At 41.7% G+C, this 101606-nt stretch overlaps 5 protein-coding genes across 10 annotated transcripts; 2 read left to right on the top strand and 3 right to left on the bottom strand.

Annotated features, from left to right (window-relative positions):
* The first annotated feature begins 402 nt into the window (after positions 1-402).
* trib1 (tribbles pseudokinase 1) lies at positions 403-8179 on the top strand. Its single transcript, XM_010736107.3, has 3 exons — positions 403-1311; positions 2087-2379; positions 5640-8179. Exons 1-3 carry the CDS (start codon positions 1012-1014, stop codon positions 6112-6114), a joined length of 1068 nt encoding a protein of 355 aa, XP_010734409.2. The 5' UTR covers positions 403-1011; the 3' UTR covers positions 6115-8179.
* A 24347-nt stretch (positions 8180-32526) lies between these two features.
* Positions 32527-37421, bottom strand: lratd2a (LRAT domain containing 2a). The gene has a single exon (XM_010736105.3). It carries the CDS (start codon positions 36855-36857, stop codon positions 36033-36035), a length of 825 nt encoding a protein of 274 aa, XP_010734407.1. The 5' UTR covers positions 36858-37421; the 3' UTR covers positions 32527-36032.
* A 3444-nt stretch (positions 37422-40865) lies between these two features.
* fam91a1 (family with sequence similarity 91 member A1) lies at positions 40866-62128 on the bottom strand. Of its 2 annotated transcripts, none has more exons than XM_019264311.2 (24): positions 61845-62125; positions 60756-60840; positions 59895-60046; positions 58025-58082; positions 56066-56133; positions 55721-55834; positions 55115-55205; positions 53782-53844; positions 53407-53513; positions 53171-53209; positions 51128-51240; positions 50638-50747; positions 50062-50174; positions 49876-49962; positions 49630-49759; positions 47674-47822; positions 46848-46982; positions 45717-45830; positions 45541-45613; positions 45292-45438; positions 44768-44869; positions 44505-44628; positions 44301-44370; positions 40866-43135 (listed from the first exon to the last, which is right to left on the bottom strand). In XM_019264311.2, exons 1-24 carry the CDS (start codon positions 61914-61916, stop codon positions 42950-42952), a joined length of 2502 nt encoding a protein of 833 aa, XP_019119856.1. In that variant the 5' UTR covers positions 61917-62125; the 3' UTR covers positions 40866-42949. The 2 variants fall into 2 exon arrangements, with proteins under 2 accessions (XP_019119856.1, XP_019119857.1); XM_019264312.2 differs by having other exon boundaries at positions 42950-43135; positions 50062-50171; positions 61845-62128.
* Positions 62105-73178, top strand: klhl38a (kelch-like family member 38a). 3 transcript variants are annotated; one of them, XM_019264314.2, is made up of 4 exons: positions 62105-62214; positions 68216-69572; positions 69735-69840; positions 70600-73178. In XM_019264314.2, exons 2-4 carry the CDS (start codon positions 68217-68219, stop codon positions 70887-70889), a joined length of 1752 nt encoding a protein of 583 aa, XP_019119859.1. In that variant the 5' UTR covers positions 62105-62214; position 68216; the 3' UTR covers positions 70890-73178. The 3 variants fall into 3 exon arrangements, with proteins under 3 accessions (XP_019119859.1, XP_027142017.1, XP_010734425.1); XM_027286216.1 differs by lacking the exon at positions 62105-62214 and adding an exon at positions 62362-62388; XM_010736123.3 differs by lacking the exon at positions 62105-62214 and adding an exon at positions 66075-66456.
* Positions 73179-74521: 1343 nt separating this feature from the next.
* Positions 74522-101297, bottom strand: spire1a (spire-type actin nucleation factor 1a). 3 transcript variants are annotated; one of them, XM_019264365.2, is made up of 19 exons: positions 100741-101297; positions 97017-97048; positions 87998-88264; positions 86004-86129; positions 83894-83965; positions 83611-83775; positions 83423-83509; positions 82896-83025; positions 81244-81291; positions 80854-81008; positions 80294-80375; positions 80051-80193; positions 79043-79066; positions 78389-78418; positions 77480-77617; positions 77303-77373; positions 76822-76849; positions 76547-76710; positions 74522-76441 (listed from the first exon to the last, which is right to left on the bottom strand). In XM_019264365.2, the coding sequence occupies exons 1-19, from the start codon at positions 101084-101086 to the stop codon at positions 76174-76176; spliced, it is 2376 nt and encodes a 791-aa protein (XP_019119910.1). In that variant the 5' UTR covers positions 101087-101297; the 3' UTR covers positions 74522-76173. The 3 variants fall into 3 exon arrangements, with proteins under 3 accessions (XP_019119910.1, XP_027142015.1, XP_027142016.1); XM_027286214.1 differs by lacking the exon at positions 79043-79066 and having other exon boundaries at positions 100741-101296; XM_027286215.1 differs by lacking the exons at positions 78389-78418; positions 79043-79066.
* Positions 101298-101606: the final 309 nt, after the last annotated feature.

Raw genomic sequence — 101606 nt, forward strand, 5'->3', positions numbered from 1 at the left:
CACCACCAAGGCTTTATGGGGGTGAGTCATATCCACATAACAAACAGGCTTCAGCATGGGAAAATATCATGGTGATGTTAAAGCTAGAGTTAAGGCTCATACACTTGGAGCTTTGTGCTGGCTAGTTCACACTTGAGGCTTAACATTTGGAGAGCAAACACTTGAGGTGCCATACGGGAGGTCTGTGGAGAGATTGGTGCAAACCTGTAATAAATGGCTGAGGAAGAACTGAGTCAGAGTGAGAGTTTTAAAAGATTGTTAATTATTGTCTAAAGCATGTGCATGCTTGATGAGGCAGCCATGATAAGTAACAGATGATTTCTTCACTCCTCTCACATGTTCAAGGCTCTTTTTCTTTCTTTCTTTCTTTCTTTCTTTCTTTCTTTCTTTCTTTTTTTTTTTTTGAGGAATTAATAACAACGTGACAAACACAGGGAAACTGACGTTAATGTTTCCACCATATGTTCACGTACGTTTCTGAGAAAGGTAATACAGCAGGCAGTTTCATCAGAGCCGAGCTCTGAGCTGGAGTCGGTGCCGCTACAGGATTGCTCAATGGTTGTGTCACCAGGAGGCTGGACTGGTCGGGCGGAGTGTTTGAGCTCTGATCTCAACATCACCGGAGCTCACTCGCTCACTCACTGCCTCTCTGTGAGTGTGAGGCGGTCTCTCCGTCTCACCCCCCTCTCTCTCCCTCTCTCTCTCTCTCTGTCTCTCTCTGTCTCTCTCCCTCTCTCTCCAGTCTTTCTTTCTCTATCTCTCTCCCAGTCTGGACTCGGATTTTTTCTCATCCAAAAAGTACACAGACCTCAGAGCCGCGGGCATTCGCTCTCCAAAAGGACGTGGGGTTGGATTATTACCAAAAAAGACGCTGAAGTTTCATTTATGATGAGGCTCACACGGAGTAATGGAGCGCGCACTTTGTAGTTTATTTTAACTACTGAAGGACTCATAATAAACAAGTCGAGGGTTTTGTTTTGTTTTTATTGTTATTTTTTTAATCGTGTCAGGATGAACTTGCAGTGGAGCAACCCGGCACCCTGCATCCGCACCGGGAGAGGTGCGCACAAGCGGCTGGACTCAGACGACCAGCCACCGGCCAAATGCGCAAGGCTGAGCGCCGAAGCCGGGGACACACAGGGACTCCTCGGTACTTCTCCCGGGTCCCCTGTGAGCCCAGTCTCAACACCTATCCCTGCGACCCACCAGGGGCCATCCAGGATAGGACCGTTTCTCCTTCTACCTCTGTCGGACCGGGAGAGCGTGCATAGCGCGATGAACACCGACACTGGCGATGAGCTACTGTGCAAGGTATGCGCAATCCCGTCATTGTGCAATTTTCTTTGAATGAATGGTGTTTCAAGACACCGCGTTGCTCAACAGCCTTGTCTGACATGTCATCAGGTTTGAGCCAGTGTCATTCTCACGCGAAATGTGGCTCAACACATCAGTGCTGCCAGTGCAGATTTTCAATCTAGAACTACATGATTGCTTTGAATCTGTTTACAAAAAGACCAGAAAGACTCATAACCATGAGACTCGACCTCATAATCTCGTGCCGTATTGTGTAAATAACAGTCAAGTCCACCGCCTCTCTTTGGCACGATATGGCTTCACTCTGTGTCTGTCAACTCGGCTCATTTGCATACACGTCACTGCAATACGCCACGCCGTGACACAAAAATGCAAACATGTGAGACAAAGAGAGACCATCATGATAAGGATGTGTTCTGATAATCCTCCACTGTTCCACATCCATGTGTTTATTCTGCACGACAGAGCTGCAGGCGTTTTTTTTGTTGTTTTTTTTGCCTTTGTTGATTAATGAAGTTAATCTCTTTATGCTTTGGGGGTTCATTTGTCATGCTCATGCAGAAGCAGAGTATTGGGCTGGAATCAAAGCACACCTCATGCCTTTTTTTTTAAAACTCCCTGCCAAATTTGCATGGTTGTTTCCTCAGATGATGATTAAGAACACACTGACCCAAAGCCTCCTCCCCCTCTCCCTCTCTCCCTCCCTCCCTAATTTCCATCCTGCATCCTTGTCCCTCCTCCTTCCTCTTCTCTTCTCTCTGTCTCCCCCCAGGTTTTTGATATGGGAGTTTACCAGGAAAAGATCAGACCCTATGGGATCCTACCAGCTCACAAGAATGTGGCCGGCATCAGGGACATCATTCTCGGCGAACGCAAGGCCTACGTGTTCCTGGATAAGGACTTTGGGGACATGCACACCTTGGTGAAGAGCTGTCGCAGGCTGGATGAGGAGCACGCCTGCAGGCTCTTCCGTCAGGTGGCTCAGGCTGTGGCACACTGCCACCAGGCCGGCATCGTGCTGGGTGACCTCAAGCTCCGCAAGTTTGTCTTCGCTGATGAGAAAAGGTGAGAAGTGCATCCTTTAGTAGCACCACACAAGGAAACAATGTTTGGTGTTACATGACACCTGAAAAGTTCCTCACATAGTTTGCACCTGTTCACCGTCACATTCCTTTAAGCCAGTTCTCAATTTCATCCTCGTCTTGTAGCATCAGTTAACTTTATTTGGAAGCTGTCAGACTTAAATGGATGCAGTGTAGTAGGACGTGCCAGTGAAGGCACAGAGCAGCTGATACACACAGGCCATGTGTGCAGATATCAATGTGGGCACAGATAGAGTAGGAGGTTCTGTACTTGTGGAGGCAGACTGCATTGCTTCCCAGATTTTCGCCCTCTCTGTCTGTCTCCCTTTCTCACTCTCTCGTTGTGTCTCTTTGTATGCGTGGTGTGTGTTTGTTTTGCATGTGTGCGTGTGTGTGTGTCTGTGTGCATGTGTGAATGTAGTGGGTGGGAGCTTGGCAGAGTTGCTAGACGAGCCTGGTGAATGAGACAATCCCCCCCCCCCCCCCTTCTGCGGTCTATATCTGAGAATATATTTATTACTCATTATTTATTAATAAATTACATCATAGCCATGCTGCAGAATAAGTGATGCTTCCAACAAGGATTCATTCAAACAAGCTTTCGTACACGAAGGAGTAGTTCAAAGCGCCTTGTTTCAAACTGGCACCCACATACACCCACATAGATAGATAGATAGATAGATAGATAGATAGATAGATAGATAGATAGATAGATAGATAGATAGATAGATAGATAGATGACTTTATTCATCTCCGAAGGGAAGTTAGGTAACGTCTTAATGCCTTAATGTCTGCATTCTGTTGAGGAAGACACATAAAACCCCTGCTTACAAAACTATTTGTCGCCTCTTTGCCCTTGCGTCACTCTCTTTCCTGTAAGCGTCCGTTAAATGCCACTCACACAACCCCCCCCCACCCTCCATCTCCAACCCTTTTCCGGCTTTTCCAAAGCCCCCCCGCCCCCCCAACAGTAACATTCTCCATCCATGACCTCTGGGTTTGCAGGGTCACGCTGGATGAATGAGAGCAGACAAGCCAGTGAGAGAAGTTGAAGTTGGTTGTGTCCCTCTGATAGCTATACGGCTGCAGAGATGAGTCACAGTGTATATGTGCAGAGGGGAAGAGTAGGAGGAGGAGGAGGGGGGGCTGCATAGCTCATATTCATTCTTTGTGTGTGAGTGTGTCCATACATGCATGTTTGTATGTGTTGCTGATTACACATTCATTTTGTGCCTCACAAGCTCAAACGGCTTTTTGTCTGCAAATACATATTTCATAGCTGGGTGACAACATTGCAACATTTATGGTGGTGGACTAACCCACCTGACCTGGACTTGTGGGATGACATGTTCTTTTTTGACAATGACTTCTCTTTACGCTTTGCCTAGCGATACAGTGGCACTACAGATGATCTTACTGTGATGTGACTGTAAAAACAGAGCTGCAGATTTGGATGATAGACGGCATGTGTGACATCATGGAATTTGGCTGTTTGTTGTTTCCAGAAAATCAGGCGTTTCAGATTGCCGCTTCAGTCCAATCACAGGCAGACTTTTCAACATAAGCCTCCGTGAAATGTTGCGATCCTGCGTGACCTCTTTTTTTATTTTTTATTTTTTCTGTCAGACATTCCTCTAAAATTCATAATCAGGCATCTTTCAAACCCCAACAATCACACTGTGATGCAACGTCCCCGGCCAACAATGTAGCAGCCGAGCCAGAGACAGAGAAAGTCACAACAATTTGACAAATGCAATATCCATTCACACGCACACACACTCACACACACATATACAGTGCACTTGGAAGAGCCAGTTTAGGAAAGGTGACTAGCGCTATGAAGCATGCAGACCTTCACTGCTGGGCCAGCCTTCCCGTGCGTCACTGATGTGGCAACAGCCATTTGAGGGTAATTATGGGATGGCTGGCGCCGCAAGTGTGGGACCCAGGTGCAGATAGCCTCGGCTCGAGAAAGAGAGAGGGAGAGAGGGAGAGGAGGAGAGAAGATATGTACTCTCAACAGAAGGATGAGTCACTCTCTCCACCCCTCTAACTCTCTCTGTTCAGTTTCCTTTTCTGTCTCCAGCTCTCGTTCTCCTCTCCTGACTTATCTCCTCCACTATCTTGGTGTGTTAAATATCTGTTGCTTTCTATCTTGGTCCTTCTGGCTGTCACTGTGGCTGTTTTCATCCTCTCTCCGGCTGTCTATTTCTCTCTCTCCAGCCACTTCTGTCTGACAACTGAAGAGTCTCACTGAGTCGACCCGCTGGATTTGAGCTAAAACGGCACATGTGCATTTGACTTGATAGAACCTCAGTCACTGTGTTAGCCCTGAGGGCAAATCTCAAGAGGCACACATGGATTTTTTTTTAATTAAAGACATAGCACATCTGTTTGCTGCAGACAATCACTCTTGAAATTTGTTGATTTTTTTATGTCCTTAGACAATGCAAAAAAAAGTTTCCCATCATATGTTTTTTATCTTTGTCCCATCCATCATTTTGAAAGAGCGTCTCAGTCTCATTCTGCAAACACACTCCCACAATCTTAGTTGCTCTGGTGCTGGACTAAATGTATGTCCTGTCATTAAGATGGCTAAATATAGCATTGTGTGTGTGAGTAGGGGAGGAGGAGGGTGCTGGAGCTGTATATTTTTATGTGTGTTTATGTGACCATGTGTGTGCCAGGAAGTCATTGGGAAATTTGCTTAGGCAGCTCTGCTTCTCTAACAGGACTCACTGTTGTGCACTTAGGTCAGAGTGAGTTCACTGGTCTGTGTGTGTGTGTGTGTGTGTCTGTCTGTCCAGGAAGGATGCTTGTTTTTCCATGATACGATCAGTGACTTACATTTAACAGATCTCTGAAGTGTTTGACAATGTTAAACAAAGCCGCTGTTAGAAATAGACTCACTGTGACATGTGCTTTAAATATTGTTGTACATGGGAACTCTGAGAACATGATGTCAAACAACAACACGACATAAAAAAAACAATATTCTATTGGTTGTGAAATGTGGATTTGGGTGTGGGGGGGAGCATTTAGTTCTAAGGTTTCACCAACAATGAGTAGAGATGTTTTCTGTGTGAGATAACAGATGATATCACATCTCTATTTGCAATCTGTTTTTGAAAGTAGGCATGCAGCTAACAGAAAGGAATTTCCGATGTACTCAACATTTTTTTTTTACTATTGTCTAAGCTAAAGGTCTTTCGTCCTGACCTCATTTTGCCTTTTCCCTCACAGGACACAGGTGAGACTAGAAAGCCTCGAGGACTGTCGCGTCCTGGAAGACCCCAACGATGACTCCATGTCAGACACCCACGGCTGCCCCGCCTACGTCAGCCCAGAGATCCTCAGCAGCTCCGCGCCTTACTCCGGCAAGATGGCCGACATGTGGAGCCTGGGGGTCATGCTGTACACCATGCTGGTTGGCCGCTACCCCTTCCACGACCCAGACCCGGCCACGCTGTTTTCCAAAATCCGCAGAGGCCAGTGCTGTTTGCCAGAGGGCTTGTCGCCAAAGGCCAAGTGTCTGCTCCAGAGCCTGTTGAGGAAAGAACCCTGGGAGAGACTCACCGCGAATGAGCTGTTCGCTCACCCGTGGTTCCACCAGCCGCCGTCGTCGCAGGAAGTGGCGCTGGGTGAACAGGAAGTGAGCTCGGCGGAACAGATGGTGCCATCGTTTGACGTGGAAGAGGATGACGATCTGTTCTGCTGACAGACTCGATTCAGATGAGTCTGTCTGAGGGACCAAAACAAAAAATCGCTATGAGGGACTCATTGTTTCTTTTTTCTTTTTTTTTTCTTTTTTTTTTAAAACATTGGCACTTTTTAGAAACCCATTTGTGTACTGTTGAGTGTACATACACCCTCAAGCTTTCTACAAAAACTTACTGTACTGTATTTTGTTGTCGTATGTGTTACTTGCTAAGGGCATTGTTCACAATGATCATTCATTGTGTTTCTATACGTGTGTTTTTTGAAATTATTTGGTGCTAAAAGAAATAACAAGGACTCAGAATTTGCCAGATTATGTTAACAAAATAATCTCTGCAGGCTATTATGAGTACATCACACGACAAACAGCAAACACCAGTGCTTGCACAGCTCTCAGCCTGTGCTCATGAGGCTTCAGAAGGCATTGGATGAATCCTGAACGGGAGGCGAGGAAAGCGAGATGTTGTTCCTCTCACTCTCTGACCAGGTTGGAGGCTTCACCGGCTGATTCACCAAGCGGCTCGAGGAAAGGCCTAGTACAAGCTTGACGTCTCACAGCAGGCAGTGTCACAGAGTGAGAAAGATGGTTAGCAGAAGACTGATGTGTCACCCTCAGCGGGGATGCTACAAAGGTGTTTCGCTGCCAATCTGGCAACGTCTCAGCATTTACAAATCTCCCACCATGCGCAGGAGGTTGAGAAAAGCAGGGTGTGACTGATGTGAAGACTCAGAAAAGCAGAGTTTGTCACACACACCCCCAACATTAAGCAGTGGGCTAACACGAGTCTTTGTATATGGCTAAAAGAGAAAAGTACATCTCAGTAGTTTTCTCATTTTTACCCGCTGAAACTAAACCATTTACCTTATTTTTTACAGTTGAATACATGGGATAAAGGGTGCATCTGTACAGGAAGTGTCTATTACCTTGCAAATTTGACTGTGATCAATCTGTTCTCAAATGTGTGCGATCAGCCACAGCTAAACCTAACACTAGATGCTGGAAGAAACTCTGGATTGTTGGAGAGATGGTTGGGTAATTCAATAAAAAAAAAAAAAATCCATATAATTCAAATGGTACTTCCGACTAACGCAATATAAATTATCTCTCAATCCATCGATGTTCGTATTTCTTAAGAAAAACATCCAGTTGAAGAACCATCAAATCAGAAAATGGAAGACGGTTGAGCAGTTGAACCTGTTTTGTTGATTTCTGTCAGAACATTATGTCAAACTGTGTTGCTTTAACAAAGCTGAGCTGTGCAGAGTGTTGTGCCCGTATCACTGTGTTTCATAAACTTAATGGCTCTGAATCTGTCGCAGTCAGGCAATATTTGATGTTGTGGTTGTCTGATGATGACTCAACACTCGAGTGTGTCTGTAGAGAATGGTCCTGACCTTGGCTGTAAGAATCTGTTCTGACTGTTTCACCTCTTTAATGGTACTCCCACCCCCCCCTTTTCTTTATAATCTTTTTGCCGTTGAAAGCTGTGGATCCACGGAGACTAGATATCATAGTTAGTGACATGATGTACCACATACTAAAAGATGTTTTTATCTCGGGTAGTGACAGGCGGATGCAGCGCTTCTGTGACGTTCAAGCCTTTTACAGGCTAGTGTGGCTCTGTAAGCCAGCTCATTCTGGCACAGTTATTTCAACAATGGTACTAAATCTGGCAAATCTGAGAAGCGCTGTGCATTAAAGTTTTGGGTCACGCAGTAGGCTAATAAAACGTCTGTTGCAATTCTTTAATTATTTTCTCTCATCTGTTGGAGAAACCAGATGGGAGCAGACTTGTGACAATCTGAATTGTTCCACACAGAAAAGTAATTTAAAATGATTTATGGTTTTGTTTCTGGTTCACACATCATTCATGTGACATGTAGAGTAAACTGACACGGGTGCACAAACTTCATATTGCACTGTGAATTATGTATTTGTGACACAACCTAGCGGCTATTATTAGTCCAGACAGGTTACACACAAGAGATATATTCATTGTACAAAAGGTGTAAATATGTATATTTGAAATATGTGTGGAGATGTTGAATAAAGATCACATTTTTTTCATATTCACATGGCTTGTTTTGTTCATTTCGGCTCTGACTTTCGCACACACCCTTGCAAACACCTGCACATTACAGAGATTGACTGCATGCCTTGAAGGTTTTCCTGCAAGAGTTCTCTCCACACAGCTCTTCATCAATGTGAGGGAAAACAGTACATTTTCTCTTTCTGCTCTGCTGCGGAGGTGCTTTGCACCTTCAATTTCATCCTTTCAAAAAGGGAAAAAGCTCTCCCTGTCTCTCCATCTCTGCCTCTAACCGTTTACTCTTCTCTGACCTTTGCGTAATGTAACATTTAACTCCTCAAACACACAAATGTCAATAGCGGGTCAGTGTCTTTTCCTGGAATACGCAAGGGGGAGCATATACACCGCTTTCTTTTTTCCTCAGCTTCAGGAGAAGCTCAAGGTCAGCTCATCAAACATTGAACACCAGCACTATTTAAACTTAAATACACATATACTTCTTCATCTAATCCACTTTTGCTTATGAATCATTGTTTGACCTTAAGAGCTTGGCATGTCTCCACCATCTGTGTGTTATGACTACCGCAGGCATGACTGGCCGGGGCTTGCGTAAGCGTTGTGTGCGTGTTCATGCGCATACCTGCCTGCATGTCTTCGTGTGTGTGTGTGTGTGTGTGTGTGTGTGTGTGTGTGTGTGCATGTAAGCACAAGAGACAGATTAGGTATCAACAGGGTAGCTGGAGTGTCTCTGCTGGGAAGCTGCCAAACCAGAGATTGCCCAACACGTCAGAGCTGGGCTCCTCTGGGGATGTCAAATCGGCCCTTGAAAAGTACGCCAGTAGTAGGTCAAGTAATGAGGATCTGTGTGTGGGGAAAGGATGTTTTCGAGAAGGGAGGTGGTTTTGAGGAAATCGGTTTTATGTACATGAAGAAGTCGGTCATCCCTTGTTCACAAGACGTATTGATAAAGAAATAGACATTCTGGGAAATCCGCTTTCTCTTTTGTTGTACAACAGTTAGCTTAGCTTAGCATGCATAACAAATGGTAACAGAGAGCCAGCTAGCCCAAATGTAACAAAATCCACATACCAGCACCTCTAAAGCAAAGTGTCTGGCACATAAATCCCCCGCAAACCACGACGTGTTGTTTTTACAACCACAGACACTTGACTCACCATGAACAATTGCCTCTTTTGTCGAGCTGTGATGTTAAACCCATGGTGGTCCCAGGCTTTTGGGCAACGTTGTTCATTTAAGGCGCTAAAGAGTGAAATATTAAATCAACGGTGATATTTGATCTTTTTTAAATATACCGACTTTGTCTTAAACTGGAGTGAACAACGGGACATTCTGTTGAGTAAAAATGATGACCTAAGAGTGGATTTAAATGGATTCGAGTCATTACAAATGTCAGTAGGATTTTAAAAGGGGTTTTCCTACCACTCCTGGTTTCACTTCAGCCCTGCCTAATGCGTTAATAAGCACTTTAAAGGTGCTAGTAGGCAAATTCTGTCACTTTCGGACAGAGCCATGCTAGCAGTTTCCCCATTTTAAGTATTCATGACAAGTCAAGCTAAAGTAGCCAGCTAACAATAGATTCGTGTGTAGTATCAATCTTGTCACCGAACTCTCAGCAAGGTAGTGAACGAGCACATTTTGAAAACTTTTCATATAGGGTTATGTTATCTGAAGCTTATAGTCAGCGTTGAAACAAAAGTGTGTTGTTGTGGTAAGTGGTGAAATGAGGTTAGGTGTTAGGAAATGTGCTCAGGTATATAGTGTGTCTGTGTGATCTCATCCTGCCGCTTGGCCACAAGTGTAAACTTTATCCTTCCTTGTGATCCGGGATCATTAAAGTTTCCCAACCACATAAATCTTTAAATAACAGGCGTCGACAAACTTCCTCATGGATGTAACACACACACACACACACACACACACACACACACACACACACACACACACACACACACATACCTAAGCGTCACCAGATATTTCCTTGTTACTCCATGACCTCATTTGATAAAGTGTTTGTTGGTATTTCAGGGGATGTTTGAAGCTATTTTAAGGTAGGTTATAAACAGCAATGCTACAGTCACGTACTGCATAATGATTTTATAAGACTGAGGAATTTAAATCTTACAGATTATAAACTATGTGGGTTGTTTTTGTCTATAGGTGTGGATCATACAGGAAAAGGGTGTAACATAGGTGTCACCCTGCCTTGTTTGTGCCTCGTAGGCCACACAAGGAAGTGAAAAGGCAGATCTGAGATTTGACAGTAAAGCACCTGTTTCAGTCTCTGCTATGAGATGATGTGAAGTATTGTGCTTCTTCCTGGAACTCTTTGGCACAAGCAAACGCTCCCCTGATGCGATGGAAACCACCTCCACTGTGTAAATGACTCTCTGACCTGATTTATTTCATAATACAAATCCCTAAAGGAATGTGAGGTATTGTGTTGATCATATTTCTGTGAGTGAGTCTGAATGCTTGTAATGAGCCTGGAATTTTCATGTGTCATTTTAAATCACAAAGGCATACCTGTAATTCATTTGAATCATGTCAACTTAGGTTCTCTGCTGCACCCTTGTGGAGGTACTGTGGACTGCAGCTTTGGGGCAGATAACGTACTGAAATCCAGAACATGTCCTTGTAGGGTACAGTACTGTGACAATCCTTTTTATTTTTTTTAAAGCTAACACACAACTAATTTTAAAAAACATACGAACATAACAGCTTCTTAATATTACAGTTCTAGACATAATGGATAGCTGTAATGGACTAACCCTTTAATAATGAATTACAGTTGTAACTGACCTTATAAAAAGGTGAGAAACAAGTGGAGATGAGCTAGCTGCGAAGACAAAGCAGCTATTATGGAGACAACCTGGAATCTTATGTTGTTCTTACTCATCTACAAATTAATTAAAATGAAAATTTCACATTTATGACAATTCTTAAATGCTCAACATTCTTAAAATGTAGAGCTAGAATAAAATAGATACTTTATTGATCCCTCGAGGGGAAATTATTTTATCACTCAAGTTTTTATGTGCATTTTAACTGAAATACGGCTCAGTGCTGTCCATGACATAGTGGAGTGAGTCCAAGATTGACTCTGGAGTACTGGAAGTGGTCACCATCGGTTTCCAAGCCAAATCCCTACACTGAGCTACTGTACTGCCACCCCACATTAATAAGTCAACAGAAAAAGAATCAGCCACTCAATCAAGAGACATTTTATGGTCAGAGCTTCCAATATTTAATGAATAGCTGCCTTTATATGTTATAAATAATATTTAATATAATGTTTAAATGTAATATAATAATTGCCATACAAAACATCTGAACTTGTCACCTTGGACAAATTTATTTTCTCAGCATTTAATGGACTAATTAAAAGGGGTCCTTTGGAATTTTATTGTATACAAGTAAAATCTGTTTTTCACATTCTGTGTTCCTCACCATCATGTGGATCTTTTAAGTGTAGCAAGTGTTTTCAATTTCAAGTTTCTAAATCTGCATCATATATTTGCTTCTTGTTTTGGTGCCGCCCCCTGTCAATTGATGCAAAAGTGTGAAACCACTGGCAGGAATGGACAAAGTGTATTGTGTCACCAGCATGCTGGTGTGCGCATGAGAGCAACCCAAAAGAGTCATGAAAACATTTCTTTGCAGCACTACAAAGGCTCAAAAACTCCACAGGGTACCTAGCTAAGAGAGAAAATAATCATCAGATTAATCATGAATGAAAACTATTGTTAGTTGCAGCCCAAGTAAGATACACTTTCCAACAAAACATGGAATGACAATAATCTTTCTCTGACAGCACTAGTCTCCACTGGAAGTAAATGGGAGTCTCGACTGTTGTCCGGGTCAACAGGCTCTTAAGCACAGAGGAGCGGGGAATGAAAAACGTTTCTCTGATAAGGTTATTTCAAGCAAAGTGGAGCCTTGGGGCTCTGTGTTATCATCATGATTGTTTTCTATTCAGACAAAATGAAACAGGAAAAAAAAAGATATTAAAATATGTTGATGACATGGCCCTAGGTGGTCTGATTTACAGGGTTTGTTTGTCAAGACTTCTCTGATATGAATCCATTTGTTTCCAAAGATTTGAAAATATGTAATTCAGTTTTTATTCACTGACTGTCATCTGCCCCACTATAACCCATTTGAAGCCACACTGGCCAACTACTTAGTCAACTACAGCTACAGTTCGCAGCATTTTATTTTACTGTGCGTCAGGAGACACTGTAAATCTGTAAATGGTGGACCCAGATGCACGTGACAGTAAGGCACAGTTCTTGATGTACCTTAAGACAAAAGGTACACAAGAATTAGCAGCAGAGAGTAACACAGGAGTCCTGAGGTGCCCCACGAGACCAAAGCAGTGTGTACCAAAGCAGTACACAGAATTGTGTTCGGAAAGCTGAAGCAAATAAAAGCCAAAAACCCCAGGGCAGAGTCTCAAAGTCGAATTTAAAAGGCAGGTAGATTTAGCAGAATCAAAAACTGGTGAGAAAACACAACAGACAGGAAGTAGAAACACACAGAAAAAGACACAGAGGGGAGAACAACAAACTCAAAGCTAGTGACAAAATCACAGAGAGTTGAGGCGGAGCAGTCAGAGGACATGACCAGTGAATGAGTCAGTGGTGTGTGACTTGGAGCCATAAAGCGCTACATACATCGCACTAAAGGTCGTCTAAAGGGTCACCTGTTTCTGAGCCCTGAGTCCTGCATGTAAATATAAATGACACAGTAGTTTGTGTATCCTCTTTAGATGTATCTATCAAGGCAGTCATAAGACTGTCACCCTATCTTGTGTTTTATGGATTAACACAGACGACCGAACACAGACGACCGTTAGAATCCGTTGTGACAGCATGATTCCAGGAGAGGGCAGTGTTTTCATGCACCTGTCTAGGTTATTCTTCATCTGTATAATTAAAATATCCTCTTTCACACAAGGGGCAAGTGGATTAGTGGCTATCTTGTGTATGCTGGTGTGGGAGTATCAGTAAAAAATAGTGCTGAAGATAGGAAATTAGTTTAATACGCACATTATTTGTCTTTTTCACAGATCAACATGCGAGTGGTATGTGAATGGGAACAATGCTTCTGATGAAATCTACATAACTGAAAAAGATCTGATCATTGAGATTTTCACTGCAATAAACAGACATTCCCATTCTCATCTGAGTCGAACAACATAAAACAACCTCAGATTTGGGTTTTTTTTTTTTTACAAGGTCTTAAACAGCAGCGGACCAAAAACTGTTTCAATTGTTATGTTGTAAAATCATCCATCTGTTTGTGGAATCAATCACCCTTTTCTGGCCTGAGCTCAGACTGTTAAAGATGTCGCCAAATCAGAGAACAAACACCACCCGTTAGCTCTTAAAGTATGAAATGTTTGTATCCAGTAAACGTGTTCTACTGCTGCACTTTGAGGAAGACGTCAATACCAGATGAGTTGAAATTCAGGTGATTTGTATGTAATAGCGCACATGCACAGACAGCATTATGAGTCATCTTTGTTGAGATTTCATCTTAGCTGACTTGATATTTACTCGATTATACTGAGGGTTAGACTTCTGACATCTCTGCAACAAGTATCTGCTCTGTAACTACAAACACTCCTAACATACCAGGAATAGTTTCCTCTATTCCCCATAAACATATACCTGCTTGGATTGAATGATATAAATGTTAAACATCCATTACTAAGCTTGTTTAAGATAAATGTCTCTTCTGCAGTGAGTTAAACAGACAGCGTATGCTCCACACCCCACATAAGATAACCATAAAATCCATTTATTTCTTCATATCAGTAGAACAAGAGGCAGGTTGCATCTTATTTCATCTACGAGTTCTACTGCAGCTTCTGAGAAATGTTAATCTACCATCAGCTTTGTGCACCGAGGCTGCAGTGTTAACACTGACATGACTGCTGTCAATGGGGCCAATGGAGTGAACCAGAGGACTCTCTAAAAGCTTTGTGTCATTCATAAGGTCGTACGGACATAACAGTTCTGAATGATCTGTTTTTTTAATTCAGACATGCTGCGTTTATGAGGCCAGTCCGGAATATCTCTGGTCAAAGTCATGCACTCTGCAGAAGGCGAGAGAGACGTAAACAAGCTGCAAAGGCTGCCCTGAAGATTAGCACGGATAGAGAATCTCACAAACTCTGATCTTGACTAAATCTTTTGGCTGTGAGAAAAAGCCAGATGAAAAAAAAAAAGAGCAGAAATATCCAAACCCCCCACAGAAAAAGATCACAGTCTTTCATAGAGTGAAGTTTACGGCTGTGACACAAGGCCTCCCATATTTACCTATTAAGGACATAACTCTCTTATGCTCCATCTAAGAAGCAAATATGTTGAATATTACACTTTTATTTAAGTTAAATAAAGACTGAAATTTTGAAAAGAAAAAGATGTTCATCTCCTCTCCTTGAGTACTTTTTTGTATTTATGTCTTCTGGGAAATATTGAAATGAAGCAGTACTCTTTTCACTCAAAAAAAACAAAAAAAACAACCCTCTCTTGCAAATCACTCATGCATCAAGGGGGCACATGGTATTGTGCTTTCAGGGTTGCCTTGTTCAAAAGTCACAGTGTCTACCTACCTAATTCCTGACTTTATAGTTTCCCCCCGCAGACCCGAGTGCTTGAATACAATCACCGCCAATCTCTCTGCAATAGACCCATGTCTGTGAGGAGAATAGAAATTAGCCGACTTTGTGTTTTTCATCATCCATGGTATGAATTTAAAATTAGCCCAGCCAGGAGTTGATTATTTCTTGTAGGAAGGCAAAAAGATCATCGAAAACATGAAGGTCACGAGGAAGAAAAACAAATACTAAGCCAGTTAGGCAGAGCTGACATGTTAAGTGTGGGCGTATTATATACATGTTTAAGCTGCTTAATTCATAACCCTTCTAAAATGATAAATCAGCACTTTTTCTTACTGATGGCAGAGAAAAAATAGTACACCGGCCAGAGAGATTAGCTGAACATTAAACAAAGAGCACAGTGTAAGGGGATTTGCTCTGCCACACAGGGCCATGTTGACTAAACGTGTATACAGTGGCTATGGCCGCAGCCTTTGTGGTCTTTCATGCCACTGAGCTTTGTGATGACTTTTATTCTCTAGAAATGCTCATTAGCCAACTTGCGGCTCACTTCATGCCCCTGGATAAGATGTTGAGTACACAGGTCCCATTGTACGTCGGGGGGAAATATACAGATATACAAAGAGATGGAGTACCATAGTGCCCAAGTACCTCACATAAATATATAGAAATTTAAATATCACTTTATACTTCTACTGCGGTTCAGAGGGATATTGTTTCTCCTCCAGAGTTTACTAGTTACACTTGATTAGTTACACTCATGATACACACTTAAACAATAACTTATTAAACTTCCTTAAAAAGTTACAATTTAGCTTCACATGAATAATGGTTACACATTGATTAATTGGTTAATAATAGGGACGGCACAGTGGAGCAGTGAACCTCAGCTGGGGCTTTTCTGTTTGCATGTTCTCCCCTCATGTCTGCATGGGTTCTCGTCGAGTACTCCGGCTTCCTCCCACAGTCCAAAGACATGCAGTAATGAGTTAATTGGTGACTCTAAATTGGCAATAAGTGTGACTGTGAGTGTGAATGGTTGTTTGTCTCTGTGTGCCCTGTGATGAATTGGCAACTTGTCCTGGGCGTACCCTATCTTTTGTCCAATGCTAGCAGGCATTGGCCCCTGCAACCCTGGTAAGGATAAGCAGTTACAGAAAATAATTGGATGGATAGACTAATAATATTTTGAATAATATAACACCATTAGGATAGGAACCATTCTGCATGATGAGTAGTTTATTTGATTTGTATTGATATGTATTTTTTGCAGATACTTTGTGGTATTACTAGTTTTACTTGATCGTTTAAAGGCAAACCAACAAGTTGTAAACATAACACACACATACAGTATTATCTCCTTTTTTAAGACATAGTGAACATGGTAGCAACCAGTTGTGTATTCACACAACCAAAAAATACAGAGCAACATTATCATTGATTCAGAGCTTTGTTTTTGGTCACCTTGGGAATCCTTTTATATCTGTTTTGGTCTCCACCATGGGAAATATTAGTCTCTTGTGTTGCTTATTGCTCCACTAATGCAGCGGTGAGAGTGAACCAAAACAATAAAGTTGCAGTGGTAAAGGCAAAACACTGAGCTGCATCTCGTCAAGTGACTCTTTTTGACATAAAACACAGACATTTGACCCATTGTTAATATTAAAATGTTGATTAGTGCATCTAAATGCATTAAGATGAGAATATTTATACTTTAAATTTTGAATACAGGTCTTTGTGGTATTACGACTTTTAAGTAAAGAATATGAAGCATATAATTCAAGTCTGCTTCATGCTTATACTCATGACAATATGCTGTGTCTATTTGAACTGAACCTCATGAGAGGGATTAAACACACATGTTCCCTTGACATCTTGTCTACACAGGCTTTTACTGCTCATGCTCTATTGGCTCATCACCATGTCACGTCCCTGCTCATTGGCTGATTAGCTTGTCCCCGAGTGGCAGAAACTGTGAGCACTCACTTCCAAGACATCATTTCATTAGTTACAGTACAAGCACACATATGAATCCACATACAGTGCCTGAATTATACTAAACATGAAAAGCTGAAGAAAGGATTAAGTCACCAATCCAGAGTTGCACAATGGCCTCGTCCCTTTTTCTCCATTTCCTCAGCGCTCCCCATGGGTGATCCAGAGGGTTATAAACAGGGGATCGGTGAAAGGGGTAATCTTTCACTCTTTTGCATAGCATAATGGCTTAGCTGGAGATAAGCTCACACTCCGCAGCACGCACGGGAAGTAATATTAGATAGACACGGCTCGCTTTAAAAGGAAAGTTGGTCACACATCTGAGAAGTCTGAGAGGATCTAGATGAGTTAATAAATTATTCATGCAGAGAAACGCAAGTGTTTACGTTGTACTTGAGCTACATGGCATTTAAGACAAGCACCATACACAGGAGCACTGTAAAATAAAAGCTTCAGATAAAGTTGATTTAACTCACTCTCTTTTAAGAGTGTGTGTGTGTGTGCATTTGGCACACGATTGAGGGGTGCTGTGATCCATTTATTCACTGCTTTTGCACATAACAGGTAGTGGCTGCATTCAAGGAGGCAGCGGGTGATGGATGGAGAGGCGGAAAAAAAAGTCATAGTCTGGGGGAATGATGGACAGACGGAGAAAAAAGCAAGACAGGAGTTTAGAGGGAGATAGCCGAGGGGGGGGGGGGGGGGGGGGGGGTAACCGAAAGAAATGCAGCAGCAGGATGTGAGAGAAAATGAAACGAGAATGGGGAGAGAAAAGAAGAGAGAGGATAATAGAACAGCGAGAAGTCAAGAGGGGGTGTTGTAGCAAGCTGGGAGTGCAGTTTGCATGGCTCCACTCTGCGGGTGACTTTAATTACTTTTCAGCGTCACTGCCTCTCCTGGTCATGAGCTGCATGCTCCGATCACCAGCCTCTGATTATCGGGTCTTTGTGAAGGCCTCTGCCCGCTGTCAGGCCATAATTACGTTTGAGCTGGAGAGCATCTCAGCACGTCAGAAAGCTTACAAAGCCATTATCCAAGTGCTCTCCTTCCCTGAGGGGCTTGAACTGTATGGTGTGATGGAACTCAAAGGTTAGGGCCAGAACATACATAAATTGTGATAAATTATGTTATTAGTGGATTTAGTGTGTAATTATGTGTTTTTCTACCTATTCTCTGGAGGTTAAGGTTAATAGCAAGTCAGTTTTGAAGAATGTCTTGCAGACAGAAAAGTAAAAGAACTGACTGTGAAATTAAGTTTGTTGATTCATGATGACGCAACACGTTTAACCACCCAATCATCCACTCATCGGGAAACACTTAACTACACTTCATGCTTCTTCTAACAAAGGGAAAGAAATGCACCACACACCCAACTTCCACTGTGTAAGCAGTGTAGTGGATAATAATGAACAACAACAACCCTGAAGATAAGAATGAAGCACTGGGCAGCTGTCCCCATGGTCACCATGACTTGGCCACATGGACACAAAGTGTTAATCTGTTTCCCAGGCACTACACTGTGACTCCCCATCCTTCCTCTCATCCCACCCTAAAGAGGAAATCTGGACTGACGAATAAAAGCTAAGAGGCTTTCTCTTTTATTCGTCAGATCAGATTTCCTCCAGGATTTCCTCTTTCCCATCCTCATTTACAGTAAGCTTTCTGTCATTCAACCTTGGACTGTACTTATTACAATAACTTAGAGTCAGTCTCAAAATTGTCATTCTTATCTGAGATCCTGGAAAAAGTTGTCCTCTCACATCTTTTTAGGTCGCATCAAAATTTTGGACAGGTACTGAGACAGTTCTTTGAAGGGTAACAAATGTTGCCACTATCTGCTGACCATCCCATACTCATGGATTGTCTCAAATGTGTGGTTGGCATTCAAAGTAAGTGTTATGAAAATTAGGGTTACACAGCTAGTTGGATGTTTTAACTTATACAATGTTTGTTCCTATTTATTACATGTCCTTAGGGCACTTCCCTTTATTGCTGTTTTCCTGAGACTGGCAGGGTAAGGTAAGGTTCAGGTTAATGTATAAATAGAGGGATTTGAGAACAGAATGGGGCCTAGGGACAGGTCAGAGAGGTGACATCAAGATTGGGGATATGTTGAAGAAAGCTGTTTAAATGCATTATATGCAAATTGACTGTTAACAATTTACAGAGGTTGAGACAGCCCATCTTCAGGAAAATGTATAAGAACCAACCGTTAACGCTCCTCTGGGAGCCTTTTCTCTGTAACCCCTTTAGTGTGTTGCACTGTGAAACGCTCCTCTTGTACAAGAACAATAAATTCAACTTAAACTTTGATGCTTGAATCCGATGCTCCTTATTTAAGGGTTTTACTTTAAAATTCCCGTAACAGTAAGTGTTATTACTTTCTGCAACATAGATTAGTTTCAGTAATGACTGATCATTTTGATCCTCTTGATCCTCTTCTGCTACTTGTGAAACTTGTGGTGTACCCCAAGGTTCAATATTAGGCCCTATTGTATTTGCATTACTATGCTTCCACTGGTCTGTTTTCAGAAAATACAACATCCCTGTCTGCTGAAGAGGCACATTTCCCCTTAAAACTGAATGAAGCGCATCATATTCAGTCTCTTTTAAGTTGTGTTGAAGAAGTCAAAATGTTCTCCAATTTAATGAGAATAAGACCATGGTCCTCAAAATCAGTCATCCGTCCCTCTTATCCAGTTCAAAATGCAACAGTGAGGCACATTTGTACCAGGAAGAGTCTTTACCAGTAAAATACAGAGCTGTTTTCAGGATTCTTTTATTTCTAAAGCATTAAATTACAGATTTCCTTATGTCCAGACTCTTTAGACCTCTTAGATGCCTAAGATGCCAAAGTCCAAAGGTAACTCTCCACCTACTTTGGTCCAAACTGAAATATTGCAGAAACTATTGATTGGATTGACATGAAATAAAAACCTTACTGCTTAATTAGCATGGCTGTTGTTGTTTAGTTTACTTGACTGTTTGCAGCCTAAAATCTCAGCTCCTGTCTGTTCGTCAGTCTGTTTTTAGTCTAACCTTTTTTGTATCTTTTTGTCCATCTGTATCCCTACTATCCCGTGCCTGGGATCTTTGTTGCTCCCATTTTTCCTCATCTCTCTTTCCCTGCCATTTTCTCTCCCCTACAATCACTCTCCACTGAACCAAACAAGAGGGAATGAGATGGCATGAAGACAGAACTGCAGGTGTCTATTGAAGTGTTATCCAGCCGGGCTGCCCACCTCCGAGCATCCACATCCCACAATTCCACCATTGTCTACGTTTGTCTGAAGGTCACACCTCTCCGAGTCATCACACGCAGCTGCTTAGGGCCTCTGAGCCCCATTCTCAATCTTCACCTTCCTGCTGAGAAAAATCAAAAGAGGTGGGACAGTCCTTCAATCGCTCCAAAGTCAAAAGCTTCTCAGCTTGTTGTTCATCTGTCAAGAGCAGAGCTAAGGAACATCTCTGCAGGGTCTGACCAACCTAATATCTGTCTGTGATGCCTTTTTGTCTTCTTTTTTAGCTGAGATATGTCAAGTAAAGTCGAGGAGTGTGATAAATAGCAAGGAAAAGAGAGGACCACAGGAGTATACATTATCAGCAGGGTTGCATGCCACACAGAGTTTACTCTATCTGAAAGGAATGCAGTGAGGAAACTCTCGTAATGTAACAGCTACTGTATCAGATGCTTACAACAAAATATATCATTTGTTTCAAATATCACTGACAACCAACCTTAACTTTCTTTCTGTTTACATGTATACACCCTAGATATTGTGATTTTGTTTCAAATTTATCTGATTCAGTATCTATTCAGTCTGGCAGCAGACGACTCACTCTGTCTGGGAGACAGCAGGGATGTGATGATAGATATTGACAAGACTTAATTTCATTCCGCCGGCCAAAAACCTCCTGCTATGAGAAAAAGATGAGGCCTGCCTTTAATTAATAGAGTTATAACTTCAAAGTTTTGTACCATAGGATAAAAAGTCTTTGTAAGTCAGTCACTACTACTTTATAAACACAACATGCAGTCTTTTAGCAGACCTTTAAAGGCGACAAAGGCATGTGAGTCTCCCTAAGCACCTTGAGGCCATTTTACCACTGAGCAAATACCACTGGGAGGATTAAAAGGTTTAGGACTAAGCAGAGGTCTAGCTGGAAAAGTAAGCCATACAGGTTTGATTATTATTAAAGCAAACAATGTTTTCAAGCAGTTGGAGACAAAACCTTTTCAAGACATATGTCTTGTTCTAGGCTCAAAATGTGAGAAAAATATTGCATTACTGCCATTATATACACTCACCGGCCACTTTTTTAGGTACACCTTGCTAGTACCGGGTTGGACCCCCTTTGGTCTTCAGAACTGCCTTAATCCTTCGTGGCATAGATTCAACAAGGTACTGGAAACATTCCTCAGAGAGTTTGGTGGACATGATAGCATCATGCAGTTGCTGCAGATTTATCGGCTGCACATCCATGATGCAAATCTCCCGTTCCACCACATCCCAAAGGTGCTCTATTGGATTGAGATCTGGTAACTGTGGAGGCCATTTGAGTACAGTGAACTCATTGTCATGTTCAAGAAACCAGTCTGAGATGATTCAAACTTTATGACGTGGCGTGTTATACTGCTGGAAGTAGCCATCAGAAGATGGGTACACTGTGGTCATAAAGGGATGGACATGGTCAGCAACAATACTCAGGTAGGCTGTGGTGTCGCAACGATGCTCAATTAGTACTAAGGGGCCCAAAGTGTGCCAAGAAAATATCCCCCACACCATTACACCACCACCACCAGCCTGAACCGTTGTACTAGTAGGATGGATCCATGCTTTCATGTTGTCGACGCCAAATTCTGACCCTACCATCTGAATGTCGCAGCAGAAATTGAGACTCATCAGACCAGGCAGTATTTTTCCAATCTTCTATTGTCCAATTTTGGTGAGCCTGTGCGAATTGTAGCCTCAGTTTCCTGTTCTTAGCTGACAGGAGTGGCACCCGGTGTGGTCTTCTGCTGCTGTAGCCCATCTGCCTCAAGGTTCGACGTGTTGTGTGTTCAGAGATGCTCTTCTGCATACCTTGGTTGTAATGAGTGGTTATTTGAGTTACTGTTGCCTTTTTATCAGCTCGAACCAGTCTGGCCATTCTCCTCTGACCTCTGTTATCAACAAGGTATTTTCGGCCACAGAACTGCCGCTCACTGGATATTGTCTCATTTTTGGACCATTCTCTGTAAACCCTAGAGATGGTTGTGTGTGAAAATCCCAGTAGATCAGCAGTTTCTGAAATACTCAGACCAGCCCGTCTGGCACCAACAACCATGCCACGTTCAAAGTCACTTAAATCACCTTTCTTCCCCATTCTGATGCTCGGTTTGAACTGCAGCAGATCGTCTTGACCATGTCTACATGCCTTAATGCATAAAGTGGCAGGTGAGTGTATATTATTATAGTTAATATATATAATGGCTTATGTAGTTAGTATACAGTATGTATGCAGCTTTATGCAGCGTTTGTTACCACGGTGGGGAAGCAGAACAAGTTGAAAGCACAACAACGACATTATGACAAACAAATGCATATTTACATATGCAGCAGACTGTATCACATTATCATTTATTTCACATTGTGTTTCTGGCCACACGATAAATTCGCCTTCTTTTAGCTCTGTTTTTGTCTCCACCACCTCCTGAAGGAAATACTTTTGTTTGTCAGGGCTAAATGCTCCACTCTGTTCACCAGCTAGTTGATATCTATCTGTAGTTTGAGCAGATAGCATAGAGTGGGTTTATAAAGAAAGAGCTGCCTGAGGAATGTAACAGGGTAGATAAGAGCAGTGAAGTCTGGTATGCAAGTGTAAAACCAAAACAATCAGAATCAGAAAGACCCTAAAAAGCTCTGCAAAGCTGATACAGAGTTGGATGATAAATCTTGAACCTAAAAGAATACTCCACTGATTTATGTGATTTATGTCAGACTCAAGATGTATGAAAAAGGGAAACAATAATATAATGCCTATATGCCTATATTACCCACAATGCATCTCGACCATTGACAGTTATGTAACCTTGAGCTGCTCACCTCAAGAAGTAGGTCACAGCACTTCTTTGTAACTCCAATTTTTCTTTTTCAAACTTGTAGTCTTCAAACCGCCAATGACAGACTTGGATGTGTGAAATTGGTGCATTTCCCCTTCGAAGAAAGGAATTTGACTGAAAAGGTAACAGGCTTTATTAATGGTGGCATTATCCACACCAAACACTAATCAATACCTTGGCCAAGACCCCAACTTTCCACCATGTTTTATAAAACACAGCACATCATGCTAAATGACGAGGAAGCAAACAGACAAAAAAGGGACAGGAAAGCGTTCCAGAGTTAAATCAGGGGAATTAGAAGGAAGGTTGTTAACTAGCTCCCTGATTTTCATTACTTGGCTCAGCTGTCTATTCATAAAGCCTGAGTGGAACCACTCCTTATGTGAAGGTCTGTATCCTGGCAACCATAGAATTGGCCTTGAAATGTGATTGGAAGTTATCCCTGGCCTGGAGCTAAAACATCTCCAGGGGAGATTTCTAAGACACAAATATGTCACATTTCAAACCACCTCTTCAGTCATACATATCCATTGTTAACAGCAATAAAACTCCAGGCCTGGCCTTCCTTTAAACTCTTGTCATTATACCCACAATTTACATTGCAACTGTTGACTTCTCTGGGCACATGGGGGGCAGATAAAAGCTCCTTGTACGTAGCGGTTATATCATCTAGAGCAAATATTGTCAGTAGCCTTTGATTGCTGTTGTCCCTGATCACGGCTGTGTGTCTCTTTCATGTGCTGTCACGTTCACCGTGTGTGTTTGCTTTTTTCCAGCATAGCCATCAGAGGAGCAGGAGTCTGCGCTCCCCGAACGAACTTCCCTGACACATGGCAAGATTTTTGTCAAGCTTCTCCTAGAAGGCAGCAATTACCTCCACGGAGCCAGCCAGCCGTCTCGCCAGTTTGACAGATGACTTTGACCTCAGCAAACATGAGGACCTTCTCTTGGCTGACACATACGGCTCCTGTTGAAGGGAGAGGTTGAAGGGTTGAGGTGTGGGGTATGGAGGATGCGTGGCTTATTCTCAGATTGCATCCTGTACTGTACAGGCCTCAGGCGAGCAAGGACAGGTAAATTACCTTGATGGCATCGTTCTGTGTGACCCTTGCTAACGCACCTCTATGCACACATACACACGTAAAAACATTTTCCCCCTAATGATGGAGTTCATAACCTGCTTCCTGCTGGGCCTGAGAGCTCGGCCATACCGAGCTGCATGCAGCTTCCTGTGATAAGAGGCACTGAATGTGAGATATGTTGGTTGTGGGGACAATTTATTTATATAGTAGTACTTCAAAACAAACACTGCAAACTGCTTCTCATAAAAATGAACCAAATTACAGGGAAAACGGCAAATCAACAAAGCAAACAATAACAGGACATTTCCTTTTTCTTCCAAACAATGCAGATGACTGAGATGACTCTGTGACCTTGCAGGCCCCCTTCTGTTTTGTGATGAAGGAGATAGGGCTCCGCTAATGTGCTGCTATGAGATGGAAAGTGAACATAAAAAAGCTGTACAACTGTTACACTTTTGCCCTCCTCTAACAGCAAAAAACCCTCAATATATCAGTTTAATATAAACATTTGCGTGCAATTAGTGCTAAACACCGTGGTGTATGTCACATCTAAGTAAACGCATACGAACTATATGCACATGGCAGTGGAACTGGAGCACACTTTTGTTTTTCAAATTACAGCGCTGCGTGACACTTCACGCTGTTATTAACATTCCCTCTGATATTACATGCTGCTAAAACGCCCCTGTGTTAATCAGAAGAACACTCCCGAGCCTTACGCTCCCTGTGCAACTGACTTGATCCTTTGTTTTCCGCTGTTATTATCGTAATCAAGCCTCTTGAAGCACTGGAATTTCCTCTGCTTTGGCTGACCCACCAGGCAGAGAGTGATGAAAATGCACCTCATGAGTGTGAGCTCATTATTCTCGGCTTTAAACACACTGTGAATACAGAGTGAACGTGCCTCACCTCTGGTAAATACCAAAGTGAATTATAGTTAATTTGCTGGGTTATAGAGGTTTTTTTTGTTGTTGTTTGTTTTGTTTCACTGCAAACTTACAGTGTGGTTTTATAATCATCATTTTAAAATCACCGCTGGTACAGGTTTTGTTGCAAACATAGAATCTTTCCAACCTTTACATATTAAATATGTCAACATGTCAATTTACATTAATCACCAAATATAGTAACCATGATGTACTTTTCTTCAGTTTTCGTCCCGATGTTGGCAGCAGCACAGAACTGAGAGAAAAGAGAAAAATCTCTGTTAAATGCTTCTGATTGTCAGGCTCTTATGGTGTGCAGAGGAATTGACTGATAAAATTGACACTACACCACATTATCAAACTGTGTTACGAACAATGCCTCACTAATACTTTAACTTAACTCTGGCTGTACTTACCTTTCTTTGATTTCTAGCTCCTGATGTTCTTTGATCAAATACATTATTTTTTCAGCAATGACCTGTGGATATTGATATTTTCTCCAGGTTAAGCGTGATTGTCAGACTTATTTTCTCCATCATACCAGCCTTGGGTGAGCATTGTGTTTCAAGGTTATGATTTGAAAAGGGCTTTGCACCTGCCTGGTAGCAACCGCAGTACAGGAGCTCAAACGCATGGTAAGCACCAGAGGCATGGATCAATTTATCCACAACCCTCTCTCTTAACAAAGTTTGGATGAGAAACTAATAAGGTTCACCCCTCTCATTTCATCAAGCGAAAGAGATTTAAAGCTGCAATAAATGATTTTTGTTCTTTAGCCACTTGGGAGTAGCAGAAACCCGTTGTGAACACCATACTGTTGTATTATCACCTTTTGGGTTGAACGGTTAGCATATGGTTGGTTATTTACACATTCAGGAGTCATGTGTGTGACACCTGACGTAAGAAAGGTCCATCAGTCACTCTCTTGTAGCTCTGTTTTTAGTGTCTACCATCTCCTGAGGGATATATCTGTTTCTTTAGCTGCTCAATGCTCCGCCATGTTCACCAGATAGTCAGTCGGAAATAAGCTTTAAGATTTTAATAAATGAAAGTTCAGACACAAAATTGAGGCCACAATGGAGGTGAGAGTTCACTCTCACAGGCTGGAGACCTGACCCAGCCAGCTGTTTTACCTATTTGCTACATTCCTGGCATCTGGAATCACACATTTATGCAAATGAGCAGCAATTAGCACATGGATGCTCATTTGGCAAGATGTGCTCCCCAGACAGGGCCAGATCAAGGAAGGCAGATCCAGGGGGTTTAGACAGGAGAGGGTAAAATTTCATGAATACTGATATGTCATATAACACACTGGCTGGCCTCCCTACAGTCACAACTCTGCAGAATTATGTACAATACCAGAGGAGTCAATTCTCTCTTTTGGCAAAGCTGTTAGTGACAGCACCTCGACCGCCCGTGGAATCATTAGCAGAAGAGGTTCAACATACTGACACTCTATCTGAACAAATGGCCTCTCTGAAGAGACAGGTAATGCAAAGCCCTTAACTCTGCAGAAAGAGAGAGAGAGAGAGACGAGAAGCTCCTGAAGCTGATTAAGTCACCAGGGGCACCCGATTCCCAGCTGATTATCAAGCTCAAAATTCAAATTCTCCTCTTCCCATACACTATCACTCTTCTGTTTTGGGTCATTTCAGCTTTCCTTGAATCCTGACCTCAACTACTGAAGTGAGAAATGAAAAACAAGCCGAGATCAGCTTCCGAGAGTGATCGATTGCCGTCCTGCTCGGATTTCACAATGAAGATGACAGTGACATGTATTTGGAGCAACACCTTGGTCCCCAGATCTCCAGACAGATGGCATGTGCCAGTTAGAGCATGCCCTCAGCTGTCTGCAGCAGCCTGGTAGACAGCGGCTGCTGCTCAACAATCTACCCATCTACTACACTCCATCCGCCATCAAAATTATATGACCAATATGCTCCGTTTCAGTGGAGGCTCAGGAGAATATACCATTATGGCCTATTTGCATCATGTGCTTTTCCAATCTAATAAAACAGAATGTCTAAAAAGTGGGGTAATATCTGGGTAACAACCTTGAAAAACACAAGAAGACCTCACTTGTAGAGGAACAATTTCTCTGTCATGCTATTACGAGTGTTTGTTTTTCCTCAAATCAATATTTTAATCAGCGTAGACGGATATCCATCATCGTTTTTATAAACAGACAAAAGCCGGCAGATGTAACCAGAAAAGTCAACTCTGAAAACTAGCTTTTGTCTGAAAACAACTGTGAGCGAGCAGACGACAGTCATTACAAAGTCTCGCATGCATTCATAACTAATATGAAAATTGGCAATGTGGTGCAGTACAATTTTCCGTGCTTTCAAGAGCATCACATTTTGAACAAGTAATTACTCAGGCAGCCTCATGAAACTTGCTGTTAATTTATTTGTTAAGGGGAAATTGTAGCTTCACGAGGAGGAGAGCCAGAATGCAAATCGATTTTGGAGTACTTCCTTCCTGCTCATTACCCTTTCTTGTAAGCTTTTCTTTCTTTTAAACGGCCTCTGAAGGCTCTAACAAAAAAAATAACAGAAAAAAAAAAGGACTGATTATTTTATACAGTGGAACAACTGTGGCCAGGAGGGATTCAAACAATCTGTGTAGAGGCTGTCACATAATGAGGATATAAATGCAACGATGGAGCCAGAGCAGCATAGTTCAGCTGTAATGTCCCCAAGATCTGGTACACATACTCGGATATTGCATATATATATAATTTACAGATTGACAACTGTTCTGATCTTAGAGATTCTTATGTGTATGCAGGACAGAGACAGCATGCTCGATGCACCTTCACGTCACACAGTCTGGAATTTATGCAAAACATGGTTAATGAGTCAGAGCTTCCATTCATTTTAGGTGTTATTCGGCACCGGCAGCATGTAAATATTTCACTTTAGACCTGCAGCTTATACAGGATGATACTCATACTTACATATTAGACAAATTACCAACTAATCTTTGCCTGGCACAATTTTACACATGACTTGACAGAACTAAAGAGACACTTTGAGTCAGTGAAGGACTCTGCAAACAAGGATAGTTAGAAATAAGGTGAATAAAAGACATCAGCACTCAAAGTACTTGAAACAACCGCAAAGTCATTAAACTATAAATAGAAAATGATTGTCAAATTAAATGATAGAACCATCCAGATGTTCAGATAGAAGCTGCTAATTGAATTGATGAAGGGAAAAAGTCTGGCGTCCTTGTACAAAACACGAATGCAATGAAAAAAACATTCACTCACACTAAAGAGTTTGTCTACTTCGTTGTGGCAATGCCCCCCTCTTTCATAGCTGATCTCTGCCTGCATACATACAGCTGTGTACACAGATAAGGGAGCGATAAGAAGGAATCGTCGGGCGACTGCGTCCTTTAAACTCACACACTCTGCTCTTGTGTCCTCCAATTTAGCAGCTTAATGGTGCGTTAACGCAGGAGAGAAAAGCCTTTACTCTTGGGTTACTGTATGTAAATTTGCTTTTGATTCACATCACACAGTAAAGTGACTTTCAAGTCAAGTGTTCCATAACATGACTGAATATATATAAGCTCTTGGGGACATGTGATACTGATGCAAGATGTGCAGCTTTAACAAACATGTTGGCTAAAAGATTCATATACATATAGCTTCTGTTTACTTAGCTGATACAAATGACTGGAAACTCAATTAATGTGTGCCCCTTTAGCAAACACAAAATCCCTATCTTCTCAAAATGACCCCGTTCAAAGAACTGCAGTCAGCCAGCGCTGCCATGGAAAAGACCTGGACAACAGCGGAGATAAACAAAGCCCCAGCAGACAATGAAGCCACCTGCCTCTTCGGCATTTCAAGCCACTCGGCAGTGCCACTCGACTGTGGACCTGAAATGAAAGACCACAGCTTCAGGCAACATTTTGGGCAAAATACTCAGGCTCCCTGCTCAATAATGGGAAATGGAAAAGTTTAGAGGAAGACAAATTCAATGCTACAGTCTGGGTGAAAATGTACTGTGAGCACTTTAAAGGGGCAATATGTAAGACCGGGCCAGAACTATAGCTGTGAAATTAACTAACATCATCAACATAATGCGACTAGGTGACAGTTAGGACGTAATGTCAAAGAATTTATGCGTTGTGCTACTGAAATTAACATGCCAAGTAATTTGGTTAGGCCTGTAATGTGTTGTAATACCTCAAGAGGCAATAGTGAGTTCAGTCTGTCCTCAGTCCGACATGAGAAGAAAGAAACAAAGAAACCAGGCAGAGCTGCTGCTGAGCTCTCAGCATCCCTGAGCATCTCTGGGAAGAGACGGCAGAGGCAGAGGAGGAGCTCAGAGTTTATTTTGGGATTGAAAAAAATTTGATTTTAGTTCAAGTTGTTTTAGAAGTATATAATCAGACCTCACAAGTCTGCATGATAATTTAGTTATTTCCGCATACCTTTGATCAGTTTATTGCAATCAAACCACAGCTAAATCTGTTTATTTATTTTTTTGGCTTCATAATGCTGTTATGAGAGTTTGGCTATACATTTTCAAGGACTTTGCAAGTTTTATTATGTGTGTCTAACTGCAAACAAACTTGATTAGTGTGGAGTGATTGCCCCTTTAATGAATCCTAAACCTGATGGCTAGAGACACCCAAAGCTCAAAAACAGTGCAAGTGAAAACGATTCAATTGATTTATGAACAGTATTAGGGGGGAAAAAATTGTAACCTCTAATATTTGATTTGATGGAGTCTAAAATTCATCTTTTAAGCAAGGTCATGTAACTTTTAAAAGAAGTATAGACACAATGTTCCCCTTACAAATGAAAAGTTTAAATCATAATCAATAAAATGCAGCATTTCTAAACACTTACTTGGTCTGGTCTGACCGTTAACTCACAATGACTAAAATTAGCTCATGTTATCACACTTAAAACATATTTTTGTTTTTGCTTTCATCCTGTAACCCTCGTGGCCACATTGGCTGATTTTCATCAAAGGTTACATAGTCTTGCTCTCCAAAATGCACTTTGGATCCATTTCAGAATGACCGCCTCACAAATTTCTCATTATTCACCATGTCAGTGATTAATCCTTTTGTTTTGCTTCAATGCATTTAAGTGATTTCTTTTTTTTTTTGAGCTAATGCAAATAAAACTGCTTAGTCATTCCTCCTTTCTAAAGTGTTTTGCACCAACCTTACAGGACAGTATGACGTCACGCTATAGTAATTGTCTTCGTGGCATTGAAGAACTTTCCTGGCATGGCTCAAACACACAAAGAGAGGCTGTGCTGCTATTGTGGGTAACTATTACTCACTCTCATCATGGCAGGTGTAATCAGATAACTTTTCCCAGCATCCCCTCTGTTTGTCCAGACATTTCATGCCACGGAGAGAGCGGGAATTGAAACCCCAAGTGTCTGAGTTTGTGAATGCAGCTTAAACTTTCTGATTAACTTATTCACACTTGATTATTCATTGATAGGAAAGAAACTCACGATGGCGCCTCCATGTTGTGCCCTAGATTAGGCCTTTTGTTGTGCTTTCTTGTTTATTTTCTTAGAAGTATGAGCTAGTGTGTGTGTGTGTGTGTGTGTGTGTGTGTGTGTGTGTGTGTGTGTGTGTGTGTGTGTGTGTGTGTGTGTGTGATTCAAGACACTAATTCCTGCGTTTAACTTAATAATTTTAAAGCTGCATTATGAAATGTATTGGGTATTGGGTTCATGGTAACAAAATAAAAACAAAATATAGTTCAACTACAAGAGAGCTAATTTCTTGATCACTGGAGGAATAATTTGGCAGTTGTGGGAATATATGCTTTTCCACTTTCTTGATCAATACAAATCTCTTATTTTTACTGCAAATATAAAGCCACAGCTTAGCTTAGCACAAAGACTAGGAACAGGGGGAAACAGCTAGCCTGGATATGTCCAAAGGGCATAAAATCCATTTACCTTTGAAGCTCATGAATTGCTCAATACGTTATATCTTGTTTGTCTTCAGTGCAAAAACCACAACGTGCCCCACTGAATCTTGGAAGCAGATGCAAGGCAACCAGTGGTCACGAGTGTGGATTCGATCTTCTCACCTAATCCCGGCAAGAAAACAAATAAATGTGTTTCCCACATTTTCCTATATGTTGCCTGTAAACAATAACATTAATATCTATAAGGTCAGGCCATGTATACAGCTTTGTCTTACACTTGGATAAGGAGTATATTGTCTTGCCTCGCTATAAAGCATTGTGAACCATATCAACATAAAATAAACAAATAAATCTCTGGTCCCTTGCATTAAAAGCTTTTAGTGGCTTTGTGTGAAGAAAGAAAACATCTTATGTAATATGCTTCAGTCTCTAATGGTGTGCAAATTATTTTGTTGGCGTTTGGAGAACATCATTTTGAGCCATCTCTATTTTTAACAAAGCCAAATCAACCATGTGTGGTGAAAATGAGAAAGGGGTCGACTGAAGATGAGCCTCTCAAACAACTTTAACTTCTCTTTTTTGGCGGCAATGTGTTACTGTGCATCCACTTAAGTACATACAATACACATGTGAAGACAGTAGACAGATGTGAAGAATTTTTTTTCTGCCTGTGAGCATAAAATTATGAAAACAAGGCTTGTTAAAATGCTGTTTCTTCGTCCACTATATGTGAGCACATTTCAGCCACATTGGGCCATGAATTCCAGCTTCTTGCTCCCTTGTAATGCAACTAATCTCATCATTTCATCAGCATCCTATGGAAACAAACCCTACACAGCAGCAGCAGCGGCAGGCTGAGGTACATGTAGGCGAGTGCTGACAGTTGATTATAATTGGGTTGCCTCTGCTATGTCCGAGTTTTCACATCCCATCAAGAGAAATGGCCTGGGAGACAGTTAATACTGGATCACTGCTGCTTCACTGTAAGAGCATAATACACCCTCCCAATATAGTACAAGAGGGTTGGTCTGTATAAAAATAAAATACACTTAGTGATATTAATGTGGAGGTTTTGCAGCCCACAGCAGCCTCAGCATGCAGGAAGAAGTCAAACAGGGGACAAAGATGTCACTCACATATCAACCTGACATACATTTCAGGAAGTTTAAAGAAAGTTATGTTTAGTTCTAAAGCTCCTTTCTATACCAAGTGTCATAAAGTGTTTCCAACCACAATGAAAGCACTTAAGACAAAGAAACAAAATCAATAAAAGGCCTGTCTTTACAGTGAGGCGCTCAGCTGGCATTTCAAACTTTTACACTGCTGGATGACCTTATATCTTGAAAGGTTGATCTAGAGCCAGAGGCCACAACAGCAACACAAAGTTCTGAGCTTGGCTGACATATGCACAGGCTACCGGAAAGCTACAGTCACACTTACAGGGCAACGTTATCATTCATGTGGAGACAAACGTAACTCCAATGTTCACTCCCTTTAGCTCTATTTTTGGTTCCCTCCCTAACTCCTTAGGGAAATTTCCAGCTCTCTAAATGCTCCACTGTGTTCACCAGCTCGCTGATATCTGTGTCTGTCTGTTGTTTGGTGCTGGGCAGGTAGTGTACAGTGGTTTTTTTAGAGCTTTTTATTTTTACATAAAAACAGCTGCCTGGTGAGTTTAGAAACAATACTATGAGAGCAGTGAGAGGGAAACAGAACAGTAAAGTTGTGGGCCTGACAGCTTAACAATGAGCTGAAACTTCACACATCATTTGATACATTATTATAAAAGAATCAATTATAGCTACATTTGTTTCTGGCATAAATCAAATTATTTCCAGTTTTTTATTAAATTAAGTTTTGTGATTTTTTATTCTGATGCTCGTTGGAAACAGAAGGAACTTTCATTATAATTTTTTGGATTTAATTATAGACGAAGATGAAGATTTGGTGTGAAACAGAAATGAAAACAGAATTGTTTTTGTCAAATACTGGATACTTTCACCTCCCCGAGCCTATAAACAGCCCAAGAAAGAAAAGCTCACAGCTCATGGCAACCTGTGACAAAGGGGTCACAAGTACACATCACTTCAATTTAAAGCGGTCACAAGGCAAAAGGTTGGGCAACACAACATTATTATATCCGGAAGCTTGGAAGTGAGCTGAGGAAACAAATAAACTCCACACACCAGGCACTAACCCCGTCCTCCCTGCACTCAAGTTCATCACTCATGAAGTTCAAATTAAACCAAACATCTGAAGAAAAAGCGGACCTGCAACACGTAGCTCTAATATCTGCACCTCGCCTCACAGACAGGATGTTCTGCTTATACACACCGGAGGATATAACCTCTTTGCAGCTACAGCAGTAACATCTGCACAGCTGCACTCCTGTCTTGTTAAATTACTCCTGCTTCAATATAAAATCGTCTAACAGACTTAGGAAAGGCTGAACATGACAAGACCCTAAGGAGGATTTACCAGGTCTTAATTTGATTACAGTGCTGCAAGGAGCATTAAAGCAACTGCTGGGAAAATGTAGCACATTGGGGCTAAAGAAGCCAGTATATCACACTATATGGAGCATATATTCAAGTCTGATTGTTCCCTGTGGTCATTATGAAAGAACATTTAGGGATTTTTAGGACAGAGAGCTACGGGTTTAAAGCTGTAGCTTCATGCATGCTATGCATGGAACAATTCAGTATTAAAAACTAATCATCGTTTGAAAAATGACTCATGTATTCACGTATGTAGTTTACTACACTACAGCTACACTTGACACTCTCCCACTGTGACCCCATCAGACAGTTTGGACACGATAAACTTTTCATTTTTATGTCAGTGAAGTGAAAATATTTGCATGATTCTTTTTTTTTAATGCATTAAGTTCTCCATTTCACTTCAACTGACATGACAAGCTCAGAGTTTGAAGTCAAAGTAAGTCTTGAGAGTAACATTTGCGTTCTCTCAAAAAGAATTAACCATTAAAATAAATGAATAAGTGAAAAACAAAGTGTAAAAATGTGACGAGATTTCAGGAGAATTACTGGTGGGAAATTCAGTCAGCGGGGGCTTCTCTAAATAGAGCTACATACGCTTATGACTCCCATCATCAGGGCACAATGATAATTCTTTCCATTGATGCAACGTTGTTTCATCACTCTGAGGCTGTAAAAACAGTCCCCTCGTGTTCTTCAGGGCTGTCGTGAAATTATAACACTGTCTGGAAACCCACAAAAAAATGATGTAGTGAAATTTATATGCAACAACAAAATTAGTTTACCGTTATCGTGGTCAACTTGCCACCTGGAATTTGTTTTCAAATCCTACTTTACTACTATAGGTTGCAGATGGTCGAAAAATGTTGCAAACATTCATTTGTAGTTCTGATATAAACAATCATGGGGTCTGTCATTTTGTCATCTGAACACTCCTTCTGTTAATTCAGCGGGCTGTTGTTCCCTTTATTAGTAATCCCACCCACATCTGTTGACAGGGCCACATCTTGGAGCGCATCTGGGTCTATTTTAGGCCCCTTTAATGATTTTAATGCAATTTGTATGTCCCCTCTCCAGCTGTTGTCCCTTGCAATCATAACAATCCATCACTACACAATAGTGACAGTGCTGTGGAATAAGGTAGAGCAGCAGCTATCGAATATTTACGATTATTTTTGTTTTTATTTTTTTGATTAATTGAATTCTGTCAATGAAATGTGAAATAGTTGAAGAAATGCTCCTCAGGGTTTCCCAGAATACAAATAACATGTTTGGCTGCCTGATATAAAAGCGAGAGCAAAAGCAGCAAACAGTAAATGTTTTTCACTTTCAGTTTTTGAAAAATGTCAATCATGTCTCTGTCTGTTGACTATATATTATAGATCAATCGACCATTTGTTTCATGTCGGGTGTTCTGTTTGAGAGAGCTGACATATGTGGAAGCAGGTGTTCGCCCTCTAGCACAAGTTATAGTGGTGATACTTTAGTTAAAACACCAGAGCTCGCTCACTAGAACCCATAAACCTCTCTTTGTGCAACAGAGCAATGGATGGATCTCCAGCCTCGAGGTTAGTCTAAAAAGTAGGTTGGAGGAAGCAGTTTGTGTCTTTGCAAATAGTTGGACAATTTTAAGAGATGACTCTACCCACCTCTTACTTGAAATGTCATGGGGACTTTCCTGACATGTCACCTACTTGTTCCACTGTTAGCTGAATGTGGTCATGAAAAACAGTTTCAGATAAAGCTAAGCAAACAAACAAACAAAAAAACAACAAACTCTGAACTACCATGTTCAAAAAGTTGTAGATAGAGGATAGAGGAAAATAATTTCAATCTCATTTTCAGTTTTACTGACTACAATTAAGAAAATGTGTCTTCTGCAGCAGGTCAAACAATTAACCTTTTAAAACACAGAAAAAAATCACACTAATTTGTGAGAAACACTGTGAAGTCACACAAACATGACAGGATGAGAATTTTAAATACACAGCATTAATCCACAGAACAGAAAAACGTGCGCCGGGAGCTAAATCTCATTCCTGTGCATGTAAAGTAAAAACAACATGACAGAAAACTAAAAAAAAAAAAAAAAAAGAAGAAGAAGTGGTGACACAAGGATTGTTTACTAGACCTTCGGGTACAGTTGAGACAGACTTTGATCAGTGTAACACAGGCCAGCTCCACAACATTTTCTTTAGATGTGCTGGTGTGAGAATTACCCTTAAAGGCAGAAGGAATCCTTCTTGTATTCAGCGTGCAGCCCTGACACACTGAGGGATGAAGTTAAACCACACAAGGATCAGGTAACAGGACACACTATGAATAGAGAAACAGTCACTCTACTTACAGAATCGTAAGACAGAAGGGTAAAGCTCTTTTTTTTATATATATATATATAAAAACTATACATTCTGTGTGGAGGGGCTGCTGGAGTTACAAACAAGCCTATCAGCTAATTCAATTTCTCTCAGATAATTGAATTCATAATTGCTAAGGCCATTAAGCATCAGAGGGCGTTGAGGATTGTGGCTTTAAGGCAATAACGTTGTTATAGATAATTAATATAGAAAAAAAGAAAAGGATGACATGTGTGCTCCAATTCAAAGTAACATGAAGGCTTGCTATAGATTAAAGCAGGGTGCAACAGTTCGTGTTTGGTAAAGGCTACACTACTTGCAAAGCAATTATTGTGAACATCCAAAAAGGGCAGACATCAGTCAGCTGCTGGCTCACTTTTTATCTCCTCCACGCTGCTGAAGTGAGTGGCCAGCTCCTGCAACACGGCTGTCCTGCCCAGATGATCGTTCCTCCTCTTCTCCATGATCATGTCCTCCAAACTCTGAAACTCCAACACGTGCGAGTGTTTGTCAGACATGAAGATTTTCAACCTGTAGGGCTGTTTGCCTATCCGTATCTCCCCACCCATTTTGAATTCCCTCTTGCCGAACATGCACCAAGCTGCGAAACACTCGGAGTTTCTCCAGCTCAGCTCTCGGTCTTTTAAACCCACTTGCTCCATCGCGTTTTGCACCACCATGTCCGGACTCAGTGGTTTGAATTTGTAAAAGTCGTTCACGATCCGACACCTCTTCCCTTGACTTGCATCCGTCAGAAAGCTGTTTTTCACCTCTGCTCTGTGCAGGTGCACCACCTGGAAGTCACCTACGTACACAGCCCAGTGCGGGTACTGCCCTGTGGCCACAAACTCCACCAAGTCTCCCGCTTTGCATTTGTTCAGTAGATTCTCCGGGGAGTAAACCTCCAGGCTGGCGGACTTCACGCTCTTCTCGTAAATGCATTCATCCCTGTTGTACACGGCGCACTCCACCTCGTCGCGCTGGTCGTACTGTTTCTCTTCCTGATTCGGGTCTCTCTCCGTGCCATCGACCGCACAGCCGTCCTCCAGCTCGTCGTCGTCGTTGGAAAATATATAAGAGACGCCGATCCGTGGACCTTCCTCCGTGTCCACGCCGTTCGGGTCCACTGTAGGAACTTCTGCGTAACTTAAATGTGACAGCTTGTCCATCTGGTTCCCCATGCCGCTGCTCACCTGGTAGCAGCCTGTGTAATACGATCTTATAGCGAGAGCTGTTACTGGCCGCCAAACATCACCACCATCTGCCTCAAACACCTCTCAGGTTAGAACTTCTTCCTCCCTGCCGGCGGACAGGGGCTCTTCATCCAAATTACGCATAAGAATATCTCCGTGATGTGACTGCCGGGTAAGCTCGTCAGTGCCCCATCAACAAGTGGAGTTGAGAGGGGGTTAAAAAAAAACCCGGTTTCAAATTCAGGCAGGAGAATTATCCTTCAGGTGTAGCCTCGTAGACTCACCTGCTGTTTCCCCTGCGTAAAGTTCCGTCCGCCGGCTGCCAAACAGGAAACGACGAGAGTTAAAATCCAAATCCTCCCTCAGACAGGACTGCTCGTTTGTTTGTCGACACCGCAGATAAACTAGTCCACCGTGCTGACGGCGCACACACTGCGCACTGTGCAGTAGAGATCCGGCCGGTGGTAAAGAAGGCAGATCTGTGGCTCGGCATCGCCACAGCGACTCTCTCCAGCTCCACGCGCACACACACGCACACACACGCGCACGCACGCACACACACACACACACACACACACACACACACGCACAGCTTTGCTTTTAAAGCGGAAGTGCGCGTAATTTTCATCACCGCACCTTTAAGATCCTCTCCTCTTAAAATGTTTTGTTCTTTAATGTTTGACTCTGTCTGACTTTATCCCTAAGCAGTATTCTGTGGGACTACAAGGTCATATCTATAAAGAATTAAAGATTCATTTTAGTCAATTTAATTACTCATTTTATTTTATTGTAATTAGTTAATTATTTTTGTAGGATTTTATTCATTAATTTATTTTGATATTGTTTCAGTGAGTTATTATTTTGTTTATTTGTTTATATTGGTTGGTTGTGTTTATTTTATTATATTTTTCTTAGTTATTTTTATTGTATTTTAGTTTAGTTTATATTTATTGTATTTAATTTTATGTGGCTTGTTATTATTTATGTATTTATTTATTTATGTATTTATTTATTTATTTATTTATTTATTATATAGATATTGGTTGTGTTTATTTTATTTAGTTATACTTTTAGTGAGTTTAGTTTTTATAATTTATTTTATTGAATGTAGTTTATTTTTATTGTATTTTATTTTATATTTTATTTTATTAATAGTTATTTTATTTTATTTTTTGTTTTATTTAACAAAATGTATGTATATATTCATTTTGTTTGTTGTTTTTGGATGATATTATATTATTTGAATATATTTGATGTAAATCACTGTGTGATCAAAAACTCTACAGCAGAAATGCAGAGTAAGCTGTGACATCCGTCCTGGTTTACTGGCTGTGGCTCTGTTACAAATGAGTCTTTCTACACTGTGAGGACGACAGTGTCCAACATCTGCGGATATTTTACTGTTTTGGCCACCTGTCTGTCCTTGAATGAACTGAAGCTGCGCAGTCATTTGCTCCCTCTCATCTCCTGGTGGGACTATAATGTCTCCATTACGTTTGTAGTGGCTTGTGGCCTGCCTAGACGCACTCTCGGTTATGGGCTATTTTCTCACTACTGTATCCCACAGGCAAGGGGAATGTGCTCAGTATGCCCCAAAAATGGCACACACTGCAGCAGCGTCAGTGTGGAAACACCTGTCCTGGAAATGGTATAGCTGCGAGTGAGAGACTGAGAGAGATGGTAAGGGGTGTGAGCATGTTTGACAGGCTGTAAAGGGAAACAAATGTTCAGCTCTGTAAAGAGGAGAGACTGACAGAGACGCAAACTTTAGCTCAGTGGATGAACTGGAGTTTGACCTCAGCTTTGAGCTGAGTACCCACAGGAGAGGCAGATTACAAACTGACTGCAAAGTCATCCAGTACAGTAGATATGATAGAGGACAAGTCTCCACAGAAAGAAATACACTCTTTTGAATCCATTCATCTAGTTTAAACAGACAGAAGGGCTTTATTGGCCACAGTGGGCTCAGCAGATTAGCATTGAGGCCTATGGACAATACTCCTTAAGACTATCAGGTTAATTAAGAGCTGAGCTTTCCTAAAGCTGCACAGGATCACACTGATTGCCAAACCTGTATAATCCAGATTGAATGTTTTCCCTGCTTAGTAAGATTTAACCTGGGTCACAGGGTTCAAATCAAATTCCTTCATGCAAGTTTTGGGGTCAAAATGAAACCAACATTAAAGACTTTAGCCACACTAGCATGTGGCTACTATATACTGATGAAATTTTATACAGCCATTCATGGTCTCCAGAGGATGGATCCTTGGATGTTTATTTTCTGATGTCTCCAGTAGCGCTACAAACATCTCTATTAAAAGTAAATGCAAATGTCAACTAAAAGTTCACATTTTGTATTGTCATTCATGGTCCCCAGAGGATGAATCCTAATGTAAACATACATTAGAAAGTCTCCTGATGTCTTCCATAGAGCAGCCAACACATAAAAACTTTAACTTATTTTCTAAAATGTTGCAACTCATCTCATCTACAAGTTGACATAACATCTTGAACAGACTTTCATGGTTCCCAGAAGCTGTATCTTAATGACTTATCCTCTAGCACCAACATAAGGTTGACATTTGCATTGGATGCATTGCTATGCAGACATTCACGAGTCATAATAACATGATCCACTGACTTTGGTTAAATAAATATCTACAAAATGACTCACCCCCAGCTGTACTTTATAATTACTGCTAATGATTCAACATTAGCACGCTAGCATACTAAATTAAGATGTGAACATAGCAAACATACACGCCTGTAGACTTTGAGTCTTGTTCAAATATACTTCTGCTTCTGTGCTGTCCCCTTTGGCAATACAGATAAACTATTTATAAGTTTGCTTGGATTCTAGGTAATTTCAATAGAAAAGTATGTCTGACAGCCAAGAGTAATAAATTGTTGCATGAACTGACCTGATAATATGCCACACAATTCAGAGGAACATTATCTAAGATGTTGTACTTCCACTTTCTCTTGAAAATAGAAATGATAAAGCACAAGAACGCGGTGTGCAAGAGGGTGGTAAAATTTCACCATTGCACTCGTTGACCTTTCATCAGCTTTGCAAAACTTTAAGCATGCACTGTGTATGCGCACAGCCTCCTTTCTTTCTTCTATTCCCCTGCTTTTCTCCCACTTCAGCCTGAAGCCTCGCAGCATCCCCAGTTTGACAACACATATGATGGAAGTCAAAAAATAACAAATCTGCAGAATGAATTCAGCAGATGTATTACACCTTTCTCAAGCATCGGTGCAGGGCTGAGGCTGTTAGGGGAGAAATGAACTGTAAGAGCGGTGACATGCAGCCCATTTGACCGCTTCTTGGAGCTTCTTATCCTCGGGTGGCATGACCCAGTTTACGCCCCTGGTGCCCCCCCCTTGTGACACACTGTAATTTGTGGTGCTGGGAAATTACTGGAGCAGGGAGGCCTGGGAGATATAGTCAATTAGGTGGGGCTCCACCTGTCCGGTGGGGCCACAGCCAGCCACAGATTGACACCTTAATCTCCCACCCAAAAATGTGGGTTTTTCAGAGCTTTTCAAAAGGCTTCACATGCATGTATCAGACATTGTTTTTCAGCTCAGCATCCATTTAAATCTACAAGGATAGGTGAACAAGTGTGTACTTGAGGCAGATGGACACAGCATCCGGACCGCTATGTCTTGCGTACCATCTGTTCCACCTGGCTGGGAAAACATCCACCGAGGACGGCTTAATATCATGTAATGTGATTGGCTACAATTCAGAGCCAGTAGGGGCTGAATTCGGTGATACAAAACCACCAAGTATAGACCAGGAAAAACAACACTGGGAGACATTTTCAGGAAGGAAAAAGTTATTACATATTTATTTATATTTTCATATACTTTTTACATATTTATTTGTAATAATAATAATAAGAAGAATCATAATAATATGTATCAGGAGCAGAGAGGAGATGGAGACAGGATGGATAAAGGGCATGTTGAAGGAATGTCACTTTCTTCTTTTTTTTTTTTAAAACCCATTTAATTACAAGAGCGTCATCATTATTAACTCAGTCAATGATATTCACAGTCCCATTAAATAAGCTACAACAAAGAGTTCCTAAAATATAGGCTGACATACAAAACTAGCATTTTTTTTAAAAACACTGTGGTGGATGTATACCTCAGGGAGGATGGGGGGGTATCTAGGATAACCGAGTACTGCAACTAGATAACAGACAGGCAGGATTAAGATGGGACTCTTATTGTGAAAGGTAGGCATGTATGAAAACACACCGAGAGTGAGGTGTACAATACACACGCATACACAACACACACACACGCACACACAACAGTTTCTACACAGTCGTCATGCTTCAATGGGACCTCGTGTTAGTCTTTTTTTTTCTCTATTTCAGCATCACGTTATTAGAAATAACCACAAGTGGGTCAAAAACTGCAGATTCCTTCAAAAAAAAAAAAAAGAGAGAGAAGAAACTGAACAAAATGGGTTATCACTAAATGCAATAAAAAAGTATTCTTGGAGCCACACACACCATCACATCTCTGAGACGCTGGGCAAAGCATTAGCATTTCCATCCCATGGGTCTGTGTTAGCCACAGCGAAAGTTGCCGTCTTCTCTCTAGACTACAAACCCCGTTTCTCGAAAACATGGTGTAAACAGAATACCATGGAGAGTGCAGTGGGCCGGCCAAGTGTGGACCGCACTGCACACAAGCTGGAGTCGATCCAGGGAGAGATACTGGCAGACGACAGGCCTGGGTCAAACACACAGACCTGACTGTTCCCATTCTATGATATTAGGTACACTTGGTTAAACTTGTCGAATTCTTAACACGAGTTGGTAGTTTGTGATCCAATGTTGTTGCTTTAATTGGACGCATACACTTGATGAAATGCACAAAAATCATTTGTAAAATAAAAAAATAAAATAAAAAAAGGCAGAAAAAACTAAACATAAGCAAATCAAATCCAGAGATTTGATCAAAGACCTGGGAGTTTTGATTGGCTGACAGTGATAAGGCAGAGAAAAAAAAAAGAAAAGACAGTAAAAGATTTAAAAAAAAAAAATCATTATACAAGAAAAGAAAATGGTCTTTGGTGTTTCTCTTGTACTGAAAAAGAAAGAATGATAGATTTTCTTTTTAAAAAAAAGAACAAAACAGCAGCTTCTCTGATGCCTGTCTGAGTTTCTAAGAGGAAACACTTTCTTGTGAAGAACGTGAGCTCTAATATCATGTGCGCACTACAACAGATCCAACATAAAAAAAATACATGACATTACTTCATCCACAGGTTTGTTTGAAATCCTGCACAGTGCAAACAATAAATGCCCCCGATATTGATTACGAGTAAAGAGGAAAGTTGTTTGTTTTTTTTTGTTTTTTTTGTTTTAATGGTACGAGTTGTGCAACGGTATCATGCATCAGATCACTTAACATGAGACGACACGGGGAGGCAGCGGGGCTCTGTATCTGGACTCCAGTTCAAAGACTTGGTCCTGGAATATGCATATCGTCAAATGATTCCTGAAGAAGTCTGTTCAACACTTTGTTTATTTTGTGGGTCATTTTTAGAACATCTATACGATATCAACCACTTTTACACTTCGCTCTCGAGGATCACAAAACATCCACTGATTGAAAGGGTCAGGTCGGGTCAGGTCAGGTTGGGGGGGGGGGGACTAGTCAGTGAAGAACAGCCTTTGTGTTTCCAGTTAAATGGCGTTCCAGGTTATATGCTGTTTACCTGCATCATTGTTATATATTGTGATATTAGCACCACTCCAACAGATAACACTGCCTTGCTACAAATACGAGGAATCACAGAGGAGAACAGCGGGACGGGGTGGGGGTGGGGGGTGGGACTAGTGTTGGCAACGCTGTCAGAAGAATGATTCCTCATACAGTAGGTTAATGACAAAGTGCAGGCGAGGCTAAATTTCCCATGAGTGGATACTGACTGACAAGAGGGCGATGCTTCTGAATGAGTTTGTTTCCTTGTGATCAGATATGAAGATGCAGGGATGGACCTCCAATAAGAATTTTTCCTCAAATCTGGAAGTTTTGGGGGGGGGGGGGCTTTATGTGGGTTGGTCCTTCTGCAGAGCTGAGATGTCCAGGGGAGGAGGGGCCCGCCCGCTCCACTCCTTCAGCTGCCCGTCCTTGAAGAGGAGGTTGAGGGCGGGCAGGGGGACACCGGACTCCGCCGGGGGCTGACTGAGAGGGTTCGACACGCCGCTGTCCAGGTCAGCGGGCAGGATGCCGTCCTGCCAACACAGGGGCGAAAGTCACATATCAGAACACCGGGAAGAGCAGATGATATATGTAGGACAAGGATACATTTCTCTGGGTTAAAAGAAAAAAACAAACAAAAAAAAAAAAAAAACAGGAACGGCGAGGTAGTCTGATTTAAAGTCTGTGAGCGATTCCTAAAACATCCATATACTAAATCATGTGGCTGAGAATTTGTGTATAAATTATACAGACGGGGGTCAAGAGGCTTAGTTACATCAGCAAGGTCTGTGTCATGGGCAGACAGCACACAGAGGAGACAGGATGTTTTAAACTGAAACTACATATTTATCATGCCCTTCCATTATTAATATTTTTTCTCTCAAATCATGTTTTTTTCCACCAAAATTTCCATTTGCAAATCAACACAGTACCTCATTTTTATCTCAACCCATTTCTCACCGTGTTACTGGGTCACCATAAAAATGGTCATTTTGTCTCCTCTTTCTTTGGTTTCTCTTGTGACTACAAGTGAAACACACTACTGCATGTTTAGTATGTAATGAATGAATAAAATAAAACACCTTTAATTAGAAGTCTATTCTTATATTAGCTGTGGGTCATCTCGTAACAATATCTTCATTGGTTTGACAAACTGATTAAGATGCCTACTAAATGAGGAGGAACTGAATAATAAAAGAATAATTTATCATCTAATCAATATGCATTAAAAATAAAAAGGTTTAATGAAATAGCTGCTGGGAGCAGTCATGGTCACTGATAATTGTTTTAAGCACGTTATATCAAAATTATGACTCATTCATAAGAAAAAAACACACCTTAGTGCCGCTCGTGTTTATTCGTTTAGATTTAATTATACTGTTTACTCGTGTGGAGAAATCTTTCCTCACAGCTTAAATATCTCATTAACTTGAGATAACAAATTCATGTTTTTTTTTCTCCACATTGGACGTCACATTGTGACTACAAACTCAAAAATCTACAAAACACAGCACTAAAGACATCTGTTGTATCTCAACTAGATAAAACCACAATTCTACCCATCGGTGTTCATGTGAATTCATTCAAACAGACTCAATCTGTGAAATTAAACTCAAATTTAACTGGATATTGTTTTCTCTTTTCTTTCCTGCGAGTATTTTCAAGTGTTGACGTGTAGAGACAGCAGAGTGTTTTTACCTGGAATGATTGAACGAAGCTCAGCACCTTCAGCGATAGCTTTCGGCTCGAATGAAGTAGCTCTTGAAGGCTGAAAAGACACCAAAGCTAAAGTCTAGACCGGCTACAGTGCACGTCTTTACACTTGCCTCAATGTTTTAAACACAAGTGAGATTTTTGAGGATGCCTGGTGTTTTTTTTTTTATGTTTGTTTGTTTTTTTTACCTTTCACTGCTGCACAGTTTGTGCGAGGCGATTTTTCGACACACTTTGCGGTTGAGCTCCGAGCTGAAGAGGGGCATGCCGAAGCACAGTTCAAGAGGGACCCACTCGTCTTCAGATGAAAGGGCTGAAAGAAAGGGATTGTAACACACCTTATTACAGCATGAGGCGCATTAAGACGGACATGTTGGTTTGGAATCCAACATGGGATCACAATTTAACCATTTAACTGACTCTCAAAGTTAAAGATTAAAAAGTAGACCTACTGTCTGTCTTTGCTTTGCCGTCCCCGTTGTTTTCTTCTGTCACGAGCTCAAAGGACTCAGTGCTGCCGTTGGTGTCCAGACCTCCGCCTAGATGCGTGTCCCCTTGAAGAAAAGAAGCAAATCTCCATCAGCTCTAAGGCTGTTACTAGATAACAACTTGAATGTCCTTCACTTAAACAGTTTTTTGCTTGTGCTGAATAATGATCTGTCAATTTAAATAAACTGTGCATGAATATTTACGTTAAACAGAACCTGTGCTCACTTGCATCAGCAAGATTCGATCGGTAAATCTCAAAGTAAAGGCTAACACTGTTCGATCCACATCCATTAGCAAAGGCTAGCACGATAAGGGGCACAATTATGCAGACAAACAGCATAATTAAACTGGACTGTGAGCACTCTTTATTTAATTTGCACTGCCGGTGCCAACAGCCATCAGAGCCAAGGACATTGTTACTAATTCAACTACAGGTCTTGTCTCTCGATGCTCACATAGACACGTTTTTGCATTAGCTTCTAACTACCTCTGCACTCAGTGCTGTCGCTGGCCCTGCGACGGTGCCTGTTGTTGGAGTTGAGCATGGTGATGTAGCCACACTGGTGCTCCAGGTCCACCTGCTCCTTCAGCTTCTGCAGCGCCTTGTGCGTGCACATGTTGGAGTAGGAGAACTCTGCGCAGAGGCGACACAGACGTCCATATAAAAACATGTCATATTCTGTAAAATGTCAGCTTCGTTGTGATTTCACAGCTTTATCCACATGTAATAACTCACCTGTTTTCAGATCTTCCTCATCAAAAGGGAACGGGATGTGAACGGTTTCTCCATGGCCGTGCATGCCATGACCCTGAAGGTTACACACATACATAAATACATACAGTACAGTTTATTTGCAACGCAGTGAGTCTTGGAAGCCATTATAGCTTGTGTGTGTGTGTGTGTGTGCTCACCTGAATAAGTACAGCAGAGTGTGTGAGGGCGTCGTTGAGCATGGTCAGCACGTTGGATGTAGGGACGACTCCAGGGTCGTGACCCCAGGAGGTGATCAACAACCTGTCGTAGACCTGGACAGTGAAAAACAAAACAAAACAATGCCTCAGCAAAAAGATTCTTCCACTGCTCCTAACCACTGAAACAATCAGGACTGTGGTGTGATGGTGTACAGCATCAAGGGATGCCGCATCATGCACCATACTGAGTCATGATACATAATAGGAAGAATGCTTTTCATGTCATATAGCTATCTTAAAGACTCTTGACACAAGGTAGCGTGGAGTAATAAAATAAATAAGAAGAATGAGCAACGCACAATACAAAGAAAATGCATTCATAGGTCTCTACATGTACTCACTAGGTTTATTGTCAGAGATGAAAAACAAAGAGTGGAAGCATGACAACATCTCCGTTCACACCGACTTGTCAACCTTCCACCTCCCAGCTGCTATCTTACAGTGCTATGACTTTTGCATGGCTTTTCCCCACAGAATCACAGCTTTCTAAAATAAATTAGGTGTTGTTGTTTTCTGTTTTGTTAACTGTTGTCAGCTCTGAAAGTGGAGAATAGGTTGTTACTACAGTGAAGAAAAAAACGGTTCATACGAATGAAATGAGAAGCAGACAAGTCGAAAAATATATGCTGCTGTCTAAGTGACCTATTTGCATGGTATTACCTGTCCCACCTTTAGAATTTACTGCATCAAACTCTCTTTTGTGCCCCGTCTTACATTCCCAGGATAGTTTTGAAAAAATTCCAAGACAGTATGAAGCTTTGGCGGAGGAAAATGCAGGTGCGCGGTGTGGTATGTCTGTGATTGTGACGCGCCAGGTGCTTTGTTGTTGAGAAGTAAAGGTTGACGAAAGGGGCAAAGGAGGCCTTGATTTTTACCTCCTGCGCTCTGATTATCTGCTCCTCCGGCTGAAACAGCAAGGTCAAACTTTTAAAAATGGCAGGTGTCAAAGAAGAAAGAGTGTCCGATCCCGTCTTTGACGTATTGTCTTTCTTGTCACGTGGGGCTGATACAGAGATGTGTACCTACACTTATTTCACCTTCCTACCTGACTGATCATTAGTTCGGGCTAACCTGGAATATGTCCGGCAGTTTGCGGAGCCTGGAGCCTTTGGAGAGCAGCAGAGATGGCGGGCCTTGGCCGGTCACATGGTACAGGTACAGCTTGAACCAGATGGAGCTCACCTCGGGGATGGCCGGGCCAATGTGCTGCAGGAAGAAACAAACAGGCACACATACGTAAGTGTACAGGAGCAGAACTAACGCGGACACATGTAAACATCCTCCGGCATTCTTTCCTGTTTAATAATTCACATAAACCCTTTAAATGAACAAAATAGAGAGTTTAGAGTAACGGACAAAGGAGAATAATTGCGTCTGTGTTGTTCTTCTCTCTGAGAAGCCGGAATTGAAGCCGCTATTAGCGATGTGAGCAGAAAACAAAAGAAAAGAATTCACTGAATTCCACTTCGCTGAATCCCAGCAGTGTGAGAATAAACAGCAGCGTGAATGGAACAACAAGAGTTTAACTTCTTTCCCTCTGTCTCTCCGAGCTCAGCTAGAAAGCTGGACTGTGGCCAGGCAGAGGAATTACTCATGAGCCTTGCCTCCCCTCCTCTCTCTCTCTCCCTCCATCTCCCCTTTGTGTGGTTTTGTTGTTGGGGGAAACTGCAGGATGAGCGCTCCCACAAAGTATGCACACACACAGTCACAAATCACCCCGGGGCACACACACAAGTGTGTACACACGGTAAGAGGACAAACCCAACCAAACGGGAGCGCACACCTACAATCTGTTAGGCTAAAACAAACAAACGTGCAACTCTACGGGCACAACGCACAACATCCTGGCACGCTGCACATCGTGCCCCTCTGCTCTCCCTCCGTCCAGGTGTCGTACCTGAGGCGTGCAGCTGCTGATGGGTCTGATCTCGTTACTGAGCGGCGCCATCGAGACGAGCAGCTTGTAGTTCTTGTTGAGGACGCGGCTGCAGGTGGCTTGGTCCAGACCCAGCAGGCTCTCACAGCGCAGCATGTCCAAGGGGAAACCTAGTCGGGAGAGAAAAAACAGGGGTTGGCACAACTTTTATACCAAATCGGCTGGGAAGAAAGCGTAAGTGATCAGTCGGACTTACTTACTGTAAGTTTACCAGACAAATATGGGAGCGGTGTAACTCTGAGCAAGAAAGCAAATCTCCCCCCCAAAACAAAGAACTTTTTTTTTATGTGAAGAAGCGGAGGAAGAAGGGCAAATAAAGCTCCTGGAAGTTTCTCCCCACTGTGGATAGATCACATCCAGATTGCACAATAAAGATTCTTTCTTTCTTTATAGCTGTGGTGTTAAGACGAGCGCTCTCTCCAAGGTGACTTATAAAGAACGCCCTCTCGAAAGGACACAGGTGTCAACTTGATATTCTTGTCGATTTAATCACCTCTTTTACACTAAATATATAATGAAGATGCAAGAGGTCTATGTCCTGCTGAGTGTTGATTAACAGATAAATCAGGAGCAGAGATGACGCTGACGAAGCTCATGTTTAGATTCATTCCACAACATAAAGAGCGAACAATCCTTCACACGAGCCGCGGCAGCTGCCTCGTACTGTAAAGTCTGAGGGAGGCTCGGATGAGAGATTTTTCTCAAGCTGATAATCATTCATTTCCATAATTTACACCACAGTCTGCCATCAACACCATGTGGTGCTGCACTGAGGAGTCTAGACTGTTAAGACATTACAATTTGCCACACTTCCTACTCCAACAATCATCGGATCATCACTAGACTGCTGTATCATTGTGGGCTTTGTTCAGCTTCTCCAGCCTGCAGCCTCTCAGTGTGCTCGCTCCTCGGGAGACGCCTGGAGCAGCAAAGCTGAGGAGGACTGAGAGATGAGACAATCAAAAAGTGAGGCACGCAGCCAAACCAAACAAACGGCATCTGGTGGCACTACATTGAAACTCAGAGCTTTGCTTTGTCGTCACTGGACGACTCGCTCTTTGCTGTTCCCTCTAGAGATTCTAGCAGAACAATACGGCTTCGCTCTCGTGGCACGTTAGTGAGTCTAGAAATCGTGACCACATTCAAGAGGAACTATTCAGGCAGACAGAAATTTGCCAAAAGCAGCACAAATAGAAGATCCACCTCCCCTGCGTTGTTTCATTGAGAGTTTCTGGTTTTATCCAAAAGTTTTTCACATGAAAATAACTTTTTAAAGCTTCATTAATTATTGATTTCCCAAAAAACACGTTCAAGTAGTTGCATGGGTCTCATTTACAAGTAACTGTTTGCAGCAACTGTGGTAATGATAGCTCAGAATATCTTTTTGACAACAGTTAAGATGAAACAAAAGTGTTAAAATGAGCCTCAGCTACACCAAAACAATTTTCTGTTTTCACCTGGTTTTTAATACTTACATCAACAGACACAATTCTGTCTTTCACTGAACATAATGAGCCATTTGTGCTTTGAATCATACACACATTAGCACACACACAGAGTCCTTCCACCACATTGACTGCCACCTCCCAGCTCACCTTAAATTTCAGTCTGATTGATACGTGGCATTTTGAAATTGATTTTGAAACAACGATTACAAAACGCTGCCTGCATTTTTAATCACAGCTGATGTCAGCTGTGCGCAGACGACGGGCAAAAATATGAGTTTCTGTTCTATTAGCTTGCTGCTGAGGCTGGAAAGGCACCGAAAACCAAACTCCAGCCGTGTAGTAATACACAAAAACACATCTGGACTGCAAGCTGGCTATTTTTATATGCACAGACATGTACAGGTGTCTGTTCCAGGTCTTGCTCCTGTAGTCCTCTGTGAAAGGAATAACAAAGGGGGTGCATAATTACCTATATTTGGGATATCAGGTCCCTGGTCTTGAGTGAGTTCTTTGTTATAGCGCAGGAAGAGGATGGTATTTTTCAGGGTCAGAGCGTGGTCAAAGTAACGCTGGGCCTCGCCTTCTGCTGTGCTTTCCACCTGGAGATACAGAAACGAGAAAATAAGTTAAAGAGTGTCTGCATGCATATTTGTGGTGTGAGCATGTACAAATTAGCACTAGCAATTCTTTATTTTCTTTCCATCGTCGGTCTCACCTTCTCCAACTCGGCCAGGAAGCTGTCCAGAGTCTCATCGGACAGCTTACCCACCTCGAACATGGTCACTGCATGACTCTTCAGGTTCTGATAGAGGACGCAGACACAGACGAATCAAGAAACGCGGTCGATATGATCTAAGTCTTTTCATATTTGACAATCTGTGTGGTCACATTCGTCACTAACCGGAGACAGGTTGCCCATCATGAGGAAGGCTGTGAGGGTAGAGTCAAACAGGAAGGCGATCCTCTTTGTGGGTGCGGCTGGGATGCTCAGGCTGCTGACGCTGCCTGTGTCTGCTGCAGAGACGTTACACAAGGTTAATGCATGTAATAGCACAACTGCGTCATTCTTAAATTGAGGATATGAACTTGTGACGAACTACTGTAAGTCCCTTTGTCAAAGTGCCTAATTTTAATTTATTAAGATGATGAACAGCCACTTTGATAACACTTTGTTAGTCTGTGCAACCCAACAGTGCCACCTTAACACGCATAACAAAGTTAAAATTAGACCAAAAATGAGACCATTTTAGACAAACACTTATTAATGTGAGAATGACTTTCAGAAGCACGACTGAGCTTTCCTAGGGATTAATTAGCACTCCTGCTTCAAAACTTCCAAAGTAATGTTCAGAAAGTGCTTTGTGAGCATACATCAGGATGTGTATTTATCTGCATACACTGCAGAGTTTGTGCACGTGTGTGTGTGTGTGTGTGTGTGTGTGTGTGTGTGTGTATGCATGTGTGTGACCAGACAGACCTTGGTCTTCCAGACTGGTGGTGTCTGTGTCGGTGGCTGAGGAGCCTCCCTCCATGACAGGACTGCCCTGCTCCCAGGACAGCAGCATCTTCTGAGGGTCCATGGTGCTCCTAACACAGACGACGGAGACACAGTGAATGAAAGAAAAAAAAAAAGAAAAAAAAAAATCACCATCACCACAAACAACCCAGACAAGTCATTTAAATATTTTATCATTTAGAAAAAGATTTTTTTTTACTGATGAAGAGCATAAGTAATTTACAAGGATATATAATTTCTTCCACATGAGAGTGAGTATCAGTAACAGTATGTAAAAGACTGAATCATTCCAAAGAAATGTCGCCTTCAGCGTTTTATCAATTTTGACATTTTGACAAGAAAATGCTTCTAAAAATATAAAATAATGAAATTTAATGGGACAAATATGGCACCACTGCCACTACAGGATGACGGGTGGTTGATAATGGCTGCCTGCACAGGTGGCACATACTTGAGTCGGTTGACAGATGGGGCGTTCTTCCAGGTGGGGTGGAGCTGGTCTGAGGAGAACACCTGACCTTTCTTTACAGCGAAGCCGAGGCGACAGTACATGGACACTGCATTCTGATTTTAAAAAAACACAGTTGCAATTTGATACATCTCTTTTAGTCTTATATTGTTACATTACATTACATTACATTACATAGATTATCAACATGAAACCTGTCTTGTACATGTCTAAGAAAAATGAAGGTCTATTTTTGACAGCTTCTTCTTGTCTGATTGCTGGTGTTATCTCAAGTCAGAATGGTGAGTGTTGTGCTGTTATTCAAAAGGAGATGATGCCAAAACTTTGAGCCACAGATTGTTTTTGCAGTGAAAATAACTGGCTCTATATGTAGTCGATATGCAGAGGAATTAAAAAAAATTATGTTCATACGTATTTGTGGAAAGATATTTCACAAACTGTTAACTAATAAAATTTCACACTGCAGTAAACACGCACCACACCGAGTATTTCACATGTTTCTAAGACAAAACCTATAAAATCTAATTAAATATATGTTAAAAAAAGACAAAGATTTACCATTTCAGTACTATCTATACAATGTGAAGGCAGGATGAATGTGTAGTCCAAAAAAAACTTTAACTAATGGACTCGATTTGCTGGTTATACAAAGATTGCTTCTGTCCCAGAGGGTCAGATTCTACTGACATCATTGTGAAGGTCTAGAAGAGCCTAAAAACTACCTGAATACTCAGGTATGACCTGTTGCTCATTAAGGGGGTGATGCCCCCTTAATGAGGGACAGGATCTACATATAATAAAAAGTCATTACTCTTCTTATTCTTTGGTGAAAAAAAAAACGAAACTCTTGGCAGCCTTTGTCATTATTTCCTTAATTTATACAGTTATCAACGTGTCTTGATGTTGAATCTTTTATTCAGGCTGAACAGGTCGCCTCAGTCAAGTATGGCACGCCTGATTGCTTTCCACACCTTAATGCCCGGTGGTGCAAGCTCAGGTCAACTCTCAGTCACCCCTCTTATCATATCAAAAGAAGCACAGCGATGAAAATTTTTTTCAAGTGACTCAGGCCATGAGGTAGTCATTACGCAGGAGAAAGTTAAACTCAAGTCACGATGGGAAAAGTTTGACACAAAGGAGACCTCTCAGACATCTCAATCATCTCTGAAGTTACAAGCTTTCTCCGGGAGAATCGCTGCAGTTGCTTCTCTGAGTGCCGCTTTTCAGCGGCAAGATTGAGATGAGACAGAGAGACAGAGGGAGTTCAGCTCTTCAGACTGGAGGTCATAACACTGGGAGGGCGTTTGACTTTGTGTCGGATGGTGAGGGAATAGGAAACTTGGGGAAACTGGGTCAAACGCGAGCACCAATTCAACTGGAATGGTGACGCTCAGCTCTCTGGTCACAGGGAATGATGGATCTTTTCTGAAATGATGTGCATGTTTGTGTGTGTGTGTATGTGTCAGAGTCTAGCTCTCAAGTGTGTGTACGTGTGTTGAGTTTGTATCCCGAATGAAACCACCAAAGAGTACAGATATATCTGTTTGCTAGGCATCATAATAACCATGCCTCTCTCACCAATTTGCACACTATTCATTTGAAAAGCCAACAAAAAAATGGCAATTCACTACTGTCAAAAAATTATATACATTTATACAACAAATTGCCAGGATCCAAATTTAATATTAGCGCACCTTTGGAAGGCAAATTCAAACGGAGTGAAGTGAAAAATGGCAATGCCAAACTTCTTCCAAAAATCTTTGTCTCCAAAAATCAGAAAAGGTCTGTTATTTCTTTCCAGTGCTACACTGTGTGCCTTCAAGCACACAGAGAGGCAAAAAGCGAGTGTCAAAAATCTCTTCAATGCCACAGCGGAATCAGAGAAAATTACCTCTCCGTTTTGTCAGTGGCGATTTTGAAAGCGGGGCCAGCCACACTCCCCACATCTATCCCTCCACTTGTGAAAAAAAGTACTTTAGTCTACACATTACAATTGGACTCATTCTGAAGCAAGTGGATACCAACCTTCACTAAACCCAAGTCAATCTCCAACACGTTTGCCAGCTGAGAGACACAGAGAGAGAGAGAGAGAGAGAGAGAGAGAGAGAGAGAGAGAGAGAGGGAGAGGGAGAGGGAGAGGGAGGGAGGGAGAGAGAGAGAGAAAAATAGTTGATCGATAAACACACAATCGCACACAAAGATGATATTACATTCAATGAGCACAGCGGGAAAGAACAATGAAAAATATTTCTGAAGCCTACCTCCGCTACGTTTGTCTGCTCATCAATAGACACAAAGATTTTGTAGAGAAGCGTTTCGAAGTAATCACCCTGAACGCGGTTCATGACAAAGCCTTCCAGTGGGGGCACTGAGACACACGAACAATGAGTGCAAACATTTCACACAGATATCTTACATTGTTTTATTTTGAAAAGCATTGTTTCCTCCCTACTTAAATACTGTGTGCACCTGTAATGACCCCATTATGCAATGCTTCAGATCAGTGCAAGCCCATTACCCATAATAGTCTGTTCTCACAGTTGTAATTTAGGTACATACTCTGTTTAGTCAAGGTAATCACTCAAGGGAGGGTAATAGGAGGATGTTTAAACAGACACACACACACACACACACACCTGAGATGCAGCTGTCATCAGATATGGGAACATCCAAGTAGATGAAGCCCCGGTTGTACAAGCCTGGAGTGTGCACAGGTACAGAATAATTAGACATTATGTCCATTAACGTTGTGGAAAAACAAATCTCACAAAACAAATTACTTATTAAACTTCTTCCGTGTAGAACAGAAAATTGTACATGTGAGCGTGGTGGAAAAAAAATTGAGGCCAATCAAATCTCATTTTAACAGCTACTTGTATTCAAATTGCTCGCCGTCTCCTGCATTTAATTGTATTTGTTCCCACTCAGGAACCAGCACTCCAGAGGTTGAGGTTCATCACTGTCAAACTGTTCTCTAATTAACATATAAACTGCGCGGACACAACCATCGCTCCCCGTGCTTCAGCTTTGAAATTCACACCAGCGCGCTGATCAAAGACCTTAAACTGCAATTAGTTTCAGCCTCCTTCTACTTTATATCAAAATCCCATTACTATTACTTTCCTGGAAATAAAGCATTACTGCTAAGTTCATACTGCGCCGGTGGGCAGATAAAAATAGTCGAACTAAATCAGTCAGGCAGAGTTTTCAAACATCTCTTTCTGTCCCCAACTGCTATCGCATGCACTAATATATTATTTAAACGGTTAATATATTAAATAATACAAGATCTCAAGATGTTGTTGCTAAGGGACTGTAAAGCTATGAGAAAACAGTTGTAACGTGCTTCCACAATTCCTGTTCAAACAAGATGCAAAAGCAGAAGTAATTCCAAGAGCACCAGATCAAATATGGAAAAAAGGGAGACAGAAAATTCACTCTGAAAGCCTCTAAATGCAAAAGTCCAGATGCATTAATGGTATGTTAAAATAAATAAATAAATAAAGCAGCTTTTAGGTTTTGGAGGTTTGAAAAGCGACATTGTGGAGTGTTACCACTCTCACTTTAGATCATATCTGGCTGCTTTTATCAAGAAAAAAAAAAAAAAAACTTCGACGTGTGGACAGGAGCTGAGGATCGGAACACCAACCCTGTCATCAGTGGATGACCCACTTTACTTCACAGCCATCGCACAACGATGTGAATTTAAAAAGGTATTTTATTCAGCAGTGGTCATTCAAATGATTTTGTGTCCACTTCCATTTACATACACGAAGGAAACAGAATATTAGAAATAATATCAAGTACAATGCAAAAACACTACTAGCTTTGGCCTCAATTACCCCATCGAGTTGAAAAAAAAAATGATACATAAATGTTGTCTTATTAGGATAATTAGTAAACCAAAGGTGTTAACGTCTGCAGACAAAGTTGTTTCCAATGGGAACATAACATGTGACAGATACTCACTTAAGACCACATTGTACTCCATCGATCCAGCCAGCTGAGGACCAGAATCTATCATCTTATCAATGGCTTTTTTCTCTGCCGGAGAGCAGATCTGTAATTACACACATCAACACACATGCTACGTTAGAGCGCCGCTGTACATGCGGGTTTGTTTCCATGGATATCAAAACAGTGACAGTGTAGTCTCTGGGAAGGAAGGAAAACATTTGCATATTATAACTATGTGGATTCCTAGACTGTTCTGCAGTGTTTCTTTCTTTCTTGTGGAAGGGAGAAGAAGTGTCGGGAACTCGGCAGGTATTTATTTTTAGTCAGGTGAGATGCGTTGCAGGGGCTCATGGGATGAACAGTTGTAGCTTGGTGGGTTAAAGTGTATGAATTTCAATGATAGCTCAGGGTAAAGATGGCACCAACACATCATTCTCTCACTTAATTTGTAGATCTATGATACATGAAATGTACATAAAGGGAAGGAAATTAAATGCCTAAACTCACGTCCTCCCTCCTCCCACCCTATCAGCACGTCATCCATCCCGGCCTGCTATCACTATGAACCAAACTGAACTGAAACATGCAAAAGAAAAAGAAGCAGAGCTCTTAGCTCACCCTGATATCGTCCTCAGTGATGTAGCCTGTCTGAGCCACCCACCACGGCTCCACAGAGATTTCCACCGGTTTGGCCGGCAACAGGTCCCGCGCCGACTTCCTGCGGAAGAATTTCTGACAAAGTGGACAAAAGGTGGAACAGGTTTGGTGAGATCGAGTCACTAAAATCTAATAACTGTTAAGTGCTTATATTGTCATTTTAAAAATATTCAGAACAGCTTGAGTGTGCCACATTTACAGGTACATTTAGGAGGATGTGAATATGAACAAATGAACTAGCTTAATGTATGAGCTTTTATTCTATAATTGATCATTATAAAAGGCTATATCAGTATCATGTCTTACTTTGGAAGACCTGCACTGATTCATCAGGTCAATGTACTGGTTTCTCCCAATGCCAAGCAGCCGCAGACCTGTGGGATGATGAGAAACATTAGCGAGTAAAACTCAATCATGCCTCAGTTAACTGGCCATGAACTTGTAATCGCTGCACATTAACACCACGGCAAATAAATCTGGCTGCAGTGCAGCTGCAAAAGTGTCTCTGGTATTTTTCTATTACAGCCTCTGAGGATTTACAAGAAAAAAAAAAAAGAGAGAGACAATTACAGCGAGGAGAAAAGTTTGAGAATTATTTTTTTCTGGAGATTTCCAACTTCATATTGGGGAGAGAGAGCGTCACAAGTGGTAACTGTGACTCATCCTAACTGTGCTGAGGGAGCGCGTCCACGCAAATACCCACACACCTTCTCTGGGACAATCCCCTGACACACATACAAGCAACTACTGATCCACCTACCAACATACACAGATCCAACTACAACATGTGCATGCATTTTTTTCTATCTGTATTCAAATGAACAGATATCCTGTGTTTGAGGAACTACTGGGCAACGGTATGCAAATGCAAAGTTGGCCTCAAAGGGAAGTTCGCATTTTGGCCACCTAATGCAGCAGAATCCTACACGCGTATCCTCCCATTTCACAGAGACACAGACACAACACACAAACATCCACCCACGTAAAAAAAACTCTCACACTGCCTCTCCATCCACCCACTTCTGCATGACACACTTCCAGAGCTCCTCCAGGGAGATTAGAGGAGAGAGGCCCGGGCGAGCAGGGCAGCCTGCCGACAGCCTTCTGTCTTCGCCGCGTGAAGGTCCTGTACTGCCAGGACTCAGACGCTCACAGGCCAAAGCCAGGGCCTGCTTCACTCGACAGCAGAAAGCTACGACTGCCCATACACTTGACTTTCAGCTTTGATGCAATCCTAACCTGGTTTTGCAAGAATTTCTGAGGAACGCTGCACCTCAGTAACATATCACAAAAAAAACAAACAACATTTGGTTTTTGAGAAGCATTTTTGATCACCATGAAATGAGATTTCTATAAGTTAATCCAAAAACCACTTGGCTGGTGCTCTTGTTTGGTTATGGAAAAACAAAGAAATGTGTTATGCTTATTAGTTATGCTCATCAGCGGGCTTTGAAAGCCATTTCTCTCATAAACCTTTAAAACCAGTGTGGGATTTGTTTGCTATTCAACCGGAGTAGTAGAGGGCTTTCCTATCAGCTCTCCAGCATTTAAACACAACAAAATCACTCCAACTTCCCGTCAGGAAAACTAAACAACAGACATATGCTACACCTGCCAACAGGCGAGCACCAGGTGCCAAAAACTCGACTTTCTAAAAAAATCATTGAGACTTATGTTGCAAGTTAAGCAAAGCTGTGAATTGTAATTTGTGTTCGAGAAGCAGTTTTACAAAAGACAAAGAAAACAAACACTGATTGGCTTAATTGATCTGCAAATTATTTTCATAATTAACTGGAAAAGCTAAAGGTGACATCTTTAAAGAGTCAAATATACATAAATAAATCATTTTAATTATGTTTGGCTTAAAAACAACTGCCAATTAATTTTCTGTCATTCAGCTTCATGAAGATCTGATATGAATCATACAGAATCGTCAGATATCCGTTAAAGATCTTCAGTTTAAAGTGCCCCTCAGATGACCTCATGACCCCGAGCTTCCTGAAAACTTTGACTGTTCTATCACCGCCCGCATACACTGTCAGCGCTTTAAAAACAAGAACTGTGAAAGAATAATAAAAAGAGACAGAGAGAGACCAGAGACGCAGAGATAGCGCGAGTGGTGGGAGGTACACAGAACTCCAGTAAAGGCATTTCAGCATTGTCAGAGAGAGAGAGAGAGAGAGAGAGAGAGAGAGAGAGAGAGAGAGAGAGAGAGAGAGAGAGAGAGAAGGGGGAACTGAGGAAAAAGGTTAAAAAAAAACTCACAGTCAGCAGCAGTGAAGTTGGGCAACGAGTCGTAACTCTTCTCACTGTTCATAATATCCTGTAGGTGCAAAAAAAAAGAAAAAGAGAGAGAGAAGAAAGGAGACAGGGGAAAGAAGAATTAAACTCATTTTTACTCTCCTCATTTCTAGGCCCCCTGACTCTGATTAATAACAGGATTAACAGATCAGGGCAGCCGTGCTAATTTCTACTCCCAGTTTTCATTAAGTGTTTAAGTCGGATTATCAGAATATGACATAGCCTTTGGCAATTTAGTGGCCACAATTAAAGCTCAGTCAAGTTCAGTTTAGCGTGCACAGGAAAGACGGTGAAGTCTTTTTATGTACGAGCTGAAACCTTTTAAATCGTGTTTATGAGCTCAAGTCATAAAACACAAGACGAGTAAGTCATATCTGTTCTGATGAAATTGGGAAGTATGCTAAATGTGGAAGAGTCAAATGTGGCAGCTTGCATCTGCACACACACTCACACGCGAAACACACATAATATTATTGAAATCATATCCAAGTGCAATCATATCCAAATTGCAGAAGCTCAGTTTTTTTACATGTGCTGTTTCAGAACATCTCCTTAAACTGTTATTAATGAAACACTATGGTTCTACAGAGATTCCTTGCCTACAATCACGTCATCATTTTAGTTTGTTTTTTCTGTGAAAATGAAATTGGAATGTTATCAATCCCACTAAAATCATGACTCATATCACAATATCTTTCAAAAAAAAAAAAAAAAAAATCACATGTTATATATTATAAGATTTTTCGCATATTATTCAGCCATCTTATTGTACGTGGTTCAGATTACTTTTCAAAGGCAGCACTCCCAGCCGTGCGAACACATGGCTCAGTAATCAAATAGAGAATGTCAGAAGTCAAGGAGAACCCGGCTGGTCACAGTCTCCGACAGACTGCTTCTCTGTGAGCCCGGTGGTGCCAGCCTCAAACAACACACTGAGCTTTATCAGTGAGAGTGAGCCGTCATGCGGACCGAGCCCAAACTGACTGCAGAGCAAACAGCAAAGATTTTTCTCTGGGTGTGTTTGTCCTGGGATCAGTCTCCCCCGAGCTGGTACACAAAGCTTCACCAGACATTGACTGACACCTAGTGCCTGACTGATGCCAAATCTATCAACATGGGAAATACATGACACCATATGCTGCAATATCTCACACACTAACTGAATATATCTAATGACTAAATGCACTCTACGTAATGTTTCCTAACATTTACATGGAAATGCGCTCACTCAGCCAGTGACGCACAGAGGCTTCCTCCTCTATACATACAGACTATATAATTATGATGTGGCTGCACAAATGACACCTTTTCAGTAGATCTATTCAGGTACACGGTATATTTCAATTATCCGAGTAACAAAGCACATTAGTCATGACAGCAGGGAGTCGTAAAAAGCTCAGATCCTTCTTATTATAATGTTTTTTGTGCATTCTGTTTGGTCGGAAACTGACATTTCTGCAGCTGTTTCCAGGGATGCTTGCACTGAAGACATTGTTCAGTTTAAATTAAGAGAGACTGGATGTTTCCAAACCAATTAGAGCATCTTTGCTGCTGCACAATAAGAATTCCTGCTCTGTGCCTTTGAGTTTACCCAGCTCATTGTTCTGAATGCACAGATGAAATTGTGAAATCACCATGTTATTGTCTTGGGTTTCCAGACAGAAGCCAACGCCGCACCACTGAATCAGCCGGAGCTTTTTTAGATGGATGTTCAGGTGTTCGAGAAGCTGCTTACTGAGATCATGATAAAAGATATATGGCTGAGGCTTAGCCTTGCCACATCTCTGTTCCTCTCTGCACTGCAGCAGCAGCAGCAGCACCAGCGGTTTCTTACCTCCATGATTCCTATGTAATATGAGAATGGAGTGACCCGCAGCCCTTTGACCATGATGTCAGACAGGTGGTAGGGGTACAGCATCAGGTGTTCCCGGCTGTACTTCAGGAGCTCCTCATAATACTTGCGTTCATCTTTCCTCACATGGCGCACTGCTCATAAAAACACACACACACACACACACACACACACACACACACACAGAGCAGTCAGGTCACAGCTAGAGGTCAGTGTTCATACAGTATACAATCTATACCAGATCAATCCAGGTTAAAAAAAGGAGCATTGATCCTGAAGAAGCACCACAAGGTCACAATTCATTAGATAAACTGATAATTACACAGAGACTTTGATTGACATATTACTTAACTGGTAATAGAATCACTTTCTTGGTTATTGAAGACAAGCATAAGGATAAGGATAGTGTTGATGACACTCGATCTGTATAACCTGTTTAGACACAGTGTACCAATCAATATTATTATTATTGTTCCTGTTTCGTCTGCACGTTGGCCTAGCCTGGTGCAGCTATAGTTTGCACTAAGCTGTCTTTTTTAAGACACACCTAGCTAAAGCTAATACAGTCTAAATAATGAGATCAATCCAACTATCCTGACAGCAGGATTTATCGCAGGGCTGTTGAATTAGAACAAATTCCTTCAAGCTAAAATGTACCTGACAAACTGGAAACTGAGCGTACCCTTGGTCAGTACAGAAACAGGCTTTATTACTGTGCTATCAAACACAAGAGGATTTGTTCGCCCCTTTATCTTTTAATCCCGTGCATCATTGCGATGTGCGTAGCTGTACAAGATGTACATGAAGCGAGTGGAGCTGGGTGTGAGGGACAAACTTGCTCACCTAGGTTATTGCGGAATCGCAGCTGGTTGCGGATGCTGTACAGCAGAACGTGCTTCTCATATTCACGCTGCGAGTTCCCCAAACTCTGCAGAGCAACAACAACAAAAACATGGTGAGATTAACCTGCGAGAGGACAAAATGAGCTACCACACTTTCCTACCACTGTTAATACAATTGATGGAAGCCCAAAATTTAGCATCAAACACAATCAAATTGGTAGTATGCAACAAATAAACCCAAAACTAAAACAATGAAGATATTTACAGGAATGCAACGATCAAATACACCAAATATTGGCCTTATCGGGTGAATCGGCTATGATGTGGCTGATTCACTTGAATTCAATTTCTTTGTCAGTGTTGTTAGAAAATTCACTGTTAGTGCACATTCATTCATTCACAGCAGGCTACCCTCTCGGGTTTCAGTGCCACAGCAATTTCAGACCTCTGGATCTTAGTGAAGATTTAAAAAATAAAACAATGATGAGATCAGATCTGAACCTTCATGCATCTATACATCTTTTCAACTGTATTAGCACACACTCTCGGGCCCCACATTTTCTGGTTGTGTAACCCAGCTTTGGTGAGGATGCTGAAGGATGCAGGCAGCAGCACACAAAGCTGCTGTGCTGGATGTACAGACACCCGCCTCCACCTCCAACACGATGAATGGCATGACTATTAATAGTAAAATAAACATCCTTCATATTTCTCCACAATGCGTGTTTGGCGCACAAACAGGTGCGAACATTTACAGGTGACATTCACGCGCTGACACGTCATGTGGCGCGCGCCGCCTATCAAACGAACGGTCATGTGATGTCAGCGAAGTTAAAGCAGGGAGGCAGCCTGGCTGCAATGTAATGTAACGTAATGTAATGTAACGTAACGTAATGTAACGTAACGTAATGGTCAGCTATGGCTCCGGTTGAGCGGTGAGGAGGTTAGCGAGTCTCCTGACAGCTGCCCGTCCACAGAGAGAGGGAGCACCGCGGTGACATTGACAGGTTCCCCCCCCCCCCCTCTTCCTTCCAGGACACAGCGGTGCTCCCGGCTCCCTCTGCCCGGAGGTAACGTGAACACACCGTACCTGTTTGACATTAGCAGGGAGCTTGTTCCACGGATAATTCTGCCTGATGTGAAATTCCACGTCCGTGTTCATCGCTAGCTAGTTAGCTGGCTACGAGCAAAGACTCCCCGGAGACGGATCAGAAACGGGCAAGTCCACGGTGACTTCACCCTCCCCCCGACACCCAGCAGCCGAGCGAGCAGACCCTCCACCAGATACGAAGAGATGTTTTATCCGGTGATTATTGTCCCTTCACAATAAACGCTCACTTCCTTGTTGTATTTTCGAACAAGCCGTTCGTCACGCTCGTGGCCACCTTCGTCACTTCCTGTCGAGGCGTGACCGTGGATGTGAATGGAGCTGCACCGAGACCCGAGGAGACAAATGAGAGGTGATGGGGGGTCTGATTATCCGTGCCATGGGAATTAATGCTTCACATCAAAACGTTGTGTTTGTTATTAAGACAGACACACTGAGCAGGGTGTCAGGTGTGCTGAGATCATGCACGGATTAACCTGCTGCAGGGTGGGCCAAAAAGGGCAAACATGAGCTGCTGGGTCTCAAGGTGGGGTCCATATTTTCTGATCTTATATATAATATATAGTATATAATAGATATATATATATATATATATATATATATATGTATATATAGATAATATCTTTATCAACAAATATCATTTAAAAAAAATACTATAAGCCACCAATGGGTAAGACCATTTCAGCAACAATCCCATTCATTCATGAAGAGCTTAAAATAGATCATGAATACACATATGGGGACTATTTTCAGCCATGGATTAATACACATTTGGTGACCCAGTGCAACAGATGATGTGTTTTTAATAGTTTTATTTTGAGCTCTGTAGGCTCAAAGGAACAAAGATACTGTATTGTTATATGTAGAGTTAGTCTATGTTGTAATAATATACCTGAATCTGGCCCACATTTTACTGTGTTGTAATTTAATTAAATACAAAAAACTATTTAGCAACATAGGTTCCTGGAGTTCTGGGTCCTCAGCGTAGTTGCCTGGTTCGGTGGGTTTATATTCCAAGCTTGGTTGAGATGCATGTGATGAATCAAGGAAGGTTTCTCCACCTCCATTATGAGGTCTAAAATGTTAGACATGCTACCCACACAGGGTGTTAGATGCTTTTATTTACTTTTTTATTTTGTGTAAAAGTGATAATACTGGAATGATTATTCAAAGCCTCAAGGTTGGGTTTCAAGTTCATCCTCATGTCTTCATTGACAAAACATCATCATTATAGTGCCTTAAGAAAAAAAAACCTATAATACAAAACGTGATATAACAGTCTTTCAAATCCACAGTTGTAGTACTCGAGATCTCGTCTCCGAAATTTACTGTTTTTTTTACTCGGTCATGTTTGTCATATTATTCACTTAATAATGTTGAGTTTGTCGCGCAATGGTTTCATAATTAACTGAGAATACTTTAACACTTTAAAAAGTTGTTCCACAGTCTGTAGTTATTGAGCAAACACCTGCATGGCACAGAAAGTTAAAGAGAGGTTTTCCACGAGCCCACAGCTGCAAAGTTATTCTAACAAATAAAACTCAGTATTTTATGAAGCAGGTCAGTAAAAAAAAGTCAATATAACCTAAAACTTCATGCTTCAAATGGCACCAATAACTTGACTTATTTCAAATTTTACTTTTTCGTCACTGTTAACTGCTGTTAGCCGTCGCTGCCCTCCTTCACACACACAACGTCAAAGAGAAACTCTGCAACAGCGTCCAAAGGAAAACACACAACAGTCTGTAAATCCTGCAATACGCCGACTGAGAAGGCTACGAGGCCTCACCCAAAGAGACATGGTGAATATTAGCCACATGTTGGCTACCTAAGTTATCTAAATACTGTCTGTTTTTGGTCGTGACTTGGTCTCAACCCCTCAAAGTCTTGGTATTCTTGGTTTTGGTACTCTCTGGTCTTGATCTTGACCCCTCAAAGTCTTGGTCTCAGTCTTGATACACTCTGGTCTTGGTCTTGACTTGGTCTCAGTTTAGCTGGTCTTGACTACAACACTGTTGAAATCACTTTCTGTTTCCAGGAATGAGCACTCTTTATATTTTCCCACAACATTGTGGGTTGGTCTGCCACTTTAGAATAACACAAAACAGTACATGAGAATGGTGCTTCGTTATGTTCTTAACTGACCTATATTTATCATGCATTCTTACCATCATAAAGCTTTACGTTCTAAATAAGATTTATTGAACATATCTAAATATACCCTTAAAGAAATGCTTTTGCAGAATTTGGAAATTCCTTTAAGTAAATCTGATTTTAGTGCATAATTAAAGTTTGCAATAGGAATGTCACTGGATTAAAAATAGTGAGGTTTCAAGCCAGTAAGTGAAAGCGGAAAATTTTAATCCTCATCTTGCACCTCGACGCATTTATTTAAAGAAACTGGTCTCTGTCAGATTTTCAGCTTCACCCCTAAAGAAGTCTGTCATGCACATCATGACCCATGAGCAAGAAGCTGTCACTTGGTAACTGGTAACAGAGTGTAGGATTTCACTGTGTGACAAAGTCCACCAAAGCTACTTGTGCTCGCATGTCATGATGTCTGACTTGCTGACAGCTCACTTTCTTGTAGCTATGTCATTCAATATGTCCCGATGTAACTCCAGTTCCTTGTCATGTGCTGTTAAACAAACATGACAATATTTCATCTCACTGCCTCAGGTGTTGCAAGGACAAGTACAAGATAAGGATAAAAAAAGACTTCTCTTAGAGATATCAACTTTGAGGAAGGCGAGGATCAGAACCACGTCTGTCACTGGAGAGTAAGAGTGGAAACATGAGGCCATGACATAAAAGGAGAATATATTTCATTTATTTTTTAATCGCGCCCATCAGTGACTCTAAATAATGTTACGAGAGATTCTGTCCAGATTCATTTTTATCTTGCAGCAAAGTATAAGAATCTACTGCTCATTTCTCTGTATCACTGTTCCCAGTCTTTGGCTTGTGACCCCTTAAAATAAGATGATATCTGCGGGTGACCTGGTTTTGTTTCAATGTGGATATGAGTTATGAGCAGTTTTCCTTCTCACACTGGTTAATTTTTGACCAAAAAGAAAAAGTGTCAAGCCAAAAGTCAACATTGACTTACTATTTTCACCCAAAACATTACTTTTCCTAAACCCAACTAAGTAGTTGTGTTGTCTAAGCCAAACCAAATGGTGCAAAGTTTATACCTATAATAATAAGTCAACCAAGTGTAAAAAAAAAAAAAATCTTCATCAACTTTACTTGGGACACAAACCCCCAGTGTCATGGGTGAAAGTCCTCTTCCATGAAGTCTGCCATATTGTGTCACCATGTTCTTACAGTAACTCAGAATGGACAAACCAAACACTGGCTCTAGATATGGCCTTTCATGTGGGCCTCACCACTAGATGTCACTAAATCCAACACACTGCACCTTTAAATTTGATTTTAGAAAAATCTTGAAACACATCTGTAATGTAATAGTTTTCATTGTTACTGACAGGGTCTGCCATTCCTACCCTGGATTCAAATACACAAGATGATGAATGTAAAGTCTGGCTGTTTGTAATTTTATATAATTGATACTAACAGTTACTATAACACCTTATTAGATGTGTACTGCTTTACTCATTAATAATTACTGATGCCATATTATGCCAATATTTCTGGTTTTACCACGGGTAACCACATTTGGGGTGCTGTGACCCACAACTTGGAAACCATTACTCTATATCAGCCAAGGAGTTCTCTACATTGTATTATTCCACTGTACTGGGATAGTATATTTTAAATGTGTGATATAAAAAATAAAAAAAAACATCACTAAACGCTCAAATTTCATCAGGTCAAATGCCACTGAGTGACCACAGTCTCTGCATGACAACCAGGGTTGAGGGTCATGAATGCTATATGGCACTGTGGCACACACATTGCTACATGGTAACTGACACCTGAGACAGGTGTGCAGTAGTAGTAGTGGTAACAGGAGCCATGTCCATCTGTGCATACTCGCAGACAACACACAGAACCAGCACCACACCTTGAAGCAGACAGAGCCCACTTCTTACAGCTGTTTCCCCTGATCAAGCTGGCCCATCAGCGCTGCTCTATATTTACTTTCATCCTGGGTTACACACGAGGGAGGAGGAGGAGGAGGACTTAAACAGCACAGGGAGATGGGCAAGGGTTAGCAGCTCAGGGACACTTTGATTAAACACCAGCCCGGGTGGGCTCGATGGCTGAGTCAGGACCCTGTGATGATTCTTCCTCCCCTGGCTATTGTAAACACTCGCTCCACTGGACCCTGGCAGAGCTGTTAAGCCGGCAACTGGGTACCAAACAGCTCTCTGTCACATGAGAGGCCTGGCTGGAGTCACAGTGGCCCAGGATACTATTCTTAGCTGCAGGAATGTATACAGTGGCCTCATGGCGAGCTCCACAGCGCCTAACTGGAGAGCCTCGCTGTTTCTCGTTGTCATGCTCCTTTTCTCTCCCTGACTACACCACCCACTTTCTCTCTGGATAATGTTTTGATTCTCTTTCGATTGGAACTGATATTTCTTCTGAGCAGACATTTTGGATATTATTGAATTTCTGAGGGCAGGAGGTAAGGATTCACTCAGCCAGAGATGTCGTTGATGAACTGGCAGAAGGTTCATCAGCCAAACATTTGAAACGAATATGATATTTAAGAGCTTCAATACAGAGTTTTTATTGTTTATAAGCCAAATTGTTTGATTTTCTCAATAGCCTCAGTATCCTCAATTGTATCCTCTTCTTATTCATTTTGATCATCAGTGCTCTCAGGTTTAAGGGAGTCAGACACTTCTGATATAATCCAGCTGTGCCACATTTACAATGTTGTATTGATAACATATTTATAAATCTGTTTTGGTGTTTGGCTATAGTGTTAAGAGTTTTTTAAAAATCTTTTTAAATCTATAATTGGTCACACAAAGCCATACTGGTTACATGATAAAAATTCAGAGGTATTACTGATGACTAACTGGAAAGTATCCTAGTATAATAAATACTCAAGTTTAATTTCTGATGCAATTTATCATAAGGTGCTAAGGCAAGATGTGGGAGAAAACATTGAAAATCATTGGCATTTCATAATGTACAATAATTATAGGAGGTCCAAATATATCAGGCAGGCTGGGCCCCGTAAGTGGGAGTAAATCAGTAGCTGTCGCAGTGGTGATTAGAAGACTTAGTGTTGCTAATAGCCCAATAAAATTCCTGCTCTTTAGACGGCAGGATCATCACAAACCCTCCAGCCAGCAAGAGACAGAGACTGAGAGAAGAGTGATATGGTGGAGAAAAAAACATAGCGACAGAGACTGGGAGGTCCAGAGAGAGAAAATCAGAGGGATGAAGAGACAAACACAGATGGTCTGTTGACACGGTTCAGTTAATGTTAGCAGAGATGGACTGCCTGATAAGGGAGATGTGGTCTAATGCTACATGGATGCATCAAGATAATTTAGAAGGGGTAAAAATAGAAATATGTGAGTCAGTATAATACTCACATTAAGGACAGCTGCTCTGCAGGAGTTTTAAGAGTTTGAGAGTGGGCTAATAAATGAAAGAGCTTTCTATCAGAGGGATCTACATAGTTAGTCTGAGGGCAAAGGTGTAAGCCAGATAAAAAAGAGCCTGTATTATCAAGTCATTTTACAGTGCATGTTGTGTGGAAAACCAGCTTTAGCCATGGAAATGTGTGCTGAAACACAAACTGCCAGGACATCATGTGCCACCACACTTTGCAATATGGTGGGTTATTGATAGATGCAAGTCTTTCTTTAGAGGCATCAGTATTAACTTTTGGACCATAAAGCAAAAGTTTGAAATTTTGGGAAGTGCATGGTGACTTCCTGGAGTCTCTGCTACCTGCTTGGAAACCTTACAGTGAGACCGCAGGAAGTCACTTTACCATGCCAAGAACGAGTCAGCACATAACTTCCTGTAAAACCACATGTTGTTTTTGTACTGAGTAATCAGTTTTACATGTGTGGCTCTAGAGATTTATTACCTTTGGACAGAGCTAGGCGAACCGATTACCCCCAGTTTCAGTCTTTATACTAAGCTAAGCTAAGTTAACTCCTAGAAGTAGCTTCATATTTAACGTACATACATAAAGATCTTCTCACGAGAAAGTAAAACATAGAAAATATTCCTTTAATAGATCTATGGTAACTCAACTTCAACAATATACCTCCTGTTATAACACTCTTGATCACAACATCCAAGTCAAATAGCTAATGTGATACCATGTTTTTGTTAACCATCTCCTCACAGTGGACAATAGAAATACAACACTCTGATCATGGAGTCTCTCTTTACTTTCTTTATCCTTTCCACAGAATGGCCTGTAAACCAAGAGAAGTTTTCTCTTTCAAAGACTCAGAATTTCCCTCCCACCTACTTTCCCAGCTCAACATCCTCCGGCAGGAGCGTATCCTGACAGACGTCCTGCTCTGCACAGAGCACCAGGAGATCCCCTGCCACAGGAACGTCCTGGTGTCCAGCAGCCCGTACTTCCGTGCCATGTTCTGCAGCAACTTTCTGGAGAGCAATCAAGCCCGAGTGAATCTAAAGGGAATCTCTTCAAATGTACTCAGCGGCATTGTGGATTATGTCTACACAGGCTGCATCGCTATCACCATGGAGATTGTGCTCCCACTTATGCAGGCAGCATCCATGCTTCATTATGGAGGTCTCTTTGAGGCCTGTTCCATGTTCCTCCAGGGGCAGCTGAGCCCAGAAAACTGTCTGAGCATGATACGTCTCTCTGAGATCCTTCACTGTGAGAGCTTGAGGGACAGGGCAAAGGAGATGGCTGTGAGGTGTTTCTCTGATGTAGCTGCTACAGAGGACTTCTGCGAGTTGTCTCTTCCAGAGCTCATGTGTTACCTAGAAGACGACCGACTTTGTGCTGAGGAGGAGCAAGTGTTTGAGACCCTCCTGGCATGGATCCACCATGACCCCTTCTCACGACGCGGCGCAATCCACGATCTTTTCAAGAAAGTCCGTCTTCGCTACATCCATCCAACTTACCTATTCCAGTTTATTGCCAATGACCCCTTGGTGCAGTCTTCGACCCTCTGTACTGAGATAATCGAGTCAGTGAGGCGCCTCATGCTAACAGTCAGCACCAAGTGTAGCCGAGAGCTCAAGCCATTGTGGACCACACCACGTCGTTACACCTGCAGAGAAACACTGGTGGTGGTTGGAGGACGCAAAAACAATGAACAGACCTCAAGAGAAGCTCTGCTATACGATGAGAGGACTCACCGTTGGCAGTGGTTGGCTAAACTCCCTTTGCGCCTCTACAAAGCTGCATATGTGTGTATTCATAGCATCCTCTATGTGCTTGGAGGGCTCAGCCTTTGCATGACATCAGGTGACAGCTCAGTCAGCGCGACAGTTTACACACTCTCCCTTAAGACCAACCAGTGGCGCACTGCTGAGCCCATGTTGGAGCCCCGATACGCCCACCAAAGTGTGTCCTATCTGCACTTTATTTTCGTGTTAGGAGGCATTGGGGTAGATAAGAAAATCTCTCGGTCAGTAGAGAGATATAACAGTATGTTTAATCAGTGGGAGGCCATGGCACCAATGCCGACAGCGGTGCTGCATCCAGCTGTGGCAGCCAGTGATCAGAGGATCTATGTTTTTGGAGGGGAAGATGCCATGCAGAACCCAGTCAGGCTGATTCAGGTACAGGTTCTTTTACCAGTATTAAATTAACATTGACATGAATTTGCAGGAAGAAAATCAAAGCTCTGCAGAAATACTAGGATGTCACGAGACTAAAGCTGACTAAAATCTTTGATGCTGAATGAATGGACTGAATGTTGATTTTTGTGGTGTATTCAACAGGTGTATCACATCTCTCGCAACTTGTGGTCAAGGCTAGAGACAAGGACAGTGAAAAACGTTTGTGCTCCTGCTGCTGTCATTGAAGACAAGATCTACATCATAGGAGGTGAGATCCATGAATGGTTTCTCAGCATTAACATCTTTTTAATTGCCATGAATTTTAATAGATCATGTAGGAGATGCGTCGTCAAAATTTAAGGCCGGCATTGTTGCAGTTCCAAAAAAGATTTATTCCTACTGAAGCTGTACATCTTTTAGGACCCAGTCTCTTTTTTAGGCCTTGCTTGAAAATGACATACCCAAAATGACTAAGGTAGAGATGGTTAGGGTTAGGGTTCCCCAATTGTGGGGCCGTAGAGCTTGAGACCGATAATAGGCATTACATGTCTAACTGCTTGTTAAAGACTAAAAACACTTAAAAATATATATAGTTTCATATTTATAAGTAATTTCCCTAAACAGCTGGGCACTGTAGTTTTTAGCAACATTACTCAAACAGGGATAAATGGAGATTTTATGTGGGACTATTTTTGGCTGTGGATTAATACACATTTGGTGCACTAGTAAGTATTTCCAGCAGCAGGACCGATGTATGTGGTTGTAACTTAAAATAAACTACAATGCCCACGTTCACTGTAATGCTAGTGCAACAGTGTGGCTCAGTGATGTAGTTTTAGAAGTGTCCGAACAACAATGGAGCACTATGGCACATAGGAATGAGCTACACCAAGCTTTGGATACACAAACAATACTTATTGTCAATTCATTGTTGTTTTTGGTCTTTTCATTGGCTCCGTTGATAATAAGATAAATATATCATCAGATTTATTCTTCAATGTTGGCTCAATGAAAATCTAATCTCCAGGATACACCAGACGAATGATCGCCTATGACACCAAAGCCAACAAATTTGTCAAGTGTGAGAACCTAAAGGAGCGTCGGATGCATCACAGCGCTACAGTGATTAACAACAAGCTCTATGTCACCGGTGGACGCATTCTCAACGGCCACGATGTCATCGAGGACTCAGACTGCTTCGAGTGTTATGACCCAAAGACAGACGTTTGGACCTCGAAAGGGTCTTTGCCATACAAGCTATTCGACCATGGCTCCCTGCCACTGGTCTGTGTCTCCAACAGACCTAACCCACCATGACCTGCCATTCAACTAGCCACTTGGGCCATTGCTTTGCTATGTGTTCATCATCTCCACTTTGCCATGATTTATTGGCCTCTAACTACACAAATGGGAAACCATTTTAAACTGACTGCATTCCTTCACGCAGCTCAGTCTCGGCCACAACTTAGCGGCATGTTAGGCCACGCTGACTTTCATTTGAATCGAGGGAGAGCTCAGCTGACGAGAAGAGGTGTCATGTCTGAGGCACCTGGGGTGGAATTGAACTAAGAACCTAAGAGATGACGAGAGGTAGAACGTGCTTACACAACAAGCAGCTGTTCAGACGCATATGTAAGCTCTTTCCAAAGATGACTGCACTTGTTTGATGGTAACTAAAAGTGTTAATGCTTTAATTTCTCTGACACTTTTGCGCAGCATATCACTGCCTGGCAGCTGTAGTTGATTTTCCTCTAACAATGAAATACATAGGGAATTACATGTCTAGCTGCTTGTTAAATCTTCTTGTCCTGTAGAACTGAAAATGACAGAACAGACAGCTAATAAATTTGCACTTTATAGAAAATACATTCCTCCTTGACCCAAGGTGTTTCTACCGGAGGGCACTTGCTGATGAGAACAATTGTGACAGAATGTGGACAAACTCCCCCTGCTAAGTACAGTAATCTATCAAGTGTTGATGAGAAGCACAATTTTACTTAAATTAAATTATCTGGGCCAACTTTATTCCAGTTTAGTTGGCTTGAATTACGACTTCGAGACCTTTTCCTGCAACCCCCCCGTACTAATTCATCCACTGTGTGTCCACTTGTGTATGCAATGTGAAGGAGAATAAAAAGACGTGATGTTTTAGGTTAGTCAAAGCACTGAAAACACCAAGATTTGAGTGGTTCAGTGGTGGTTTACTTTGAATTTCAAGAAAATGGCTTCACAGGCAGCTATGTTGATGTAAGGACTTGTGACAATGCTGCCTTTGAGGGAAAGTGCGTGGTTGGGATGCAGTGTCCTACCAAGGGCAACTATGACTGGAAATGATGATGGGGAGGGCTTGCAGCATACAACAGGCTCATGTACATGTGTAACCCGCAGGTGGTTTCTCACACTCATGTCCACTGATCTGAAATCTGTTCATCTGAGAATAAGAGAGCAAGAAGTGTATTGGAGGAAGATGTAAGACAACGACTATAGAGCCTCTCTTCTGACCTCTGTTGTTGCTTCTGTCTTGGCTCTGTAACCCTCTTCACCCTTAAGTAGCATACAGTCACTGTTGTGCTGCAGTTCCTGGTAACAATTGCCATGGCAACCCAATTATCACCCTACTGGATCATCTATGGCATGCATCCCTATAGTGGGTCTTTCTATTTAAGACTGCATCACTGATCAACTGCATGATGTAAAATGTGTTGCTGCTACTTGCACAATAGACTTTGTCTATTTTTCTTTAAAATGTTTGAGTTCTTACTGTTCAATATGCTTATATTTTGGATATTGATTTCCCTGTTTCTGACTTATCAAGGAACATTGTTATTTATGTGTATGTATATGTATGTGGTGGTACTGCAAAGAATATCCACTGTTTAATTTATTGCTTTGAATTTCTCTGCACACCAGAACAAATAATAGAATCTTTTTTGGACAGATTTTGTTATTGTTTCACTGGACTGTCTTTGGTTGAACGCAGTGCAGATTTAAATGGTTCTCCATTTGTCTGCGGACTGGCTGAGTCATGCTCCCTTCATACTCAAGGGAACATTGTTGACACGGACACAGGAGCATGTTCACTGACTATCAGGTGACACATTTGTTCTCCATACATCATTAAGCACCACTGCAACATCCACAGAAATACTGCATTATATTTAAAGATGGTGTAGTATTCTCGGAAGAGAAAGTTAAACGTTTATCTGGCATGAAATTAACACATTGCTTTATGTTACAGTATGACTGACATGTGCCAACCTCTTGACCTGTCAGACCACATTCTTGTCATAAAGAGCGTCTGGCAGGAGGAGCTCTTACATGTAGGCTAAATATCTAGTTACCAGTTTCTCCCCTGAGAGGCTGACTGTTTGTATGGTATACGCAGCCCTTCACTGAAGTCGACCTTAGGGGAAGAAATGCTGGATCAGATTTCACTCTTACATTTTAATCCCTGCCCATTAGTGGGGAAACATTGAAACTTGCCCAGGAGCAGTGACCAAAAGGGAATTTCATCACACTTCACATTAGTAAGCCCAGGCTGCCATTGAGTTAAATGACTCCTTGTTAGCCTGCACTCTGAATGCCTCACAATAAGTGTGTGTGTGTGTGTGTGTGTGTGTGTGTGTGTGTGTGTGTAATACCTGATGCCCAACTTAATTATTATCAGGACACCCAGCGGATTGTCTAAAGTCAAACCTAAAACCATATCAGCAAAGTCTACGACCATTCTGAATAACCTGCCGTCAGATGAGTCAGATGTCATATGCTCGACTCAGTTAGCCAGAGCAGCATTTGAAAACAACACCCTGAGACTTTTTTATTGAGCTGCTGCTAAATACACAGCCTATTCAGACTGTTTATTCACTGTGTGTTTGCTTGCTGTCTTACCATAGAAACCAGTGTGTGAGGGTCACCCTTCAGGGAGGCTTTGGCCTGGCAGGTTATTTTCAGTGTCTGTTACTAACCCATCAAGGGATAGCATTTCATTGCTAGCCCATTCTGTCTGTGCGTGTGTGTGTGCACAGATGCATACACACATACAGCAATTGTGGTTAGACTAACTATATGCATACATAAGAACTGTTTTTAGCCAAATCGGAGCCCCTCGGTTCATGTTTGAACTAAACTAACTCAAATAGTTCCTTTCTTCCCTCCTTTCTAAACTACAACATCCACACTTGCTTTTAGTAGTTTTAAACACTAATTGAGGGGGTTTCCCTGCTGTCATGTGAGAGGACCTAATGCCAGTCTGTAACTTTACCCTACTGTGTTAATGTGATGGATAGGCAGATTAAGAAGGTTTACACCTCTACAGTCAGAGCTGGAGTGAATGCTGAGAGATTCTTCCGTTTTCTTTGAAATACATCACCCTCTACAGACATAGTGTGGGATTTGAAAATGAGGCGCAATCTATGATTGCTAAGTGTTCCTTTGATAGTTTAGGCAATGATGCAAAACTTCATACAATATGTACAACCTTCAGTTACTTCTTAAAGCTTCAAAGCTGGATGAAACTTACAATGGCATTTTAGTGAAGATAAGAAACTTTAAACATTGTGCATGGTTTCTTTTTCATTTATTTAATACGTACTGGCCAAATATTCAATCGATAAAAACAAAAGAAACCAAGGAAAGATTAAGTGAAAGAATATTTAAAGAAGCTAGTAATGCTTGAAAGTAAAGGCCTGCAAAGAAATTTGAAATGCATGTTGTCATCATTTCTAACATAAGTATTGAAGCTGATCAGTTGTAAAGAGTGTTTGCATGACACGTTTTTATGCTGTTGGCATAATCATGACTTGCAATACACACCTTCCACCACCTGATGTCCCCAAGACCACAGAGTAATATGAAGAGCAACAGAAAGACTTTTCACTGTGACTCTACTGCCCTCTGCTGCCATCTAAACAAGTCTAACACCAATCTGCTAAGAGGATAACAGTCAGATGTTAAGAATCAGGATGATTTTATTATCATTTCTTTGATAAAAACAGAACAGATCACAGTACAGCATGCATACATTCCTTACAGAGGTCTAAATAAAACTGGTCAGATGTACGTTTCACTGGAACATGGCATCGGTATTGAAACAGGCTGGTTAGGCTTCGTGTTCATTTGGTAACAACTGCCACAAAACACGCTATATGAACCTGTGTGTGTGTTTTCAAAGGGAATAAATGTTCATAAAGCATATTCAATGACAGCTCTACACTTATAAATGCCTACATTCAAATCAATGGAGTGTTTTCTTTCTCTTTTAGCCATTATTCCGTCCTTACAAACAACCTGCAGCCATTCACACAAACTTTCATTCATGAGGAACCCTGGGAAATGGCACTATGAACCCTCCCCAAGACTTTAATAATTATTATTAAGACAAAAAAAAACATCATAAACAATAAATTGGTCCAATAAAAGTGCGATTTGCGATTTAGAGGAGTATCTTAACACTGAGGAGTTTATAAACTATACAATAGAAATTAAATCTTACTACGCTGACAAACATAATAACACTAACAATAATAAAGGTTTCAGAAAAGAATTTCAAATAAAGAAACTCCAGAGGCAGAAATCTTAAAATATGGTAAAATTATACTTCTAGTAGCAGTTAAGTTTTTTTTTTATATTAAATTTGGAACAATTAAGATATACAGCATGTACACATTCATAACCCAACCTTTCTGTGCTTCTGTTGCCCAGCTTCGAACATGGAAGGGCAAGCAAACTAAACCTTAGATTACCCTAAAACGTCTCCCGTTGAGTTTATCACACATATGTACAGTAGGTCCGTGACTACAAAGGCATTCAAAGAAAGAAATTACATTTTGGCACCAGGCACAGAATTGAATATATATATATAAACTAAAAGCTAAAACCCACCCAGACAAAATAACGTGACTATTCTCACTCGATGTGTCGTCCCTACAACATGAGAACAGGAAAGATGCATTTAAACTGGCTAAAAAAAAATGAAAATAAAAAAACATGAATGATGTAACATTTGGCATAATTGTTGCTGGAAGAATAAGAGAGGGGGGACAGGGGAGGGGCAGAGGTCCACCCCATCAGACCTGACAGCAGGATCTACAGTGCATTTCTGTCAAAAGACAATCTGTTGTTTTTCCTGAGTGCTAGAAGTAAACAGGAACTGGAAAACTTATTTGTAGCTAAGATTAGGGATGGGCCTTCGTACTTGCACTTGATCATCATCAACTTTTGGCTTTCTGTGTCATGTGATCCCGCTCTTATGTCTGTGATACATTCTCTTTACTTGGTTCACATCAGCAACATCAGCAGCTCAATTTATCCGTCATACCCACCGTTTCCTGAATTATCTCTTATAGAAACATGGCTCTCCTTTGTTAACTGGCAGCTACTCTCAAGCCCTGACCTGTCATGACCAATCATAGCGTGCCAACATTTCCTGAGACAGGGTAAGGTATAAGAACCTCTAACTTTGGGGTGACATGGACTGGCTTCATTGTCACAGTGAACCAGTCTGTGTCAAGACTAAACTAAGAGGGGATTTTTTTTTTCTCTTCATTAAACGACTAAGCTCTGGGAGAGGCGTGAACAAAAGCGCGCAAGGCAACCCGGCTGCCTACACCTCATTGATGGTGCGTTCAGAGGGCCTGAAGTTGACAGAGTTAGACGACGACATGTAGAAGGATTGGGTTTTGCGATTGAGGCGGGCGCGTTTAGTGGCCACGCACATGCTGCGTTTGCTGGAGGAGATGATCTCCGTGATGAATTTTTTGCAGTCGACGCAGATCTCCATGGTAACCCAGTCTTCCGTGAGCTCCTTGGGCAGCTCCGGCATGTCCTGTGACCGGCCGTCTTTGCTGCCGCTACTGCCGTGCTTAGACAACCTGAGGGCAGAAATGAATAATGAACAACTGATCCTTCAAAGCATGAAATTTTGATCCTCATTTCCTCAGTATAGAAAAAGAAACCGGAGTTCTGCAGTAACGTACTTGTAAACACTTCTGCGTAGGCTGTGTCGACTATGTCCGGACCCGAATGGGTTCTTTTCTGGATCAGCAGGGACAGACGCTTCACTTGCCTCTTCTTTAGCCGTGGCGCCAGGGCCCAAAGAATAGATGGGTAACGTGGAGTAGGGCTTTGATGGCAGCCGCATCTGAGGGAAAAAACATAAGTGAAATGGTAAACAATATACAGTTTATGGAGCAGCAGACAGGTGACAAGTGTCAATAAAAAAAGTGCTCAAAAGTCAGTTAAATATACCTACCTTTTTAGAGCACTGGGAACACACAGGCCTGGGTAAAAGAAAAAAAAAAAGAAAAATTTACACTCGATCAATTTGGCATTAAAATTCTGTAACATTATACAATTTATTTAAAAAAAAAAAAAAAAGGATAAAAATCAATGCAGCAGTACCAAATACATCGTCTTATTTATTCAATACATTCGTCTTCCTGCATACATTATCCAAAATGCAACAACTCGACCATAGACAGCTGGATCAGGGATTTGGGTTTCTTATGAATCGCTAGCCTCAAGCAGAGAAGAGGTGTGAGCTACGCAGGTCTGCTAAACTCATTTCTTTCTAACTCCACCCATGCAGATTTATTTATTTCTTAAACTTGTGGTCTTTAGACCCAACTGATGCCTGACTCAAATGACATCACTTGAGTAAATTAATCAGATTTCACACTTGTAGTATTTGTAAACAGACTAATGTGTAAAAATGTAATAGTGACTGGATTTACCTTTTGCAGAACTGGCAGGTGTAGGACCAGGTAAAGAGAGAGAACCTCTTTGTCCGACATGAAAAACAAAGCTAGAGAGGAAAGCACAAAGTTAGGTAGATTCATATCATTCATTCATCATATCTCTTCCATTCAAAGGATGAAAAATGATCATTATGACAGCATAATGGTATCTACCTTTCCTTTCTTGAGGGCGGTGTAAATGTCTTTGTACTGTTGAAACTTCTCCAGCTCTGCTTTGACCAGAACCTGTCTGATGTGCATCACCTCCTCCACGGTCAGAGCCAGACACTCGACTGGGTAACAGAACTCCTCCTGCGGGAAACACACACACAGCACAAACTCCTTTAACAGAGTCACCCATGCAGATCAGGAAATCGATAACCCAAAACAACAGTGCAACAGCAAGAAGTGATGGGATCTGCTGCCAATGAGACCAACACCATGTGAACGTGGCTACTCGAGCAATACAGTCATACTGATGTCGCCAAAATAAAAACAAACACTGCACAACACCAAAAGACCAAGCATGTGACGACGTGGTGAAGGTGAAACAGTATGTATGTACTGCTCTGTGAAGATGACAATGAACAGCAATACAGTGGAACCTGGTGATGCAGCACACCCGTCATGATGGTGGTCCACAGCTTTTTGGCTCGGTTAACTTCATTTAATTATTCCATTGGCTTTATTACTGCTCAACAGACAACTGTGCTTCTAATTTAAATTCCAAGAAACCAATATGGAAGTGGACCCTCATCATGGTGCAAGCCGTGGTCGCCAGGAGATTTGTGACATACTTGGGAGGCTATTTGACAACTTCAAGAGATTCATCTTTAACAGTTTAATGCTTCGCAGAAGTAAAAATTGCTCGGGGGAACATTTCAAAGTAAAAGATTTGCTGTAAATGTTTACAGGTAATTTCAACTCTTGCTCATTTTCTTTTTAACCTTCCCCGAGCTATTTTCAGTATGCCGCAGATCTCCTATTTATCCGAAACAAGACTATTGAATTATACAGTTTTCTGGATGGTTTGCCCGCACAGTGTCGTGTTCTCTTTGATGAAAAGCAGTAACAGTGACATACCGTGCCCTGAGCACCACTGGCAGCTTCAACCTGACCAGCAGACAGAGGGAACAAGACATTCAAACAGAGGCAGCTAATTACATACAGAATGCTTGATATCATTTAATTCAAGAACTACATGAATCTATTAGGATGTAACGAGAGGCTGCCAGTTACATTATTTACAGCCAACTTTGTTATAAACAACAAAAAGTAAAAGACAAACATTTACTGCAGTTTTGAAGAGTCCCATGTGTTGCATACATTATTTTTTACAAGCTCTCTCCTTGCACAAGCTCATACCATTAATTAAACTGTTATTCTATCTCATGCAAAGCATGAAATTTGATTGCATAACAGCACAACTTCAAAACAGCGAGTCCCATGACAGAAAAATCATCTGACAGCATCTTTTACAAAAGGAGGAGATTTCTCTGAGATGGCAGCCGTCTTCGTCTTGTGATTTGATTCTATCTGCTCCATCATAGACACAAACGATCACAGCTGGTGTCCTCTGATGGTGCAGACCTACATCTAACACCTCCTGTGTCTCTTCTAATCTGTCTCACTCTCAGGTTTTCTACTGTTCTAATACAGAAAAAAAAAAAAACTATTGGGAAGTAAAATGAAAAATGGGCTGATGGTGATGGATAGACTGAAGTTTGATCAGGTTACCTTGGCGCTGGGATCCGCCATCATCTGCAGCATTTATACAAAACATAGGAAACGTCTTTGAGATAAGACAGCTGAGCGGTGCAAACACTTTAATGAGATATAACATGAGTACCAGAAAGGGCGGGGAACTTCAACAAGGATCGTACTGTTTTATCTACTAGAGAAGATCAGTTTAGTATCTCTGTGAAAGGGAAAGTTGTTTGAGCATGTGCCTGTATCAGAAAAGGAAAGAAACATGGTCTCTGGTAAAAGAAATTACTCTTTGAAGAAATCAGAAGCAACACAAGTTCCGTTTTCCAGTCCTCGTTTTCAGGATAAAATCAATCAGGCACAAAAAAAGTTGAATTATTCTTGTTTCTAAGAGGTGCGACAGAATGTAATCACCACTATGAAAGTTATAAATGAAGTTAATATTAAATTAACTTTGGTCTTTAACATGGCAACATAAGAGTAATGGTCACTAATTTTCTGAAGGAGAAACTGAACGCATACTGTAAAACTTTAAAATGAAAACTATCCTGTTTCCTCCAGGCTTTTTAGCGCACTTCCTCTGACTTGATGATCTTCGGGTGATTGAAACTACTAGCGAGTGGTGAGAATGAAGCAATTCCATCTAACTCTCCCTTCATACAGCGGCCTGTCCTGTGGTTTCAATTACGTCTATCAACCTCACTGGAATCATACGACCGACACAGAGTCACTCAGACAGACAATCTATGACCTCATGGCAGACAAATGACCGGTCACAGGACGGGAGTAAATTCAACAGATATATTATTGTATGTCCAGAGTTGTTGGTGGATTCAGCAAGAGTTCATTCAGATTGCAAAGTCCCTGTGTATGATCTGCTCATGTCTGCTTGTACCAGTTTTTACATGTCATCCTATTTTATTAGGAGAATAATCAGGTGGCAGGTTAAAGACTGGTCATCAACTTTGAAGGCTTTATTAATGCCTTTATACAGGGATTCATAAATAATAAACAGAGAAGCTTCCATAGTTAACGTACCAAAGATTTGGAGGTCTGTCTGGATGGAGGTGCAAAGGGGCGGACACTGGTGGGGGCTTCCTTCTCGATAGAGTGCCGCCTCTGTGAAGACTGACGCTTGTCTGGCTGTGGGGTGGCAGAGACTGGCAGGAACTTTGGAGGAGCTGGGGACACAGGACAAAACGTTTTGTGTGAACAACTTGGATATGTTTGTAACAGACAAAAAGCAGAACGCAACATATGAAAATATGTTTTGTTTTTTACCCTTTTTTCCTATTGCCGCCTCAGGTGACGTATCCTCCATCAAAGACGTGGACCTACTGGAGCTGCTCCGTGTGCCTTCCTCCTGTCAACCAGAACACATAATGTTGTTGTTGTGAATATGTTGATTAGAAATAAAGTAGATTTAGGGGCTAGATAATGTAGATAATAGATAATGTATTGCTGAAATTATCGCACAGGGAACCAACTTGTTAAAATCAAGTCCAATTCATCTTAGAAATATTGCCTTTGGCAATGTCTATCAATATGGCCATTGCATGGAAGACATGGTAAATCATTTTTTAAATAATTAGAGCACTGAAAGATTTGTGTTTTTAGAAATAAAGAAAACACACAAGCACACACATACACGATTTATAAACTAATCAGTTATTGCAACGTTTTCAAAATTAAATACAGATGGGCAAAAACATTATGGTGTTATTTTATTATATTATTTTATTTTTACAGGATACGGAATTTGCAAATTACTGTATCAACAAGAGTTGGATTATTTGGATGATCGTTTTATGAGCACAGTCGAGAAGAGTCTGATATCTTACATCAGATTCAGAGCTGTCCAGCTCAGCCAGCGTGGGTGCTCTGAGTAGCCTCTTCCTCTGGCTAAGGGGCAGCACTCCACCTTGATTGGGTCCTGCTGTGCCACTGGCCAGAGACTGGGTGCTGACCGCCAACTTCCTGGGTGCATCAGGAGTATCTGCGGGCGAAAGGTACGATTTTGATTATGAACGGTGCACTGTATTGCGAGGGAACCATAAACTTGTGACCTGTCTCCTTATCCTAACAGCTGGCCATCATGCCGCCTTCTGTGTAAATTACTGGCGTCTTTGTGGTATCATATAGAAACAATACAGAGTGAGTACACGCCGACCACATGGTGATCAAGATAAACCTCAACCATATGCTTAGGTTACAGATTTGAGAAGGTTTACCTGAGCTGCGGAACAAGTCCTGAGGCGTGCTGATGCTTTTCCCTGCACCTGTAAAAGGAATAATATGTTCAGTAGGATCACACAAACATTCATTTTTTCTATCTCTAATGCAATACTGGTACTACAGGGAGGACTTGACAGCAACAAACATCACTTAGACCAGGTGTGGCTGATTTTAAAGGGATGCTGCGTAATAGTGGGTTACATTCAAACATAAATCAGGGACGGGTAAGTGAATTGAAGTGCCAGGGAAGCAGGGACAGACAATGAGTGCAGCCACAGTGCAAAAGGTTATTTCTGTGCATTCACCTGGATTATGCAGTGAGACCGTCATCTGCCATTTATCTATTTATCTGAGGCAGCTGATGCCAGATTTACGTAATTTTTCATATTCCACAGTGAGTGCGGATTAGGGTTGTGAGCAGGGCGGGCTGGCTGCAGAGGCAGAGTGATGATCTGTAATCTCACCCTACCCTATTATATCCAAGGCATGCTGTCAGACTTATATCATTCATGAAATGTAGACTTCCTGCTCCGAAGCTGGTTTTATTTTACTCCCCAGCAAAGACCTTGCAAAGTGGAATAAAGACCGAGGGGAACATTTTCACACAGTCTGAGATGAGGTTGCACTGTGTTGACCCATCTCTCTCTCTCGGGTACAGTAGGAGTCTGCATCACAGCCAGTAAGTGACAGTAGTGTGTCACAAGCACAAAATAAAATAGGGTGAAAGAGGGTGTGTGTGTGTGTGTGTGTGTGTGTGTTTAAATCCAGAGCTAACCCTAAAATAGCCTGGAATGAAAACACAAGGAGCAACAATAGGAACACAAAAGGTGACGTAAAGGTTTACCTGATGAGTCAAAACTGTAAGACATGCTAAGAGGTCGCATGACTGACAGATATGCCCATGTTTGGAAAAAAAAGAATAAGAAGGAAATGGAAGCAAACAGTTAAAATGGACGGTGAAGTCGAGTCATCCAAGTATATAAAACATATTGCGTATGAACAGCTTCAGAGAACGAGTATGGCCTCCCATGTGTGTGGTTATGCAACAACTGCTTCAACTGCTACCCCCTTAAATCCACCAACAAAAGGCCTCCTGTGTAAAGAGCATAGTAGCACTGCATGGTATAGACTCAAATATTTGCCGTTTTGATCTGATTAAAGCCTTAAATTGCTTGAAACATTATATCCAGTCGGGCAGTTGGGTGACTGCACAACAAAAGGCTTATCTAACTACTCGTTTTCAAAGTATTCAGGAAGGGTAGCATTACATACTGGAATTCTATCAACAGAAACTGTCAATTAAGTTCAAATCGAAGAACATTTGTCAGCAACCACAGCTGTTACCTCGAGCAAACAACTGAAGGCTCACAGCAGCAGTAAAAGTGATCCCTCTTTAAACACTATGACGCCTCTGATTAAGTGAACAGATCAATGTAGGAAGAGAGCTCTTAGAGTAATCATGATGGATGTGGTTCGGTCATGGTTAATGGTTTTTGTCTTGAGTGGAGGGTTAGGCTCGTAAAGAGCAGCCATGCAGTAAGTTATTTTCTCAGTTAAACAAGAAGGTTTTAGTTTGATAGTTTTTGAAATTGCATGAGCTCTGCCAAGGAGAGTGTTGTACAACTGTACGCAACTGTCAGCGTCTTACCCAAGCGGCTTCTGCGGATCATGTCCGGTGAGACCGGCCTGAGCTTCCTTTCAGCTTTGATGTCCTCCAGCAGTCTCTCGTGGAGGCTGCGTGGACGCGGAGGGTGTGGTTTCAGTTTGCGAGCCGAGACCTGACATGACAAGCAGCACAAGTGAGCACTCAACTGCTGCCATCACCATGGAGACCAAAGTGAAAAATTTCCCCTGCTAAGAACTGTTCTGTTCCTGTTCACATGCTGCTGGTGGGTGTGTGCATGTGACATGTTTCCCATCATTCATACCCAGTTGTTTGGCATGTGCTGTGAATGCCACTGTACTCGTATGACAACAAAAATGTGTTTTTCCACAGCCAGGTTGAATATGGGTAATCCATCCTATCAGTAGGCAAATTTCCATTCTAATAGACATACAATGTATGTACAATATTCAGCATACAGTGCTGTTAACTATTGTAAGGTTACTTCTTTACAAACTTAAAATTGAAGCCTTGACAGTGGAGACTGTATTTTCATGTTTTGTGCTACTCACTGGGTTGAGAGGCGGTCTTGACCTGATGAATTCAAGAATGATCTCATGGGCGCTCTTCTTTAACCTTGGTGGGATATCTCCATTCACCTAGAATGACCAAGTAAGTTAGGTTCAGAGGGACACATCTGCAAAATGTAGGAACATATGTGTTGGTCTTGGTTTATTCCAAACATATCGGATGTATGTACCATGACTTTTCGCAGCTTGTAGCGTTTAGAACGGATGTCGTCCATGAGCATTTCGTACGGTGTGAGCTGGTATTCAATGGGCAGTGGGTTGTACTGACGCTCCTGAACCTTCTTCAACTTAACACCATCCCGTAGATCTCGCATAACCTGCACCCAGAACCGTGCCTGGAGGGGACAAAAAGAGATGTGATTTAATATTAAATGATCAGAAAAACAAACACAACTCAATCACCAACACACGGTGACAGTGTTAGTGGTAGTAGTATATCGATGTTCTTCTTACCCAATCTGAATTTTGTAGCTCATCGAGGTCTTTAACAGGTTCCCGAGTATCACCTTCCATTTTCCGAAGGTTCTAGCCAAGAAAAAAGAAAAGCATCAGTAGGTGTACCACTACATTCACAGCACTGGCTGAAATTAAGTTAAGGTCAATGGCAGTCCGGTTAATTAATCGATGGATGTTGTTTCACATGACCGTGTCGATATCCGCCTCATCCTATATTGGCAGCGTTCCAGTGGGAAATAAAGAAGCCAATAGTCAACTAATGACTGCGATTATCTGTTTGCTGAACCCTCACTGCACAAGACAGTCAATGAAATTTAAGGAACACCCTCCTTGTTGACACACCGAGTATCTGTTTTTGTATAGTTTCTCCTTAGCCAGCTGCTGCAAATATTCTGCTCATAACAAAAACAAATCTGAGAGGTTCAAGCTGAGTTCTGATTCATAAAAAGTTGTTTAAGGGCAGATGAATAGATATCACTCAGATCAGAGACAGAAAGCCTCAAGGCTGACAGCTGCAGCTGCTTTTCTTTTTTATCATCTCCATATCTATTTACGCGCACCTGTGTTTTCCCGCTCAAACACATTCTCTCTTCCTCATATTTTTACTGCGGGTCTGACCTTTCTCTTCTAATATTCAATATAATATCCACCTCTTGCTAATTCATCCCATTTGTTACCCTGAACGCCTTTATTTCTAAACCATGACATTTAACCTGTCGCTCACTGGTCTGAAGTGAAAGAGGCAAAACAGACAAGAGAGAAACACAAAACACTGAAAGAATCTGGAAAAAAAAAACGACTAATTGACAAACTCCCTAATTTGTAAGCATGTGTGATGTGTGGTACTGTGTATGGCCACTCATTAGCAATTGTTAGCGGCCCCTATAGCCTGCCAGTACCCTCCTTTAAGCTGCTTAAATTGTTGTAATAAGGTTAAACTTGATTCTATAACCATGTATTACATAAGACTGTTTGCATGAATCACGCCTCCTGCAGAAGTCGCAGCAGGCACATATCGCATACTGTACGGTAAAGCTACGCCGTCTGACAAGCTGTGGAAGTCATGTGGCTGCATCAACCTCAACTCAATCAGGGAACACAAAGGGTACAAAAATAGCACAAGAACTTCATCTGAGGTCGATCTTGAATGGTTGAGTGAGATGTTTTCCCACCAGCTTTAGACACTTTATAAAAAGGTTAGCCCATAAAAGTTAAGCTTTCAATTATAGCTGTCAGGTGCGACGGGATGTTTCTTATCAGAGATGATGCAACTGTTAATAATAGAGCATTGCACAAATTATGATAGCATCATGTTCTAGTATGCATTATCCAGGTCTGATCAAGCTGCTTATGACATCTTCCATGCTGTATTTCTTTAATGGTTTAACTTTTTTTTAATTAATGATTTTAATTAAAGAGCAAATTCCAGCACACTTTGCTTAACAGTTGGTTAATAGTCTGAAAAATTATGTCCCTAAGAAGCACAAGCTCTACAGAGAATCCCTCACTAATCATACTCAATAACTCCAGTACCAATAGTCCGCTTACACATGCAGACAGCAGAAACAAGACGCCAGATCACGTCCACGCAGACTTAAGTCATGGCACGTAGCGTAAGCCATGCCAAGTTCTCGACTAGCTCGACAAGAGGGTGAGACAGGGACATCCACACAGTCTGAACCCTTCTGGTCCATTACCACTCTGTGGGTTGTTTTGTTGTCATTGTGCAGTTTCTGGGCACCACTCCTGTATTTTCTTTTCCCAGCATTAGAGAGAGCCTGTTGGCCTAACAGATTCTAAATTCAACCAACACACCAAAGCAGAGTGGTAAAACCCAAGGACAAGACAGTTTGGTACTTTCTCATGTTCTCTTATCTGTTCTAAGCTGCCGAGCACGATTTTCCCCTATTGCTTTCAGTTTCTTATATAGTTTGATATGTTTGTTATCTGCAAATGAAACAGATTATCTGAGTGTGGCTCAGACAAAAATTACCCGACTTTGGAAATATAAATATATAAATATAAATGAGTGACATTTATTGAAAGTGAGTGTAGAAGTTAGTCATTATTTCTGAAATGGGTTTCACTTTGTAGGAAAGTGTTTCACCTCCTTGGCACTCTTGATCTTCTCCAGAAAGGTGTTTAGTTCCCTGGTCTCGGCATAGAGAGCACGACACACAGCCTGGTAATGGTTGGGGGCGTCTGATGGGCTGGGCAGGTGGGAAGAACAGAACTGTAGAGGGGAAAGGGAAGGAATAAATTATATATTGTGGCACTTCTGGAAAAATCATTAATTAAACATCAGCAACATGAAGTAATATATTAGTATTCGGTAAGTCCTCCAACATAAACCTCCTTTATAGCTGCAGTAAGAGTTCTGATGACTACGCTACTGAGCCATTTTTAGTACGTACAGTATAATGTTTACCATGTTCACCATTTTAGTTTAGTGTGTTAGTATCATAAAGTATAGCTGGGGTTCATGGAAATGTCATCCGTTTTAAAGACATTTTGTCAAATTAAAAATTTAAATTGGAAAAAAAGAGAAAGTTTAGAAGAAAAACCCAAGGTATTACAACTCTGAAATGTATATGAATGTCTGGAAAAAATGTCATGACAATCCCTCCAAGAGTTGTTCAGACATTTAATTAAAAAGTAAAACGTCAGCCCCTCTGTGATGCTAGACAAAACAAAGAAGCACCTGGTCTGTACTCTAGGATTCACCCTCTGGGGATTATCTGCATAAGATTCCATGTCAGTCCATCAAACACTTAACAGATTTTGGTCTGCAGCGGTCCAACAGCCTAAAAACAGTTGCTTAAAACAGAAACTTTCAGCAGCATGAACCAGACTGTCCAGTCCGAGCAACACTGCCGCAGCATGACCCTTTGTACTTAAATGCATTTAAAGCTCCGACCCGTATGGTATTTTACTTTCATTGTAATGATAATAAAAGGCTGTCAGCGTAATGGATGAGCTGATAATATCTCTGACACAAAAGGAGAAAACCAGACCTATGACATATTTTCATGTTGTTGATGGGCTTGGCTAAGCATTGTATGTCTGACACAGCATAAAGTGTATTCTTCCTTATCCATTGTAGGAAGATTCACAGGTAAAATGACACCTGATCACTGAGAGTCTTTACTACCGTGATTAAAATACCGCTGCATCTGTGGTTTCCACTGTTTCGGCTAAAAACAATGATCAGTATCAAGTACGGGAAGCTTGTCTACCGCAAAAAAAGTGAAGAAAAGCCGGAGGGTGACTATTGGCAAATTACAACAGCAACTCCACAATAACTTTAGTAAGAGGATGACAGCTCATGTAGTCATGAGGAAAACTATTCAGCATCTAGCTATTCCTGACTTCTTCTTCCTGTCCTATTCCTGTCATGCTTCACGAACAAGTCCCTGTCATCTTGTGTCAGCTTCTCATCCTGCTGAACCCTAAACGACCCAACCTACCTCCGCCTGACACACCAACAAAGTACAAGTAAAGGACGGAGGCCAGTCAGGAATGCGCAGTTATCCAATCCTGCCATGTTGTACCAACATATTGCAGTTTACACTCAAGAGAATGATTGTTGGAGGAATCAGGGGCCGGGCTCGACACGCACTGGCAGCAAACAGACTCGACGTTTGTGTTCTACATCGGGTTCATTATATGGAAGGAACGGGATGTGAAAGTTTTTAAGCCTATTCCCCAAATACCAGCGTGTTTACACAGCTATAATTACCACTCTCATATTCAGAGGCTGTTTGGGGAATTTACAGCGTGACGGCCCCCATCAGGGGAATTTGTTGGGAGCAGGAGTGATGAAGTGTGGATGCACAGTTAACAGAGCTGATGTAAAAAAATAACGTGAGGAAAAGACGAACTGTGAAAACAAAACGCAGGATAAAAAAAAAGGAGCAGATACTTATGGCAAAGGAACAATCTGCACATTTAATACGTCTATAATAACTTCAATCAGTGGTGGTTCTTCATCAGACTGATCCCTTCAACCATGATTGATGGAAACAATGAAGTTATTATGTGAGCATCTTCACTGATCATCTGCATGTTTAACAAGCTCCGCAATCCCCTCAAATGACCTACCGTAATGACATCCCGATAGCTGCGAATGCTGCTGGCCGAGCCGGTGGTGGAAGTGGACACAGGCTCCTCTTCCTCCTCTTCCTCGCACTCATCCTCCTCCTCTGTGGCTTCGTAGCCTTCGTCAGGGCAGGGGTCGCTCTCGCTTTCTTCCGTGTTGGTCATCATGTCGATCAAGCGCTCAAGCGGGGGGCTGAGTTCGCGCTCTTCATTCTCTTTGAGACCATAGTCCAGAGCTTTGTAGATCATGACGCCCAGAGAGTCAATAACCTGCGGGACAACGGATAAATGAGATCATTACTGTGTACTGGAAAATAAACCAATTTTATGGGCTGTGGCTTCAGGCTACAATATCCTTTAATGGAGTTTCTACAGAAAACGGAATAGTGTGGGATTGAGTGCAGTTTTTAAAGAGGCTTTCATCACAGCTGCAGTCTTAAATAGTTATTTATACCCACAATAAGTTAAGACATCCAATGCCTACGACAATATCAGATATTTTCCTTTTAAAGCATCAGTGGGTTGAATTTAGTGGCACTTCGCTTTATAGTCGTGGATTGCAATCCCCTCCACTCATCCTCCTACTCCAAATATGTAGGAGAAACTACGGTGACCATGATACACCCTAACCATGGTGTTGTTACTCTTTCAAACTGTTTCTCAGCTTGACAATTGATATATATTTGTACCATCCTAAGGGACATTTCTTATTTAGCTTGGGTCATAAACTTGTTTTTTTCCTGTCCATTGACATTTGTTTATTGGCGGTTAGTGCCCCATCATTTTGTTTTTCCAGCTGACAGACTGCAATCAATTTTATGTTTTCTCTCCGCCTGCTGCTCTATAATTAATCCCCCCCCTGACTTAAGATAGTTAGATAGTTAACAACTCTGAACTCCAGAACAAACTAAATCCACCTGAGGAGACAAGACAGTTCATGTACTCAAACCAGATGTTAAACGAGGCCACAGTGTTCCTCCAAATAGCATGATTATTACCATAATCTGGGGATGATTTCATTTCATCACTGCTTCCTCTCATTAATAAGTAGAGTATGACCTATCTTTTTTTTTTTTTTTTTTTCGGATGTTGTTTTTTTGGAGCTTTTGCCAACTCATCTTCATGTCTCAAACCAGAACCGGGCTTCAGCGAGACAGACAGTGAGTTGTCCTTTCACTGTAAAATGTCCGGTTCTCGCTGTGCCTGCCCTCTCCTGACAATGTAATCCAACTCAGATCAACAACTGTTTAGGAGACAAATGAGCGACACAGGACAGAAGACCTGAATCAACCCAGACAACTGATACCAATCAGAGCTCAGAGAGAAAGGAGACATTGTGGCACTGAAGTACTAAATTTGGATTCCTTCAGGACTTCAGGAAGCTTAATTTATCACTTCAACTTCCACTGACATTTCAACTTCTTTCAGGACTTTTAACTGACATCTCAATATCAACTTCTTTCAGTATTTCAAAGGTTTCAAGTGTACATTTTCAGCAACGAGGACAGAGACGTCTCTTCAGAAAATGCTGCCTTTGCTAAGTGGACTGAGCCATTTTGTCAATAATCCTATGTGTAATGATAATTCACAATCATGTCTGACATCACAAGTGTGAAGACTTTGTTTTGTTTTTTGCCTGTGACCCCCCCCAATATTTATCATGTAACATGCATGCCGAGGTCTGTAATATTTGTATTGTCGGACATAGCAGCATATGTCTTTACACTGCATTCTGTAGGATCTAATGTAATCAAATACAACAGCTCTGCTATAAATTAAAAAGTATATAGTTTTCCAGTTGACACTGTCAGAGAGGTAATAATTCTACTTTATGTTTATTAATGAGGTTAGAGTGGGCGGCAGTGTTGTACTACTGGTGGAGTGCATTATATTGAAATATGTTTCTAATATTCTGAATGTATGTAACTGGGTGGATAAATATTAGAATCAGCTCAATATACAAACACCGGTGAGTGTATATTGTAGCCTTTGTATAGAGCTCTTCATTGTTTTCTATAATATACAGCAGCAGTTGTGTCAGAGTAGAACTCCTGTGGCTACGAGCTATGCACAGGATTTGGATGTAGATATGCTTCATAGTAACTGATGGCTGTCTCTGTTTGTTTGTGCCACTCTGTGGTGGACTAAGTCTGTGTTTCTGTGTTTATCCAATGGATCTGAATTGACTCAACCGATGATGATCTGTGTATAAAACTAATTCCAGCATTTCTCTAATAACAAGTTATGGCAATTAGTTCACTTTATGCAAATGACAGCTTTGTAACTTCATTCCATCATCTTTATAATAACATGGCAGCACTTCAAGTTTAAATGAGGCAACGGCTCAAAGCTATTTTAAAATGGCTTTGTAATAAAGTGATCAGCTAACTGTTCTCTGTTCATGTGAGTCATTTCTGTACTGTGTGTTCTTATCCAGACAGGAGCAGAGCGACATTGTTGAAAAAGGGAGGTGTCCAAATAAAGCAGAGGGTTGGTGTGGGTGAAACTGTTGTTGATGGGCATGGCTGCGCTATGGTTAGGAGCGGTGCCAGGGAACAGCACCTTGCCTGTGGCGTCAGGGAGTGTGGCGTCAGGGAGGGAAGGGTGTTCACTGAGCACGTTTGGGCTTAGTGTTTTCAGCAACCGAGGTGAAAAATCATTACTGACATAAAATAACTGACACGGCACAGAGAGGCGAAGCACCACCCTCATGTTTGGACTCAAACAAACTCGAGCTCTTTCGACTCAGCTCCCCATTCAACATCTTTCTACATTAAAAACACCATAAAATCAGCAACGGCCTCCATTCTGGTTTTTCCAATACTAACCTACTCATCCCATTCCTTCCTGGAAATGAATCAGTTTCACGGTGTTGTACTGTTATTTATCAACTATCTGTGCAGCTCATAATCCTGTTCCGGGGATAAAATAAATACCCTATTCCTTAGTGTCTGATTATGTAACCTTATAATCCATCTGTAGGACAACATGCGCCACAGTAGGTGGAGATACGAGGGAATGCTGGAGTGACAGACAGCACAGAGGGTCTCATTCATTCATGTGCCACGGGAACCATGGTTTACATTTGGAACATTTTGGAACATTTGGAACCTATCCTAGTTGGCATTGGGCAAGAGGCATGGTACACCCTGTACGAGTCTCTTGATAACATAGTTAGACAAATTATATTCCATGTCTGTCATATTATGGAAATAAAGCATCTAAATAACAGACTGGACCTTTAAGTTTCAACAGCCAGTGGCCATGATAAGGAAAGAGGAAAAAAAAAAAAAAAAACTATGTCTTGTAATTACCCATCACTATCTCATTTGAAGACTTGTGACTCAGAGGAATGAGGCAAGGAGGAAAAACAAAGTTGCAGGAATGAGGAAAGGGGGGTGGTACAAGTATGCAGATAAACAGTTAGGAAATACAGCCAGAAAATCTACTGCTGGGTTTCAGGGACGGGCAGAAATGTTTGGTAGCAAACCGCTAATTGAAACCAGGTTCCACCCAGGATAGGTGGAAGCTTGGGGGCGAGGGTGAGTCATCTGGGTGTCAATGAAAACAAAAACTCAGCTTTAGTGCTGTGCATTACTACTTAGGGTTTAATAAATATACAAATATCAGAACCAGTGTATAACCGTCCATTCAGAATATACTCCATCCTCCCTGAGAAGCAACTTTTCTCACGCTCCACAAACAAATAGTGATAGCAAGATTTCGCATTACATCATTTCCTGGAGTAAGAAGTGCTTCGGGCTTGTATTTTCTAACAATGAGTTGTTTTATTCTCGAGAACGTCCTTCTCCCATGAAGATCAGCGTCCGAGACATCATCCTGAGAATCAATGACGAATACGAAGTGAATTTTTTACTCATGACTAACCTTTGTCTCCTGAAGGAATGACGCGTTTCATATGAAATCGAGGACATCATTGACAGAGCTAGTTCTCCATAACTAGCAAAAATAACAAATACATTATATAATAGCAAGACTTGCAATCATGGATACAATCGTACATGTGGATGCAGAAAGAAAATCCCTCATGTTGGATCGTTTTGCTCCTAACATGCAGGGCCCACAACATAATTAAGAGCAGTTTTTCCACTTAACCAGTTAAAATGGGCCGAGCTGTACACTTAAACACTGGCTTATTGACGGCCGAACAAACATTAATACATAATTAAAAACATCTGCTTGGACTCCTTACGGGCCAAACAGCTTAAACGGGCAAGCAAACAAGTTTGGTATAAACTCTCTCCACAGCTGTATGTAAGTTTGGTACAAGTTTTACTGGCTGTGCTGCTTTCTTGACCAGAACTTGCTTGGGAAAATGATTCATCCTCAATGTGAGCACCCCTGGTTAGAAGAAGGTTAAATAAATAAAACTAAAATAGTACCTTTTCCTACGCACTGCATGTCTTACTTGAAGCAATTTTTTCATCACTGAGGCTCAGATATGCTGCCGTCTTAACTCATACGGGACAAACTGTCACATATAATCCTAAAAAAAGGCAAGGCTATGTTAAAAATGGACATACATACATATTCTCAGTTATATAAGCAGTACAAGAGGAGCGACCGTGATGGGGAATACATCAGTGAGTCAACCAGTGGGCAGATGGGCAAAGAATGAGTGGATTGTGTTGATGAGCACCGTTAGCACTCAGACAAACACACGAGAAAGGAAAAAGTCAGGCTGATGCACTGCTCAGTCAGAGCCACAACAGGTTATACAGGAACATACAACAACTAGTTTCTATTAATGATTTATCGGTTGTTGGCTGACGTCTATATGCAAAAATATCTGTAGTTCATGATCTCTCATATTCTGATTTGCATCATCACCAGTGACTTCAGGTTTAAGGGATACAGCCAGGGCAGGTATATGTGTGTGTGTATATGTGTGTGTATATGTGTGTGTGTGTATATATGTATATATATATATATATATATAATATATATTTTGATAACATTCAACCCATTCTTACAGCCTACAGCAAGTAGCCTGACATAATTTTTGGCTCGGACTTAACACGATCACGCTCTTTCCTTTGCAGTTTGTAGCCTGAGGCACCACGGCGGCCATCTGAGTTCACAAAACAGTCAGATAAGCAGCCCTCAGCGTTCGCTGCGGTAGTACAGCAAAAGCCATCAGTACGCAGACAGTTACATAACCTAGCGGTCTTCCACCACAGGAGCGGATGCTTAGCCTCCTCCTCCTCCAGTCTGCAGCATCACTACGGTAGTCCACAGTGGGCCAGAACACGACGCTGCTCTTTCATGTCTGCTGGTTAGAAACTGTCGAGTTTGCATTCATCCGTGAAGTCAGCTGGAAAATTGCTGAGGACAGAAGAAATGTTCCTCTGGATCAAAGAGCTATGAGGGTGACATAAGAGCTGTTCATGTGGATGAGGGTAAGATAGAGGAAATTCCTTCAAATCAAAAAGCCTTCCAAACACTGAGAACACGAGACACTATGAACAATCAGTTTTTCAAGGTGAAACAGCCTCAGCAACACATGGTGCAGATGGCAGCTGTTGTAAGTGCCAAACGGAGTTTAGTTTTTTCCACTACAGCCATTATTCACCCGCTGAAAGTTCCTCTTGCTGAGTTTGACCTAAAATGTCATCACAATCCCCACAGCGGCTCTAAACACCACACAAATCTAATCTATGACAGGAGACTCTCCACACAAACCCCATTTGTTTTGTTCCCTGAAAACAGACGCACAGAAAAAAGTCCTGTGTGTAGCAGCTACTGGAAAATATCTGTCAAAACAACTCACAACTTCATAAACTTGACGATCTTAAGTAGAAACTGAATTCATCTCTCAGGCCTGACAAAACAGATGAGAAATAGATTTCTTCTGCGGTGGGTATAAATAGAATACCCTGACTCAAATAGCTCAGGCTACTCAATAAATTGCATTTCTGTGTCTTTGTACTTGCTGTGAATATCCCTGTATAGGCAGAAATGTGACACTGGGGGGGCTGTAATACGAGCCACACGGGTGTTAATCAATTAATTGATTAGGATGAAAGCAGGATGTAAGAACGAGGTCACTGGTATATTTCAGGCATACAAGGACTAAAAAAAGGGTACCAGTCTGTCACTCCAGGGGAGTATGTCTGAATTGAAAAGCTACAGGCAACTGACCCCGCCAAAAAATCCATGTTTGTTTGTTATTTCCTGTATTTTTTTATATCAAATTGAAACGCAAAAGAATCTTTACCTAAAGTCTAACATCTATTGTTAAAGTATGAAACAGTCTTGGTAGAAACAGATGTCATTGCCAATGACTGGTATAAGAGGAGAGGGGAGGGGGAGACACCAGCCCCTGCACACAGAAGCCTCACATGCAGACACATGCAGCCCCTGTTCAACCAGCTGCAGCGTGGAAGTCAGTGCTGCGCACCGTTTACATGCAAAAAAATATGCATTTCTCCACTCAGTCTAAAAGAAGCAGCCAAACACGTGTGACCTGTAACCATCTGGAAAGAGGATAAGTGAGAATCTTCTGGAATTTAACTTTGACACAGACAAAACAAACTGTGCATGTGAGTGAACAACGCTTCAACACTCCATATTATTTGGAAAATAAGAAAATAACAGCCATTTGCTGACAACTGAAACCATCTATTAGGATCCATTTTAAAAATCCAAGGCTTTAACTTGTGCATGATGTTGGAAAACAAACTGTCTTGGCCCAAAATTGAGCTACAGGGGCTTTAGCAGACCTGGCAAACTGGAGAATCTGTAATAGGATACTACAACTAATCTCACCTTAATCTTCAAGACAAAGTGGGTTAAGCTTATCCTGAAGGCGACATCACAAGGTGCTTGTCTCACACACATTTTTCCCCCTCTAAGAAATATTTACTACCAACCTTAAGGAAGACAATAAAGCCAACCCATGACAAGTTTAATGTAAAGTAACAAACAGGTTCCTCGTTTGGCATTATTGATGATCATCCTAACACAGTTTCTGGGGTGAAAGTGACAGAAAGTGGGTCAACTCAAGACAAGCTGGTGATTAATGCCAAAAGACTCAGAGCTGGGTATGAGACAGTGACTGAATGGCTAGTTGGTTGACTCACTTACACAAGGGGCTGAGACACAACATAGACACAAAGGCCAAAACATGAGGTGCACGGGCCCGTGTCCAAAAAGTGTGAGAGCATTGCTGTGTATGATCAGTTAAAAGGCTAATACTGCGCTTGTGTGAGCCGCTGTGCTCGCTAAATCAAATGATCCCAAACGACGTGATGATAATTTCGTCAAGGAGAAGCAGCAGGTCGAATTTATAGCTACAGACAGTTACATAAAGTTAACAGCCTCTGAGAACATAAAATTACATTATCATAAAATACAGATAGAAATACAGAAACCAACAAATAAAACAGTGCAGTTGAAACAAGGCCATGATCTATAGTTACGAGAGCTTGCAATTGCTATGAGGCTATACTTAACTGCTAACTTAAGCATGCCAACATGTTCAGAAAAAGAAAAAACACTGACAAGCTTATGTTTAAAAGCTGACATTTCACTAAAACACAGAAAACGTCAGCCTGCTGGTGGCACTGGAGGAACAGCCATGGAAGCATGAAAATCAGTGAGGTTTATCATCTGGGGACCATGAATGTCTGCATGAAATTCCATGGCGACCCTTCCAGTAGCTGTTGAGACATCTCAGCATGGATCACACTAGGGGATTCACCAATAAGACAGACCTACGTTGCTAATGTTGGATGTTTGGATTTGGAAAAACAAGCAACTGACCGAAGAGAGCTCACACAAGTGTCAAGTGATTAGATCAGTGCTTAACCTATCAATCAATGAGACTAATAATAATAATAATAATAAACACATTTTTTTAAAACAAGGAGTGTCTTCATTGTTTCCCTATGTGGTTAATTCTGTGGGATTGTGATGCTGACACATTTAAAGTAACCATTGTGCAAGCTTGTTATGTGTTCCCAAAGAACCACCGAGGCAAACACACCCTGTTTATTCGTGGTAAAGTGGTACAAACAAAGGCTTACGCTTAAGATTTAGGACCGGGCCGCCTACAGTTCAACCATGAGATTTCAACCATGTTCTATCAGCAGAGCCAGAGGAATGCTACTTCTACTTCTATGCAAAAACATACACATACTGTGCATGCCTGCGATCACATGCACAACAAGACAAACATGAAGGACGATCAGACTGCTCCGAGTTGACAGAGGACTCTCTGTGCAATTAGTTTGTGTACACATAATGAAGCTTTAAAAAGGGAGGCTTCTCCTCCCTCTATTGTACCAGTACCTTGCTTGGCCAAACACTCACTGGCCACATGTCCTCTTCACGTGAGTGTTTATCGGTATAAAAAGTAAATGCATTTATGAACAAAAAAGAGAAGAAGAACAGAGATGTGCTCTTTTTAAAGTGCTCCTCTGCATTAGAGTGCAGCACACACAATAACTACAGAATAATCTCCCACTCACTCATGTTCAGTGCAACACAGGTCAATCTCTGGGACAAACTATTGGAAGGATGTCATGCATATATTGTTCTTTCAATGCATACAACCTTTCGTGCAGGTGCTGCGATCATGTTTCGTTTCTCTACGAGTTGCGTTTATTTTGCGTGTGCATGTCCACACATACACACAGATGTACACACAGCAAATCCACTAAAGGACATCCTGTTTCCACCTGCACCTGCTGAGCAGTGCCGCATTCAGACTCGGACTGTGCTGATGTGACAAGCGGGTCTACCAGGTTCTGAAAATACGAACACTTTTCACCTGCATGGACACAGTTATCATGAACGTAGATGTGTTCTTTCGTTGGCTGATGTCAACAATACTGCAACACGAGCGCACCCAACTAAAGAAATGCACGGAATGAAAATAAATCTGATGACTGAATTATACACACATTAAAAAAACAAAAAAAACATCCCGTTCTATCTTGAGCATGATAGAACTGCTCAGACTTGGGCATGACTAAGGAGCTGGTGATGTGAAACTCACCTCTAATGACGTGGGGGCTGATCCGTATTCATCTGTAATGACAAAACAGAGAGAGAGAGAGAGAAGGTTATTCACGCTCAAATTATGCAGCCATTAAGTGTGCAAGTGGCTATTTGTGACAGACAATCAGCAAAGCAAACACACCCCGTGAAATATTTATGTGCGTGTACTGTACTGTTGTGCGGGACATCTTGAAAATGAACGAACGGAAAACACATGTGCTGCCTCACGCAGTGTTAGAGAACATAAAATATTGAAGTTCACGTGCTGTGAGGAGGAGAATAAATGAAGTGCAAGAGATGAAAAGCATTACCCGACAGTGCTTAACATGACTGCATGTGAGTGAATAAATAATTATGTTTTCTCAGCAGTCGCCCCCTGAGGCAAACCGAGGTGTCAGAACCAGCCACAGTGAGCTGGTTATAGTTATGACTATTCATAAATGAGTGGGAAAATCTCAGCCTTCTCTTTCACTTATAGACAAAAGATAAAACGAACACGAAAGCTTTGACAATCTTATCTCTCGTTCTCATGCTGGTTTCCAACACACCTGTACTTCTTGATTTTCATGCGAGAGCAAAGTACACAGAGTACGTCTCCTCCCCACACTGAATAATTTGCCCTCCCCGACTGAACAATGTTACTCTGTCATGCAAAGTGCCTTAATTTTTGGATTTCTAAATCACTTGATAACGATTGCAACGCGGCATAAGTGCCAGTAAGAGTAACATCAGTGGTGAAAGTGCAAACGAGAGATAAATCTGCAGACTTTAACACCGGTCCAGAGTGTAAAATTAGGTCATTGCACATAAATGAGACACTCTGTGCATGCTCTCTGAATGCCAATGGAAATGCAACTATAGTTTAAATTCCATCTGAGGAAATAAAGGTCCAATTAAATGGGCCGTAGCTGCATGCGATGACATTTTTCTACACGGAGCTTAAGAGGACGGTCACGGAAAATACTTGTTTTATGGTGAAGCTCAATTCTGCTCAAGTCACTACAAACTACAGCTAACAGACGAGAGGAAAAAAATAAACGCTCATCCACTGACGCTCATCTGAGAAACACTAGGTCCTCTGTTTGTCCCAGCCAAGGAGAGATGGCTTGGCCAGGGCCCTTGTCTCGCTCCAAGGGGAAAGTAAGCCACAGAGGGCATATTTGGAGCGTGGTGCACTGTCACCCAGACTATCGTATTCACGGGAATGTTAACCTCTGTCCTGCCGATAAGGTTTCACAGGGAGTGGGATGTTTTTTCTTTACCAGATTAAATCTTTTAAATGTTTTACCCTTGGCCGGCCTCCAATCTAATGAGTAAAAAGAATGTTACTTACAGGTTTTCAAACCCATTCAACCAGAACAACTGTGTGAACAACATTGCACTTAAAAACACTGTATGCACCAAATTCATCTGTACTGTACTGTAAGGTATAAATCACTGGAAATCTTGGGGTAAACAAGTGTCTCATCCTGATGCAGCATTCACACTTGGCCCTTCTCTAGGCAACGTGGAGTGGGAGTGAATATTCCTCCCCTTGCTCCGTGTCAATTGATCTGACGGCAGCAGGAGCAGCGTGCGTCTTGCATCAGTTGAGCCTAAAAATAACACTTGGCTTGGGCTGTGGTGCTGGTTGTTCGCCTGATTCTGTTTGCTTTATGATGATCAAAACAGCACTGTATACGTGTCTAAACAAAACCTTGAGGACAGGAAGAGTGACAATGTGTTGGCTAAATCATCCCTCCTTGTCAAGGTTGAGTAAGCATTGGATTTCTATTAGTGGGGGGAGTAACCTCTTAAACTAGCCGCTGAGCTACCGAGAGCTTAATAGGTCTCACGTCTCTCTCATCGCCAGGCCTAATAAGAATCAGGACAGCTGTCCCGAAATACCCCAACCAGAGGAGCAGCAAAGGTCTCTCCCCATAATCTCCATAACTCATCTGCAGTCAGATTTTTTTTTAAAGTCTGTGCATCCAATCATCACATTTGTTCTATTCCTGGCACAGTGCTAAAACTCACAGCAGCACCAGCTGAATGTGTGCATACAGAGCGTGTGATTTCCACACACAGCTGACACTGCTGGTTGGTTACATATGCCGAGATGAGGGAGAGCTGGAACGAGGGGTTACAGAGAGAGAGAGAGAGAGAGAGAGAGAGAGAGAGAGAGAGAAAATGAGGGGGAGGGGGGAAAAGATGAAAGGTGGCTTAATAAGTTCCCAGGAGAGACAGGCCATATAACATAACCTGGATGCTTGAGGCTGTGTTGACAGCCACACCTCCTCCTCCCACACCCAACTTTAGCCGTCACATATTAATGGAATGCAGCTTAAAAGGTTTCCAGACGCGTACGCCTTTATACACACACACCTGAATTGACACACCGAAGCAAGCCTCACTAAATACTATACCTTCTGAACGTGCTCTAAAGAAATACATTACAGGATCTCAGTGCATAGAGCCATGTTGGTTTTCAGTGTCAGATGTAATTTTAGTCTCACCAGTAGTTGATTGCGTTCAAATCACAACCCAGGTGTAAATCTATGTTTGACTATACAGAGTTTAAGTCATTTTGACTGAAGGTATTTGACACAGATAATAATTAATAACTGCCTATCCCTGTCCATTACTCCAGACAGGTAACCTATTGTCAAGTAGACATGGCCTGAAACTGATGACTCATCTGTAAAATGTCTGAATATAGTGGAAACCCCAAGTTGATGTCTTCATATTGCTTGTTTTGCTCAACCATAGTCCAAAAAACAAAAAAAGGTATTCAACTTACCATCATAGCAGTCTATGGGAATAATTTAAGATACACATTGAGAAGTAGGTGCCAGTGAAGTTTTGGCATTTATACTTACATTTTTGGTTAAAGGGTGATCAAAAGTGTTGGAAATTAATTTGTAATCTGTACTCAACTAATTGTTTACTGTATTAATCACTTCTGAGGCAATGTGGGACACAAAGCTGCAGGAAAGTGCACCTCATGAAGCACAGCTGAGTGGATACACTACACTATATAAAAACGTGTTTGAAATCTCCTTCAGGTGCATGCAGCCCACACACACACACACACACACACACACACACACACACACACATATATTAACCTGTACTTTGAACTAAATGTCACAACATAAATAATGAAGCTGTTAGCAGCAAAATGACTCATCTGTGTCTGTGGCTTTTAGCCATTTATTCCCTGTCTAGCCGTGATGCTGGATATATAGCTTTGCTCTGGACTGGACCCAGGGGTGCTCTGCAGCTTGAAGGCATCACATGGTTCATTGTTTACTGTAGCTGCAGGAGCATTAATTCAAACCCAGAGCAGCCATACTGAACCAGCCCTGTTATCACACACCCAGTTTGAATGAGGCAATGATATGAAGCATGCTTATAATGTCAATACAAACCCTGTCGGTTAATACCTGACAGCACAGCTACACTGGTTTTAATCCCCAGCAGCTATGCTGTGATCTATGATGTATTATTAACAACCGCATCGGGCCTCTGTAAACAAATTCACCACATGGCTGGAAGCAGACAGCAACAACAATATGGCCTCTTTGTAAGGATGCTCCATTGGCCTGTGAGTGAAGTGAAGGAAAATGCTTCATTGTTGGCAGCCTGTTGAGACAGTAGTCTTTGTGGTTAAGCTGCGCAGTTACTCAAAAGCAGACACATGTCTGAGTATGTTTAGACACCTGGGCTGCTGTTTCGTTTACCTGTGCTGCGTTCAAAGTGCAGTTTGACAGTCCCGTCTCTCCATATCATCACATCCCCGGGTCCCTCAATCCTCCTCGGATAGTCGACAGCAGAAGCACCGGCAGATTTGGAGCCTTTCCTCCGATGTTTCTGCGCTAAAGTCCGACAGCACTGATAACACACCGCCCATGCCTGCTCCTCGTTTATCGGCTGACTGTACAGTTTGAGGATTTCTTCCAAGGAGACGCCAACGGATCCTTCGCCGCAGTCCATGTTCACGTCCCCGGCGTTCAAATCGGCTGCGAAATCCCGGAGAATCGTCGGCGAAGTCAACATCCCGTCGTCTGTCCCCGGTCGTTTGGCCATCTTCAACTCATTATCACCACATAACGTAACGAGAAAATAAAAGAAAGAGTAGTTGTCAGTGAATATATGAGAGTCACGGAGCTCCACGGACACAGACGTTAACCTCTCCGCCTGCTGTTTAATCTGAGGACCAACGGCTCAGGGTGCGCGAGCTGACAGCGCGATCTGAGCGGTCCGCCCGTTCCGCGTGGTCCTAGTGTCCGCCCCTTTATGCGCATGGCTCCAGGTATGGCTGGGTAGTCCATAGACATATATACATAGACGCCGCATTGAGCGGGTTGGTCGTTGGTCGCGATACGTCAACGGGTCCGCCATATTGGATAAGGCAGATCTGCCCGTAAACTAATACAAGGAAATGGACTGAACGTCATAAAGCGCCTTTCTACAAAGTGCTTTAAGTTAATGTCTCTTATACACCCATTCACACACACACTAATATATCTGGGAAACAAACAGGCACCAAAAACAACGTATGTAACTTTTAAAGTGATGATTATAAATGTTTACTCCTTATGTAAGC

The sequence above is a fragment of the Larimichthys crocea genome, chromosome XIII, assembly GCF_000972845.2.
Source record: "Larimichthys crocea isolate SSNF chromosome XIII, L_crocea_2.0, whole genome shotgun sequence".
Lineage (NCBI taxonomy): Eukaryota > Metazoa > Chordata > Actinopteri > Sciaenidae > Larimichthys > Larimichthys crocea.

Coding starts and splice junctions, on each gene's coding strand:
- klhl38a (XM_027286216.1), top strand. CDS start 62,369: ATGAGCTGCTGGGTCTCAAG. Junction 62,389..68,215: donor ATGAGCTGCTGGGTCTCAAG/GTGGGGTCCATA, acceptor TCCTTTCCACAG/AATGGCCTGTAAACCAAGAG. Junction 69,573..69,734: donor ACCCAGTCAGGCTGATTCAG/GTACAGGTTCTT, acceptor TGTATTCAACAG/GTGTATCACATCTCTCGCAA.
- lratd2a (XM_010736105.3), bottom strand. CDS start 36,857: ATGGGGAACCAGATGGACAAGCTGTCACATTTAAGTTACGCAGAAGTT.
- trib1 (XM_010736107.3), top strand. CDS start 1,012: ATGAACTTGCAGTGGAGCAACCCGGCACCCTGCATCCGCACCGGGAGA. Junction 1,312..2,086: donor GCGATGAGCTACTGTGCAAG/GTATGCGCAATC, acceptor GTCTCCCCCCAG/GTTTTTGATATGGGAGTTTA. Junction 2,380..5,639: donor GTCTTCGCTGATGAGAAAAG/GTGAGAAGTGCA, acceptor TTTCCCTCACAG/GACACAGGTGAGACTAGAAA.
- spire1a (XM_019264365.2), bottom strand. CDS start 101,086: ATGGCCAAACGACCGGGGACAGACGACGGGATGTTGACTTCGCCGACG. Junction 83,026..83,422: donor CAAGACCGCCTCTCAACCCA/GTGAGTAGCACA, acceptor TTGTCATGTCAG/GTCTCGGCTCGCAAACTGAA. Junction 80,194..80,293: donor GGCGGCAATAGGAAAAAAGG/GTAAAAAACAAA, acceptor CTGTGTCCCCAG/CTCCTCCAAAGTTCCTGCCA.
- fam91a1 (XM_019264311.2), bottom strand. CDS start 61,916: ATGAACACGGACGTGGAATTTCACATCAGGCAGAATTATCCGTGGAAC. Junction 53,210..53,406: donor AGCAGACAAACGTAGCGGAG/GTAGGCTTCAGA, acceptor TGTGTCTCTCAG/CTGGCAAACGTGTTGGAGAT. Junction 50,748..51,127: donor CCATCTGTCAACCGACTCAA/GTATGTGCCACC, acceptor CGTCTGTGTTAG/GAGCACCATGGACCCTCAGA.